The 123,710-nt window shown below is 32.5% G+C and overlaps 9 protein-coding genes, 2 non-coding genes and 2 pseudogenes across 13 annotated transcripts; 5 read left to right on the forward strand and 8 right to left on the reverse strand.

Annotated features, from left to right (window-relative positions):
* The first annotated feature begins 5,812 nt into the window (after positions 1–5,812).
* Positions 5,813–13,945, forward strand: LOC25494200 (F-box/LRR-repeat protein At3g26922). Its single transcript, XR_005645611.1, has 4 exons — positions 5,813–5,930; positions 10,104–11,075; positions 11,182–11,348; positions 12,438–13,945. It is a non-coding gene; the product is annotated as an F-box/LRR-repeat protein At3g26922 (transcript).
* Positions 13,946–16,179: 2,234 nt separating this feature from the next.
* Positions 16,180–17,567, reverse strand: LOC25494201 (uncharacterized). The gene is made up of 5 exons (XM_013602988.3): positions 17,275–17,567; positions 17,134–17,181; positions 16,934–17,040; positions 16,485–16,826; positions 16,180–16,389 (listed from the first exon to the last, which is right to left on the reverse strand). Exons 1-4 carry the CDS (start codon positions 17,483–17,485, stop codon positions 16,590–16,592), a joined length of 603 nt encoding a protein of 200 aa, XP_013458442.1. The 5' UTR covers positions 17,486–17,567; the 3' UTR covers positions 16,180–16,389; positions 16,485–16,589.
* Positions 17,568–22,210: 4,643 nt separating this feature from the next.
* On the reverse strand, positions 22,211–27,351 carry LOC25494202 (uncharacterized). Of its 2 annotated transcripts, XM_013602989.3 has the most exons (7): positions 27,097–27,351; positions 26,853–26,859; positions 26,617–26,686; positions 25,741–25,851; positions 24,249–24,375; positions 24,045–24,162; positions 22,211–22,743 (listed from the first exon to the last, which is right to left on the reverse strand). In XM_013602989.3, exons 3-7 carry the CDS (start codon positions 26,624–26,626, stop codon positions 22,666–22,668), a joined length of 444 nt encoding a protein of 147 aa, XP_013458443.1. In that variant the 5' UTR covers positions 26,627–26,686; positions 26,853–26,859; positions 27,097–27,351; the 3' UTR covers positions 22,211–22,665. The 2 variants fall into 2 exon arrangements, with proteins under 2 accessions (XP_013458443.1, XP_024636084.1); XM_024780316.2 differs by lacking the exon at positions 26,853–26,859 and having other exon boundaries at positions 27,097–27,345.
* Positions 27,352–31,390: 4,039 nt separating this feature from the next.
* TRNAE-CUC (transfer RNA glutamic acid (anticodon CUC)) lies at positions 31,391–31,463 on the forward strand. The gene has a single exon. It is a non-coding gene; the product is annotated as a tRNA-Glu (tRNA).
* Positions 31,464–35,136: 3,673 nt separating this feature from the next.
* On the forward strand, positions 35,137–40,685 carry LOC25494204 (mitogen-activated protein kinase kinase 2). The gene is made up of 9 exons (XM_013602994.3): positions 35,137–35,520; positions 35,622–35,706; positions 36,829–36,963; positions 38,386–38,610; positions 38,713–38,895; positions 38,991–39,220; positions 39,663–39,708; positions 39,787–39,882; positions 40,304–40,685. The coding sequence occupies exons 1-8, from the start codon at positions 35,444–35,446 to the stop codon at positions 39,874–39,876; spliced, it is 1,071 nt and encodes a 356-aa protein (XP_013458448.1). The 5' UTR covers positions 35,137–35,443; the 3' UTR covers positions 39,877–39,882; positions 40,304–40,685.
* A 90-nt stretch (positions 40,686–40,775) lies between these two features.
* On the reverse strand, positions 40,776–44,147 carry LOC25494205 (protein phosphatase 2C 77). The gene is made up of 5 exons (XM_013602995.3): positions 43,978–44,147; positions 42,536–43,472; positions 42,158–42,457; positions 41,960–42,065; positions 40,776–41,282 (listed from the first exon to the last, which is right to left on the reverse strand). The coding sequence occupies exons 2-5, from the start codon at positions 43,325–43,327 to the stop codon at positions 40,939–40,941; spliced, it is 1,542 nt and encodes a 513-aa protein (XP_013458449.1). The 5' UTR covers positions 43,328–43,472; positions 43,978–44,147; the 3' UTR covers positions 40,776–40,938.
* Positions 44,148–51,602: 7,455 nt separating this feature from the next.
* Positions 51,603–63,029, reverse strand: LOC25494206 (uncharacterized). Its single transcript, XM_013602997.3, is given in 17 exon segments — positions 51,603–52,696; positions 52,900–53,158; positions 53,936–53,993; positions 54,079–54,149; positions 54,365–54,439; positions 54,608–55,192; positions 56,470–56,558; positions 56,645–56,704; positions 56,797–56,891; positions 56,976–57,541; positions 57,544–57,721; positions 57,940–58,122; positions 58,514–58,815; positions 59,449–59,725; positions 59,811–60,260; positions 61,764–61,861; positions 62,848–63,029. Coding segments are annotated over 15 exon segments (3,930 nt in total). The 5' UTR covers positions 60,224–60,260; positions 61,764–61,861; positions 62,848–63,029; the 3' UTR covers positions 51,603–51,977.
* A 10,704-nt stretch (positions 63,030–73,733) lies between these two features.
* On the reverse strand, positions 73,734–75,453 carry LOC112421114 (protein ALP1-like). Its single transcript, XM_024781413.2, has one exon. The coding sequence runs from the start codon at positions 75,379–75,381 to the stop codon at positions 73,924–73,926; it is 1,458 nt and encodes a 485-aa protein (XP_024637181.1). The 5' UTR covers positions 75,382–75,453; the 3' UTR covers positions 73,734–73,923.
* Positions 75,454–81,949: 6,496 nt separating this feature from the next.
* LOC25494207 (uncharacterized) lies at positions 81,950–85,009 on the forward strand. The gene is made up of 5 exons (XM_013602998.2): positions 81,950–82,185; positions 82,595–82,742; positions 83,406–83,489; positions 83,585–83,788; positions 84,484–85,009. The coding sequence occupies exons 1-5, from the start codon at positions 82,135–82,137 to the stop codon at positions 84,576–84,578; spliced, it is 582 nt and encodes a 193-aa protein (XP_013458452.1). The 5' UTR covers positions 81,950–82,134; the 3' UTR covers positions 84,579–85,009.
* A 586-nt stretch (positions 85,010–85,595) lies between these two features.
* On the reverse strand, positions 85,596–87,095 carry LOC112420965 (protein ANTAGONIST OF LIKE HETEROCHROMATIN PROTEIN 1-like; annotated as a pseudogene).
* Positions 87,096–91,590: 4,495 nt separating this feature from the next.
* On the reverse strand, positions 91,591–101,134 carry LOC25494208 (protein ecdysoneless homolog; annotated as a pseudogene).
* Positions 101,135–105,119: 3,985 nt separating this feature from the next.
* LOC25494210 (factor of DNA methylation 1) lies at positions 105,120–111,318 on the forward strand. Of its 2 annotated transcripts, XM_013603001.3 has the most exons (8): positions 105,120–105,287; positions 106,847–107,730; positions 107,926–108,107; positions 108,721–108,810; positions 108,937–109,224; positions 109,534–109,755; positions 109,856–110,093; positions 111,067–111,318. In XM_013603001.3, the coding sequence occupies exons 2-7, from the start codon at positions 106,854–106,856 to the stop codon at positions 110,084–110,086; spliced, it is 1,890 nt and encodes a 629-aa protein (XP_013458455.2). In that variant the 5' UTR covers positions 105,120–105,287; positions 106,847–106,853; the 3' UTR covers positions 110,087–110,093; positions 111,067–111,318. The 2 variants fall into 2 exon arrangements, with proteins under 2 accessions (XP_013458455.2, XP_039689783.1); XM_039833849.1 differs by lacking the exons at positions 105,120–105,287; positions 111,067–111,318 and adding an exon at positions 110,749–110,993 and having other exon boundaries at positions 106,854–107,730.
* Positions 111,319–112,000: 682 nt separating this feature from the next.
* On the reverse strand, positions 112,001–117,663 carry LOC25494211 (U-box domain-containing protein 34). Its single transcript, XM_013603002.3, has 9 exons — positions 117,389–117,663; positions 116,178–116,299; positions 115,946–116,061; positions 115,479–115,606; positions 115,010–115,305; positions 114,791–114,889; positions 113,866–114,294; positions 112,560–113,309; positions 112,001–112,431 (listed from the first exon to the last, which is right to left on the reverse strand). The coding sequence occupies exons 1-9, from the start codon at positions 117,549–117,551 to the stop codon at positions 112,240–112,242; spliced, it is 2,295 nt and encodes a 764-aa protein (XP_013458456.1). The 5' UTR covers positions 117,552–117,663; the 3' UTR covers positions 112,001–112,239.
* Between the last annotated feature and the right edge of the window lie 6,047 nt (positions 117,664–123,710).

Genomic DNA, 123,710 nt, shown 5'->3' on the forward strand with positions numbered 1-123,710 from the left:
TCCAAACTTAATAATATTTCGTTTGTGAATACAATGAGCACGTGGCAATCAACATAAGCATTGCCCTATGGAGCCTAACACTATTTGACAATATTGATGTGTTTGACACCTATGTTAGGAGTCATAAGCTAGAATTCCAAAAAAAAAATATCAATTCAACGTTGTTTTGATAGAAAAATAAGAAGTTCAAAATACCCATTAGGTAGGATTGCATATATGGATACAAAACGGGATTAACCAGCTATATTATGACTCTACTTTGTAGTGTTCTTATGATGTGTTAGACATCCGATTATTATGTTATTAGGATGAAGTTATTATGTTATTAGGCAGCAGTTATTATTAAGAAGTTATTGAATAAATATGGAAATCAAATGAAAAACCAGTATGCATTTTATTTGAGACGAGATATTGGTTTGGGAGAGACCAAACTCCCAAATTCTTGGAGGGAGAGACCCAAAACTCTCAATTTTCTAGGGAACCCATTGTATCATCAATAAAAGTAAGTTATATATTTATGCTATATTTCTATATTTGGTACCAGTTTCTATCATGATAATTAAGAGAATGCGTCTTAAATAACTTAAATGTTAAAGCTAACTGCTAATAGTTTTCCTTTAATATCTTTTGAGTCAAGTATAAGAAAAAATAATATAAATTTTCAAGTTCAAGGGGCATTTTGCACATAAGTGCAAAACTTCAGGGGGGGTTATTTGCAAAACGCCATGTTACCTAACAAAATAATTTGACTGAGGGGGTAAATTGATAAACGTTGTGCAATTTTAGGGGGTAATTGAAGTTTTGTTAATGTTAGAGGGATAATTGACGAAACTTATAATTTCGGAGGGATAGTTACCTATTTACTCATCAATTATTAATGTAATTACTTTATATGTACAAATTGGAACGTGCGGACTCACGGGTTTGATCTCTGACTCTAGCGTATAAAAAGAATTAGGTTAACAATCAAAAAACAAAATAAGTAAATCATTTTTAATTTCTGTATAATGTAAATCATTTTTATTAAAATGTTATGTAAATATAATTTAACTATTTCAAATTTAAGATGAAATTGCTAAATTAAAATATTAAATGGTTATGTTATTAAGTTAATGATATTTTAAGGTTATACCTTAATTCAGTGACGGAGCTAGAAATTTTGGATAGTGGGGTCATCATATATATAAATTTGTAACAAAGAATACATAAGATTGCAATCGTAAAATTTAAATTTAAAATAATGGAATTTAATTGTAAAATTTAAATTTAAAATAACGGGATTTTAGATTTACCTCTTAGAAAATAAGTAATGAAGGAATGTATAGTAGAATAAAGGGAAAAGAGGATTTAAGAGACAAGATTAGAAAATAAAAGGAGGAGAAGGAGAAGGAAGACTAGACCGGGTGTGAGTTTAGTATTGTTTCTTTGGTCGTGGAACCAGGATCGCAAGTTTCCACTTCTTTTGATGCGGAGCATGTTTGGATTGTTGTTTGTTATAATAAAGAAAACATGTCATGCTAATTGGTGTTTTTGGAAAATTTTTTACGAAAAAAAAAGGTAAATTTTGTATTAAAATAAAGCTTTGATTTAGAGAGTGGCGACACAAGTTCTAAGATATTTGATTGTTTATTGTTAAAAAGTTAGTTGGTTGAAATTCACATATTTGGTAATTTAGTTTTTTAAATATAAAATGACATAAAAGTATATAATTATCTGTGTGAAGAAAATAATTTTTTTTTATCTAATTCTCCAATCCATCCTTTTTCCTCTAAAATGGGAGATTAAAAAAAAAAACAATATCTATGATAAGTATATGTGTCAAGATGTTGTACATATACTTCCTCTGAAATGGCAAGAGGTATCATATTTATCTACACCAATTGAAATTCACATTGAGCTGCCATTTTGTTTACCTACTAGTCGAGATACCCGTGCTACAGCATAGTGATTTTATTTTTTTTGAGCTGCCATTTTGTTTACCTACTAGTCGAGATACCTGCGCTTGGCATAGTGATTTTTTTTGTCCATGGCGAAAATATATAAAGTATTTAAAGCATAATAATGTATATATTGATCGGTAGTAATGAAAAATTATAAAATAATTAAATTTTAATATGAACAAATATATATATATATATATATATATATATATTAAATTTTAGTATTGACGATATTAAAAAAGCTAATAAATAAAAATAATCATAGTTTTTATTTACTAATTTGTTTTAGTGTGAAAAATACTAATAAGCATCCCGTAAAAAATCATAACTAATGTATTATATAATATTGTTATCGTAAAATATATTTCATAACTAAACATATGCTCCTTCAAAAAAAAAAAACATATGCTAACATATTCCCGTAAAAAAAAATACAGTGAGATATTTTTTTTTTAATATATAGTCTATACACCCATATATATTTTATCAATATATATAGTTCTCATTAGATTTCAGAAATAAGAATATATTAATATATTCCCGTAAAACAAACATATACTCATATATATTTTTTTATTAATATACAGTCCATACACCCACGTATACTTTATTAATATATTAATAAAACTTAGGCAGTCGCGGTGTTTAAATAAAGATATTAAAAAAAACTAATTAAAACCGATCACTAGTTATAGTTACTAAAATGGGTCCCGTGTTACAATTGTACACTCCAATGATTTTTTTAGTGATACATTTAAAAAAAAAAAAAAACGGAAAAAATTGAAGTATGATTAATCATAGTATATTATAATATTGTTCTTGTTTTAGTATTGACGATATTAAAAAAGCTAATAAATGAAAATACATTTCATAAATAAATATTATATGCTAACATATTCCCGTAAAAAAATATATAGTGAGATATATTTTTGTTAAGATATAGTTCATATACTCATTTGTATTTTATCAATATATAGTTCCCATTAAATTTCAGAAATAAGAATATATCAATATATTCTCATAAAACAAACATATACTCATATATATGTTTATTAATATATAGTCCATACACACACATATATTTTATTAATATATTAATAAAACTTAGGCAATCGCGGTGTTTAATTAGAGATATTAAAAAAATACTAATTAAAACTGATCACTCATTGTAGTTACTGAAATGGGTCTCGTATTACAATTGTACACTCCAACGGATTTTTTAGTGATACATTTTAAAAAAACAACAGAAAAAATTGAAGTATGATTAATCATAGTATATTATAATATTGTTCTTGTTTTAGTATTGACGTTATGAACAAAGCTAATAAATAAAAATAATCATAGATTTTATTTACTAATATGTTTAAGTGTGAAAAATATTAATATACGTCCCGTGAAAAAACATAATTAACGTATTATATAATAGTGTTATCGTAAAATACAAAATCATATTTTGCTATAACAACAACACTTGTTAGTTTCCTCTAAAAAAAAAAAAAACTTGTTAGTAAAACCGAATTTAAAATTAGTAGAGAAAATAGAGTTGAAAATAAAGAGAGAAAATGAAAAATGAAGAAAGTTAGTAAGAAAAAGATAAGAGAGGAGAGTGAGATTGAGAGAGAAAAGTTTGTTATTAAAAAATAAAGGTGAGAGAAATGTTTATTATTAAATAAATAAAGATGAGAGATAAAAGATTATTATTATAAATAAAGAAAGATGAGAGAGAGAAAAGTTTATTACTACCTCCGTTCCTAAATATATGAGCCTTTTGCAAAAATTGCGGAGATTAAGAAAGTTGATTGTAGTTAGGGATGACAATTGGACCCAGACCCAATGGATACCCGCAAAAAATACCCACAATGGGTAGGGTAAAACCCCGCTTTTATGGATCTGGGCATGGGTACGGGTAATACCCACAAAATTAAATGGGTATGGGCACGGGTAAGGGTACTATACTGCCCAGACCCGCATACCCGCATATACATATTTATATAATATCATAAATTATTTATTTATTTTTTATGTATCATTAATTAATTTATTTATTAGCTATTTAAGCCTAAACCTAAACTTAAACCAAACAACTACTTAATACAATATCAACTCCATCATGCCGGTGTATAATTTTTTAGGAATATTTCGGATGTTTTCTATTTGACTAAATACCACGGTTCATATTATTTTATGAGTTAATTTTAAAAAATTGGGATCGTAGTTTTATTTCATTTGTGATGTTTTTTTTTGTTTTTCCATAGTTAAAGTGCGGGTAATGGGTGCGGGTATGGGTACCTAAGTACCCATAGGGTATGGGGAAGGGGACTAAAGTTGTTGCCCACGAGGGTACGGGCACGGGTACGGATATTTTTTATAAATGCGGGTATGGGGACGGACATTGTAGTACCCTACCCATTGGGTACCCATTGCCATCCCTAATTGTAGTATTAAATTTATATATAATTACTATTGTTTTTACAATTTTATCCTTGAGAGAGAGTTAATTTATGTTTTCAACATAATACTTATTGTTGATTGAGGAAAAAGATGCAAAATAAATAAGGGTAGGTTGGTAAAGAAATAATTAATGTACTTGGAAATATCAAAGGAGTCTTATAAAAAGGGACAAATTTTTTTTTTTCAAAATGGTCTTATAATTATGGACGGAGGTAGTATTAAATAAAGAAAGGTGAGAAAGTGGGTTTTAGTAAAGTGGGTTTTGATAGTGGATTTGACAAAAATAACCTTAAAGTTGTAAAGGAAAAAGTTTGAAAGAAAATTAAGTATGGGTAGTTAAGTAATTTTGATAGTATCTTGTTTTCATGTATTGTAAGTGATCTTTATGACAGTTTGGAAGATAAAGCCACCTACGAGTATTGAAATTACTTTTTTTTACAAAAGTTTGTGGAGGCAGGTGCCCACACAAGGCTCTACCTGCCTCCGCCCGTCCCTTAATTCTTAATGAACAACAATTACTTTGAATCACATTCAACATTTGATCGACCCCATTCCTTAAGAGGGCAATAATTTATGAAATCAATCATTGCAATTAATTCATGTGCCCTCCTCCAAAGATGATCATGCCTCCATCAATCGGAGCAACCAAACACAATTACTGCAAGACTCTAACTTGTACTAAGTTGGAATTTTTAGGTCGAATACCATTTTTGATCCTTTTAGTTTGACAAAATTCTCAAGTTAGTTCTTTAAATTTTGAAAGTTTCAATCATGTCCTTTTAGTTTGACAGAATTCCCAAGTTAGTCCTTTAAGTTTCAAAAGTTTCAAACATGTCATTTTAATTGATAAACTATTTCACCGTTACCGCTGCTGTGAATTAATAATTAATTGATGTTGATGTAGTCGTTAAGTTGTTGACTTTGATCAAAATGTTGCCTTTTAAAAGCTCCAGGGTGTCAAAACGCTACGTTTAATGGTCACAAATGATCATTTATAGTGCTAGAATGATCATTTGTGACTATTAAACATAATGTTTTGAACCCTGGAGCTTTTAAAAGACATCATTTTGATTTAAGTCAACAACTTAACGGCTACATCAACATCAGTTAATTATTAACTGACAGCAGGGGTTGATAAGTGCCAGAAAGTAGTTAATATCACTTTACATTTAAGGCACTTTTGTTACTTGTCTTACAAGTTATTTAGGGAAAAGTCGAGAAAAAGTGAATAATTGCCCTATTACGCTTTTTATATCTTACTCTATCCATTTGCGCATGAATTGAATGGCAAGACACCAAGCAAGGAAGAAAAACAAAGAAATTGTGCAAAGGTTAACTCGCCATGGCGAGCAGAGGCAGAGAGTTCCAGAGACAAGTCACCCCCAATTCGCAACGGCGAGTTGAAGGCGAGAAATCTCGCAATGGCGAGTGGAAGGCGAGTCCAGGGTGAGGAGGAACAGAGAGCAGAGGATCAGAGTTCGCCATGGCGAGCTAAGGCGACCAAAAACTCCTCAGAGCTGACATGGCAGAAACCCACTGGTGAAGAAACATCAACTCACCATGGCGAGCATATCTCGCGAGGCGAGTTTAGCAGAAGATGACTATGTATAAAAGCCTTTTTCATTCATTTAAGATATTATCTTATCTTCATTTTAGAGAGAGAATAAGGCGAAAATATCTGTACTTCATAGGGCAAGAGTGTTAGAAGGTGGATTCATCAAGAAACTTTGAGAAATCAAGATCTTGGCATGAATCTTCACCATTTCTTCCATGATTGTAATGTTATCATGACAATGATCAACTAAATCTCCTTTGTTGGGATTAGAGGTACTTGATTAAGGCTTAGAATGTAATCTTTTGATCCTTGAATATATGATTCTAGTAATTTAGATGATATTAAGTTTATTCTTGCATTTCATTCTTATCTTTGATTTAATTGCTATTGACAAATACTTTTGAATCTAGGTTTAAAATATTCATCTATCAAAACAATGATTCTAGACATAAAATTGATGTTTTGATAATCACACAAAGTATCAAATCTTAAAGCTTTCAGATCGTATGATAGATTGAGAAATCGTCAATTAAACGATACGATTGATCTCACAACATCATTTAGACATGAATGATGTTGTAGAGTGATACATGATAATATCGGTAAAACACTAGAATCAATATACGTGTTCATTAGATTATATTCGATGCTTAATCAACGAACTCTAATCCCAACGTTTTTATGCCTTATTACTCTCCCCTTTTATTATCGCAATTTAGTTTTCGTAGTCTTTATAACAAACAACCAATTAAACCCTAACTTAAAATGATAATTTATGCTGAACGATTTATGATACCACACTAGTTCCTGAGGAGACGATACAAAAATACTACATCAGGGGTAACGGTGAAATAGTTTATCAACTTAAAAAACTTATTTGAAACTTAAAGGACTGGCTTGGGAATTCTGTCAAACTAAAAGGGCCTAATTGAAACTTTCGAAACTTAAAGGACTAACTTGAGAATTTTGTAAAACTAAAAGGACCAAACGTGGTATTTAGCCGAATTTTTAAGAGCACACCTTTTCAAAACTTTAATGTCGTATATTGAACTGAGTACGAGACTAAAAGTTGGAAGATTTTTAGTGCAGACATTGCTTCTAACATCCTTAGCACTTCTTTGGGCATTGGGGAACGTGAACTAAAGGTAATTTGCTTTTTATTTGCAATTCTGTTATTGCTCTACTTACTTTTACTTTTTATTCATGATATAACATTAACATTACATGAATTGGTGTGAATGTGTTTTGAGTATGTAATACTTTTTATTCATATATGACATTAAGATATAAATAGTACTCCCTCCATCCCAAATTGTATGTCGCTTCGGAAAAAAATTTTGTCCTAAATTATATGTCGTTTTACAATATCAATGAAATATTAATGTTACTTTTCCTATTATATCCTTAACTATTAATTACTCTCTCTTCTTTCAATTATTTCATTTATCTTTTCCATACCATTTATTAAGGATAATTTTGTAAAACAACTCATAATTTCTCTTCCTCACACAATATTAATTACATTTCTTAATACGTGTGAAATGGCCAAAACGTCGTATAATTTGGGACGGAGGGAGTAGTACTTACTTTTTATTCATGAATTGATCCATGAATATTGATTATTATGAAGTTATCAATCCACTTTCCACGTTCGGATCTATGAATTTCATTTATTTGTATGTATTTACATGTATGACGTATCGTTGTGTTGCCAATATATGAATGTCATCAATCGATTCGATATATATATATATATATATATTGCTTCATTGTAGGGGCATGGTTTTTAATTTGATCTGAATGATATATTTATATGTATCTCGCTTTCCTTTATCTAAAATATGCATATCAATCAAAATTTTAAGTCTTTTTTATTGATCGTTGTATTTAACATTTACATTATTAGCTTTTACCCTATTTGATTAGGATGAAATATACAAAAATGCTTGATACATATTTAAACTACTTTATGTTGATTGGCCAAAATAGCTGTACGCCATATTGTGAGCTGTCAGTAAATATAATTTGTTTGAATGTGGATTGGTTAAATTGAAACGTGTTTGTGTGAAGGTTCGACTTGATATAAGTAAAACTTTTGTAGTTTAAAAACATAAACTTATTTCTCCTATATAAAAAAACTTATTTAATAGTTTGCTAAATATTAAATACAACTATTTTTTTGTTATTTTCTTAAAAAAACTAATTTTTTTTTTTATTTTCTTAAAAAAAACTAATTTTTTATTATTTGTGATTTTCTATTATTAAACAATGTATAAATACAACCAAATGAAAAAATGTTAAAAAGTGCCCTAGGAGCATTGTTTAAGGATACAAATATATAAATTTTGTATTGTTAAATAATGTATTCTACTTTCTAAAAATAAAATATACTAGATATGAATTATTCAAATTTTTAATTATTATTTTTAGATTAATTTGCGGTTTTAATTATATTTCGATTTAGATATATGAACAACCTATACTGACAAGGTCCATGTATGTTCGCTCAAGTGTTTTTTTATTTTTATGTATTTGTGCGCAAAAATAAGAAAGAAACCAAAAGAAGTAAGTATAAAATAATTGATGAATATAATAGGATATTGAACAAATAATTAATGTTGATGATACTCGTCATCTAAGTTTAAAGTGACAATTGATAATAATTATAATTTGTTCATAAAATAATGAAATGTTATAAAATTGATGTGATTATTCTATAAAAAAAAAAAAATCCAGTTATTTGATAGATAATAGATGCATAATACATAAATATAATAGGTGTTATGAAATATGCTTTCACTTTGTATTTTTAAGATACATATTATTCATTCTCACATATCATGCATGATTCTTCGAGTCATATTTAATACATAAATAATAAGAGATATATGTTGGTTGTGTGGTGCATATACTTGGTGATGTTCTTAGTGATTAAGATGCATGACTCCGAGAGTCATATTTATTTTTCGGTGTTACTTTGTTTTATGGTGTTGTTTATCGAAAGTTATATTTAATACATGAGAAATAAAAAGAAACAATAGCCTATGATTTATACTTGTAAAAAAAAGCCTATGATTTCTATAATATTTAAAATTATTATTTTTTTAATTTAAAATGATTTATTAATGGTGTTTTTTTTTAGCAAATTATTAATGGTGTTTTTATCACATCACTTAAATTTCTAAAATAATCAATAAGGAGTATCCAAATTATATCTGTAATTTTAACAATACTTGATAGACTTTAACCTTCAAACTAAATTTTTGAATATCAAATTCTCTTTCCCCTATGAATTGGAATGATAAGAGCAAACTTTAAATTTCTATCCAAAGTCTGATATTTAAAATATTATCATCATAAAATAAAAAAAAATTAAACATAATTTAAAAAAAAATATATAATAAAAAACTAAAAATATTCAAATGAAGTAAAAAAAAAAAGAGGATATAAATCATAAGAAATAATTGGAGGTAAAAGTATCTGAAGTAAATTTAAATCTGGTAGTCTCTTGATCTCTTTAAACATTTAAACTATCTATAATCTTTTTGTGCTCATTGTGTTGGATCATCGGTAGAAAAACCTCACTGAACAAGCATTTGTCAATCGGAATTTATTGTTAGACTAAATGACAAGGGCCATTGAAAACAAACACATACAGAAGTGAAAAAATTATTGATTTGAGTAAATCATATCAATTTAATTAAGAATCATGTGAAAAGCGTCCAAAAAAATACACCCGAGTATTTTCCTAATTTTGTTTTACAAATTAAATTCCACCAACTAAATTAGGCTATACGTTAAAAAAAAAAGCTTTACGTAAAAAAAAAGAACTAAACTAGCTTTGCTTAAGAAAAAAAAAACTAAGATTTTTGTGAAACAAAAAGAGAGTTGGTGGAGATTATCTAACAGACAGAGGACATTATCGTCCAAAGAAAAACAATAAAAATCTCTGGAGAAAGTAGAAACTAAAAAGGAAGAATTTTGCAAGGTATCGCTCGCGACTCGCGAGAGGCACACTAGGGTTACAAGGTATCCATCCATCCATCCAACTTGGCCCTCTTCTATGTTTCTACTCTATTAGGACTTTCAACTTCTTTTCTCTTGACTTGGCCCTTAGGTTAAATTTCTTCATCGGTTAGTTACATGTTTGCTGGTAGAATTGTTTGTTTATTAGACAATTGCGAGACGAAGGCGGTGTAAGAAGGAACCTAAATTAGACAACAAAAATGAAGACATTATCAGTGACTTGACTGATTCTGTTCTCCTCCACCTACTCTCCTTTCTGAACGCAAAACAGGCCGTTCAAACCTGCATTTTGTCCAAAAGATGGATCATTCTCTGGAGGAGTCTTCCCACTCTTACACTAAGTTCTTCATACTTTAGGTCCGGAAAAAAAGTTTGATGAATTTGTGTCTCAGATTCTCTCTCTTCGTGATGGCTCAACCGCCATCCACACTCTTGATTTGTATCGTCGTCAGTACATGAAGCCTACCCTACTCCCAAGGATCATAGAATACACTGTTTCACACAATGTCCAACACTTAATACTTGATTACACTTGTCATATTGAAGACTTTCCTTCTTGCATCTTTTCATGTCGCACTTTAACGTCTCTTAATCTTTCTGGTTTCATATACAATGCAATTTTAAGTCATAAACCGATATTTCGAAATTCTCTGAATTTGCCAGCATTAACCAACTTGTCTCTAAAGTACTTTGGCTTTTGTCGAGGTGATGATGGTTGTGTCGAGCCCTTTTCCACGTTTAAAATGTTGAACAGTTTGGTCATTGACTGTTGTATAGTTCTCGACGCACAAAAACTTTGCATATCAAGTGCCAAACTTGTCAATTTAAGTATACTTATGTGGGATTCTGTTCCTGAGACCTATGTTGGAATCTATTTTGGAATTGAGCTATATGCTCCAAGTCTTCATACCTTTGCTTTTACGGGTCGCTATACTCCAAAACTTTTTGGGAGCAAGAGTGTTCTCTCTTCTATCAAACATGTAAGTATTGATTTAAGATGTTATTTGAACTTGGAGTCGCGGGAGACTTCATCAATTCTACTCAATTGGCTGGTTGAGCTTGCTAATATCGAATCATTGAGTTTCTGTTCAAATACTATCAAGGTATTTTATATTGTACCATTGATGCTTCTTTTTATATTGTATTTATAATTTTTGATCAAAAATAGGACTTGCATTAAACTGATCGTAATACTTCTTGATTGCTTAGGTTCTTTCTTTAGTTCCTGATTTATTGAAGGTTGAGTTCCATTCCTTGTGTACCTTGAAGTCACTGAAAATAAAAACGGACCGAACTTCATCTATAGATGACGACATGGTGGGATTTTTGATTCAAAACTCACCCTCGGCAAAAGTTGACATCATAGGTTTATAAAGGTGAAATGTACATTCAACAACATTTTAAAGATAGATTGATTGATTTAGTAATTTTACTTTTGCATCCTTTTTTGTTTCTACTTCCCACGATGTCTCTGGTTATAATAACTTAGTTTCAGGGGATACATTACAAAACCCTTTTAGTGCAACAAATGTTTGTGTGCAATGTATGCAGTTGACGTGTGCATCTTGAATCACTTGTACAACTAGTTTGAATTAACTTCTAGCTCATAGAATATTCACAACTGATATGAACTTGAGTTGCTACTTGTGAAAAAAACTTGATTGTACATCTTAAATCACATGTTGGACCAGTAATTTTAGTCATTCACTTCATAGGAGCTTCACTGATACTAATTTACAAAAAAAAGTCGTAATAAGTTTATAAGTATTAAGTAGATTCCTTCAAAAAAAAAAAAAAGTATTAAGTAGATTGTTCAATCATGTATTTTTTAAAATTTAATTTTAGGCACATGCAGACTTAGATATTTGAGTATCATATTTTAAGTAGATTGTTTGATACCTTTGTTCTATTTTACACCTGTCTTTTTATTTCATGCCTTTGTTTGGTCTGATAATGTTTCTTTTTTCTAACTTTTCACCTTTTATCCTTTTGGTTCATAATAACACTATCTGCGATGTATCGTTTTACTTTGCATTGTATTTTTCACCTTAGGGTTAAACAGGACAAAGTTATGTGGAAAATTGTTGTAAGAATCATAGACAAGTGGATTGTGACATAGATATTATTTCTTGAATTGAGCTTAAAATCATAGACACAATTCATTAAATCCTATTATTGTGTGACAGTAGGAAGATCACGCTCTTACTCGAAACAATGATCTTAAATTTCGATATTTATGTTTGTGTATGAATGGCACTGTCCTCTTGCTAATTTAGGATATAAATACTGATTTTTCTTCTTGCCAAGTGGGTTACTCATGTGTTAGGGTCTAGATAATATGGATGATGTAGTTGAAGTTGAGAATGAGGAGATTAAATATGTATTGGTCCCTAGATTTATGTTCCGTGCAATGATTTATTGACATGTTTGATCAACAAATTAGAATTTTGTTTACCTACATGCAGGAAGAATTTGGGAGCTCAATAGGAACAGAGTTGCTGCCCTTAATTATTAGAGATTAAGATGGAATTCCAATCAAAGAGATGTATTTGATTGGTATTGTGGCTGTAGTAGTGGGATGGGAATAATTATTTTTAGAGTAAACCCTCATTTGGGTCCCTGAAAGTGCACCTCGCTATCAGCCACATCCCTGGATCAATTAAACAAATCAAAAACTCGCTCAATGTATGTTCCGTTAGTCAAATGCATCCAAAACGTTAACTTGAACGTTAAGTGTGATTGGAGAGGGACCTGAATGAATGTAATCCCTCCATCTTCTGAAAAAAATTAACAAGTTCATATCTTCATCTTCCTTCATACCCTCCATCTCAAAACATTCCAAAAGACAAAAATAAGTTCTTTACAATCATTATCTCTGCTCTATCAACCATCAAGTCTGTTATCTCTCAATTATCGGTTTAATAATTGTTCTCTATTCTTTTACAGGAAACAAATGCCTAAACTTGGATAATAACACACCTCCCTACATGCAACAGGTTGCATGAAGAAGTGAGCAAAATCTAAAACGTCATCGGGGGTATTGAAGTCATTTTAAGCTGTGGCTGAATGAAAGAAAGAAAGAAAGTAAGAAAATTGAATTGAATTAAATTGAGCAACAAGAAGAATAGAATTAGTAAAAGTACGTACATGGTGATTTTGCGAAGGAAGAGTCAATTAAGGGCATAAGAGAGTCTTGTGTAATTGTTGGAGGCAAGTGCCGAATCACCACCTTCGTACTATCCCACATCACCCTACTTCGATTCAATTCAATTATTGGATTGGATCACATCTCCGCTGCTTCTCAATTTCGATGGAATCATTCAATCAGAAATTATAAATAAATTAAATTGAAATTGTGTGCCCTAATTTCACCCAACTTGCCGTAACCACGACAGGAGAGGAACAAGAGTGTTGTTTCTATTTTGAGCATGAACAAGAGGAAATTTAAGATTTTTTATTTTTATTATGGTTTTGGGTTGTTGGATTATGGATTTTGAATTGATGATGAAGAAGAAGATAAAGGGGGAAATCAATTTTGAATTTTGATTTTGAATTGCATAGGTATTGGTGAGCATGAGTTCATGAGTAGTGTTGGAGAAGATGAAGGAATTGAGGGCATTGAAGAAGATTGAAGAAGATGAAGGCAGAAACATGATTGTTGTCATTTTGGTCCCTCGTCTATGAGTATAACGGACACATCAGCACATTTAACACCAAGTTAACGTTTTGGATGCATTTGACTAACAAAACAGACATTGGGGGAGTTTTTGGTTCGTTTAATTGATCCATGGATCTGGCTGATAGCGAGATGCACTTTCAGGGACCCAAATGAGGGTTTACTCTTATTTTTATGTCAATGTATGTTGTATGCATAATCCTAGCATATCTTATACTTTGATTATTGCTTATCAATACAATTCTGCTTATCTATATAATCCATTTATTTCCTTAAATCCTTGCAGCAATATGACTAGAGGCAAGAGGGTGTGTGGTGCTTTTGGCTATGACCAATTTATTCTACACATCAACTATTCAATAAACATAAAATGATTTTTTTTCTTCTTATGACCAGATGAATTATTCATATATATATTTTTTGGTTTTAATCCTTCAGTTTAGAGGGGAAAGAGATCTTAGTAATCTGGAGTTCAAATGAAATGTAAGTAAAATCTGATAAATAATTGCTCCATCCAAAAATTGAACACGGATTCTCATAAACAATTCATGATTTGATAAAGTTCATTAACCACTTTAGTCCAATTACTTGCTTTATATTCATATATTCTACTTGTCAATTTAAGTAGATGCAATCAACCAACATAGAATAAAGGAGTTTCATGATTTGTAATCAGCATCAAATTATGTAATATGACTTATGCATATTATCTATTATATGTAAAAGAAGCAATTAGAATAATATTTCATGGTGTAATATAAGCAGAGTACAAGTGTGTTACAAGAAAAGAACACCATTTCTTCACTAAAAAAAAGAAAAAGGAAAGAACACCATTTGCATGTAGTTTCTGATTTCTTTGCCAGCGGATTGTGCATTCGTTTTCTTTGCCGAAGGAAATCTATCTATCTATCTATATTTATATCTATTTATATTATGGAAAAAGATTGAAAGACACCCTTTTTTATACACCTCTCGTGTACACCCCATATGTTAGGAGTATTTTAGTAATTTCGCATCACATCATCATCTCCTCTTATCCTTTCTTTCAATGTTTTTGTCACATGTCACAATTCTGTGTGGCTGTTAAAAGGTATATGCCACCTAAGGTGGTCCATGTATAAGGGCTCTTATATTATAAATATTTACCTTATAAGAAATGAAAAGTATATGCGGTTGATCATTTAGCTTACAGTACAGTATTGATATTCTTACAGCTACACCAAAAGCATATTTCAATTATGTGGATTGTGGCACATTGTTTCGCAACGTTCTTTTGTTTTTTCGTCTTACTTTCGTTCATTTTAGATTGACGGAGTAACTTTGATCCAGTGTAGATTAAACAGTGACATTGACGTCTTCATTGTTATAGGTATGGAGGTATGTGCGCACTTTAAATTCATCATATGTGTAGCCGTTGTCACATCTATATACATTTTATCCTAGTATAATATTAACCTGGATGTTTTGTGTTTGTTCACAAATTTATTCTTTTTTTGTTTTAGTAAATTTTAATTTGCTTTCGATCTATGTATTTTACCAATTTAAATGAATAAATGACATTATTTTAGTAAAATTATTATTATTAGAGTTTAAGTCTAAAGTTCTGCAATTGATAGATTATAGCCTCCATGAAGGTGTGTCTCCACTAATCTGTATTTTTCTTATAAAAAAACAAACAAGCACTATCTTACAAGTGTTTATATACAACTTACTTTTTAATCAAATAGAAAATATAATTAATACCATATGTGATACTTAACTTAGATGTTTATAACAAGTTAGTATTATGTTTGTTTTGTTACGGATTGATCTTATTTTATAATAAAAAATCTTAAAGATCGATTTGTAACAGAAAAAGTTAAAGGTCTAACTTATTATAAACATATAATTTAAAGGGCCTAGATGGTATTTAGCCTATTTAATGATATGTGAAATGTTTATTAATTTAAGTTTAAAACGACTTCTCTTGAGCTATCTTTGCAACTCCTTTCAAACAATATGAAAAATGATTGTGTTAATAGATAAATCTAAAATTTCTTATTTGCCCATTCATGCACAAACCATCTAAAACAACAATGTTTACCTTAGGTGTTTAATGCTGGTATCATCCTCCTCGTCATCCACTTTCAACGGTTCATTCAAACACTACAAGAAATTTATCATATACCAACTACAAAGAATCTTTGGTAAAGGTCATAAAACCTATGCCAACCAACAATCGCTTGCTTCCGTCAACTAAAATTCGCCACACCAACGGTAAAATGCCGTCCCAATAGCTTATAGCAACGGTAAATTTAGGTCTTTGGAGAAAACTTTGAAGCTATAGCAATGGTTAGTTACATTACACCTAATTAATAGCTTTACCCACCACCTATATCTGTCGGTATATGACCGGATTATCCGTTACAAATAAAATTTTGCCTAAAATAATATTTTTTAATAATAAACTTTTGGCAATACTTTTTATATGCGCCACACAAAATTTAAAGCAACATCAAAGAAAAATTCATTTATATTATCAAAATAGCAAGTCTTAGAAACATATTAAAATAAAAAGTAATGTCAATTACATATAATAACAAACACCAAAATAGATAGATACTACGACACAAAAAACACCCAATAGATGAACACAAACATATCCAAGATGAAAGTAGTTTTTAATCTTCCTCTCTTCCGTTTTCATCGCTGCATGAACTTGAAGAATTTGTCTAGTTTGAGGCGCTAGAAGCATCTGTAGCCTATTGAAAATAAAAGAGAATACGTTACAATCTCAACTTAATACATGTTATCCTAATATTCAAAATATGAACTCAAAGCGTAAAATATAATATACCTGTTTTGCAGCTTGTAAAAGAACATTCAAATCTTCTTGAGATAATCGATTTTGTATCACGAACATCATATTTGCCATAAACATATTTGTCTTCTCTTGACTTTCTCACATTTTCTCGAGGCTTGCCCGCATTTTCTTAAGTTCATCCCTCAACTCTTGATTTTCAGACAAAGAAGCTTTTGGTTTTTTAGGTTTAGGAATATTTCCTATACAATGCACACATCCCCTCTTTTCAGGTCCTTTTACTTGGGAATAAATGTCAACCTTTTGAGGCATATGACTTTGTGTCTTTTGGACCGGTTGAGAAGCTTGAGCCCCATTATTATGTTTGTTTAGTTCTTCCTGTAATAATGTTATAATAGATGTATAGATTAAAAGAATACCAAAGGGAAACAAGGATAACAAATGCCGAAGGAAATGTTCACAAAATGTAGCTACAAGCATTCTACCGGCACATTGAAACAAGTATCGTCCACGTCCTCGTCAACCTGTACCAGTTTGCTCAAAACTTTCACCGGTGTGCATTGAGCTTCAACATCATCATCATCATCATCATCTTCAAAATCACACATAAATTGAGATAAAGTAAATAAAACCTAAATCATGCAATTGAAAATTCACGAAAGATTTTTGCATGAACGATCGATACCTAGATCAATGCAAACAACCTTCGATTGAGGTTTTGAACGAAACACAGCTGTAGAATCGAAATTGAATGAATGAAAAATGACGAAAAAATGAATTGAATTCAGGAAAAAGAAAGAGGAATGGAGCAACAAGAGTGACTTACATGCTTGAAGAAAATCGTATTTTGAAATGGGAGGAGAAGGAGATTTGACATGGGTTCTGAATTTTCTGAGCATTATCTCAGGAAGATTCTCGGTTTTCGATTCTACCTTGAAATCGAAGACATCGAATTCGGTTTTCGATTCTACCTTGACATCAAAGACATCGAATTTGTTGATTGGGGAAGAGGATGCAGAAGATGAACGTTGAGTCATGGAGTGAATGAGTGAAACTACAGAAATGTTAGGGTGTTGTTGCTATTTTTGTGTGAATTTGGGAGTCGTTACTATTTCTCAGTTTCTTATTAGTGGTTTCAGACTTTCATGAATTTGTGTAAAATATTTTTTTGGGATTTGGTCGTTGTAATTTGAAGATTTTTTTGTTTTAGACTTTTATGAAAATTTTTGTCTCCTATAATTTAAGAAAATCTTGGGTTATCCTCTGCAATTTGAGCAAATTTCGGTTTACCTCCTGTTAATTTGAGAAAATTTTGGTTTACTCCTCTTCCATATCATTGATTTTGTACGGTCAAAATTCATAAAGGTTCAAAACCAAAAAACTTCAAATTACAAGGACGGAATCCAAAAAGAAAATTTTACAAAGGAAAAATCCGGATTCATGAAGGTTCAAAACCAAAAAACTTCAAATTATAAGGACGGAATCCAAAAAGAAAATTTTACAAAAGAAAAATCCGGAAATGTTCTATATTACAGGGGTAAATCACTCTTGATAAAAAAAAAACACTGTACTCCATAATTTTTGTGAGGACACCATAAAATTTATTCAATATACATCATTTAAAAAAAATAATCATCAAATAAGAAGGAAAGTTCCTATTCAAGAAATAAGAAGGAAAGCTATATAGTATGTATCATTTTCTCACAGTTTGCAATTTTTTTTTTTTTTGAAAGATAGAGAGCAGAGCCCATAAAACTAGACATAAATCAGTCAAATACAAGAATTTAACTTGAACATAATTGCGCTCATAAAAATCAAAACGGACTCATGATCGTTTTCCATATTAACCAACACATCTACGCACGCATTAGCTTCACCTATATTGGATTTTATTTTATTTTTTTAAGAAATTTTATTTAATTGAAAAAATTATTTTGTTTAATCAATAGTATAACCGTTTGATTCCATATCAACTAGCTTGTGTCATGCTCATAAACTATTTTAAGATTAAACTTTACCTTACTACAAATCAATATGTTTTATCAATATATAGCTAGGTAAATGACTTCCCTTCAAAAAAAAAAAAAACTAGGTAAATGACTTGCTAGGATTATGCAAGAATTTTGACAGAACCATCAATTAAACAATTTCTGTTTCTATGTGATAGATTGGGATTCACTCCCTTCCACATATTTCCTTTTTTCACCAATTAAACACTTTCTTGTATATCTTTTTCATTACTTACCTTTTGTTTTTGACTTTTGGGTTCACTTGTAAGACATCCATATGTTGAAATAATTTTTAACCTATTAGTTTATGATTAGAAGACATCGTCGATTTTGATTGATTGGCTATATTTATGTTGAACTTGGATAGGTGGCTTTAACCTCTTGAACTCTATCTTGTTTCATCTGAATCAATTTATGGTTGCACCTTTCAACACATATTGATTATTGCATATGTTTTCATGAGACATCATTGAAAGAATCTGGAATCTTAGATAAAGAATACAAACATTTTTGAATTTGTTTTTAATTATCAAAGCAAACTTTAAGAAGAGAAATAGATTAGTCATAAGATTAACTTCATCAGAAAAGTCATTCTCATAACTTCACCATAAAAATTTTCATATTGAAGATGTTATATATTCACATTCAATTGTTTGTGATATGCCGTCAGAATCGCTTTCAAATGTATACTTCTCAATTCCCTACGGAGCACACTAATGCTTGCAAATTTATCACGATGACAATTTAGACATCTTTAAAGCAAAGTGATATACAATAACATGAAATATATATAGTTAGTTATTTTAGCTTTAAAATGTCAACAATGTTGTACCAAACTTTATATCTTTCTATTTTACCAAAAATCTTATTTTGACCATTTTCGAAGGCAAAAAATGACACCCACTTCTTTCGTATTGAAGTGGTAATTAACTGTTCTTTAGACGAGAATCAATTGCTGATTGATTTTGCTTGAGATGCGCGTTGGTAGAAGAGGAAACTTAAACATAAAGAAAAAGAAAATATTAAAATTCATGCCACCAAATATTTTAGTCATTTACCCCAAAAATGATGGACAGAAGGTTATTGGCCATAGCCAGTCATACTATGAGGTCCACGACTAGTCGTTTAATTTTAGGGTCCATATTAAGGGTTGCTAGACGACTCTGACCGTTAAGCTAAATTTTTTCTAATCAAATTCTTTTTCCTATTGTAGTAATCAGAAATTTTAATTTAAGATTAATTAGAATATAACTTTACACTCGTTGTTGAGGATTTTTAAGTAAAAGTTTATAAAGAAAGATATTTGTGTTGATGTAACCGTGGAACTAGTAAAATGTTTGATTAAGTACTTAAAATATTATAGATAATTCGGATTATTCAGTGCTATTGTTATCTGAAAAAGTGTCCAATTAAATGAAGATTTTATAAGTATGTATGTTAAAATATTTCAAAATAATATAAAAAAAGTACTAGACAAAAGTTTATATATTCTTCTTAAAAAAGTTTAGTTTATATATATATTTTTAGGAAAGTTTAGTTTATATATTGTAGATCAAACAATAGATTTATTTTTTTTTTTTTTGGCTTAAATGCAATTTTTTTTTAGGTAAGCTTAAATGCAATTTTCATCTCCCTATTTATATATTTTCAAAAATCAACTTTTTGGTCCTTTTATTAAGAAAGTTAACGAAATTTTTTGGTCCCCCACCAATATAAATGATATGGCATCCGCATCAATGATGTGGCACTGAGTTGGCGACAATGAGTTGGAAAGAATGATTTCTCAAAACCCAACAATCAAATTCAAAACACATATATCTTCACTGTCACATCCTCATTCATTTGCGCATAATCAAGAAATCAAATTCAATCTTGATACAAAACCTAAATATTTTAACATTGATATCCTAAACCTCATGAACATGACAGAGGAAGGATACCTATTGGAGGAAGAAAAAAGTGGGAATCTATTAGTTACCGGCAACTATATAAGAATGATCTCTCTATCTTCAACAACTAACGAGTCCGACAATCAAAATATCAAATAAAGTACATAAAAGTTGCTCCCACCATCTCAAGTTCATATGATTCATTCTCTTTTCAATTTCTTTTTATTTATTTTCTAAATGCACATGTTAAAGTACATATTAATGAACCTATTTAAGGACTTTTTTTGGTTTAGCACCAATGGAGTTATTGAGTCCTTAATGTATTTTTGTTTAAAAATTATAATATCTGACATGGACGCGTGAGATCCATTTAAAAATCCTTATTAGTTTATTACCATTGTGGATGCTCTTGTGTGATTTCTTAAACTAATAATCAATGGAATGAAAGGACAAAATTTATTTTAAAGAACGCTATAGATAAACACGATGATGACTATTCTAGCTTTTTTGTCCTATGCTATATTTACAACTCTTCTCAAACAATATGCCACATCAGAAATGATAAATGAACACGCAAATTCAGACACAAATACGACAATAGTGGCTTTTATTGTAATTTTCATTAAAGTATAAGGGCAAAATCGGGGTTTCAATTGAATAATTCCCTCTTTGTATAGTACGTCGGTATCCCTCTTCTCTCCCCTATCTCTCTTCCCTGACTGGTGGTCGCAGAAGAATGAAATTGTGACCGAGGTAGAAAGGATGGTGGTCGCAGAAGGAGGGCGATATGGTGGGGTTCGGAGTCGCAGAAGACAGCGACGGCTACAGGAGGCGATAAGGATGGAAGGTGGGACAAACTTGCTGTTTGGTGTGGTGGTGGAGATCGGATCTGAGAAGCAGGAGACAATGGTGAGACGGTGGAGAGCGGAGGTCAAATCTCAGAGAAGGAGACAGCGAATGTTGCGGCGGTGGTGAGAGGGAAGAGACGGTGGTAAGATTGAGAGACATAGTTGTAAAGAGAGTTGCTGAAAAGGGGGAAGATGTAAAGAGAGAAAAAGAAAAAAGAAAGAGGAAAAATACCGTATTTCTATACGGTGTCAGTATTGTGTCTAATTTTTTGTGTCTGGTTATCACTGCTCATGGCACATGTCATGTTAATAAATAAATCTATATGTAAAATTAGGGTCACTTCATATCTAAAAGTGACGATGTGTAGCTGAACATGGCTCCAAATAGATTGGGATTAGATGACTTTGGATGGGAATTTTTTATTTTTTTTATTTTTATGATTTTAGTGTATTTAGGAGCGATTTATAAAAGTAATAGATGAAAGAGAAATGATAGTTAAGACGGGGTTCACTTGGGTGACTTTAAGTTTGACGACTTTATCTCTATCTCGATTCTAACCAATAATTATCTCTCATCAAAATAATTTATTTTAATCATTTATCTATCATTATCTCTCATCTAAAATACACTAAAATAGCCAAACTCATTAAAACACAAAATCACAAGTATTTTCTGTCAAGAGGAGGAAACTGAGAGTGATAGAGAGAAAGTCATGGTGACTTTTCCTCCATAATGTCATATAATCCTAACAAGCTCCAAACACAACACAATACTACTTCCTCCGTCCCTATATGTAAGCACCCATTTGATTTAGTTTTGTCCCTAAATGTAAACCCCTTTTCAAATTACTAGATACATTTATTATTTTTTTCCTAAACATACCCCTAATTAATACTACTAACTTGTTTTGAAATATAAAAAGTCAAATTCAATACACATACAAATAAAAGATAATTTGGTAATATTAATACACAGAACAGACATATTAATTACACTGACAACTTTTCTTAAGAAATGTGAAAAAAGCAAAGAGAGGTTACATTAAGGACCGAGGAAGTATTAAATACTAGGAGTCTTGACAATTTTGAAGTCTGCACAACAAATCATACAAAAGAATCTTGTTTGCTTTATTATTATTATTATTATTATTATTGCCGACGCCATGCACTTCAACATTCCAGTTGCTATATTAAAAAAAAATAATAATAATGTACACACCATCAAATTTATAGTAGGTATACATCAATTCAGAAAAATTTATCAAATAAGAAGGAAAGCCACGTATCATTTTCTCCCAACTTTCAGTGTAGCAGACATTTTCAGCGCTGGATCACCTTCACAAACAAAACGCAACTTTGTTTTTCACCTATATTGAAGCTGTTATATACTTATGTTCAATTGTTTCTTATATATCCAGTCAGAATCGCTTTCAAATGTATTTGCTTCTCAATTTCCACCTTCGCATTTGAATTAAAAATAGAGCGACGAAGATTTTTTTAACAGAAGGATTGCGGCAAATATTAGCATCCCTACCGAGCACACTAATGCCTGCAAGTTCATCACCATAACAATTTAGACATCGCTAAAGCAAAGAGAAATACAATAACATAATTTACAAATAAATATAGACAAAACTACATCAAGAGTCCTTTAATTTAATTTAATTTAAAGTTTCAAACATGTCTTTTATCTTTATTTCGTTTTTCATGTCAAGTTAGTCATTTTAGTTAAAAACGTCAACAATGTTGGACCAAACTATATGCTACCAAAATTCTTATTTTGACCATTCAAAAAGACAAATTATATCTTCAACTCATCAAGATAGCATCTAAATTACATCATAATGATTGTTAACTATTTAAGACCCTCTACCTATTAGGTATCCTCAATCGGGAGAATCTTCTTCAGGGTCTTATACTTCTTCAGGGTCTTATAAGACCCGGGGTCTTACTTAAGACCCCTACTTTTAAGGGGGACCCGCACTCTTTTAATATTAAAAAATTGAAATATAATGATATATAATTATTGATAGTGGATTAGTGGGTCCCATTTAAGAACTTTGTGTGAGATCTGGGTTGGAGTGATTGAATGCTTATTAGGTACTACTATTAAAAAATTATAAATGAGTGACGTGTGCACGTGGGACCCATTTAAGAACCCAAAAATGGGTGTCTCCGTTGTGGATGCATCTAATCCATCCAATTTAACATGATCTTTTTAAGTTTTTATCTGATTGTGACCTCATTGTAGTCATCAAGGGTCTAATTGGTGGTGATGAGTGGTTAAACGTTCTTTGTAATATATTCAATGATTCTATACACAAATTTGTAACAAAAGTGGACAAGAATAAAAACTGGCTCAATAGTGTAAACGTAAAAGACTAACTGATACGGAAAAAAAAGATAAATGACATATATAAAACTTTAAATTAAGTTAAATGACTCCTAACGTAGTTTCGCCAAAAATATAGTAACATGAGATATCTGCAATGCCAGAAACGGAACTTGGTTAGCAAGTTCTTTCCTCACAACTTACAGCCACTCAAGGTCATTATGCCAGCTTAAATGATATGGCTTGTTTGCTTAAATTATTTATTTTCATAAAATGTGTATTTGATCCATGGAAACATGGTTTGCCAACTGGAGTTACCAAAGCTTCCTTTGTTTATTTGAACTTAACTACACTGAGCTAATAGTATTTACTATGGCTATGCTCAAACCAACTCTATTTAGCAGTTTAACTTATTTTAATGCACAGCATTAACATTTGTGAATGAATGCATGAGGAAACAGACAGATACACACAAATAGACAAGGAGAGAGCAGAGAGAGAAAGGGAAGAGAGATTACAGCAATTGCAGAGGCTCCCAGCCCCGCCCGTTCCCTAGGGTCCTTCCGATAATGATTCCCAAAATAGAGAATTGTTGCATAGAACCACATAGGAGGGCAAATAAATCCAAAAAGAAATCTGCAATTTAACAAATATAAGAAATCTGCAATTCAACAATCATAGCAGCGAGGAAATGGAGAAGGTAATTTAATTAAATTACTTACGAGAACCATCCAATTCCGCATCCAAAGCATGGGAGGGGCTTATCATAAAGTCCTGATTGGAAGTCCTCTGGATCTCTAACTAAGGCATACTTTCCCTTTCCGTGAGCCATTGGATCTCCTGCTTGTCCTGCCACATAAAGCGCAAGTATTTATTTGAAGGGTGTGAACACAGAATTCATTGAAATTTAAGCAAGAAACATTTTGTAAGAAAAATAAAATTGGATTTGTATTCCAGTATTTAATGAATCTATTCTGCACATTATCTCTAAACTAGGAGCTGCTAAGGCATAATTCATTAGCATATTACTCACAGTACGTAATAGAGCAAGTTCTTTAAATTTTTGTAAGACAATACCCTAAGATCAAACTCAAAAAGCTTCTTAAAAAAAAAGATCAAACTCAAAAGACAAAGGGGGAATGGATTCATCTATATCAATATAATGGAAGTCGGCATTAAGCGCCACTGTAAATGACTTGCAGAACATCGAAAATTTCTTTCATCAATTATACAAAGAAGAGCTTGATCTTTATGACGCAACAATTACAAAGGAAAATTGAGCACGCAACACACTCAAGGAATAGACTATAAGAGAAACTATTAGGAAAGATTTAGAGGAGCTTGATCTTTATGATGCAACAATTACATGTTATATGATTTCCCAATTCAAATCCTAATCTATAATTCTAATCCTAATAGTGAATATTAGGATTTGGTTGTTTGATTCTAACACTCCCCCTCAAAATAAAGCTTACTAAGTTTTAAGTTTGTTACATCGTGTGGATATAATGTAGAGAAAATACAAACAACAAGGCCGTAGCTTCAGCCGTAAACGGTAGCATGACTAGAGGTCACACTATAGCAAAGACAATTGGGCTCACTGGATGATTTCAAAGGTGACTACTGACTGGTGGTTTTGAAAAATGGGTCTCTCTAGAGAAAGTGCAGCTGGTTGAATCAAATTTTCCTGGATGCAAAGAGAAACCCACTGACGTGAAAGAGAAGCAAGGGATGATGAAGCACAATGGATGTGCACAGTAGGACAGAAGTAGGACAAAAACGTTGACCGGATGAAAAGAGATAATAAGAGGTCACAGCAGAACCAAACCATGGCAGATCCTTGTAGAGGAGAGAGAAAATTCATCAAAAAAGGTCAAAGAAAAATCGTCCAGTAGCTGCAGTGGCAGCAGTAGGTGCCCAGGTGGAAGTTGTGCTCGGCAGAGGCGAAAACCAATGATATAATTGTAAATTGATATGATTTGCTAATTCAAATCCTAATCTATGATTCTAATCTGTATAATAAATACTAGGATTGATAAGGCGACTTGGTGATTTGGGTGAGGAACATAGAAACTAGAGTGATAAAGAGGCCAAAGGTTCACCTTCCTCCACTAACAAAATAAGAACTGATGACTAACATGCGTCATTTAAAAATAAAATAGGTAATGAATACTTAAGTAGAAAAATCATTTGACATATGACTCCTATTGTTACCTCTTGAATTACTCCGAGCAAAGGGCCTTAAAAGATCAAAATTCTTAACAGAAATGGATCTTGCCGATTCCACGCCCTTTCTTAAATCAACATTCTCTTCCACCCTACCATCTGCAACAGCAAAGGAAATTCCATTTGAAAATGCTTATTGGAGATGGACCTCGCTAACTCCACATTTTTTTCTCAGTCAACCAATCCAAACAATGATAAACTAGACCATAAACTTGAAAGCTTGGAGACCAGACCAGTATGGCGATACATATCACTTGAATAAATTATAGTGTTGGCATACATTATAATTTACAAAGATTTCATTATCAGTGACAGAACAAATACACAATTCCTTAATTCATATTGGTGAATGTACAATATTGTCTGATGACCGAATACATTTCCTCCTTCCATTTGTAACTTATTAAGTGGAGGAATAATTATCACAGTCTGGCCATTAGGAACATATTATATTATGAAACACTCGCATGGTTTTGATGGTTTGTTTATAGCTTTCTAAATGCTAACAATAGCTCGAATTTCTTTATTCAAACAGAATTTTTAGAACCTTAAAACCTAGTAGCTCAATGATACAAACAATGATAAACGTAAAAGCATGAAGACCAAATGATGTTCAACATTTAAATTTCCCCGGCATCTCACACCAGTGCTAAAACACATATTTTTTACTAATGCATCCCACAAGTGCATGACCTAGTTATCATAACTTATCTCAGAATGTGTGACACAAAAGAAAAATCACGGCAAGGTGTTGAACATATTGAAAAGAAGAGACTGATAATTACAATCTATAAATAAGCACATGCAATTGTATTAACATCTATGCCAATTAGTCAGGTAATAACAACGAAAACATTTCAGCACCTTTATCCATGGATTTTGTAGATACTTTGCTCACTTAAGCCTTGAATTGTTCAAATAACAGTCAGAATTCCTGTTTTTTGAAAATTGAATCAAAATTAACATAAAAAGATGAACTGTAAGAGCAGATAAATACATGAAAAGAGTTAGCAACTATATTGACTTGTGAGATCAGATATATGCATTCTGCTTATCCTTCAGAAATCAATCAAATCATCAGAATTGTAATAGTATTGTACCTAAACCCTAAACAAAAACAACATTTTGACTTGAATCAACAAAACTATTATAATCATAAAAAAAAAAAAAAAATCCGAAATATCTGAATTAAGCAATTAAGATAGTAATCATGTATTGTTCAACAGCAATGATGATCTCGAAATTGAGAATAAAACAGTATGAAATTGAATAACGTAATTAAGAAGATGCCAAAAAAAGTAACGAAGAAAAGAGAAAAATTTAGAAAATGGAAGAGAAAGTAACCTTGAAAGAAAGAGAAAGAAACTGAAATGAAGAAGATTGTTTTCTAATTCATCTGTTTGTTATGTTATACGCGAAACGGAGCTTTAACGTCAAACAATTTGAAAGCTTAATACTGACTCCGTAGAAACAAAGAAAGAACTCAGCTGACTATTTTTTTGTTTTGTTTGTTTCCTTTCTCCCTTCTCTAACTCTTTACGTTTTAAAAACAAAACGATCGGTAAATAAAAAAATATACTAATTTCTTATTTTTACTCTTTGGCTGCTTTCAAAAGATGAAAATTTCCTTTGTCTGCTTTCTCGCTTCTGATAGTCTTTGTCAACATTCTTGAGCTGTATCAATATTCTTGCTAAAGGTGTACTTCTTTTAATATGCAAATGTTAATTAGTATTTTTTTTTTTTTGACAAGAAATGTTAATTAGTTAATGATTAGTAATTATATTATAGTTTTTTTTTTTCGGTTTCTCATTATTTTGTTATAAAAAAAAAAGTAATCTTATTTGGTATTGGTACATTGTCAATCCGTTATACACTAAATTTAGTTATCATATATGACAAATTGTCCACAAATAAACTCGGATCATTCCAAATTAATAGCATATAAGATAAAATGTCTACAAGACTCTAAATCATTGATTGAAATCGATCTTTTAATGGTAATCAAACGAACACCGTAACAAGACGCAAAATCAAACAATGTCACACAAGACGACGAACAACTCAACGTCACACTCAAATGACGAAATCACGAAAAACTAAAAAAAAAAAAAAATTGATATACGTGAAAACCACTTGCTTAGATTAAAAAAAGAGGGAAAAAACATAAAGTAATTCTATGTCAAAAATTATCTAAAACGATCCTTCTTAACAAGTAAGTGAGGAAACTCATAGAGACAGTGAGTTTCTCTCGCTGCAAAAACTAAGCACATTCGTGGCTGTTATATTTTATTGCATATTTTATTTGGTTATATGAAGGTATATTTTTATTTAATTATTATATTAGTCTTTGTTAGGATAAATTACGAGTCTTGTATGATTAATTTAATTAATTAATTCTAACATATGTTGGTTTCGAACTCTTCACTTCTTGTGTTTAAATTTATTTAAGGAGAATGCTAAAAGCGACTTTTATTTAAGAGAAATGATATTTGAACAATTATTTTTTAACAATTTTTGTTATAATTTTCTCTTTCATACTCACATTGTTTTTCTACTTTCTCTCTCTATTGCTTTGATTTTTGTGTCACTACTTAAATTTCTTTTTATAATTTGGTTGTCCAACAAGTTATCATAAGAAAAGATTGTTCAAATAATATTGCACTTTATTTAATTATATTGGTTTGTTTAAGTTCAAAGGTGGGGTGCTGAAGAATGTGTTTGTAGCTGTATGGAATGTGGTGTTGCTGTTATTTTGGTTCTTTGAGTTGAGACTTGTAAACACGATTGTGGCCACAACTTGTGTCATTTGGTTGGTGAGTGCATTTATTAAATATTAAATATCGTTTATATATTCAAATAACCAAAGATGAAAAATAACTGATATAAATTGTAATGGACTTGTAACCCTTTTGATTTGACTCAGTTTTTTCTTCTTCTCTTTTGATTGCTACGTACGCGGATGGTTGTGAAATCAGTCAGTTTTATTGACTTTAGCCTTGCATTTTTGTGCAAATGATTTTATAAACAAATAATATTGAATATTTAAATATTCTTTCAGACGCATAAAAAAGGGGGGCCAAATTGTTGCCGGCAATGACCGCTGCTGCTGAGTTTGCCATTTGCATAAATCTAAATTAACCAAACAAAATTTTATTCTGCTTTACATAAAACACACAACTACACAAACACAATTCTATTGCTCAAAAAAAGAAAACTACACAAGTCTTTTTTTAGAGGAAAACAACAAAACTTCGTAAGGGTATTTATTCATGGTAAATTGTGTGATTTTCATACTATAGATCAAATGTGTTTTGGATAGAACTTTTAGATTGGGTCAAGCTCAGTACCACATCCATCATACTATATAAGTATTGCATTGCGACCTGTCATTGTCACATTATGTCTCATTCTAATCCCCACATTCATCCCAAGTTTATACCGACTTGAACATCGTATCGTTTGCAGGTATACATACTCTCATCGTCGTTTGTCAGTTACATCTCTAGTATGAAAACCTACACTATGCAGCATTCCTTCCACCAATCCACCATCCAGTAAAATCTTTCATCTTCCTAAATAAATTTGAGTTCTATTCAAAATAAATGCATAGTAAACAAGCAATGTACGATAAAAAATAAAATGATTAGGTGACATTTAATTATGTGTATTTGATAGGTGAACTATGCTACTTTAACATCTGAGAATGCATGCATGAGCAAATAGGCACACATAAATAGACAAGAATGGAAACTGGAGAGGAGAGAAATGGAAGAGAGTGGCTAATCATAAATTACAGTTTAGAAGTCCTCTGGATCTCTAATTATGGTACTTTCCCTTTGCATTGCCATAAAATTGCAAGTATTTATTTTAAGGCGTGAACAAAGAACACCTAATGCACCTCTACACTAATCTAAGGTGTACTATATAGCAAGTACGTAGATACTAAAACTAATATCTAGGCTGGTAGCTTTCTTTCAAAAAAAAAAAAATCTAGGCTGGTAGCTTACAATACAAGTAAATATATATATATGACATATCTAGTGAGAATGGCTTAGTTATATGAGAATGGTGAGAATACTTCTCAACCCTTGGATCAAAAATAAATGGTTCAGATTAAAAAGACTCACATGTGTCTCTCTCTAGTCTATCATTTTTTATAAACCTGTTTCACCTTTTCATCTTCTTGGATCGACCATCATCTGCAACAGATTTTCACACTATTCCTAATTTTCCAGCACAAGATTAAAATCATTGGAGATATTACCTTTCAAATAGACTTTATTTTGAACAACACCAACTTATCCAAATAGATTAAAATCATTGCATATCATTCTGGTTCTATTTTTCAGTCCATCAAAAGAATTCAATTTTAAATTAATGATCCACTCTATCAAAATAATCCCTTTTCTTTCTGAATTTTTTTTTAAATAATATATTATTGCCCCTTCTTGTCTTCTCTCAACGATGCAGGTATGAATTGAGACAAAAAAGAACTTCAATTAAATGAGATTGGATTTAATCCAATGAATTGAGACAATAGTGCTCAACAAAATCAATTCAATTCAACACATAAACAGAAAGAACAGAGAATATGGGTGTCACTGTGGCTGGTGAGATAATGAACAGAGAAGTGTTTGAAGGGAGGCGAAGGTGGGTGTTGAAGACGAGGTGAGAAAGAAAACTCGATTGTTTACTTGAAGAACACCTTATTAAAGTAATTCTTTAAAATACAGATCTGGGAAGAGTGATCTCAACACAAATGGTGGTGGAGTCATGGACTCATGATAAAACATTTTTTTTAAGGATCAGAAAGCGTTGTTGTTTGGGGAAGATGAACAAATGAATATGTTGATGAGAACCATTTATTTTTGATCCAAGGGTTGAGAAGTATTCTAACCATTGTCATGTAACTAAGCCATTCTCACTAGATATGTCCTCACACACACATATATATATATATATATATATATATACTAATAATGTGTAATCTGCTCGTGGTGTAATACTGGCCTTGGAAGAAAGAGTAAATAGATTCCCAGCGATCAGAGAGGAAGTAAAAAGAATTGAAAGATTGTTTTCCAATTCATGAAAACCAATCTTTAACATTAAACAATTTCCAAGCTTATTAGTGTAGAACTCGACTGGTATAATTTGCCTTTTTAAAATTATAATGGAAATTGTTTTAAACTTAGCCGTTTTAAAAAGTTTTACCATTTAGATTTCCCAAGTTTTTGGTGACATACCTAGAAAAATGAATAAAGTTTGTTGACGTTTTTAAATAGATTAATGATCCAATTTTATCCATCATAATTTTCTCGCGGTGTCCCTTACAAAAAAATATTATCAAAATTAGTCTCTTATATATATAAAAGAAAATTAGTCTCCAACTATGTCTTTTTTTTAAACAAAGAGGGCCTAAGTCCAAATCTCCGGCTCTTTTATAATAGATAGATTAACTTTTACTGATGTTTATGACATACCCTAAACCAACCAACTATTTGAAACTATAACTTAAAAGTTTTTTGTTTTCTCTCTTGCAGGAAGCCCCTTTTAGATGAATATTCGTTATTATATTAGTAGGAAAGCATTCGGTTCATATATGTATAAATAAGGAATTGCTTCAAATCTAATACACCATCCGTTGTAGTCTAGTTGGTCAGGATATTCGGCTCTCACCCGAAAGACCCGGGTTCAAGTCCCGGCAACGGAATTTTTTGAAAGATTTCACACTTTTTTTTTTTTTACCAGAACATGCTTCAGAGTTCAGTTCAAGGAAACTGATTTTATATATTTTTCTTTTCCTCTTTGAAGGTACTATTCTCAGTCACAATCACATGCATGTAACTGACCCATTTTATCAAAGTTCAGCCTAATTTTTATTTGAAACCATGCTTTAAATATTATTTCAACATAACCTGGTAAAATATTATTAACATACTGTAAAAGGTAAAATATTCTTTATGCTCTTAGCAATTAACCATAGTTGAACAAAAGTCTCTCATAAAGAATTTTCTCCTCATCTCCCTCATATCCAATTATCTATGCATGGTGTGAGATTAAATCACCAATTGATAATATAGTACTAGTACATGTTGTTGACTGCTGTGGAAGTTTTCACTTGAATAGCGACCACCTTCCTTCATTCACACCTTTGCTTTCACACCTTTGCTTTCACTTGACAGGTGATATATATATATATATATATATATATGATAATATTTTTGTTCACAATCACATGTATCATGTGAACATTATTATATAACTGGCATTTTAATTGCTTCAAAACTCAAAAGTCACTACCGTACGCACCATATATAATAAATATTGTAAGCATGTTGTTGAGGACCAGGTTTTGCTGCTGTAATAACAACACGCAATTTTACACAATTTTCGATCTCAACTGTTCATCTCAGATCGAACGGTTGAGATTGAAAACTTTGTGTTTTTAGTTAAAACAATCTCAACCATCAAATTATGATCGGATGTTGTCATTGATTACGGCACCCTGCTGTAACAGCATGGAATCCTATTCCTGATGTTCAGCCAATTACTAATGACTTTAATCGTATAAGTAGTTACGATTAGAATCAAATACTTTTATTAGTAAGACGATTATGATTGATTTATAGTACAAAAAATAATTATATAAATGATGACAATGTATATAAATTAAATTTATTACACACCACAAAAAAAAAATTACTAATATAGGATTTATTTATGCATTTTTTTCATCTCAATTTTGACTTTTATTTAATTAACCTCTAGCAGCGTGATAATTTTATTGATCAATTGAAAGTCTCACAAAACCCTCGAAGGCCAGTTTCCAAGTCAAGTAGCAGCATTGATAGTGATTGAAAGTCTAATGACTTTTTTTTTTTTGACAAAGAAAGTCTAATGACTTGGATTTGCATTAGCAAAAGTGTTTCAAATAATAATTCAGTCACGATTCCTTCCAAAGTTTTTCCAACCATGTGTTTCTCTGTGGGCCAGAGTCTTCCTTGGAATTTTTTAACGATTTTGATTATTATTTTTTGACTGGAAGTGGTTTTAATTTTTGTTTTCACTGATTATCTAAAATGACAAAAATTTACCATTCTCTTTCACACGATTCTTGACAATTCTTCTTCCGGTAATTGAAGTCCTTTCGAGAAACGAACAGGGAATTTGAATGTATGTTTTGTTTGGATCGTATAAATTGTCTTTAATATCAATCCTCCAAAACCACCCTTCACTCACAAAAGACTGCAAATAAATATATTGCATTCACAGGGAACAACGCTTGGATAGTGCGCACGCTTCTACGCATGAGTCAGATTAATCGTTCATCATTGATGGGTCAGAAACCGGTACAAAAACAAAAAATATATATATATTACATTCACACCCTAAATCCTCCTCCCAAGCAAAACTCCAACGCCATCCTTCCCATCTATAGACCACCCCATCCTATAGAAATTAATTTTGTAAAAGATTAACCAAGTAGTCAGATCAAGATTATTAACTAAATTATCAATTTACATTTACAACTCTTATGCTTTATTTTTTTAATGAATTTTTTTCTTATGGGATCTTAACGAAACTCTTATACTTTATTTCATTAGTGAAAGAAAATAAAACTACATTTTTTTAAGGGAAAAGCTTCTTGGTACGGGAATTGCAGCAACGAAAAACAACGAATGTAGATAAGCCGTAGGATATATGTTAGATTGTAAAACATTTCAGTTTTTATTTATTTTAAAAATATAACAACATCGTCCGCATGTATCGTGTGAATTCTGTATTGTTGTTTCTCCGTGCTATATAGCATTCCTCTTTTTTAATACGGTTTTTTTGGGTGGTGTTAATATGATTTATTTGATTAGATAGAAAGTGATTTTAAAAAAAAATATCTAATTTATAAAATTTGATAAAAACTTTATGAAGGTAAAAATGAATAAATAAATAAATATCAATTCACAAAATACAAAAATATAATTTGTATTATGTAATAGACACTATTTTGTTAGGACACATGGTGGATCATCACAAAGGACGATGAACAATCATAGTTTGAACATCACATCTTCATCCAAAATAGTAGTAAGATACTAAGTATATAAGTCATATCATTTATATGTTGTTCAACATATACTCTTTCAATGAACATGAGACTTTTTAGCCGACACTTCATACATGAACATTCTTGTGTATACAAACTAATTATAAAAGTTAATTTTCATTTTTATGAAAAGAAACGATATTCATTTATTCAAATTGATATAATACGTCAAAAACAAACACAAATTCAACATCATTAAAAACAAAAAATTGATGAATATGCAAACAAACTCACAAAATTCAAATTAATAACATGAACCAACACACTCCTTACAAATAATGCGACAAAATCAAGTGATTGAAATGTGAAAATAACGGGCAAATAGTCATTTTGATCCCTGAAGTTGTAACGAGAAGCCGATGTAGTCCCTTGATGTATCGAAATTTCAAAATAGTCTCTGTCTACACACTTCGTTAGTCAAAATAGTTAATGCCGTTAAAATATCTCAATGTTGACCTTCACTCGTTTCATATAAGGACTAATATGATAATAAGTAAATATCTTATAGGGATTGATATGGTAATATGTAAGTATATCGAGAGACTAATATGACAATATTAATGAACATTTTAACGTTCGAAACTATTTTGATTAATATAACACACAATCAAAGACCATTCTAAAGTTTCAATATATGTGGCTACTCGTTATACTTTTAGAGATCAAAGTTGCTATTACCCACAAAATTATAGTGATTAGAATGATCATATTTTCGGATATACAACATCAACAACTTTGTAATTGATTGAATGATTGAAACTGAGCTACCAATCTCAATTAAACACACACAACAATAAAAAAGAAAATCATAAAACATCACATGAAGACGACGAACAAGACAATGTCACATTAAGATACAAATAACCTAATATATATCATTTTTTTAGAATAAAATTGGGAAGCAAAGGGTGCATTTGGATTATTTTGGCGAAAAAAATGACCAAAACCGCCATATTTTTTTAAGGGAACGAAGAAATTTTGATAGAAGATAGAGCTTATTTAAAAAAAAAAAAAATCAATTTCTAAAGTTTTTTTTAACCATGTTGTTGGTTCTGAGGAAAAGAAGTTTTCTTTTTATAGTGTCCGGGATTCAAACATAAAATCTTATATTATCTCTCCTAACTGAGCTAAGCTAATAGAAATAAGTAAAGTTGGATTAAAATTGTTCCGTCAAAAAATGTTTTCTTACGATGAAACTCATTAAATCAATTGCTTGGTTAAAACTATTTAAAAAAACTTGTTAGAGAAAAATGATATGAACTGAACTCTAAAATAGACCGAAATAAAGTCTGAAAAATCAACAAAACAAGAGTCTCCATCCTCAAAAGCTGCTTCCTTCAATTTATCCTCATTTCGTCAATGGTGACTGCTCTCTTTGCCAACCAATCACAATCTTAGCATTTTTTATTTTTACCAATATTATTATATTATATCTATCTATAAATATATTTATCAAAGTATGTTTTAATTAGATAGAGAGAGTTTTCAATTTTTATTTATTAGTGTGAAATATTTCAAGTGAGACTCTATTCTCTTTTATTCTATAACACCCTACACCCTATAATCTTCTGATAATCATAATCATAATCATGAAGAAAGGAAATTTGGGTCTCGGTCTCAAACTCTCTGTTCCTCAAACTGATCAAGTTGCTTTTGCAAAGTTTCTGTGAGTCTCTTTCTCTATCTCTGTTCTGTGATTTGTGAATGTGATTGTTTCAATTTTGATTTTCAAAAATTTGAAATTTTGACATGTGGGTATTGTTGTAGGACTGAAAGTGGAACGTTTAAGGATGGAGATCTGCTTGTTAACAGAGATGGTGTTCGAATTGTTTCTGAAACTGAAGTTGAAGCTGTAATTACATTTCTCATTTCTTTTTCATGGATTATTGTCTGTTTCATCTTTTGGATCTGATGTATTAGCTTTTCTTATAGAAAGAGGATTTTTGAATTTTATGTCGCTTTCTTATTTTGAGATTTTCAAACCCAATTGGGGAATTTTAGTTTGGTGGGTTATTTTCTGTTCTTACTTGTTATCTGGGTAAAATCAAAATGCAAAAAGTTGTCTTTTTAGGGTGTTTGTTTGTGTGTGTTTTGCTACTATTTTGAATTGAATCAGATATATTTTTTTACACGAATTTATCGGTGTCTCACAGATTTTGTGATTTTGTTTTCATTATTATTTAGAACAAGAATGGAACAACTTGCAAGTTTGTGATGTAAAACTGTGCTCAACATAAGTCATTCACTAGATGAGGCATTCAACAAAATTAGTCTTTAATTCATTCAATTCAATGCATGAAAATGAAAACGTTTACACAGAAACAAAGTTTGTTGTGGAATTGTTTGCATTCTTAGACAATGTTAGATTTTCTTATTCCTCCCCCTACCTTTTTTATGTTTTTTTTTAGCTGGGATTTTCGAAGGTTTCTAACTGCCAAGGGTATGTTTGGATCGATGATATAGGATGGAGTGAAATGGTATGAAATAATAGTCTAGTCGGATTTTGAAAAATAGATGCTATGGAATATTTTATTACATTCTACTCCACCCAAACATATTGTGCTGTTGTGTCAAAGTAATGAACCCTATGTTTCAACCATAATCTTGCGAGTTTTTCTAGAATCATTTGAAAGAACCTCACTATCGCGTTGTTTCAATGCATACTTTTCAACGATGCTTTTGTTTGTTCATACATTTTAGAAAGCAGAATAAATTGATGATAGAAACATGAACATGTCAATGAGGACCAAGAATTGATTCCTATTCACATTTTTATAAGTGAGTTACTTAAAAAAATATTCATCTGATAACCCCAGCCATTGTGGTTTTCAGTATGATTATGGAAAAGAGGTTTGATCATTGGTCCTGCTTTATTTTTTGGTCACATTACATGTATTGGGTGAATTTTGACAATATGTTATGTATGGAGTTAAGTTAACATGGAGTTAAGTTAACATGTGTTATATGTTTTCAGCCACCCCCAATCAAGGCAACAGACAACCAGTTAAGTTTGGCAGACATAGACATAGTGAAAGTTGTTGGAAAGGGAAACGGAGGGGTGGTTCAATTGGTGCAACACAAATGGACTAATCAGTTTTTTGCATTAAAGGTATACTCGTTGCATATTGCATACCTTGCTGTGACTTTGTATCTTCTTTTCTCTCTTTCTTTCTGATTTATGCTTTTGTATTGGTATTGTCTACCCACACCTGTAAGCATAATATCATTCCTAATTTTGCTCTACCGTAACACCAATTAAGTTGAGCAAGGACATCTGTGACTTGTCTTGTCCACTACATGATTTGTGTCACTAAAGCGCACATTATCCGTTTCTTTCAGAAAATGTTGTTTTATCACTTCGTATTTTATTTTCATTAGGAGCTGTTAAGAGTCCCACATAACATTGAATGAGATATGGCCTGCAAATTTGTTTACAAGTGAATGGGAAGTCCTCACCTAATACTGGTTGAGTTAGACCCATCTCAGATTCTAAGACGTTATCAGAGCTTATAAAACATCCATTGAGTCACCCATTATCGGGACACTCGGGTCACGCTGTAGATATCCAGCCCTGGGCGTGAGGGGATGTGTCAAGAGTTACACATCGGATGAAATATAACCTGAAAATTAGTATGGTTGAATTAGACCCAATCCAAATTCTAAGACGAGCCATTCAATTTCATTCGTGTATTTAGTTGATTGTTATTTTGTTGCATGTGGTTTCTTTTCCATTATGTCAGAACGTCATATTTCTGTTCACGGAACTTTGGACCTTTGAATTGTATTTAATTGAAGCTAATAATTTAGACAGAGGTCTTTTCCCTCGGATCTTGTATATATATTTTTTTGTTAACACAGATCTTGTATATTTTAATCAAACTTGAATGAGAGTACGGGACAACTATAAGTTATAACGTGAATTCAGATGACATTTGCACTAAGGTTGTCAATTCCCCGCCCCTCAATATTAAAAACTTACTTCTTTGGCCATCCCCCCTTTTTCCTTTTAGTTTTTGGAAGTAGAGCAATGATGAGTTATGTTGGAAATTCCGCCTTAATTGCGGTCCGCCCCTAGTCGCCTAAATTGCGACCTTTGGTTAGCCTTAATTGCAGCCTCCAACACCTTCATTGTGTTGGCTTTGAGGGGGTGGAATTAGTCCCACATTGGGTAGATAGTACTCTTGATAAGAGTTTATAAAGAGGAGGCACTCCTCACCTTACAAGCCGGTTTTGTAAGGATGAGTTAGGCCCCAAATTTCAACAAGTTAACATGTCCCATATTGATATTCCCCTGTTTCTAGTTATTTTAAATTTTAGTTATTTCTCTTTATCTCTGTTAGTTTAGTAATCTAGTGTACTAGTATATGAGCTTGAAAGGCTGATGCTTCTATCTCATGATTTTTCTAATAGTAGCTATTGAAACTTGTGAACTAATTACTTTCCTTTTATCTGATACATAACAACCTAATGCTATCTTGTACGTCCATTCCACCTTGTTCTGGTGTTCCTTATGCATTCTTTACAATTGAAGATAATTCAAATGAATATTGAAGAGTCCGTGCGCAAGCAGATAGCTAAAGAGCTGAAAATTAATCAAGCAGCACAGTGTCCTTATGTTGTTGTCTGCTACCAGTCATTCTATGACAATGGTGTCATATCAATCATTTTAGAGTACATGGATGGAGGCTCCATGGCTGATCTTCTGAAGAAAGTTAAAACAATACCAGAGCCTTATCTTTCTGCCATTTGTAAGCAGGTGGGAAGTAAGACATTGTTGTTTTTTAGTCTTCCCCTCATAGTTCTTTTTACTGAACCCTTAACAGGAGCTAATTACCTTATTCTGTGTGTTATGATATAGGTTCTGAAGGGTTTAATATATCTTCACCATGAAAGACATATTATCCACAGAGACTTGAAGCCTTCTAATTTGTTGATTAATCACACAGGCGAGGTTAAGATTACTGATTTTGGTGTTAGTGCAATTATGGAAAGTACATCTGGTCAAGCAAATACTTTCATTGGCACATACAACTATATGTCTGTAAGTAAAATATGCAATCATATATGCATATATTTTACTACAAAAAAAGAACCGCCATTTCCTGGAAAATAACGTTCAATCTGTGAATTTTACAGCCAGAGAGAATCAATGGAAGCCAACGTGGCTACAACTACAAAAGTGATATATGGAGTTTGGGACTGATATTGCTGGAGTGTGCTATGGGGCGGTTTCCTTACACACCACCAGATCAAAGCGAAAGATGGGAAAGTATATTTGAGCTTATTGAAACTATTGTGGATAAACCTCCTCCTAGTGCTCCATCTGAACAATTTTCCTCAGAATTTTGCTCATTTATCTCTGCATGGTAATTGTTTAGTTTGCTAACTAGTAATGTACATTGTACAGTAAAGAGTTCTAAGTTCAAAACCACCCAAAGAATGAACATGTCCTTGCATACATAGAGAGAATGAGAGAGTGAGAGAGAGACTGCACTTTTAAATATCACTATCAGTTTCTAAAGTGTTATCCAGATATTTGTTTAGATGTTTGAAGAGCCTTAATTTTATAGAACGTCTATGGAGATAACAATAGTGAAAATGTAATGCATTTGCTTAATTTTATGAATGCATTTTCATGTATTATTATATTAATTTTTTAGATATGTTTCTTAATCTTGCGGTTAAACATACTCAAAAATAGGCACCTTCCATCGCAATTCTTTTGGTTATTTTTCCATGTACTCTATGTTACCGTGTGCTTTTCATGAGTATTCTTCTGATCCTCCTTTTTCAATTTTCTGTGTTTAGTCTACAGAAAGACCCAGGAAGCAGACTGTCGGCTCAGGAACTTATGGTATGTGAAAATCTTATCTATATGCATATGCCATGTGCAATAGTCTTTCTGATGCTGTAAATCTGATTGAAACTCCAGGAACTTCCTTTCATCAGCATGTATGATGACTTGCATGTGGATCTCTCAGCTTATTTCTCCGATGCAGGATCTCCACTCGCAACCTTATAAAAGATGGTATGTTCCAATTTTGGACTTTGTTTTAAATTTAAGTAACATATAATTCCTATGCCCTTTATTTACCAATTTATCAGGCATGTAGATCAATATATAAATACAATCTGTAATGAGGATTCTAATTTCTAAATGGTTATGTTTTGGAGCTATGTTTGTCAACTAAAGCCATCCTTTACAAGCTTGTCCTAGGCTTCTTAGTAGACTTGAAGGCAATTTCCTTCTTTATGACTTACAAACAATGAAATATGCACTCTTTGCAACCTGTGTTTCATATACTAGCATGTGTATAATCTGAATACCGTTTTCCCCCTAAATTCTGAAATGTTGGAATTATAGTAATAGTAATACATGACAATTTGAAACTACAAATGCCACTTAATATATAACTGTATTCATGATTCATTTTTATTTATCATTGTAGATTGACGCTGCATATGAGCTGCATTTGTGGATGAGTCTGATAAACCAGCTCCTAGTGTTATGCCGAAGATACTGTATTATGTTATTTAGTGATTGAGTTCAATAAATTGTGAGAAACTCATAGATGCAAGATTCAAGGAATTGCCATGATTGGAACTTGGTGAAGAATTTTAATGATAGACGTTGATTATTAAGGGCCACTTGGGGCGTAATGTTTGAAATTTTATGATTGCAACAGAACTTACCTATGCAGAAAATATTATCTGTTGTACAAATTTATAATTTTAGAGTTACAAGTTTTTTCAGGCTGTCCCAGATGAACGTGAAATTGTATATGCCTAAACTGCTCTCAAGTTATAATTGACGTTTTTTATTTGGTTAAAGCATGTCAAATCGCCTGATAATTTTTTGAGTATCTAACTTTAAAATTTTACCCTCTAATTTATTTTTTTCAATTGAAACGTTTGTGATGCTTGGAAAAGTCTCATTCAGTAACCTTGTACACTTAAAATTTTATAGCATACATAACATACTTAGCCCTTTGTGAAAAAGTGAGGGGCTAAATAGTTCTAATTCTGAAATACAAACCATAGACCAATAGCATAAATGAAGATATTTCAACATGCTAAAAACATGTTATGTCTTTCTCTTCAATTTTCTCACAGCCTTTAAATCTATCACAATTACAGAGATGTTATCGCCGCTTCCTCTGTGGAGGGCGAGTTTAGATAGATACTCTGCGGCAGACTGAGATGCAAGATCAACTCCTCCTTCTCCTTTGTCAAGTACTGTTGCTCCGTTGTCACCATACTTCTTGTGCCAAAGAAGGATTCGCTTTCTTGCAATATCACATGCTTCTTCATTTGTCATTACATCCCATAAACCATCACTTGCTAAAATAAGGCACTCATCATTTTTCTCTCTTTGCACCATATTGACTTCTGGTTCTGGAATTATCCATGGTTTCAAGTATCTATCACCTGTTGAACAAGACAATAAGAAAAATTAATCTCAATTACTGATATGGAGTGATTTTATAACAGTTTTAACTCAAACAAGGACTAATTTATGTAGCAAAACAAGTTTATAATGTCCAAAGGCTGAAATCACATTCAAGGAAGTGTATTCAGCCATTTTCTGCATAAAGGAAACTTGCCATGATGCACTATAATATTTTTTTCTTAAAACTTCAAAGTCTAAAACAAAAATGCATTAATGACAGAGATGAAGATCTGTGATATGGAGTGATTTTAAAACAGTTTTTAACTCAAACAAGAACTAATTTATGCAACAAAAAGAATATATCCTATCCAAAGGCTGAAATCACATTCAAGGAAGTATACCAAAGTCTTTTTCTGTTCCAAAGTCATGGGTCCTTGAGATACTGATTAAAAGAAACTGACCACGAATTACTATCAATAAACTAACAATTGTTGGTAAAGTGTTCCTTTCTTTCTTAAAACTTAAAAAGCTAAAACAAATATGTGTTGGTGACATGCAGAGAATACTGTTTGTTCCTATGTCCTACTTCAGCAAAAAAAACATTTGATTTATATGATAAATAAACTTTGACCCCTTAATACCAAACGGAATACAGTAACATGCGAGCAAAGTAGTATAAAGTTAAAAGAAAACCAATCATGCAACAGATACATACCTATGGACCTTGACATGGCCAAGACACCAAGAACTCTGTATCCTTTCCAATGTATGACTCTTCCTCCTGCTGCTTCGATTCTTGCCCTCTCATCCTCTCGATTCGGCTGCAAAAGTGAAGTACAGTTTCTTGTATCAGCCAACTTCAGCGTCTGACATAAATTCAAAAATATTGTGAAATAACTATGAAATGCCTTACTTTGTGGTCAGAAGACAACGCAATGGCTTCTTTCCCACGATACAAGACAGCTCTCGAATCCCCACAATTTGCAACAATTATGTGGGTTTGATTTAAAATGGCAACCACTGCAGTGGAGCCAGCAGTCTCAGGAGCAAGAGTTTCAATCTCATCATCTACTTTCTGAAAACAATTGAACAATACTTTATTCCAATTTTCCTGCCAATTGTTTCTCCCATTTGTTTCATCCAAACTTGACTGTCGAGCTTCAATCTCCTCAATCAACGCTGAGTGTAGACGTTCTTGACAGTAATTAGCAACCTATCAGAAACAAAACACTCAGCGAAATAAATAAAAATTTCAATAATACAAATTGTATGATTTGATTAAGGCGCATACCTGAAAGCCTCCATGCCCATCATAGACACCAAAAAAATGGGCTTGTGGGTATTTTGTGTTTTCATTCAAATGGTCATCCATTAGCATCTGTGAAGGGACTTGAAAAAACTGAGGTTTGACAGCAATAGCATCTTCCATCTCCGGTCTATTTCCACAGATTGATGAGGAACCCCATAGAGGGCCACTACTCAATTCCAAACCATTCTGGTTGCTTGTTCTCAATGATTTGTTCTCCTTTGGCAACTGATCAAGAAGTATAGCAGATAGTTTTGGATCAGCCTCTTCTGACACGCTTCGATTTTCTCTCTCAATATCCATTGCAATAGAAACCGTATTCTGCTCTGCCTTCAGTGCCGGAAGTACCTCGTTTATGCTAAACTTACCATGAATCTCATCACCAACCGTGACGATTATTGGTGAATCTGCCACAGATTGAGAGCCTGAATTATGCAGGCACTGAAAATCCACAGCTAACATGATCTCATCATCCTTTATAGCCTGGTTATGACTTTCACTCAAGATCCAATTACTCTCACATTCAATCAACATTTCTGAGAGAACGGACGCACCAACTTGATTCTCCTTTACCTCCGCGGATACCGTGATCTGATGTTGCAAACTAACATCAGCATGGTTTTCATTACCAACTGTAGGATTTAATATCAAAGCTGCAGCTGTATTTGCCATAAGCTTCAACCCGGTTATCTCCATATGAGTTGTAACTGCAGCATCCTTTTGAATCAAATTTCCAAGTGTAAATGGCACTGCAACACTTGAAGATATTTCTTCCATTGGTTTACTTTGCCTTTTAGCAATAACCTAAGTCTCTAGTACCCTATAAGCTTCTAGCCTTTAACCACTTTTTTCTCCCTTTTTCCTTAAGCCTTTTTTTCTATGATATATGGTTACAATCAGCATCAAAACATCAAGAATTCTCCTACGGCAAGAAATTTAGAGGGTTTAGAAATCAACCTCTTAAAAGTCAAATAAGTGTAACAAAAGTCAATTATAATACTATTTATTCCTCTTTGGACATCAAAATCAAAATTATGAAAAACCTACAATACAAGATCATTTAGAAATCATCCTAAAGACATAATTGATACATCAAAACCTTCTAGCAGATAAATCAGGCAATATATTATTCATTATTCAAGAAACCAATTATATAAAAATTCACAAAAAACAAGGAAATGATACAAAAAAAAGAGAAGAACGGTTCCCTAGATCTGAGACAAGTCACACCGGCCATGAAATTTCCTATACTTGATTTGACCAAATTGTTCTTTTCATATCAACATGATGAATAAAACTTTAAGGCAAATAATATTATGATTTCAACTAGTACCTTCTTTGTCAAGATTTGTTATCTAAGTGTACTTTGAATTTGATTAATTAATCTCTAATAAAGAGTGAAAGGAAACAAAATCAATAGGACTAACCTGAGTTGATTATTATTATTATCTTCAAAGGATGAAAAAAAAACAGTGCAGGTGAATGAAGGAGGAACAGAAACCTCAACAAAGAAACTAGATATGAAGTTTGTGTTCTTATTTATTCATGATTATTTCCTTCAAGAATTGTTTATTTTTAGCAATAAAATATATAGAAAGATTCAGCTTTTCAAAAATAAATAAATTAATACGCAACAGATGACTTTGTTTATGTATTTATTTTATAATTTCTAATTTTTTTATTTAGATTTAATAGATATGCACCACCATGTAAAAAGGTTTTACATGGTCATCAAATTATATCTTGGTATTGTCTTTACTTTCTTATATTATTTTCTAAAATATCTTCATAATTTTCTATGTGATTAAATTTGACCAGTTGCATGTATAGATTTTTTATTTTTTTTTACATTTACTATTCATATTAATTAGTCTTATCCAAGATTATCAAACATTAAATTTGATTTTTTTTTTTTTTTTTTATAAAAATTTGAATAAAATTATTCATGTTATGGTAGTCTAACCTTTCTGTTAAATGCATCTTTGTTAGTTAAATTAAACTCATTTTATTTGCAAACAAAAAGAAAAAGTAAATGTATTACTCTCAGCCAGGCATAGATGATGTAAGAATTTGACACCTAGCCTTTTCTTTTTATTGAAAATAATATTTAATTGTAGGGTTGAGTTTAGTTACATCGTTTCCTAAGAAACTCTTTTATACAAAGATTAAGACGTGTAAGTCATTCTAATCTCACTCTCTCTCATCCATTATGGACTTTAGTATCTTTTGCAATGTGCTCTTTCTTATCTTAGTATACCACCTTCAGCCAAAAACAAAAATATCTTAGTATACCACCTCCTTTTTTCACACGGTAGTTTTCTTGTCTTTCTAATTGTATTAATTATTTATTTATTGAAATATTTATAATTCTTATATCATATAAACATTAAAACCTTAAAATTCTTAATTACTGAACTAAATAAGTTTAGCAAGAATCAATCACATGCAAATAGGAAAGAGAGCATAAATCTTCATCAAACATCAACATTTAAGCACATTTTATACAAGTTTTAATAGAGATTCTATGTTACTGAGTTTCATACTCACTATGGTTGGGACAAAAGTAACTCATCAGACGTTCAACGTTTTGAGTCGAAACGGATCAATCAGAGTCTTAATTTTTTTGATTACGTTTGTAATTCAATGTTTTTTTTTGTTGTAGAATTCATTTAAAGATTGTAAAACTAAATTCTTTTTAAGTTTCACTAAAGATTTCAAGTTAAATTTTTATTTCTTTTGCACCCATTAAAGTCATTTCTTTGAAATTTAATAACATAAGTTTGGACATTACATTTTGATTTACTACAAACATTAATATTATGAAAAGAAATAAATTAGCTTCTCAGCACAAAAATAAATCTGAACAAATAACATAGTTGTTTAATTAATTTAGTATTGTTATTATTTTTATTATTTCATAATTTATATAATCAAATCTTATAAGTACAGATTAAGGATGTGTGTTATTAAAAGATCAAGCTCCCAACGTTGCATATTTTTATATGATTTTCTAATAGGAAAAATCAACAACAGAATTTATTTTATTGAGTGTCCAATCTGAAAAGGCAAACATGGAAATGTAAAAGGCCAGTACGAGGAAGACACGTGGGTACAAAAATCAAGAAGAGGGTCCAAGGGAGATGTACTAAAGTAACAGAATATAGCATAGAAATGGGAAATGGGAAATGGAACATAACAATTGTTGCTGTATATAGAAATTGTGTAACAAAGATGCATGAACTGATCATAATCATGAATTCAATTCAATTGATACAGACACACGAAAACAAAAGCCGTGACAGTTGACGCGTACAACATGAGGATGCTTGCACTTTTTAATATTTTACTAAAAAAAAATAGTATTCGGTTCAAATGATCTTCTATGTATTTAGAATATTGATGGTTGTTCGATTGAAATTCAAGTTTCGTATTTTAAATTTAAAAATAAAGATATGCTGTCTTATTGTTCGGTCTGTACTTTTTTTTTTCCAAATATATAAATGTGTGATTTTAATGATCATAGATAATTCAATTTTGAGGTTTATAAAATGTATTTTGCATATAATGCTCGTTGAGATTTAATAAAAAGACTTCTATCTTTGCTGTTAACAATTTATCTTCATTTGACAAATTAACAATTAATCTTTGTTCGTAAAGAATATACTCTATTTTCGTCTTTAATTATAAGATCTTTTATAAAAACTTTGTTGTCTTTAAATTATGTTTTTTTTAAATATACTTTTTATTAATACTTTTAATCTGTTTTAAAATATAAAAATTTAACATTAAGTATATTCTCGAAGGTAACTTAACAATAACATACATTTCTAATAAATTTATTATTTCAACAACTTTTTTAAGATATTCGTGATTTTGTTTAAAAGTTTGTTTAACATGGGGTAGAGGGAGAATAAAAATGGATAATTCCATGTTTGATTTACATGTAATTGAGTAATGTGTAATCTCTCACTATTACAAATGACATAAAAATACATTATCTTAATTTTATTTTTTTAAAAAATGATATTTGTACAACCATTTTTTTAAACAAATTTTTATAACAACTTTCATTTTCATACTCACAATATGTTTTTACTTTCTCTGTATTGTTTTGGTTTTTGTATCAATACCTCATTTTCTTTGTAAATTATGGTTATTCAATTAGTTGTTGAAATGATTGTTCAAATAATACAACTCTTTGTTTATAGAATTCACTCTTATTTTTAAGGGTTAATTAAGTTTTTAGTCCTATAAATATTCACAGTTTTATTTTTAGTCCTTACAAAATAAAATCACACTTTTTAGTCTCATTTTTTAGTTTTATCAACACTTTTGATCTCTAAAATGCTTAAGAAAAATATCACAGAGACTAAAAAGTGCAATTTTATTTTGTATGGACTAAAAACAAAACTATGAATATTTATAGGCTAAAAATTTAATTAATTTTTTTTTTTTTATGTAAATCAGGTATGAGGAATCATTCTCTATATTTTGCATATAGTTTTGTGCCGAAAGCCATGAGATGAGAGAGAAGAGCTTGAACATCCCTTCTCTTTGTCTCCACGTGTTCTCCATCATGCGTGCTGACCAACCGACCATATCATATTGCATCTTTCTCTTTCTCTTTCTCTCTCTACCAGTATGTATGTATGTCCTCTTCTCTACGTATTTTAGAAGGTTGAGAATACAAGTTAATATTACAAAAGTATTGCTTAGTAGTCTTATCATTTCATTATTAATACGTTGGTATCTCTTAAACTTTGATTACATGACACATTGACTCTAAAATTTTCTTTTTCTTAAATATTAAACTAGAAAGAAAAAAAAACTAGCATAGGACACATGACAACGTACGTATTCTTAAATGATTGGACGGGAAAACAAAAAGATGAACACATGGCACCCAATACCTTTTTCTATTTTAAGAGAAAGAAATGATATTAGTACAACCACTTTATGATAATTTTTTGACAACTTTCTCTCACATACTCACATTATACTCTTATTCTCTCTCACATTATCACTACTTTTTAAGAGATTAACACAATTACAAAGTTTAATGATTTTTAAAGCTATAAATATAAATTAGATGATTCATAATGATCATCAAAAAGTCGATCAATCCTTCCTTAAAAAAAAAAAATCGATCAAATAATTTTGGGTTAATTAAGTTTTTGGTTCCTATAAATATCTACAGTTTTGTTTTTAGTCCCTATAAAAATAAATCACACTTTTTAGTCCTTATAAAATTTTCCGTTAATGTTTTTAGTCCCTGTTAAATTAAAATTTGTTTAATTATGCTTAAAATTTTAAATTTTTTAATGATTTTTTACATACTTGTTTAAAACATTATAAAAGGTTCCGCAACAATAAATTAGCTCAAAATTTTATTTTTAGGTCCAAATTTTCGTTAATTTTATCTTGAATTTTTGGCGTTTTAAACAAATTATATTTAATTCATTACATGTTAAAAAATTCTAATTTTTTATAAAAAAGATTATTATAATGTTCTTAACATGTCTGTTAAAAATTATTTAAAAATATAAAAGTTTAAGTATAATTAAAAAAATTTCAATTTAATAGGGACCAACACATACTTTTAATCCTTGTAAAATTAAAATTTGCTTAATTGTGCTTAAACTTTTAAATTTGTAACATATTTTTCACATACTTACTTAGAATATTATACAAAGTTCATCCGCAAAAAAGTAACTTAAATTTTTATTTTAATTTTAAGGGATAGCTTAAAATTTTATTATTAGGCCCAATTCTCATTAATATAATCTTGAAAATTTTGCTTTTAGAAAAATTCATATTTAATTCATTACATGTTAAAAAACTTAAAAAAATTTATAAAAGAGTGTCTTAGGATGTTATGAACTTTGTATGTAAAAAATCTTTCAAAAATTTAGAAGTTTAAGCATAATTAAACAAATTTTAATTTAACAGGGACTAAAAACACTAACAAAAAATTTTATAGGGACTAAAAAATGTGATTTATTTTTATAGGGACTATAAACAAAATTGCAGATATTTATAGGACTAAAAACTTAATTAACCCTATAAATATAAATCAAAAAGATGAACACATGGCACCCAATAGGGTTGGGAATAGGCCAGGCCGGCCTACAGGGGCATATGGCCTGGCCTGTTTAAGCCTGGTTTGGTCTGGCCTGTTTATTAAAAAGGCTAGGCTTAGACTTTTTGAAAAGCCTATTTAAGCAAATAGGTCAGGCTTAGGCTATCAAAAAAGCCTATGAAGCCTAATAGGCCGGCATGTTTATGCATGTTAGGCTTCATAGTGGACTTTTTAAATAGGCTTTAAATCTTTATAGTGAAATAGGCTTTTAAGGCCTTATAGTAGTGATAGACAAGTCTTAGATTGAAATAGGCTTTGAGGCCTATTGAGCCTATTTAAAAATAGATAAAATGAAATGTTTAGTGACTTTAATAGTAAGTAGGCCTGTAAATAGGCTTTCAGGCCAGACCAGGCGAAAAAAATAGGCCTATGAAAGGCTATAGGCCAGGCTCAGGCCTGCAAATTTTTTCGTAGACTAGACTCAGACCTATCAAAGTCTGGCCTGACCTGGCCTATTCCCAACCCTAGCACCCAATACCTTTTCTATTTTAAGAGATTAGCACAATTACGAAGTTTAATGATTTTTAAAGCTATAAATATAAATTAGATGATTCATAATGATCATCAAAAAGTCGATCAATTCTTCCTTAAAAAAAAAGTCGATCAAATAATTTTTAATAATAAATGAGACTTAAGTGAAACCTAAAGTAAAGTTGAAGATACAAGATATATTATGTACTCCCTCCGTCCTTTAATGTAGGTACCTATTGTCTTTTTCACATTTTTTAAGAAATGTTGTCAGTATAATTAATGTGTCTGTTTTATATGTTAATATTATCAAATTGTCCTTTGTTTATATGTGTATTAAATTTGACTTTTCATATTTCAAGACAAGTTAGTAGTATTAATTAGGGGTATGTTTAAGAAAAATAATAATAAATGCATCTAGTAATTTGAAAATGTGTTTACATTTAAGGACAAAAACAAAGTTAAATGGGAGCTTAGATACAGGGAGGAGGGAGTAGAATATGAGATCATTTTGCTTGTAAAATCTAATATAAAAAATTAATTTTTTTATTGATAGGACTAAAACAAAGACTTTAGTAGTACCCATTAATCGATCCTAGATTATCAAGATTTCCATCATTAGATGGAGATTGGTTGCAAATATTATAAACTAGTGATTTGGCTTTAAAATACAACTTATAAGTAAAATATTAATCGTTCAAATTTCATCCAAGTCAAGATCTGACTTGCATGAATTATGAAGTCAATAACTGCAAATAATTTATTAGTAAAGAGGCTTGTTGTGACTAAGAAAGAATGTATTTTCTCTCATTGGTTGGACGGAAAAATCGAATTGGTGACACCCCAAAACCTTTTAATATAAGTAAACAGATAGATTAGATGAACTATTCTTACATTAAAATTTTAGCAAAGATAATTTTATATGCTTTGGAATGCCTTCTTGATTCACTAACGTAAATCGCAAAAGTTTTGGTACCGATAAAAAAATACTCAGTAGGAAAATTCTATTTTTAAAAATAGAGATCAATAGACATGCATTATAGGTATAAATCATGTTTAAACTTTACACTGATATTTTTAACGAGAATTCATTATTTTGCAATTTATATCATTAATTTTAAGATTCCATTATAAAAACTTTTTTCCGGTGGATCATTTATAAAACTAATGTCAGAACAATATATTTTTATTAGATGTATGTTTAAACTTTGAAGTTGGTTTACATTAACACTGCATCCCCTTTAAACTCTTAAAACTATTACTTTTAAAATACAAGTCGCAATTTTACAATGTGCCACTATTCACATATCTTATTTTGACAATATTTTTTTTATCTAATATATAAATACAAATGTTAGCATATAAGATGGTTGATTTGATTCGATGAATATTTTCAAAATATCAAATTTTTATATTTTTTTATTACATGTAGATATTAATGGTCAATTATAATTTTTTATTACAGGTAGATATTAATGGTCAAAGTTGGGTATTGACATGTGTGTAGAGGTAGACTGCGACATGTATTTTGAAATGGAGGGAATAACATTTGTAGAAATAGACAACCATTTACATTTTTATTCTGTACATAAAAACTTAAGTTTCATCGATTGTCAGGTAAGTTTTATATTACCTTTAATTAATAAGTTTAATAACTTCACACTTATTATAAAGGTAATAATGTAACATACATGCACACAATAAGAACTATAAATTGGCATCAAGTCCCAATATATAGGAAAATCCTGGGTCCGGAACATAAAATATGCAGCTACGCACAGAAAATCGTGCTAAAGGAGGAAGCTACTCCATGTGAGCACATGCTATTAGTTATCTATGGATAATAGCAGAATTTAAATTTAAACAGAAAAATGGAAATCAGGAAAGCTTATTATGGAAGAAATATTTGGAGTACTTGCATCAATAAGAACCTCTGTTAAGTTAAAATCAACTAGAAGGACAAGGACATTAACAATTATCTCAATGCCTAAGAACTTCTATGCAAATAGATTATTACAAAATCAAGTAAAATGTGTTGTGTACATTTTCTTCCAAGATATTAATAAAAAATAAAATAAAAAGAGCTAGAGTAAGGATAGATACCCAGATTCTGCTTCAACAACAACTACAACAACCAAGTATTATTGCACTAAATGAGGTCGGCTACATAAATCAAACGACGCCATAGTGTTCTAAAGTAACAAAGGCAAGCGACAATGGATTATCTGATGAAACACAAGTAATAATCAGTTCACAACACTCACATCAGTCGTTAAAATTTTCCAACCTCTTTGAATAATGTGGATAACACCATGATGAAGCAACTGCAGCAAACCACTTGCACCACATCACATTGAGGTATGCATCTGCAAAATGCAAAATCCAAAAGAAAACCAAAGGAAGAGGGGGTAGGAAGGAGATCAACAAAAAGTAGCAAACTTAATGTCATTCCGGCAAACAAAAAAGCTGATTTTATTATAAAACTTAAATGTATGTACATGAGGCCTTGTTCTCTGATTTGTAAGAGCTACAACCAGAGTAATGTTTTCTAACATATAATCACTAGGAATACTAACTTCTACCTTGAACAAAAAGATCTTTACAGTGGAAGTCACAAACTTGAACACGAGCAAAATCTGAACAGCTGAAAAGGTCACTCGAAAACAACACTTGGAGAGAATAATTTACCAAAGAATCTATATAACCTAATTGCAGACAGAATTAGCCATAAAACCACCCTATGTAACTGGTTATTTCTTCAGAGTACTTTGTTTCCTTTGTTATTGGTATAATAATGAACTCTGTACAAAGAAAGCAGCTTCAAACCATCATATTCAAGTCTGAAAGGTCATCCATGGGAATTTCAAGGCCCATAAAATCGTCATGATCTTGTAATCCATCGTCATCAATATTCAGCCATGAACCAAGATCTTGACCATTTTCAGCAAGGTCACCGGGATCGCCGAGCACGTCCATTCCAGGCAGCTGCAGGTTGGACAAATCAATTGGCTCATCCAATCCACCCAATCCAAACTCATCCTTTTCCTTGGTATTTCTATAACTAGGCTTTTCCGTAGACTTTGAAACAGAAGGCAATGCCGGTTTTGGTTGCTCTGGCAACTTGCCAAGGAGGCCATTTACAGAAACAGAATGCTGAGTTGCTTTCTGCTTAGGCTTTGTTTTGGTTTTTCTTTCTCCTTTAGCACTTGATGATGCTTGTCTACCAGCTTTTGTAGTTCCATTTCTGGATGGTACCTCTCTGCCATGTCCCTTTCCATCTCTTTCCCTCTCGCTCCTCTTTCCTTTTGTGCTGCTTGTTAGAGAACTTCCGATCCCCGGAGTACTTGAATTACCTTGAGTACCCCCGACATCATCAAGGAACAATTCTCTCTTCTTCACCCTGTTTGACCAGAAATCTTCATTTCCACTGGTTTGCTCAGATGAATTATTTAAAGCAGGAAGCATATCTGATGAAGTGAGATCAAGATTATCCAAATTCTGAGAAAATGGTGATGGGCTCGGCTGTGAACCCATGGAAGCTGCAGAAAGAAAAAATATAATTCAAAATATCAAAATCTAGCGTGTGCTGAAAGGAGCAAAAGGAAGAAAAAAAAAGACATTATAGATCAGGCAAAGAAGATGGCGTGTATAAATTGTTATCTAAGTATGTAAGTGTGACTGACACAACAGATATAGAATAAAAACAACATAAAATTATGTAGGCCAGAAATTAATGAAGAACCTGGTGTTGCTTCCAGAGACAGAGGAGAAGCATATGGTTTTGAAGAATCAGCCTCCAATCCATCCGATTTCCTAACAATGCTATGCTGGGAAGAAGCAGTTAGGAACAAATCCTTGAATAAAGGCTCGCTGAAACAGCTCTTGCCTGTATCTTCAAATTGGTGGTATCGCTCCAACGTCCATTTAACAAATGCCATTGCAGCTTGCTTGACCATTTTGCTATTGCTTGAACTTTTTCCGCTCGATGCACCCCGACAAGCCTGTCAATTAATCATTTGTCAAGCCACTCTGACATATGACGTAATTATGCAATACAGGGCATTTTATAGGGAGAGCCTTGTTATAACTGCAACACTAAGGTTCCTAGCTTGTGATTTAGTTCTCTCGAGTTTTAGACTTTGGTAACAGAAACGTGGGACTTCATCATCACGCAAGGGCAACCCTTTTATCGACCCTAATAGAAAATAGAATGCTGGACGATTTTCCTAAGGCCAATTTTAATCATTTTAGGCAAATAATAGGTCAAAGCATGAATTTTGGTTTTGCTTACAAATACCAAGAATAGGCCAAAACTGTCGCATACAAATTTAAAGAGCAGAGTAAGAATCCTTTGAGATTCAACATTTCCAGAAGTAAATGGTAGGATTTCATACTTCATAATGAGGTAGGAGGAGCACTATGACGATCACTTACTGTCAAATGTTTACACAGCACAATATATGATCCTTTCACACATTAATATTTCTCTTCTAATCCCCACTCAGAAAAAATACCTGAACAATGACAGAGAGACCAAACAGGCCCTCACTCTGAATTCACTACCCAGTAGTGTAATATAAATATCCCCTTTTAATAATAAAAAAAATATATATATATAAATATCCCCAACATCTTATGCAACTATTGTAATATAGCTCTAGCTAGATCTTCAGCCCAGAGGTTTGGGGTAAAACTAAATTAGCATGGGAAAATCTTGTTCTAAAGCTGACAACCAGATTATATGAACAAACAGTAATTTTGAATGTCAAGAAGATTACCGTGTATTTCTCATAAGCTGTCACAATAAGTTGGTCTAGAGCACGTTGATCAAAATCCCTGTCAAACAAGTTTATATTTAGAACAATAAAGACAAAAAAAATTAAAATTAGCATTTAACGAGTAAAAATGGCAGTGCAATTACTTTTCATGAAGTTCTTTTGCTGCTGATGCAGATTTCAATAATCCATCGAGCAAATTTTTCTTCTTGGAAACCTACAATACACAAGAAAATAAAAAATCACAAACTAAATCATATAAGATAAAAGATCAACTTCATTACTGACGAATTTTATTAATTAAATCTCTCCAGCTCTACAACCGATCTAAATGGTTATACTGTGTGAAATGTCATATAACAATAATAGTTGCGGGGGTAGGGGGATTTTGACAGTTAGCACAGTATAACTTGACTTCAGCATCAATTGTACCTGTCCTTGGTAAAGCTCGCCTAACCTAGTAATATCCTCCGATATGGCTTCATCATCTTCTTGCACCATTTCAGGCTATAAGAAAAAAAAAACAGTTAAGATCATAGTAACATACTAAATATGAAACAAAAGTCATAACATTTGTAAGTAATCCATTAGTAAAATTAAAGATATTTCTGAAAAAATAGCAAACAAGCTAGAACAATATAGTCAAAAATCACTGGATTAGGCAAGTAAGCTTACCACTGATTCGAGGTCAAGTCCAATACTTTGAAGCTCCAATAGAAGCTTATCATTTATACCCAAGCTATTGTATTGCAACTCTGAACAGGCTAAGCTAGACATTAATGCTTTATCATGAAGAAAACCATTTATCGAGTTGCCAAAGCTTGGATTCAACCCAAAATTAGGATTATCAATCATATCACTTTCATCATGTGCCGGTTTCCCAATAATCCCATAACCATTATTAGCAGAATGACAAGAAAACTGAAAATTAGATAGTGAATGGTGATCTAAACCACTCAATTCTAATTCTCCATCAAGCTCAGATTCATTATCATATGCATCAAACTTCAAATCTTCATTTCCACCGTTACGATCTTCTTCTGATATCAAAGCAGCTATAAGTCGTTGACAGAGAGGTACCACGTTATGATCTCCCTTGGGCAGTGGTAACTTTTCTGTATTATTACCAGCACTACGTTGAGCATCAGACCTGACATCTCTTTCACAGCCAATCAATCCATATCTATTAACAACGGTTTCACAACCATCTATATTTGAAGGAACCGGAGTTGGAGTCAGAGTGCTTGATTCAAGATTTACCTAAAAGGGCAAGTGTAAGTGTTAAAGAAGTTTGGTTTGGTTCGTATTCTAGATTTGTCTCAGAAATTCCATTTTTTCGAACCAAATCAATTATGCTTAAATCATCAATAAAAAAATAAATAGATTTGAAGCTAAGGTTTTCACAACAAACTAATGCAGAAAAGATATACAGAAAACAAGACCAAAAAATAAAATGCAGTGAGTACTGTTCCATATTGGTTCAGAAAATAACAAACATTCGTAGTGAATAAGTGTAACAAGAATTTTGTCATCACTCTAACTCGAAAATAATCAATCATGTGTCATATTATGGTGACTATAGAGGAAATTTGCTGGTAGAACTAATAACAGCCAAAAACTTCCATCATATAGAGAAGAAAAGGTTAAAACACAGCCACTACTTTACCAGATCTAAGCTAATTTCCGTAAGCTTTCAAGATTTGGTGTACAAACATGAAATATACATGTCATATCTTACTAGAACAGTCAATGGCTGGGCTGCATTATTCTGCAATGTCATATCTTTAACATCAAATACATGTCTAAAACAAAAGGAACCATTGCGCTTATCTTCTAATTGACACTCAACAATTCTCAGTAGTCAGTAGTAATACTAGTAAACCCAGAGTAACTAAGGTGTATGTTAGGTGAAATAGGAATGAAGAGAATAGAATCTGAGTCAGTTTCTGCTAGTGACAGTTACGTAGTTAGGTACATCTAACAAGAGGGAAAATAACAGAATAAAAGAAGTTGAGAGAGGAGTGCAGGGTACGGCAAATTTTAAGAAAGTCGGGAGTGGGACCACGGCTCTGCAATCCTGGAATTGAGATAACCTTTTACTGTAATTCTCATCAAAACTGTAGCCCGATTTCAGATTCAGATCCTTGAGCAATGGAGGATGAGAATCAATGTTTCATCATTTAATTGATCCAATTCCTATAGCAGTGCAGCCTAAGACACATTTCATTGCATCCAATAGAACTAACCAATGATCTAATAGGACAAAACAGAACCTACGAGTAACCGCATACAATAACACAACAAGGTCTTCCTCATCAATAATTACTTACACATGATATAGTTAATCTGCTACTTTATGTGCAATTCTATGGACACCATCACAAAAATCTAAAGCATCGCTGCAATGTACTAATTTCCATCATAATTCCTATGGAAGTGTCGTGACTAAGTGTCAATAGTCAAGCATGACTACTGATCTGTCACAAACGTTAAAAAAGAAAAGTGAACTCCATCATTGAAAAATTGAATATCAGTACCTTCTGCTTCCAGTAAGTAATATCTTCCTCGGGTATCATACTAAAGAAAGGTTCCATCTGCTTCCAAAATGGGCTGGAGAAGGAGTAGGCTGCAGTAATAAAAATGCTTTAAATTACTCCATCAGGGGGAAATTATTTAGGAAGAATAGTTATAAAGTTTTAGTACGATTTATACCAGATTTGATAACACCCTTTACAGCAGCCAATAACTCCCCGTGTCCATCTACTGACCCAACTAAACCAACGAAACAAAAAAAATGAACAAGGATACTTACACTAAACATACAAATGTTGTGTTATTTAATTTTCTAATGTTTTAACTAGTACCAAAATAATCTGCTGCTGCACTGATGGCAGTAGGCTTTTGACGAGCATAGGCCTTACGATCAGAAAGCTTCCTTGTTGGTGGACGACCGACCTTGCTGCAAGGATTCCATAAAAACCTTAAGACTTCGGTTCATGTGCTCAAAAAAAAAAAAATTAGCAGGAGATAGAAGCATTTTAACCTTTCATTCTTGTCACATCCTTGTCTTGCACTTCTTAGTTGTTTCGCAGTTCCTATTTTTCCAAGCTTCTCAGATGTCATTGGTGCCAGTGACCTTGTGGCATTGAGACTGCGCCCCGTCCTGCCTTGCCTCCGAACACCATCTCCAAGTTCTTCACCAGAAACAAGCTTACTCTTTCTGGTTGCCAAGTTAGACACTTTTGGAACATTTTGTCCAGCTTTCAGATCTATCTCTTCTGGTTTCCTGCCCTTCTCTTTTGGTTTAACCTCAGCCAACCCAGACTCTTCACTTTCAGATAAAGCTGCCGAAGGTGAAGGTTCACCTTTTAATCTAATTTGCTGAGGAGAACTGCCAGCTGAGCGTCTCACGAATCCTAACCCTATATCATTACCAGCCACATCAGAAACAGCATCCACGGTAGGAGCTTCATCATTACTCGAAACAACAGGCACAAAACTTGTTCTTCTGGCAGTGCGGGAGCTCTTTTGTGGCCTCTGCCAGGGGACAACGGGTGGGGAAGATGACCGTGCTGATGCCACACGTTTGCGATTGTTAGTACTATTAACCCCAGCTGGGGTTTTGTGGTGCAATGAGAAAGCTCCCAATCATTAGGAACAGCTGTTCTATGAACAACCGGTGACATCTTGGGGGCAACTCCTGAACCTGACCGTGGAGCCCGAATAGCAGTATTCATTTTAGCACTTGAGGTAGGGCTAGCTGAATTGAATTCGTCACGAACAGTTGCCCTGGGCATAAAACATGATATGGAAACTTAATCAACTGCAGAATTCAAATCATAAACATGAAGAGGTTTTAATCACTAATCACAAGGCTCCAAAAGCACATAGAAATGGGACAAGAATATAAGAAGCAGCGCGTAAAAAATGTAGCCAAGGAAAGATCTTGTCCTCAAAGTAAAAAATCATATAAAGGAGAAAATGGGAGCCACAGCTTGCGTGCTTACTTGTTAACAGCTCTGAAGTTCACCCTATCCTTGTCTGAACTAACAGAACGACCCCGCTTATCGTTCACAAGGGAATTGTTATCTTGGCCGTTTCTGTGGGTAGGGGTACGTATACCCAACCCAGTCTGCTGAGAGATTCCATCTGATTTGCTAGCTGCAACAGTTCCATTAGAAACTCCCAGCCTATATAAAGATACATGAAAATATTATATCTATAATCTAAATATTAGCAAAACAGATAAGAATTTGATGATGATGATAATGATGATAAAAAAATATACTGTTACATGAAATCTTCCATTAGAGTTTAAAGCCACTGTCCTAAAAACAAGAAAGAACCTAGCAAAATCCCTAACAATAGAACTCTTTCTTTCAAATAGATCCTTTCACCATTTACTAACATGTTTTAATATCCACAAAAACTATTAAACTGAAAAACGTGATAATAATTTACTAACATGTTTCAATATCTACAAAAACTATTAAATTGAAAAACGTGATAATAAAGATTGCACTAATCACTTAAAATATTCATACAACAACAACAACAACAATTTATCCAATACTTCCATACCTAAAAGAATTAGAATCGTTACTCAATTTCGACCGAGAATCAGTAGCAAGTCGTTGTTGCATTCCCTGTTTAGTTTCCTGGAAACCATTCGCAGGTTTATTCAATGTAGTACTTGGAGAAACATCTAATTTGATGCATGAACGCTTCTTCTTCTTCATTTTTGATGTTTCCCAACCATCGCCTACAATAGGTAAGTTTCGCTCTTCACTCTGAACTACACCATTATTGGCAATCCGTAGCTTTTCTTTATCTCTATCAACAGTCCCCGATGGCCTGACAAGAGAATTGGTGCGTACATCCATCTAGAATTTTTCAAAACACGGTCAGTTCTGTGCACACCATGTTAATCTTAAAGCTGACTTGACATGTAAAAGAAATAACACAAGTTTAAAGCCACCGACACACACCTGTGCCTCATTAGAACAGGAAGAAAATCTACATTTCGGCATTTCGCCACTTTCAGAAAAATATATATATGCACACTAAAGGCATAAACTAACTAAAGGTAATGAAACACAAAGCTTAAGGATTAATACAAATTGTATACAACAAATATACCATACTTTTTTATGCATAAAAAGTTCTATATATGAAGCGATATATCTACTAGCACACAAGTGAGGAAATGTTCTAGCACGTATCTTTTGAGAATAGAGAATTTAACAAAACCAATTATCGTCAGTTGGAGATATGGAGAACAAATGTTTCAAAATATACTACAAGGTATATATAGTATACTAATATAAATGCAGTATTCAATCTAAAACAATATAAAATTGAATAAAAAACAATAAAAGGAATTAAAAGAAAGAATGAAGTTCAAACCAAATTAATATAAAATTGAATAAAAAACATTAAAAGGAATTAAAAGAAAGAATGAAATTGTGCAGTGTTAACACAAGAAAACAATCGTGGGGAAAAAATCGGACACATACCTTTACATCCACCATAGAAGTTCGAGGGCGCTTGTTTGGGCCAAGACTTTTGGTCCTTTCTTCCGACTTTTGCTGATCTAGTTCAAAACCACCGGTGACATGATGACCTTGAACGCCAACCTTACCCACGCTTGGCCCCAAGACTGAGCGGTCATTTAACATGACACTAGAACGATCATTGGAAAACCCTTCAACTCGAGATCTCTTCTTCACATTTACAAGTGGGAAAACTTCATTGAATACAGATAAGGCTTCATTGAACATTTTCACACGTTCCCTGTTAAAATGCATAATTATGCAATGTTATTCCGTAATTACATAAACCTATCTTAAATGCAAGTAAATAACCTACAAAGAACTACCTCGCCTTCACAGTGCTTGAATACAAACTATCCCTCATACGCTTGACGTCTTCTGGTACTGGGGATGGCAGTAGCTTTCCTTTTGCAGAACTAGATGGAGATTCATCAGGTGAAATTCCAAGAGCAGCATTAACATGTCGCTTATAATCCACATGACGATTAGACTTATGGTCTATTACTAGTAATTTTGGATCAAAATGCACATAATTAAAGAAGCTCTCCACATCCCCATGTTTTGCTGGAGAACTACTTCTCAACATGTTGGGCAGAGAAGACAAAATTGGATTTTCCATGCATTCTCGAAAGCTACCTGATCTATCTAATGAAGCAGCTATGTTGGATCCACGCTGCGCAGCGTACAGAGGTCTATCCGGGCTACTGGAAGATGCATCAAACTTACTAGATGTTGCCATTGTACTAGTTCACACACATCCTTCAAGACAAAATTACCTGAAAAGGTCAAAATCATAATAGAAAAATCAAACTCAATTGACATATATATTCTAAATATATTTGACATATATACTATTTCCAAAGATTAGAAGTCCACGTAGATGTCAAAATTTGTAGAAGTAATTAACAGTATTAGCAACACTATTCTCATACAAAGCTACTTAAAATGGAAACCCAATTTTTTTTATAAATCCTTAACTTCAATCAACTTGATTAATCTCAAAAAAGCTGGATTAAATTACATGATATTTATAACTGCTATATACAGGACTACGTCCTCATTCTGATATCACTAATATATCATTGCTCCATATAGTATACCGCCTCCAACTAAAAAAAATATATCCAGAAAACAAAATCTCATTTAATAACACTCACACAAGACTGATCACAACAAGTCCAAGTAGCAGATGAACATTTTCCTAAATGACTTTAACTATCTTAAGTTCAATTCAATGAACTATACTATCGTAAAGTAGGTACTTGGTAGACAAGATGCGACAATACAAAATGGAAAATATGGGTTCTAATCTATATTTGGTACATTTTATTATTTTAGAACTAAAACAGGACCAAACATTGGGTGCAATGTATAAATAAAACAAAACTGAACATGAGGTTAAAAAAGTATACATTTTGATTCAATTAAGGTAGAATCAAGGAGAACAGAACAAATAAACTGCTCCACGAGTCTATCTTTGCTCCATTTGCCTTTGCTCAATTTACCCCATTTACCTTCATGGATGTGTGACACATGTTAAAAGAATATCCAACAGTTGAAATTAAAAAGGAAAGATAAACAAACACACATGTGATTACTTTTAGAAACACAATCTCTGTATTTTTTCCAGATTGCCTCTGTATATTTTTCCATAACTGATGCATATTTCAAAATAGAAGAAGCTTCATTTTCGGCGGTGGATCTCTGGTATTATCCTTTTACCCAACAATTATAATTAAAAAAATCTAAAACAAAACTTAATTATTCTGTGGTAAATAACCAACAAATAAATTCAGCGGTTAGTTTTAATGACACGGGGTAGATAATCCACGCAAACTCAACCTGTTTCTTAATCACATGAAAACGCCGTCGTTGTGATGGCGGCCACGATGGGATGATTTGTAACGGCGGCTACGATTGGTTGATTCGTGACAGTGGCGGTGATGGGCTGATTCATGATGTTGACGACAACGATACAAAGAGATGGCGGTGATGTATTGATTACCGGTGGGCGGCGACAAGAGGCTGGTTACAGGTGGTGAGGGGAAGGGGACGTGAAGGAGAAGGTGAACAGTAGGCTAGGGATTTTGTTTTATTACCTGTCTTTCCCTTTTTAATTTCAACCATTGGATATTCTTTTAACACGTGTCACACATCCATGAAGGTAAATGGGGTAAATTGAGCAAAGGCAAATGAAGCAAAGATGGACTCATTCCAAATACATTCTGAAGGGGGGAAGAATCATCCATGAAGTTTTAAAGATGTAATATACTTCTTACCTTAAGTCTTTATAAGCATATATCTTCCTTCCTCGGCTCTTTTATAAATGTAGGTATCTATCCACCCCTCAAAAAGAAAATGTAGGTATCTTTTGAAGCTGCAAAATTTTTAACAAAGAAAATTTAATGTCAAAATGTGAATTACATAATCATGTAAGAACTTTTCCAAATTCCATATTAGTCGAAGTTATGCAATTCAGATCAATTGTACATCACCCGGCACCATGATCATTATCATATACAGAAATGTGATTTCATAGAAATGAATAAATACTCAACTGACATCATACTGACATATGCTATGAAGATTTGGTAACAATATACTCAATGCAAACCAATCACCACAGCCATATATGCTGACAATACTTCTAAAACTAACTTTACCCCATTCATTAATCTCCATTAATCACATTCACAAGAAAAACAAACGATCAATCTTTCCAATAATCAGCTCATTTTCCAACCCGGCAAAAAAAAAAAAAAAATCAAGACCCACTTTCTTAGTGTGCCAAGCAGTAACATCACGTGCACACTCTTATTGATAAATTTCGTTTCCTACACTTACAAATCACACCCATCTTCGTTTGCTCTTAAATTCACTTCCTCAGTTCAATACATTATCTACTACCACATTAAGCAATGACAACTAATTACAAACTAATACAAAATCTGAACTAGAAGAATTTGCTTTATTTAAATCATAATATACAATATGATAGCTTGATAATAAATAAAAATCAAATTTTGATACACTAACTATAACAAAAAAAAAAAGAGAAAGCAAGTATATAACTTTTATTTTCTATGCGATAGCAAGTTCATACACGCAGATAAATCTTCTACCCTATTGGTTCCATCTCAATTTGCTGAAAAGCATGATTTTTTAATTATCTTTTCATTTGGTAAAAAAAAACGAGACCTAGGAGTAAGAATTAGAAACCCTAAGATCAAAATCAACATAAAATGAAAAGAAGGAAACAGCGAAGAACCTTAATGGGAGAGTAAAGGCATTAAAAATTGGCAAGAAAATAAAACCCTAGAAATGAATTTGAAAAAAAAAGAGCGAAATTGAAAGTTGAAAGACCTTGAATGTTGCAATGAAGAGAGGGTTTAATCGTGGATTGAGAAAATCGAAGAATGGTTGAAATTGAAACTTTGAATGACGACGGTGGTGAACGAGTTTATAGGTTCAAATTTGTAAGAAGCAAAACCGAGGACGACGAAGAGTACGGTGTTTTTGATCATTCATCGCTGAAATTGGGTTGTCTTTTATATTTACTGTTTTACCCTTCTCTTTTATGTCTTTTAGAAAATTATGGTACCTTGTTTATTGAGGAGTTTTTGGTAATGTCGCTGTTCGACACCGTATATCTGGCATTGTGTTACACACATGTGCTTCTCAATTAGTATCTTCGTAATTAATTAATGGCTTATTTGATCTAATGGTCCCTCAAATAATTTCAAATTTTTATTTTGATCCCACAATTAATAAAACGTACGTTTTGGTTCTTCAGGTTTTTCTCCGTTTGCCAAATAAATTCCAAGGGTTAACTTTAACCCAAATGATGTCTATGGTGGACCAACCTTAAGAGTGGTCCACCATAGATCCTATTAATATTTTTAATTTAAACCGTTTGATTTTTTTTTATTAAAAGATAGCCGTTATATCATGCATGTCTACCGTATCTTCCAGTGAGCCAACAATACTTAACTTTTTTTCCCATTTCATCATCTTCATCCCTCTCATCTTCATCATCTTCTTGATGCATTAATCTCTTGTGCGGTCATCCTTGAAATCATGAACATCTCGATATAACATTGAGGAACAAGAAAACAGATGCAGTTAGATAAATCAAATTTCTTTATTGACCTGTTCAACTATTTTAATTTCTGGTCTTTGATTGCAACACGTACAAATAGAATTTCGAACGTGTATTTCTGCAGCGTGGTTTGTCAACGAATAATGTTATTTGGTGATATAAATAAATCTTTTTTTGTTTTCAACATTTCTTTGTCAATTTTCAAAGCTCTCAGTCAATTTCTCTGCAAAACCGATGAGCGGGAGAACTAATATGTGACACATGATTTCTTCTGGTTCTATCTATCTCCCTCTTGTATAATCAGTCACTTCTTTATAATCAGCATATAGATTTTCTGTGCTTCGTATTGCAAGACAAGCATATTGAATTTTTTATTTTTTTTTAATAATTTTTGGGATTTAATTTTTAGCGAGCTATGTCTTATGTAGCATAACTTGCCAAACTAATAACTTTTTTCATGCGTTGAGCCAAGCGTTGTGATCTAGAGGATGAATGGAGGAAGAGGAACCCTAATTTATGTTGTTGGATTTAAATACCCATTGATTTTTCGGATTTGTTAGGGTTTGTTTGAAGTAATGAAACTGTGATTGAGCTGTTGATGTGAATAAGGCCCATGAGAAGAAGAAATTGAAGCTGGGTTTTGGCCTGTGAAGAAGAAGAAGATGAAGGTTGGAAGTTCAGTTTTGGATATGAAGAAGAGAGGGGTAAATCAGTAATTACCCATGTGTTTGGTCTCGTTAAGGACAAAACAGTCAATTCACGTGTGAAAATCTAACTGTCCCTTTTATGATAAATAGATCGAATGGATAAAATTAACAAAACTAATAAGGTCTATCATGGACCACTTTTAAGGATGGTCACCATAGATATTTGGAGTTAAAGTTAACGGTCGGAATTTATTTGGCAAACGGAGGAAAAGATGAGGAATCAAAACGTACGTTTTATTAATTGTGGAATCAAAATGAAAACATGAAATTAAATAAGGGATCAAACGATGTAATGAGCCTTAATTAATTAATCTATTCCAAACAGCAATTTTATTTATTACACCCTCCATCCCAAATTACACAGAGACATATAATTTAGACATTTTTTTTTTAAGTAACTTATAATTAATGACAGAGGGAGTAACAATCACCGTTTCTATCTTACTATTATGGCTGGATAAATCGACCATTTTATTTTGTGCGTTTGTTTTGACTTAAAAAAAAATTTAGAGATTTTGGAAAAATGTTTTCTCTCTTAAGTAAGATTTTGGAAAAATGTTGAAGGTAATTTTCATTTACTTACTATAAAAAAAAAATCAATATTTTTCAAAAAATTTAAAACTATGATACTTAATTTGTTTAATTTTAGTAAAAATTGATTTTAAAAAGTTAGTATGAATAACTTTTCATTTTAAGATAAAAATGATTATTTAACAAAAAAATATTTTTAATTAGAAACAAACGAGTGCATTTATTTCAATTTTAAGAAAAATATATTTTGCTTTGAAATAATCTTTTTATTTTTTTCTCGAGATTTTGAAGAAAAAAATAATCTAAAGTTATTCCCATTTGTTTACTATCCTTAAAATCACTAAAAAAAGGATTTTAATTTATTCAGGTGTTACCTCCTTATTTCTTAAAAAAAAAAAAAAATTGAAAAAAGTTAGGGCCCGTTTGTTTGGGATATTTTTTATTTTTGTTGGGTTTGTTTTAGATTTATAAAATTCTATTTTGTTAAATATATATATATATATATATATATATATATATATATATATTCAGTGTATCGCCCTCTTTGAGTTATTTGATTATTTAATTGAGTCTAGAATTTATTAAAATGAGTTTATATTATATTTATATGATACGTGTGATTTAAGATGATTTATATGATTGGCATGATTTATGTGATTTAATGAGGAGTTGTGACTTATTTTATTGTTTAATAAAATAAGATTTGAAAATAAAATAAATATTTAGTTGAGGGGTTGTTTTGAGATTTTAGAGAGTTTTTGGGGAGAAAGAGGAATAAGATAAAATAGATAGAGGAGATATAAATAGGGAAGACCTAGTTTAGAAAAACAGTACGTACGATCAGTTTTTGGAGAAAAGGGAGAAAAAGCCAAGAGAAGAGAAAGAAACCTAGAGAGCTGCGATTTTCATTGCTAAGGTAAGGGTGAGACTAGCATTCAATTCTATTAATCTGTATGATTCTGATGGTTATAATTAACAAGTGTATGATTGAATTAGAGAAGTTGGAAAATTAGGGTTAAAGAGAGAAATTGAGGATTAATGGATGAAAAGTTGTTAGATTGATGTAGAAACTGTTTACAGACCTTAGATAAGTCATAAGATTATTACATGAATCAATGTTAGGCTTAAAACCATGTGAATAGGTGAATTTTCGTGAAAACTGCACTTTTGCCCGAGCCTACATTCATCGCTCGCCTCCCGAGTGATGATCCTCGCCATAGCGAGTGATGAACTTCATCGCTCGCCTCGCGAGTTGCACCTTGCAGCTCGCCACAGCGAGCAGTTCACTCGCCTAGCGAGTGTGACCAGAGAGTCAACATGATTTCGTAGTTTTGATCTTTAAGTTGGTATTTAGATGATTTCGAGTGCCTGAACATGTATAATAATGATCAGGAAAGATTCTAGAATGAGATTGAACCTGGAATAGTTTAAGAATGCATTGTTGGGAGTTACACCTGAACTCGCCATAGCGAGTAGAGGCTCTCGCCTCGCGAGTTGCCCAGTTACAGAATGCTTGTTTAGGATTTTGCGATCTTTGTCGCACGAGTCGTAAAGAGTTGAACTTTGGGGTAGTAATGAAGATTGTATAAGATATTAATGATGATCTGTGAAGCTGTTATAAGATGATTTGATGTTGTTTATAATGTGATATAATTGTATATGCATTACTTGGATTATATATGAATGTTTGAGATGTTGTTGAATTTCATTTGATATTGTTATATCATGAACTGATTTGCATACTGCCTATGTTGCTGTTTGTTATTTAACTAAGCTGCATGAGTCGGTCTAAGTTGAAAGAAGATGTTCCAAATTATTGGATTTATATAAGAGGTTGTTGTTTCTAATAGGTCGAGTTGTTGTGTCCAGGCATTAGCATTCATTTATGGGGGCTTGATGCCCTGGAGCCTTTGCTCACCACGTTGGGGGCTTGATGCCCTGAAGCTTTAGCTCAACTAAGTTGAGTGCTTGATGCCCTGGAAGTATATTAATACTTATTACGTTGAGGGCTTGATGCCCTGGATTGGTACCACATGCATATAAGAGGTCTAAGTTGCATAGTCGAGTTGGAGTCGCATTTGTCGAGTCAAAGTTGTTAAGTTGCCAAGATATTGAGTTGTGATTCTTTATATGAACTGTCAATGGAGTGATATATGAAATATTTATTATCTATGATGATATTATGATGTTTTCATGTTGTTAGATATAATTGTTGAATTATATGTTTAATATTATTGTTTTGTGAAATCTCACCTCTTCTGCTTGGAAATGTTGCTCTTCGTATGAGTAACTTGCAGGTGATCAAAAGTAGGTTGATGTGTTTGCTGTCGTGAGTGGCTATCCCTCACTGAGTCTTTTAGGTGCTCTGATACGTAACGGGATGGGATCTTTAGTGGCTATTTTCAATTCCTTACGTATTTGATTTATGATGTTAATTAATTAAGTTGTTTAACTGAATATTTATGAGATGTTTGATGAGGCCTGCGTGCCAAGACTTATTTATGTTGATGAATTTAATCCGCTGCAAAGTTTTGGAAGGATAATTAGTTATTTATCACATTTATGTTTTTAAGAAGTGCAGCATTCCGTTTATGTGTTGATTACTCTGATAAATGTTATGAAATTTTTAAGTTGGGAAAACGGGGTGTTACATTTAGTCTCAAAATGTAAAGCTATTTTTAGTAGTTTTTTCAAAATCTATTTTTTCTAAAGACAAGGAAGTCAAGTATAAGAGCTTCAAGTCTTAAAAAAATTGATTTTTATGATAGGGAACAAAAAGAAATAAAAGAACGGGTCGTGACTCTTGAGAATCCCTCCTATGTTCAGCCGCCTCCATCGCCTTCCTCCTTTGTTCAGCCGCCTCACTTATCCCCTCATTCGTATCCTTGGATTTCACAATGTAGAGATTTCTGGCGGTGATGCGATGAGGAGTCTCTTTACCTCCGCATCACTTTCAAATCGCCAACGAACATTCCGGCGGTCGGTTTCTTCAAACGGACGAGTTCTTCATCGTCCGTCGTTGTCTGTGCTCTTGGAGGATCAGATTCTTGGTACTGTGGAGGAGTTCTATCATGCCAGCATGGTTCTCTTCTCCCTGTTTCTGGTATCCATATCTGTTTTGATATAGTTGTTTGCCAAGGTGGTGCGCAGGCTTATCAGCGCAACACCACCATCAAGCCTCGTTAGACTCGTTTGATCTTTCGGGGTTGCCTCTTTTATGCCGTCGGGGTTGTTTAAGTAGTCGACGTCGTCGCGGACTACCCCTGTCTGTGTGTTGACAGTTCCTATGACGGATGATTCAGATTGATTGGCTAGAAATGGCTGCGTAAACTTGATGTTCTCGTCGCATTGAGTCTTTGGTCGGTGGATATGTTATCGTGTTGGCAATCTGATTCACTTCCAGAACGGAAAACTTGTGGTATTGGTCCTCTAGGATCATGGATGCTTCGTAATAGGGCTTCTAGGCTAGAAATAACAATGCACTTGTTGTCCGCTGTTATTGCGAATAGGATGCGAGTGTTACCGTGTTGGCAGTGCTCGTGGTACTCAGACCTGTTGATCGACCATCCCTCGATATGACCTTCAATTGGTTTGAGTTGCTTTCTATTGGATTTGGCTAGAAATGGTCGTGAAAGCTTTCTGTCGCAGCATAGTGGGTTGTAGGCGTGGGGTTCTGTATCCGTGTTGGCGGTAGAATCTCTCACACCTGTACGAAGTTTCTCTGTATAACTTGGGGAGGTTTCATAATTCTCATCAGTCTACCTAATGTCGGACTGCTTGGCTCGAAAGAGACATTATGCTTGTTGCTTTCGCAAGGAGATGTTGGTTTTTGGATTCATTCTATGTTGACGGTTTGTCCATACACCACTTGTTAGACATTCACCGATGTTGTTTTTATTTCATTGTATCACTCGATTGGGTTTGAATACACTTTGTGTGAATTGACTAGGTTAGGTTTATGTCCCCCGAGTTCTTTTTTAGTATTTTTTTTTTTTTTACCTTTTTTTAATAATATATATGAATACCTGACATAGATTGGAATCTACAAGACATTCCAACTTTTGAACCGTTTTCTGTTCCTTTTTTATGTCATCGGTCTCTGGCCTTATAAAAAAAATAAAAGAAAATAACTTTAGATTTTTTTTAAAATTTATAAAAAAAATATATCTGGATTCTTCCAACCCAAAATCTTTTTTCTTAAACTTAAACAAAGGCATCTTTAATCCTAATAGCCTTTTAGTTTTGAATAAAAAATTGATTTTTCCATAAAATATTTAAAAAAAAAAATCATAAACAAACACTAAAAAAATGACAAAAGTGGTTTTATTTTATAATGAATATTTTTTAAAAAATAATTTTGAACAAATGTGCACGTTTGTTCTAGATCACTTTAGAGACATTTGTTATTATTTTAGAGAGAATTATTTTTGAAGAAATATATTTTTTAACTAAAAAAATTACTTCTATTATTTTATAATAAATATATTAAAATAATAAAAGTGATTTTTTGTTTAAAAATATATTTCTTCCGCAAAAATTCCCAAAGCAAAGTTCTCATATTTGGTTTGAAGAGTTTTATTGATAATTTAGGTTGGTGTGGTTATGGGTTCTTCTCTTAAGAACTTGTTAGGGGGTTGGATTTTGGCTTTTTCAGAAGTTGTTATTTTACGTCTAATATTAATGTCGAGCTTTAGGCTATATACATGGTCTTGGTCTAGCTTGGACACATGATTACGGATATATAATTTGTGAATCTGATTCTCTCTCCACAATAAAATTTATTAAAGACAAAGTCTCGCATACCCACCAATATGTTGCGATTGTTGATTATATTAGTAACCAAAAAAAAAAAACAGATCCCTACTGACCAGGGACTGAAACATTATACTTGTGCACACCTTACGGAAAAAAAACTCTTGCGCCAATTGATTGATTCGAACTACTCTTGATAAAGAGATTATAATTTTTTGTTTTTGTCCCCCTTTATTTGCTAGCATTTGAGAGCTGGAAGTATCTTTCATTAGACTTCTAGTTTTCTTTTATCTTTTCTGTTTTTTTTTCTCATTGATAAAAAATATATTGGTTTGAAGAAAAAAATATATATTGGTTTGAAGAAATTTGAATCCAATATCTTGGATTTACCTTTTGCTATTGAACTAACGCTTCACGTGTAATGCAAGGTGCTATGATGATATAAAATCTTAAAAAAAATGAAAACGTGATATAGAAAAAAGCAAATTAATTTTGAAGTTTTCTTTCAATTAATCGCGTATAATTTTTTAAATGACAAATAATCATTTACGTCCTTGAATGTACAATGAATAGTCACATTAGTGTCAATCAATGTAGTGAAATTACAAAATAGTCTTTGATTGTACACTTGGTTAGTCAAAATAATCTCTTGACAAGAACAATTGTTCCTATTTTCGATGAAGAAATGCTTACATCTTTCGTATGTACTCCTTGTTTTAACTCACCATGCTTCAACCCTCCAATCACTCCAAGGCTGTGGCGTTAAAGGAAACATTGAATTGTCTTGAACTATTTTGATTAACGGAGTGCATAATAAAGACTATTTTATACTTTTGCTAGATCGATGGATTGTTGTGTCTACTAGTTAGAGGTTGGGGTGTTGCGGGATAGAATTAGGCGTTTGTTTGAGTCAAGTGAGGATCTTAATGTTTCAGTGGCGACAATGAGGATGGAAGGTTGGGAGGTTGACGAGGTGGGTTGGAGGTGGAGAAGAAGACTGTTTGCTTAGGAAGAGGAACAATTGGTAGATTGTGCTAGGTTGCTTGATAACATTTTTTGTAGGGTAACGTAAATGACAAATGAGTTTGGAAACGTGACCACGTTGAAGGGTACCCAGTAAAAGGTGTATACTCCCTCCGTCTCTAAATTATAGTCGTTTAAGGATTGTGCACGATTATTAAGAAAATGATTAATTGTGTTAATTTCAATGGTAAAATTAATACAATTTACTAAAATATCCTTATTAATTGTAGTTAGTGGAGTAGTTAAGTTGAATGAAATTCATTAAATAAGTGTATAATGATGGAAAAGAATAATAAATGTTCTATTGGTTTGTAAAGTGACAATTATTTTAAGAAAGAAAGAAGCTAAAAAGACTATTATTGTGAGACAGAGGGAGTATCATAACCTAACGCCTACACATCAGCTTCTTGTCGACAACCATTCAGACTTAATTTGGAGCAAAGCAGTGCCTCTCAAAGTGTCGTGTTTGCATGAAGAACAATTAATAAGAGAATTCCCACGAAGGGCAACTTAGTTCAAAGATGAGTAATTCCATTTGTTTCGGTTTTGTGTTTAGCCGGGTGCAGAGAAGAGGAAGCCATCAATCATCTATTTTTGGAATGTGACTTCTTTGATAGCATTTGACATCTTCTTCATTGTTGGTTGGGTATAACTACCATTGTTCCATCATACATTAGATGTCACGCGCAACAACTTGCTGGAACACATGTTTTCAAGAAGGACATTTGTGGCAGACGTGTCTTCAGATCAAATGGAAGGAGCGGAATTCGAGAATTTTCAACGTATCTTCTCAGGATCAACTTCTCCATAGTTTTAAGTTTCATTCTTGATGGTGGCTAAAGACGCATAAACCGGATTTCTCTATTGATTTTCATTATTAATGGTCTACGTCGTCTCTTTATATAGGTTACACCAGTTTGTAATTGTAGTTTCTGTATTGCCATGTTTGTTACTATGATTTTTTGTACAATTTCCCATTAGGCACATTTTGTGCTTAACTGGTTTGGTTGTTATTATATTTTGCATTTGGATTCTTAAAAAAAAAAAAAAAAATACTATTTACCCGTTCTTTATACGAGTTTAAGGTAAATATGATTAACACCAAATGCAAACTTCGGAGAGATTTAGTGCAGTTGTTCAAATTCAAACCTTCAAGGTCACCACTAAAATGATTTAAAATAAATCAAGTGTGTGAAGAACCTTGGAAGAATTGCAAATTTGAGAACTGAATCCACCAGTGAATGAATTGTTACTCACACTGAGAGCAAGTAGACGTGGAAATTCACCAAGGTGGAAAAACTCACCAGGAAACGAGTTACTTTAAATATTCAACACTTCAATGAGTTTCAAACCAAAAAGTGTCTCAGAAACAGGTCCTGACAACATGTTATAGCTCAAATCAAGGAATTTCAACATCTTCAACTTGGAACGTAATTCAAGGCATCCTAATATTTACAGATTCAAAGAGGTAAGAGTTTTATTTTTTAAAAATTGTTTCTTCTTTAGGTTTGGAGGGGCATTTCGAATGTAATATTTGGTTATCTGCATTACTTTATGCATTGCTCACTGATCTCATTTTACACACTTCTTTAAACTTTTCTCGAAAGAGACTTAAATGTTTATTCCAAAAACAAAATATCTGGTGTTAGCTACTATCATTCAATGGTATCCAAGCACTCTCTTATATTACACTTTAGGAAATTCGTCATAGAGATCTCAAATTGAAAAACACTCTCTTGGATGGAAATCCATCCCCTCGACTTAAATTTTGCAACTTCGATTACTTCAAGGTTAATAGGTCTAGTATGTACCTGTTTCTTTATCTTTGATCTTTTAGCTGATTTCCTGTTTGACAGTCTTTTACTTTCTTTTCTAATAGCATCACTTTCCTGTCAAAAGAAATGCAACTAAATAGGAAATGCGAGACTTTGTGCCAGATAGTTAAGAATTAAACTTAGCAACATTAAGAAGGATTTTGTTAAGGTAAATAGTAACATTTGTACTAATGAAATCAAATGCACTTAGAAGAATACATGATTTTGTTAAGGTAAATAGTAACACGGTTCGTCAGTAGGATCGATAGGTTGTCGATAGAATTGAGAGAAATATATAGGGAAAATAGAGGGAAAACAGAGGAACCAAACATAAAAACAGAGATACTAGAGAAAAAACAGAGAACCAAGCAATAAAACAGAGTAAATCCGAACCAGAGTGAAGTCGAAGCACGGTAGAGGTGCTGTGGCACGTAAGATCGTGCGATCCTACGTACTGGGACTCATTCCTGACTACCTTGGATGGAACTCCTGCATACATTGCTCCAGAGGTTTTATTACGAAAGGAGTACAACGGAAAGTTATCTCGGGTTTTATCAATCATTTTCTTAAAAACCACGTTTCAAATCACTTTTTATGGCTATTAACGACCATCGTTTAACAATTGACAAATATAATAATACAGTATCATATCGATTAAAAAGTTCACCGTTTAGTAAAAATTGTCGATTCAGTTAGTGTTTTTGACTATTTTTGTATAGATTGCAGATGTGTGTTCCTATGGTGTGACACTTTATGGCATGCTAGTTGGTGCACATCCATTTGAAGAACCAGAAGATCATGGATATTTCAGAAAGACTATTGGGGTGAGCTCTAATTCTACTTCAGGTTCAAAGTGCCATTCACTATGAATAATCTCTTAATAGCAGGAAATTTGAACTCCGATTCTCTATGCCTGGTAGAGGAAAATAGTTGTTCAATACTCCATTCCCCATGATGTACAAATTTATGCCAACAATCATAACAGTGTTTCAAACTAGTAAGTGCAGTTTTTAAATGGAATAGACAAGAATTTCAAGAAAGGGTCCCTAACCCCTGCCCTGTCCCAACAAGACAAAGTAAACAAAAGTCAAAACTCAACAACAAAAGCACATGTGTAATCTTGATAGGGAACTAGTGAGCTAGAGTTTCAAGGGTCAAGGGTCAAACACTATGGGACACAACAAAACAACATGGATTGGTGTTTGTTTGTTTGTTACATCTACTTCAAACCAAACATACCTTAGTACTTGTTTTGAAGATTAAAAGTCAATATATTAACAATAAATGGAACTCAAAATTCTAACAAAATTGACAAACAAAAAGTCTTTAAGCCAACAAAATTCAACTGTTTCATTCATTCATTTTCTGTTTCAATAAAAAAAATCTATCCCCCCCCCTTTGTATATTTTTTTATTGAACTAATAACATCACATCACTAATGTCTCTTCTCAAATGTGACTACAACAAACAATATATCATCATCATCATGACATAACAGAAAACATAAAAAAACTTATAAAAAAGTATTGCCAACACGACCACGATGCAACAAATCATGAGCAATATTATCCCTAGCTTGAGCAGCAGCAACAGATTTCACACCATTCTCAGCAACCATTTCATCATCAAAAAGTTCAAAATTCCATGCAGGATCCATCTTCTCATTCCTCATTTCACAAATATTATGCAAAACACAACAAGCACCAAGAACACCAGGCAACTCCTCAATCTTCACCTCTATCCTCTTCTGCAAACAAGACCACCTTCCTTTCACCTTTGCAAACGCATCCTTACTCAGCTTCTGAATATCTTCCACTTTCTCATTAAACGCGTGCTGTGTCCAAGTAAGATTCTGATGTGTATAAGGAACCAAAATTCCATCCATCAAAGGGAACCCAGAATTTCCAACAACCCAAGAATCTTTCAAATTCCCTGTCATAGCTCTCTGATACATTACAGATTTCTCCAAAACTTGATCATCATTATAAGAACCAGGGTAACCAAGAAAAACATCAGTGAAAACCCCTTTAGCATCAACCACACCTTGAACAGTAACAGAGTATGCAGTTTTCTGGTTCCTCTGAGTCTGCCTCTTATTGAAATAAGAATTCACATTGTTCTTAGGTGCAATTATTGGAATATGTGTGGTATACATTGAACCACCAACATTTGGCATTCCAAAAAGACCCTCAAACTCTTGTTTAATCAAATTCATCTTATTTTCATCAGGCCAAGTAATAAACTTTGGCATAAGAACTTTCTTGATTGCAGCACAAACCTCAAGAACCAGCTTATGACAGGTGGATATACCCAAACCGAACCTCTTTGAAACCAGCCTTAGAGGATCACCGGTGGCGAGTCTCCAGATACAAACCGCCACGCGCTGCCGCCCCGGAATTGCATCCCTTAGCAAAGTGTTTTTCTTTGAAACAGCTGATTCAAGTTCTTGGCATATAAACTCGAACGTTGCTTTGCTCATCCGGAAACATCTCCTGAACTCTTCTTCGGGAAAGTCTGGACTGCTGCATTTCTGCCACCAGTCTTTTGGACGTTCTTTCACCCATAACCGTCTTACTGGACCCCCCATTACTGAAGAAGAACTAGCAGTCGCGACAGCAGCATGTGTGTCGCGACGCTGTTTCTTTGGAGGTGATGATGTCAACTCGTCGAAGTCAAAATCAATCTCAAAGCTAGAGTTGTTCATTGTTGTTGTTGTTGTTGTTGTTGGTATTTGTTGTTGTGGTGTATCCATTTGAATGAGAGTAGTAAGGAAGTTGTTTAAAGAATTAGTATCATTGAAGTTGTTGTTGGTGTTTTTCACATCAATCCATTGATAATGTAACTCCGATTGTGATTGTGATGAATCTTCGGGGTGATTTCTTTTCTTTGTGTTTACATTTGGCTGTTCCAATTCAGGGAAAAAATGGGAATAATCTTCAAAAGAAGAAGGAAATAGTGAATCAATCTCCATGTGAAAAATGAGTATTAGTACTTTTTTTGTGTGAACGCTGAAGAATATTGTGGTGAGTTGAGAAAAGGAAAGAGAGAAAATGGGTTTATATGAGTGAAGGAAAAAAGCGTGTGAACGCGGTACTTTGACTACGACTCTACAATAATGAGTGTGTGTTTAGAGAAAAGAAAAACGTGTTTTTTTCTCTCCATAGTAGTTTGGTTTGTAACTCAACGCGTTTGAAAAAAAAAAAAAAAAAACGAAAAACATTGGAAATTGGGAACGAAATGTGTCAGAAGCTAACTTTGGTCAACAAAAAGTATAACTATGTGTAGTTAGGATTTGCCATAGCATAAATCCAAAAACTATACTACTGCTGTTACTACATGCAAAGACCAAGGGTGTGTCCAAAAAGCTTAAATCACTTCTCTATTTATTGGCGTGATGTTCATTAAAATAATCATACATATAATAAAAAAACCTAATTGCTAAATATACTAATATTTTGACCAACTAATTGTTGTATATAAAAAAGAATAATAATTTACTATTAAAGCCTAAAAATTGGATTTGAATGAATTATTAATATTCCTTTTTCTAAAAATACACAATGAATGTACATGGAAGAAATTTTTCTGTTATTTTTTCCAAAAAAATAAATTTGGAATTAAAGACTAAAAAGTTGGATTTGAATGAATTATTAATATTATTTTTTCTAAAAATACTCAATGAAAGTACATGGTTTTTGTTATTTTTTCCTAAAAAGAAATTTTTTGCTATTAAAGACTAAAAAGTTGGATTTGAATGAGTTATTAATATTCTTTTTTTTTTCTTCTAAAAATACTCAATGAATGTACATGGAAGCTAGTTTTTTATTTGTTAAAATAAAATCCCACATAGGGCTATAAGAAGAAATTTAACAATTGATACATTTTGCTTAAAAAAATTGATACATTGAAAGTTGTGTTATGCATTTTAGTTATAATGGTGATATACTTTTTCTTTTAATAATTTTGAAAAAGAATTATTTTAATATTACAATTAATGTACAAGATTGACTAAGACTACTAATGAATAAAGAAAATACTCGAGTCAAATAATTATAATATTAATATATTATTTAACCAAACAATTAAACTTAAATGTTAATGACTTTCACTAAATGATGAATCATTCGGAAGAATCTGAGTTCGATTTTGGATCATCTTCCTCTAAAAAACCAAAAGGTTAATACTAAAAAAAGATTTATCTATTCTCTAACGATGAAAGTTAATTACCAATAAAAAATAATTATGCCTCATTCTAATTGTCTGAAAGTTCACCATTTCTTTTTATCTTTTGTGTCTTTTTTTCACACCAAACAATAACGACTCGCCAGTTTTCACGACTTTATGTTTTGAGGCACAATACTAATTATCTTAAAAAAATATTTATCTTCCTAAAAACCGTAAAAGAGAATAATTAGCATTACATTATATTTAATTTACATTTACTACAAATAATTTTTAAGATGTTCATCTACTTTTATCTTGCATCATATCTATTTGATGCAATGGAACTACCTTTCTCTCAATTATTTTTTTTAAATAATCTAATGAAAAATTACATTTGTTTCAATATTTAGGAGAAACAAATTTTATTAAAAGAAATAAATCATAATAAAAAACATTAATAAATACATCTCACTTATAATTAATATAAAAAAAACACGGGAGAAACATTTATCACCGACAATACAATTCTTATACATTTTACTCCCTCCGTTTCAAAATGAATGTCGTTTTAGCCAAAAAAAATTGTTTCAAAATGAATGTCACTTTCAGTTTCCAATGCAATAATAACTTCTTCTTTTTTTCAATTGTACCCTTCAATTAATATTATGTTCCACTACTTCCAAGGTATTATTTTTTCTTTAATGAAAAACAGACCAATAGTTGATTAGGATAATTTGGTAAAATTACTATGACATTTGACAACTTTATTTCATTCCTTAATATGTGTGATATATTTCTTTAATAAAAAATAGACCAATAGTTGATTAGGAGTAGTTTGAATGGTGAGATATATTTCCTTTTATTGATTTTGAAAAAGAATTATTTTAATATTATAATTATAATTAATGTACAAAATTGACCAAGACAAGGATGATATCCGTGTCAAGTACGTGGAATTAATGCATCAACAAAATTTAATAAAAATTTTATTTTAAAATTAAATTAAAAATTAAGTCATACAAAAATACATTTCACATAAAATCAATGTATTTTTAAGTTATTTGACATATAAATTTACATAAATTATAAAGTTTTTTTTTTTTTGAAGAAGCTAAACTAGCCCGCCTACATTGGCACTGGAGAGAATCTAACCTGAAACCTCAAGGAGGAGCACACTCTCATATCCCAAGTCAATACCATCAGACCAACTCAAGTGGATTTATAAAGTTAATTATACTATTGTATAGTTTTTGTAAAAATGTATATATTATATAGTTGTATTAACTTTGTCAATGAAGATTAACTCAGTTGGTAAGGAATTGACTCACCTGCAAGACCGTGAGTTCAACTCTCGTTGTGAATGTCAGGACCTATTTGATGCTTGATTTGTAAGTACCTTCGTAAAGCGCACTTTGACCCTTGAAGCTTTTACTCACCCTAGTAAACCTCTCGAGCCAAATTCACCCAAACTAATATCTAACAAAAAAATGCAAAATCTATCAAGGACATGAACAAATATGCATAGGGTGGAAATAGGCCAGGCTGCTCGTCAGGGGCCTATGACCCGGCCTACCTAAAGTCTGGCTCGGCCTAATTTGTTTATTAAACAGGTTAAACTCAAGCTTTTTATAAAGCTCATTAATTTAAATAGGCTAGGCCGAGGCTTATAGAAAATCTAGTTAGACTTATCAGGCCAACCCATATATGTGCAATTATATATATACTGCAACCACATTATATAATACATGCATATTAGCTTTTACAAAATGGATGTGTTAGCTCCACAAATTTTTAATGGATATACGTGCAATATATATATATATAAAGAGAGAGAGAGGGTGTTTCAAATGAGAGCATTCTTATAATGAGAGGAATTAATATTAACCATTGAATATAATCGTACGGTGCAGATTCAAAAGCTCATGGAAAAAGTAATTGCACGTGATTCTATTTTCCTACCCTTTCTCCTTCCTCTCTCTCGCCGAAACACCGTAAGTCTTGAACAAAACCCTTTAATGGAGATTGGAGCTACACTTAATTTGGTGGACATACCTTCATATCTTAGTTGTGTCTATATAGGTACAAGAGATGAAAGGAAAATGATATTCTTATTTTTCTACATTATTTGATGTTCATCATGAAGTCTGCATCGTACGATTATATACAATGGTTAATATTAATTCCTCTCATCCTCTCATTATAAGAGTGCTTTCATTTGAAACACCCTATATATATATATATAAAGTGGGGTGGGGGAATGGATGTACATGCTTTACAAAATTTTATTGATTTATTACCCTTTTAAAACATATATGTTTATTAGCCTTTTTATAAACATCTCAAATGTTATATTTAAAATTGTTAGTAAAAATTACGCATTTAAACAAAGCTAATAGCTTGTCAAAAAAAAAAAACTAATAGGCTAGACCGGACTTTTAAAAAGGTCAAGCCAAACTTAAAATAAAGCCTTTGACAGACTAATAGGCCAGACTTAAGCTTTAGTTTTTTCAACTAGCCTCAGCCTATTTAAACAAAGTCCGGCTCAACCCGACCTATTCACACCCATGCATGGTTGGATACATAAGATCCCCCAATCTCATATTCATAGTAAGTCTCAACATTAATTGAAGAAATAACAATATCATATTTTGTCTTTTACTAATTATATATATATATATATATATATATATATATATATATATATATATATAAAATATTTGTCTAAAATTACCAACCAAAATCATTGTCATCCCAACAAACGATTTATACTTACCGCGAGGATCTATTTTTATCTTGATGTCATGCATTGATCGGTCAACTATTTCAAAATAATATCGGTACATCATTGATGCATCATCCCAAATTAAAAATTTCGCGTAACGAAAGTTTTGCCTTAGGATTATCCCTTTTTCATGGTTAACAATGATAACTCGTTAATCTCAATATGGATTATAAGAATTGAGTGCAGAGTTCCTTCTACTCGATGAAACATATCAACAATCATAGTATTGCTTTATTTCTTACACTAGCTTAAATACGTCACGATTTTCACCATCAATTGACTCCTCATTGTCGGCCTATCATGTCATTTATTTACAAACTTTTCAAATGACTCCTCATTGTCGCCCTATCATGACCTTTGTTTAAAAATAAACTTGATGGATTTGGACCCCTCGAATTAGTTGATCCTGGATCAAACATCAAATTTTTTTAAAAAAGGCTGATCACACAAAGAAAGACATTAAACACAAAATATAGCAAATAAACTTAGGTCTCAAATTGCATATACTATGACTTACATAATACATAATTTAAATAGTTCCCATATAAGTTCATCGTCTAATTTGAATCTAACGAGTTTAGCTACTCATAATAGTAATAAACATAATCAAAGGTTTAAAGAACAATACATTTAATATAGATGGTATATGTCTTCAATCTTGTTAGGGTTGAAAATTACTTGAATTGTTTAGTACTCCATCCATTTTAAAATATAAACAAATTTTACTTTTTAGGTTCATTCAATTATTGATGTATGTGGTTTATAATATGAATCACATACATCATTAATTAAATAAACCTAAAAAATAAAATTTGCTTATATTTTAAAACGGAGGGAGTATGTCATAATTCGAGACCATTGCATTTGACTGAAGTTAGACTTATATAGAAAACTTTTCAACTCCGTGCACGTGTGCACAGATTTATTCACCTCGGGCACATGCTCTTTAATGCGTTGAAAAATTCTCATTGGCACAAGAGCGCCGTGCGTGGAAAAGGCCTTATGCACAATACAACGCCCGATGCGCATGCTCCAATAGTAAATTGCTTTGTGCAATTCAATTCTTCATCTGTCAGGTGGAATAAGGCAAATTCTATGGTATATCCAATAAATTTGGGTGTATCGATGTATCAAGTCGTAAAATTAATAATAAATGAGTTGTTTTTTTAAAGAAAAATAATTATTTTCTATCATTGATAACTAAGATAATTAAATTTTATTTACCAAAAGCTTCGACGAAATAAAATTTAATTTTTAAGAATTTTTATTACTCATAACAATGAATATTGATTATTTTTTATGATAAAATGTAAATTTTTTAATACAATCCTTATAAACAATGAAATGATGATTTTTCTTATGAAATGATGTTTTCTAAAATATAAATATTGACAAATACCTTTTTATTTCATTAAAATGATCGTTAATTTATATATTTTATGAAACAAGAGTACCAATACACTCAAAATTATGAATGTACCATAGAAGTTCCCGTAGAATAAACCTTCTACTTGCTAATGGGGATTGAGACAAAATTTCTCCAAGCTGTCTAAACTTCATTTATTCATTGTGAACATAATCCATATAGCACCATCTTGATAGGATCAACCACCTCAACCTGGTGGTTAACACCAAAAAGACACTACACCCTACATAGTTGTCTATTTAGGAAAATATGATGACTCACAATGGTTATTTTCAATACATGACATAGCTTTTCCTAACTATGATTACCTCCGTTTCTTTTTAACTGTCACTTTTTGACATTTTACATAAACTAAGACACTCAATAAATGTTATTTTTTCTTATACAATAATTTATACTTTTACTATAATAGCCTTAGTCATTTAATATCTTATTTCATATATTTTTCTCTCCGCAATAAATAACTAAAGATAATGTTGGTAAAACAACATTTATTGTTGCATTGAACTTTGAAAGTGACAGTTAAATAGAAATAAAAAATTTCTCAAAAAATGACACTTAAAAGAAATGGAGGGAGTAATAACTTAACAAGAAACCTCTAAATTCCTTAAAATAACTAGGAAAAAAAACTCTTTAAACCACTAAGATACATGTTATGGCGAAGAGTCATAACCCGTCTTATTTAGCTATTCTCGCACGTGGTTTGTGTTTTATCTTGTTAGTGGGTCTACGTCACTAAGTGACACACCCCACATTTGTTTCTAATAATGCTAGGAAAATAAAATAGTTGTTTTAGATCATTAAGGTAAAAACATGGAACATGAATCTTATAATTGAATTGTCAAGTTTCATATGTTTTAGATTGGCAAGACATTCTCACAACCTTCTTCATATCTTTGAATTAGATAAAGATTCGTCTCATTTGTATCCGGTTGTCATTAATTTGAATAGTCTTTATCAATCTACATGAACATTAAAAAACCTAATTCAACTACAACCCGCTTTATACTAACAATTTCAACTATTTTTAAATATAAACGGAACACATAAAAAAATGCAACTAAATATTTTCCTTTAACTATATATATCAATACTATGGTGTATAAGTGAGCCTTGTATTTTGTACAAATTAGTTTTCACTACCAAATTAATAAATTTCATCATTATTTCATACTGGTGAAATATCATTTACTATACAAAACCTTAACTATAATAATATTTTAGGGATATGTGTGGCCACTGTTTTAGTGTTTTTTTCCCCTGAAATTTGTGAGCCAATCAATAGTAAGCTTAAGCTATGGTATAAAACAAAGTGGATAGATTAGTAAGTGGTTGCTTGGTGGTGGTGTGCCATGGCGTCTCTTCTCAAAGTATCTTCCTTTATCTCTCCTCTGCACCATAAGGTAATTTTGTAATTCACCATTTTCCGCAATCTTATATCAATTTTTGCCATTTCTACCCTTCTGGGTTTTGGATACATGCTCACAAGTTGCTAAATTGGTGATCTAATAATCATCATTAATAGGTGTTTCTACCACTCTATCAATCAATCTATTTATAATTAAAAAATTTCCTTTGTATATAGTTTTCATGATTGGTGGAAACACCCTCTTTTATGTATGAGTGTTCAATTGTAACCTTTTAGTGGTTGTTTTGGATGGTGTCTGTAATTTTATGGCATCACAGACTTTGTAAATGGGTTTGGGTCAATCATCTTTGCACATCTTGTGCGGGGTGACTTTTTTTTTAATACATCTCATTTTGGCTTGTTAAAAAAATAAATAAAAAAAAAATTTCCTTCTTCTGTTGCAGTTGAATTATGTCAGCTTTTCTCCCAAATTCAACCATGTTAGTGTAAGAAATGAGAGATGGAATGCTCCCAGCATCACGGTAAAAGCTCAGACAGCTGTTGAAGGTGATGTAATTAACAATGAATCACTCTCTTCCAATGAACAAAGCGGTATGTAATTAGTTTATACTTCATTCAGAATTTTATGATTTGCTTAGATAAACATTTATGTAATACATACGTATTTAGGCACTCTTTGGATAAACAATTTAATTAAGCGCATATGTGTTATTTATATAAGGAGTTATGCATAAGCTATTAACAAAACATAAAATAATTACTTAATAAAAAAAGTCAATTTTTTTTCCGTATAAGCTGTTTTTATAAGCTATCTGGGAGAGCTTATGAAAATAAGTTGAAAATAGCTTATAAACACGAGGTTGTCTAATATGGCCCCCGGTCTAAAGGTGAACCCTTCTATTTTTTTGTCTACCTTTGGACCCGAGAGGTCCATATTATATACACTCTACAAACATATCATAATTTATTTCTATAAGCTTTTCTTAACGGTCTCAAATAGTTATACGAGGAGATAAACTCAAATAAACCAATCATAGATGCCTCACTTTTTTTTTTTTTTTTTTTTTGACAAAATCATCGATACCTTACTGTAAACAAATTTATTTGCATAAAACCGAAAGTAGCTTATAAAAATAAGATAGTTGAGGACCAGTGAAAATACTTGGAAGACTCTTGTTAACTGTTTGAGAGTTAATGCTTATTTGTGTTATCATTGCTATTGCTATTTGTATAATTTTTTTGGGTATTTTTCAGATTATGGGGTTGTTAGTGTTCACCACGTTGGAATTTTATGTGAAAACCTAGAAAGATCACTTGACTTCTATCAAAACGTTCTAGGTATGCCTGCAGCTCTTTGAATCTAAACTGATATTTTTATGTTCTAGCTAGAAGTATATTGATTGATAATAAGTAATGAATAAAATGAAATACAGGTCTGAAGATAAATGAAGCAAGGCCTCATGATAAGCTTCCATACAGGGGTACTTGGTTGTGGGTAGGGTCTGAGATGATTCACTTGATGGAACTTCCAAATCCTGACCCTTTAACTGGAAGACCTCAACATGGTGGTCGAGATCGTCACACTTGCATTGCAATCCGAGATGTTTCTAAGCTCAAAGCAATCCTTGATAAAGCTGGTATTCCTTCTCTACTTCTTTAAATTAAAATAAGTAGTAAATCTTAGGATTTAGATAATTTATAATGTATAAGTTTGTATGACTAATTTGGTAATGATTATTCTCTCACAAACTTTAGCTTGTAGCACTTTTTCAGTAGCTTATAGCATTTTCTCATACAATTGAGTGTATAATTTTGTATCTCTTTTTTACTCTTACTATTTTAATTGAAAATTTTAAATATTAATTAAAATATGTTTGTCATTTATATTTATCACTATTATTTATCAACTTGTTATTTATTAGTTTTAGCTGAACACTGTATTTAGTCTTTTATAGACTTTTTATCAACGAGAGTCTTAGTCTTAAGAACTATAGTGTCAGCCTTTAGAATTATAGGGATGAACAAATAATTTCCCTCTTGAAATTAGAAACACTTTAAAATGATTAATAAAATTGAAATACTTGATCACTATAGTACTCAAGGATAATTTCCATTCTAAAATAATAATGTGATAAAAAATGTTATTTATTTCAAAGATAAAATAGATTGATCCCTACAATTTAGGAGACAAATGCATGACATACCTCGGGATTGTGGTGTTTCAGACCATGATTTGCAGGCTTATAAATGACTGGTTTTGTTTTTCCAAAGGAGATTCTCTAATATCTATTTTATGTCATTTTCTCTGTGCTTTTTCCTATTTTGTTTGCAGGTGTCCCCTACACACTTAGTCGTTCTGGAAGACCAGCAATTTTTACTCGTGATCCCGATGCCAATGCTCTAGAGTTTACACAAATAGACGACTAATGTTTTTGGCGTCTGCAAAACAAATGAGTAGAAGATAGAAATAAATGTACAGATGATTGTATGAAGTATATATGTAAAGGCGGAACAAAGTTGCTGAGTTTCTTTACTACAGATAGGAGCCATGGTGTACAACCCCTAGTAGCAAATGCTCTCAAGACATTATTGGAAGGCCAAATGAGAATGTTAAGACAGTGATTGTGGACCATTTCAGTGGATGGAGGACTATGTTTGCGGAAAGAAAAATACAGAGCCTTTGTGGCATGGGTGAATTGCACACCATAGTGTGATTATTATTAACCGTTTTGTTCCTTCTGTACTTTCCTCATCTACTTTTTGCAAGTTTGTTATTCGGCTAGCTTGATGTATTCGCTTTATAAGTGCTGGAACCAATGATTATGATGAATATTAAGAAGGTTTTTTCTCCCTTTAAACTTCTCCTTCTTTCCTTACTAAATTTCGTTAGGAGTCTACACACTCACACGAAGAGTGCAATTCAAGAATATCATGAGCTCAACAGGGTGTATCATTTGTGCTTTTGCCGCGAACAACTTTGACATTATGAGCACCTTTAAGTTCACATTGGAAGCTCAATATGTTGCCCTCACTGAAATGCTCCGGGTGTAACTTATTAATAAAAAAATGTGTGGATGTAAATTAACAAATACCATATATGAGAAATGATTTGTAGATATTTAAATTTTGATGTCAAACACAATGTCCTTTGATTTTTAATATATGCGTAAGTTGTAGAAGATAAAATTTAAAAGAGACAAACATATATTGTATTACATATTGTGTGTGTCATGTGTTCAAATCGGTGCCCTTGTAAACGGATGTGAATAAAATGGAAAGTCGTGAGTTCAAATCCGCGCCCTTGTAAACAGATGTCTCCATCAAATAAACTAATATATAACAATAGATCCACACAATATAGTCTTGTTCTTCTCTAATATGAATGACTAGTAATAAGTCATAGCTAAAATATTGAAATCATTTGACATAATAGAAAGGGAACTTCTATGGTACACTCACAATATTATCCCTAGCTTGAACAGCAGCAACAGATCTCGCACCATTCTCAGCCACCATTTCATCATCAAACAATTCAAAATTCCATCCAGATCCATCTTCTCATTTCTCATCTCACAAATATTATGCAAAACACAACAAGCACCTAAAATCTTAGGCAAATCCTCAATTTTCACCTCTGTCCTCTTTTGCAAACAGGACCACCTCCCTTTCAGCCTTGCAAATGCATCTTTAGCAATCCTCTGAATATCCTCAACCTTCTCATTAAACGCGTGCTGCGTCCAAGTAAGATTCTTATGTGCATAAGGAACCAAAATTTCATCCATTAAAGGGTACCCAGAATTTCCAGCAACCCAAGCATCTTTCAAATCTCCCTTCACAATTCTCTTAAACAAATCCGATTTCTCGAAAACCTATTCATCAGAATAAGAACCAGGCCAACCAATACACACGTTAGTGAAAATCCCTTTAGACTCAACCACACCCTGAACAGTAAAAGAGTAAGAATTTTTCTTGTTCCTCTGAGTGTGTCTTTTATTGAAATAATAAGAATTCACATTGGAGTTAGGTGCAATTATGGGAATATGAGTAGTATAAACTGAACCACCAACATTTGGTATTCCAGAAAGACCCTCAAACTCTTGTTTAACCAATATCATGTTATTTTCATCTGGCCATAGAATGAACTTTGGCATAAGAACGGTTTTTATTTCAGAGCAAACATCTAGAACGAGCTTGTGACATGTGGATAAACCCAAACCAAATCGTTCTGAAACAAGCCTATAAGGATCACCTGTGGCAAGTCTCCAAATACAAGCCGCTACTCGCTGCCGGAGAGGAATAGCGTCGCGGAGCGTCGTGTTTTTCTTGGTGACAGTTGAATCAAGTTCTCTGCATATAAACTCAAAGGTTTATTTGCTCATCCGAAAAGATTTCTGGAATTCGTCATCCGGAAAATCAGGGTGGCTACATATAGTTCCCACCAGTTATTGGAACGGTCCTTAGCCCATACACGTGTTTTCTTTGTTGGTGACTCGTTCCATTGAGTTTGTGAAGTTTCTTCAGGGTGGTTTCTTTTCTCTGTGTTTACATTGGGTTCTGTTTCTGGGAACAAAAAAGAATGAACATTTAGATTTGGAAATGGAGTGGACCCAATATCCATGTGTTTGTTTCTTGTGAATGAAGTTATGAAAATGAAGTGTGAACAGCTAAGAATTTGAGTTTTTTGAGAAAAAGAGAGAGTAATACTGGTTTCTGTTATAGAGAACGCCAAAGACTTTTGGAGTTGAAAAAAGAGAGGATGATGTTGGTTTTTTATTAGAGGTTTGGTGTTTATTTTTTGTTAATGAATGAAAATGAAGTGTGAATGCCGAAGAATTTTGGAAGTGATAATGCTTTCTATTAGTGTGAGGTAATGTGAACGCGGTACTTTGACCTGACCAGTACATTAACTAATAATTAGGGTCCACACGAAACTCATAAGGGTTGTGTAGCAATTGCCAAGTAAAACTGCGATGACTTCTGTTATTTGAACAACTATTTGATCGATAACTTTTGTGTGATAATTATAATTTTATAAAAATATAATATGAGTATGAGAGAGAAAGTTGTTATAAAAATTATCAAAAAATGATTGTATAAATATCATGTCTCAACTTTTATATTGGTTAAAAATGTGATGTCTCTCTCATTTATGTGGTTGCTCTTGTCTGATGCGGGTGGTCCTTCTGCTCCTCTCATGAGTCCATGACCCAACAATACCCATTGATTATCCGAAAAAAATAAAATCACAATGAGTAGGGTAAAAACCTAACTTATGAATTTCCGCAAAAATGAGCAGGTGCGGACAATGGTGAGAATTAGCTGGTCAAATTAGACTTTGCAAGACCTAAGTTTTGTTGTTAAATTTTTTAAGGCCTAAGTCTAGCCTGTGACATATCATAATCTTATTTTTTATGCGAGTCTGACTTTTTGAAAGTCTAATACGACTGATAGCTAGCCTATTTAAAAACATATTTCATATGAACATCTTTGAATAAGTAATGTGATATAAGTTTAAATAAACTAGCGAACTAATAAATTAATGAGATTAAATTCCCTTTTGGTATTAAAAATGAATTTTTAAGAAAGTTTAACTATATATAATAGGACTAATAGTGTTTTACCCCCCGTAATATAGGCCACTTTTGATTTTGCCCCTGTAAAAAAAAAGTTTTAGATTCCGTCCTTGTAAAATCAAGATTCTTCAGAAATAAATCCTGACCCATCTGACTCACCAAATTTGTTGATGTGGCGCTGGCGTGGCACATGACTAGATATATAATTTAGTTTTTCATATTTTTTAATTGTTTCATGCGTGTAATTAATTGACACCTAATTATATAATTAAAAATTAAAAGAAAAAACATAAAAATTCATAAAATAATTATTAATTTGGGGATTTTCATTAAACTTTTTTACAAACCGAGTCATTTCTCTTCATGTTGTTCCTTCACAAACCCAAACACAAGCACCAAATCTAGAAAAAAAAAAATTGTCTATCTCTCCTGTAACCGTCTGATTTTCGTTATATTTATTTTGATTACTTTTATTGTATGTTTATATGTGCTTGTGTGTGATTATTCATCATTGAGTGCATTTTTATGGGTTTCCGTGTTAGAAGGGTAATTTAGTCATTTTGGACTTAGGGGGTATTTTGGTCATTTTGGGTGTACGGGTAAATTGGTGATTTTTGATGAGGATTATTTTGAGTGTTTAGTGGAATCATTATTTTACTAAGTTACTAAGGTAGTAATTAATATTTTACCGTTAAGTGACCGTTATTAGTAATTTACCGTTGAGTGTATAGAAACATTTTAGATTTGAGTTGGAATGAGTTAATCCATTAAGCTTTAGGGTTAGGCCCATTAAGGGGACATACTATAAAAACCTTGTCTTAGAGTAAATTTCCTCACACTTTCATTACAAGATATTTTTGAGAGAGTTAGAGAGAGAAAGTGGGAGAAAGAGGAAGAAAGGGTTAGAGAGAAGAGGAACTTGAAGAATCAAAGATTGGAAGAGAGCTAGGAGCTAAATTGAAGCCTAAGCTAGGGAGATTAATCTGACTAAGGTAAGGGGGTTAGAATTCATCATAATCATTTATTGCAATTTTTCAATTATTGTATGAATAAGTGTTTAATTGGGTAATTGATTAATTGTTCATAGATGATGAAATTCGTGCTCTAATTATGATGTTATGTTTGAATGCATGAAGTTGTTGATAATTGAATTGTTGTTAGAGAAATTTTATGTTCAAAGTATGAGAAAGTGGTATATGTTGAAATATGCTCAAATTGTTGAATTATGCAATGTTGTTGTTGAATTGTGATAAGATTCATGTTCAATTGATGTTGTTGTTGCTAAGTGATATTGATGTTGATGATTCATGGCTTGGGTGTTCATAATTCATGATTTGATGATGTGAAATAAGTTGATGTTGTTGGTTTGGTGAAAATGGGTACTTATGAGTTTTGCTCAAATTGTTAAATTGAGATATTGTGTTGTTGAATTATGGTTGAATTCATGTCAAAATGAAGTGTTGTTGAATTAGATATGTTGTTGTTGTTAAATTATACCATGGGTATTCCATTTTATGAAGTTGTTGTTTGAATTGGTGAGGTTGTTGCTTGTATTGGTGAAGTTGTGCTAGATGTTCATGTGAAGGACCCAAAATGAAATTTGATATACAAAGTTGTTGACTGAGTTGTCGATGTGGTTGGATGAGTTAAACTTGATGGAATTTCTGTTTTTATGTTGTAGTTGTGATAGTCGAGTCGTTTGGGAGAAATCGGGAGTTTCGGGTGAAAATTCAATTGTTAACCGTTTTGGAAAAATGAGTGTTTGTGTAAGGCTTTGGAAAATGAATTTGGGGTTGTTGAAACTTGAATTTTCTGTACATTAAGATAGGGCTAAGTGTCATGAACATGTAGGTGAAAACGACATCGAAAACGGATTAACGGTTTGATTTTTATGCGCGAAAACGTGAAGGTTGAAAATCTTATGCTGTCTGTCAAACTATGATCGTGCCACGATTTTGATCAGGATTTCAGTCTTTCTGATCCTGAAAAAATCATGTCACGATGGGAGACCAACGTGCCACGATGTTGTTTTACTAGAAACCTTAAAAATGCAATTTTCTTCGATCCAATTGTTTTCAAACTTATTCCTAAGTGTAGGGACTTTATCCTAACCATCTAGGGGTGCTTTTATGAAAAAATTAACCTTGTGTAAAGGGTCTAGTGAATCTTTATGTTGCTTTGTCGTGAGAATTATCAATGTTGGCCGTTTGCCACTTGATACAACCTTTTGGAAATGAGTCTTTTAAGTGAAATACCTTATGACTTTTGTGACCAGTTTTACATAACTACTTGAAGATGTGTGAATGGGATATGATATGATATTTATAATGTAATGTTGAATGATGTTAATGATTATTGATGATTATGTTGATGATGTGATAATGACTCCTATTTGAATTATGACTTGATCGTTGTGTGGACGTAATTTCTTGATAATGCAATTGTTGTAGAGATGATCAATATATTTGGAAGTTATCCTCTATATTGTGGTGAAAATTGTGAAGTGATGTCGCATTATCGAGTCTTTGCTACATGTCCATGCATCAAGTCGTGTTGGGATTTTTATATGATGTTTTTGTTGCATCATTGGGCTCCGGCCTTGCAGAGATCATTTAGTGATCTAGTTTGTGGGCCTTGACCCTGCAGAGATCCATTAGTGATCTAGATTGTGGGCTTCGGCCTTGCAGAGACCTTGATGGTCTAGATATAGGTGACGACCTTGAAGTGATTTGGTACCACATGCATGTATGTGTCGAACTAGGTGCATATCATGACATGAGTCGATTTGGTGAATTGTGACTGATGATTGTTCATGATAAATGTGATTGATTATTGTTTATGATACGTGTGAATGGTGATTGCTTAATGTAAGATATTGATATTATGGTATGTGTATACATCTGGATATTATTATTATCATTGATTAAGTACATGATCATTGATTATGGTGCAAAAATTAATAAGGGGACCAAATTTGTTTAAGACTGTCCATGAGCAAACAGGCATGTTGCCTCCTGCTTGGATGGGAACCTTATCCGACAAAAGCTCTTAATTAGGAGGATGCAAGCAAGTATTAGGTTTATAGTAGTAGTACCTTTTATTTTGGTAATTATATTTAGCAGTAGTACATTTTATTGTGTGATACATGCTTGGTATTTTATAAATGGAATTTTTGTCTTTTTCATGCTTGGATTTTTATGATGATTTAACTTGCCATAAGTATGCTAATTTTTCATGCTTGGTACAAAAGTAATGTCTTTTTAAAGCTAAAGTAAATTATCGTCTTACCATCTTAAACAACTGCATTGTAGTTTGCATTGTTATTTAAAGACCAATTTGACATTATTTGTAAAACTTGTTGAAATCTAAAACTAAAGAATAATATAAAATTTGACCTTGAAAGATTTTCAAAACTGTGAAAAAACAACGAGCATTTAATGCCGCTAGTACTGTTTAAGATGTGGACTCAAACCCAATAATTCCAGGACTTGGTTAGTTTTTCTAGGAAGAGGAAAATTGGTAGTAAGAGAAATACTAACCCCTAAGCTGGCAGGTTGGTTAGTATGCTTGTGCAATAGTTAGAATGAGCCAATAAGAGGCTGTTTTGTTAGGCATGATGGCATAGAGGGTTGACTGGCTGGACTGAGAATTAAAATCCTTAAGGAGTTTTGAACTATTGGAAGAGATTCTTTGTACTCTTATCAGTATTCTTTGTTATTATCTTTTTAATATGAAGCTTATGTAACAAAACAGGGCTGACAACATGAACCGGGAATCGGATAACCAGTAACTAACGATTTCATGGCTAGGAATCCAACCTTAAAATTAAAATAAAAAGAGGTAATCGTCAAACTGGTAACAGTGGATAGCAAAAAATTGACATAAATAATGATCTTGCAAGTAAATGCCAGCAATACCAGGCAGATACCCCTTCTGTAGGGTTTAATTCATTCCGAAACTACCATACACAATCCAAATTGTGCGTAATAATTCAACATAATAACCCTTTGTTCTGATTTACATATATTTAAAAATAAGGTTATCCTACTTTCAAATTTACCAAGGCCAAGTAACTTACTACATCCATATATGGGTTATCATGCTTTTCCCTCAAACAAGGCAAGAAAATAACATTGTTCTTAACAAATCTAGCGCCAACACCAGGTACAATCCCACCTTGAGAGTAGGTATTCCCAATATGCTATCAGCCGACTAATGTTGGGAATATCTAGCGCCAACACCAGGTACAATCCCACCTTGAGAGTTGGTAACACAGCTCTTCCACAAATAAATCATTAGCAAAAATAAAGACAAGTCGCCCAAGCACGCTTAACTGCGGAGTTCTGATGGGATCCGGTGCATTAGTGCTGGTATGATCGCACCTGAGAGTAAAGCGTTGTAATTGTATATATGCATTTCTAAGTTTATTTTTCAAAAAAGACGTGAAACAAGAGAAGATCTATTTAAGTAAAATTTCACAATTGGATAAAAAAAGCACTAAAACTTTTGAAGTTTACAAAATAAACATAGACTTAAAAATCTTACCCAAGTCCAGGTCAGATGATGATCCTTCTTCAATATTACTGTTGTCAGCTTCACCTGGACGCTTCATTACTGATTCCATATCTTTGAGAAATTGATCCGCATCAAAGTTCACTTCCTTATTCCTTCACAAGTCCCAATATAAATAGATATCATCGTAATGAAGTAATATAGCAAAACCACAAAGGCAACGTTAGAAAACTGGTAATTTGGTTTGGATAGAAAATTAAGATTTGATTGAATCTTCAATATAAAATTGAAATAAATTATTCCCACTGTTGTTGGGTGAACAAAGGAGGAAGAAATCCAGTGACTCGCGACAAGAAAATGACAAACATAATAGAAGAGAAATAAAATTTAAAGAAAGAAAAAAATAATTAATAAGCAACACTTCCAAGGGCAGCAAAAGAACCCTTAATACCTCCTTCCCCTTAGACTTCCCTAGCTTTCCCTTATATTTTAAACCAACTCACCCATTCACCCATAGACTCCGTTATCTTCTCTCCATTCACACATTCTATTATTACAATAATCCCTATTCCTAATCACGCAAACATGTTGTTATATCAAATTAACAGTAATCCTACTCTTGCTCATTATTGTTCCCACTCCCATCCTTGCTAGCATGCTTCTTCTTCCTATGTATACTTGGAAAAACCGCTGCTCAGCTTATTAATATTATCATATATCAAATGGAATTAGTTGTTTAAAACAAGATATCAGCACCTACTTTACCCTAAGTCAGTTTCTGTTTAAAAACGAAAAGCTGTGTACTAATTATAGTATTATAGTAGAACTTGTTAAATAAGCTGCAATGTTATGTAAGTGCGATCTAAAGTAAGCTACATAACATTTGAATAGGCACTTTGAGAAATGCTTTTGAAGGATAAAATTTCAACAAGGTTAAATTGGTCAGAAATTATTATAAAAATAGATACCACTTAAACTGTTTTTAGCTTTCGCATAAATGTGTTTTAAAAGTTCTAATTTTTAGGTTATTAAAATAAGCACAACACTGTTTTTGGAATACAAAAAAACTTCATTAATAAGCTCTTTTTTTTCTGTGGTGGCTGGGATTCGAGGCCCAGACCTTGCATATATTATGCATTGTCCATACCAACTGAGCTAAGCTCACGAGGACATTAATAAGCTCATTTGTGCCGGATAGAAATACTTCATGAGCAATTTATTTGGCACAATACTTCGTTAGTACTTGCAGCAGTAGATAAGCCTATATATAATCTGAAATTTAATCTCATTCAAACAGGACACGTAGACTTGTCTGAATCTCAGTCTAAATCAAAAGGTTGGAGTGTTCGACTTGGATTTTAGAAATATGTGGAACTTAATCCACACTAATGGCCAAACATCATGGAAAAATAAACCCTTTCATGACCCAAATTCTCTCACAGAAAAAATTCATACACAATAACCGTTGGAACATGGAAGCATGCATATCAAACATGTAATACTTAAAGGGTCTTGTTAACAAGTGCCCTAAGGGCATTGTTTAAGGAACCCACAAAAGGAAAATATGTCTTGAAAATATAAGTCAAACACTTGTTACAGTCATACTCGTACAATTTCCAATGCAAAAGTTGCTATTTTTATATGCTTAAACAATGCCCTTAGGGCACTTGTTAACATTTTCCATACTTAAATATGTATGCAGTGAAACTGACCTGTCTTCAGGAGCTTCAGCACCCTCAAAACTTGACACCATGTCAACAAATGCCCGCATGCTTTTTGCTAAATCACTAGGATCAAACTCGTCAGCATTTGAACCAGTATCTTGACCCCTTTTCTCTTTCCCTTTACCTTTGTGTTTTAAGTCATAAAGTTCCATCTCCTTTTGTCTTTCCATAAGAGCAGAATTTAACTCTTCCTCTCCGTTGTAAAGCCAAGAATCATCATCAGATGGAGGAAGCTCCTGACCATTAAATTCGTCCACCGAATAAGGCAGAGCAAGAATTTCATCGATGCGTCTAACAGGAGCATTCATCAAGTCACTGCAACAAATTTTCAACTTAGCAAATAGCAATGATAAAAGAACAGAAGTCCACTGTTGGAAATTAAAACATAGTAATACTCCACTTTCCAAGTAGCTTAGGTTAACTGTATGGCAAGCAGGCTAAGTTCAAAGTATCTTAGCAAATAGTGCTAGCATAACTGCTCCCTTCTAAATTGCATTTGTTAATTTATTATCATTGTAATTACCATGTGTTTATAAACTTAGCATGCTGCTGAGTGGAAACAAACTCAAGCACATTCAGAAAACTTCTCTTTCTATTATCACGTGGTTTCACAAGCTCCTGATCTAGGGAATTCTACTTCTGTATACAACTCCTAAGAAATGTGGCTACGTAGTTTTTGCGGTCAGCATCCTCTTGACTGGGGACCGCACACACTCAATTTATTCCAATTAACCACCGTCTGTAATTTTCCGGAAACCATTTGTACACTTTCTGGCAACTATTCATACACTTTTGCTCAAGGAGGAAGCTCTCAACCCCAGAATAATCAGTCAGAGAACTCCAGAGCATTCAGCTTTGCCTATTGACTAAAAGTAAACTCAATCACTTAACTGGTACTGGACCAATGGAGGAAGACCCAACATGTATTACATGTGATGAGGAAGACTCGATGATTACGGAATGACTATGGAACTTAATGATTCAATAGATCAGTGATACATGCATGTTTGTTAGCACTCCAAAGGAAAATTGAGATGCTATTGAAGGCTAAAGATGCTGCCCAAGTCTATGATGTGAAGGTTATAACAGTTGCTGTAAAGCAAGGAAACAACAAATTGGTTACTGAATTTGCTGACCAATTGAAATCTTTGGATTTCAACTAGCAGTTGCTGTTATGATTTTGAATTGTAATCAATCAGTTGATCATCAACTCTTCCCTTGCTCGCCCTTCTTGCATTTTCGTCTGTGCGTCTTACATTAGCCATTGTGTATCATGGGAGCCTAAATTTATTACATAATTATCATAAATTCATTTTGTGAAGTATGAAATTGCCTATGAGTTTTCTACACTTGGAAAAAAAGTATATCAACCATATATGTGACTAATTTTCTGTATTGTATTCATTGAATGGGATATCATATATATCCAAGTATCCAATTACAGCATATATAAGATACATGGAACTAGAGCTCTGGTCAATGTGATTATATAATCAATTTGTGAAAATTAATTTCAACTGTTAAACTAAGGATATATGAAGGAGCTATTGAAATCGATCCAAACTTCTGTTTTAGAGATGAAAGCAAGCAGGCAATTCTTCTCAGTTGAAATCTCTGGATGGATGGAATTGGATCATTATAGTGATAAAGATTCGTTGTGCAGAAGACACAGCAGTCCCTGAGGAGTTTATTGAACAAGATAGGTTCTATGACTTTCTTGTGGGACTAAATCCTAAATTTGATAAAGTAAATTCAGATTTTTATCCATTCATACGAAATAATATTTATAACAAAAGCAAAGAAAACGTATCCTATCCATTCAACTGGATCTCTGTCCAAGTCATTTTAAATTTAACCAAATAGTATTTCCAGCCTTAGCTTAGCAATAATAAAATAACAAAAACCAAGTAAACCCGTGAGCTAAAAACAAATAATATCACAAACTAATCCAACTTAAAAACAAGACTTGATTTGAAACGCAATGGGTGTAGACTGTATTCAATATTAAGAGTTATAGTAAATCCAAGGAGATTTGTTAGTATCTACATATTCTTATAATTTCTATCTATTCTATTCTATCAAATAAAATGAGTCCACGTAAAGGTAAATCATGCATGTGAGTGAAGAAAGAGCCAAAGAACAGTTCACCAACCTGGATTTGGAGTATAGAGAAGTGTTTCTATAATACTCTTGAGCATTCTGCATCAACCTCTGATACTCACTGGAACCCGGAAGCAACCCTTGAAAGTAACCACTTTTCTCCAAACTCTGCTTAAACGCTTCCCAAGTAGAACCCTTCCCTTCAACCCCATCGCGCTTCCGCTGCTGATACATCATTTCCATCCCACAAGCAATCTTCAACCCCAACTCCGCCTCTGCATACTCCTCCCTATGGTCTCTACTCGGGAGCTCCGGATAAACCTTTGGAGCCCGAAATGTCTGCTGAACAAGTTGTGCATACATAGCCCTTGACAGCTTCACACAAACGCAAACCAACTCCTCCTCCCTCCCTTTCTCCAAAAACTTCTCCATCTTCGCCGCAAATTTCATGGAATCAATGTCCCTGTCGTAGAAACCTTCCACTGCCAATGAAATCAAGCACGGCTCGTGTTTAAGAACCATTGCAACCGACACCGGAACCCTAACCCTAACCGTATGCATATTCTTCTTAGCCTGGTCTGGGTAATCCTTAATCATGTTCATAACAGCAGTCTGAACCGGTTCAGAGGCTCGCGATTCGGACTCAGAGGTTATTAGGAACTTAAGTGAATCCATTAGGGAGGGGGTAGGGAGACGATTACGGGGGATGATATGGATATGGCCGTTACGGATGAAGATACGGTTGTCGGAGTTTTCAGGGTCAAGCCAACGAGGAAGATGAAAGGCGGCTTCAATGAGGAGAAACTCACCATCGGAGTCCCAAACGCGGATGGAAAAGGAAGGGAAGTGGCTGGAGAAGTGGAAGAGGAGGAAGACAGTGAACAATTCGCCATCGAGGTTGTCACCGTAGCGGAGGTGGCCGTAGAGGTGAGGGAAGTTGGAGGAGGTAGGGTTTGGGGGAATGGAGAGAGAGAGAGGGTGAAGGGTTGGTGTTGCCAGATGTAGTCAGTGGTGAAGGGTGAAATGGTTTGTAAGATTTGGAGGGTGGTGGGTGTGGTGGTGGTAAGGGAATCGGGGTATATGGCATAGAAAACGGTGTCGTTTGATCGCATGGTGGTGAAGGAAGAAGGAGGAAACTCGATTTTCATCCTAACTCTTCCAACTTCTCCACTAAACCTCTTTTTCTTTTCAGGGCTCGTGGCTAAGATGTTTCCCCTGCAGCAAATATGTAAACGTAAGTAAATGAATCAGTGTTTCAAAAAAAAAAAATGAATTAATGTTTCATGAAATATAGAACCCATTTGGATTGCCGTATTTTTTAGTTTATGAAAAATAGCTTATGCATATAAATAAGTTCTCACTGACGAAAATTGTATCTTCATAAGCTGTTTTTTCGTAAACTACCTTGATAAGCTTATCAATAATACATAAAAGTTTATTTATTTGCATAAGCTCAAAAATAAGCCAATTCAAACAGGCCTACAGTGTTCAACATCAAGCACATAATCACCAGTACATAAGAACATGGTTTCACAAATGAGAACAAAACACTTATTTGGTGTTGATAACTTTAAGTTTTTTCTAAGAATAAGAACATGGTTTCACAAATGAGAACACAAGCACTGTAGTTGGACTGAACAGAGTCAATATCAATTAACATGCTAACGTAATCTAATCAATTCACTATATCAGTAATAGTAGAATTATTAGTACTATATTATAAACATATCAAAACCATATGTTATAAGTTTCAACGCAAAAGCATATATAAGCAAATAATTTATTGATTTCCTGAAAAGTGACTGAACATCGCACAACAAATATGCTATTGTGTCATAAAAAAATTTAATCACTGCATAAATGTAGAACGTTTAAATTACTCCTGATGTTCAAGCATTTTCATCAGTCCCAAATTAAGGCGGGCATTTGAGTGAATTGGCATGATAAATTTCGGATTATGGTTACCCCGGAACAAAAGAGCACTCACCTTAACACAGTTCCTCTTTTGATTATACACCAAACATGAGTCCTCAGCCCCCATAAAATCTCCAACTGGCAATAAACAAATAAAATTTTAAATATTATCAAAATGTCTTATAATGATACATAATCAATTTGTGCCCCCCTTTACTCCTTATGAATCCTTCTTAACAGAATGTGTAGCTGCAATGATGATTTTACTAAGTGAAGCAATTTGACAAACAGTTGGAGGACAACAACTAGCATACATACACTATATCACTCTTTCATTTCATTTCACATTCACGCCTATCTATTATTACATGAAATCAAATCCCATTAGTAAAAAAAAAAAAAAAAATTCTTAACAGCTATGTATTAGAAACCATACTCACTCAAACAACAATGAGAAAGAAGGAATATGAGTTGAAATTTACATAACATGTTTTAGAGAGACAAGAAAGAAGGAAAGCATAATAAAACTTACCAAAGGAGATGAAGAATAGCAATAAGGTTTTCGCGGCAAGGCAATGAGGGCTGCTGATGCTTTTACGCCGGCGATAGAGGGATGGGCAGCGATTATATGAGAAGAAGGGGGGGTGTTGTTTCAGAAAGGAGAGGGGAAAGATAATGCTTCATCGCGGGAGATTATATCTTGTATTATTTAAAAATTGAAAGGAATTTTAATTAAATAAAATATAGATAACAAATATTCAAAATAATGAGGGGAAAACAGTGAAATTAGGATAGAGGGGAATGAAGCATATACTCTTTTTAAACCAATAATAATCATAATAAAAGAGGCGAAACAATAATCAAAACAAAATATATGCATTGAAGACGTTTTTTTTATGGTGTGTCGAGGTTTGAATCCCAACCTTATGGAATACGTTGAAAACATTTTACAATAATAAAGTGCAATAATGTGTTTCTATTAAAAAATAAGTGTTGCCTACATCTATTTGAATTACTTTTACAAATAACATATAAATCTACAACTTCTTTCAACATAACCACTTTCTTCAACCTAATCAACAATCATCAACATTATGAAGAAAATGAGCATTGCATGCACAATTCATAGTATGAGCAAATTTAGATGTATCAAAGTATTGTCGCAATTGAATGGAAACCAAAAGTACAATGAAGTTGATTTTTCAAATAATTAGCATATCCCTTAATAAACTAAAATAAATACATTTTTTTATCATGTTATATAAACTAAAAGAAATATCCCATGTGATGATGCTACAAACTTGAACTTCATATATTGTTTGTACCTTGCAAGGGTAGTTTCACTGTCAACCTGCACATTTATTAACACATTTGGTATAAAAAAAACTCATGAGATATAAAAACACAACCCACCAAAGTAATGTGATAATGTAAGACACTGAATTTTAATAAGATTCTGCCAAAATATAAAAAGCTGAACGAAGATGCAAAACAAATTCCGGTCATAATATGTATGGACTTGAAAAGAAAGAAGCTTCCAAAAAGGTTGTGATCTAAGAGCCTAAACTTGTCTAACTTTGCTTTGGCAGAAATCTTAAAGAGGCTGTGAGAAAACTTACAACAATTGTAAGGCGATCCATATATACATTAGTTTTTCCAAAATAAAACTTACAGTAATTGCTAAAAATAATTTACCTTTCTCACATATTTATTCCCTAGATTAATGTTGGATTCCATTTTCTTCATTTCTTTATTGTCACTTTTTCGATGCTTCACTCTTCTAACTTGTAGTTGAATCAATTGGTCCAACTTCCATGGAGAGGGTGTTCTTCAATAAAGATGATCCCTCCTTTCAATCTATTTCAAACAAAATGGAAATGGAAAAAATAAAGTGATGCAAAAATGTAAGGGAATAGTATTAAAGACCACTTTGAAATTTTCCTTCTCTCCCCTTAATAAGTGCATAGTCTATTTCTCAAGATATATTTTTCAATAATTGTGCATTGACCAGACTAACATAGAACATGATTTATAAAACAACACTAAAATCATGTTATAGCAATTCATTCTAGTAAAAAACAGAAAATTTCTAGAGCAACCAGAAGATGCCCTGCAGAAAACATCCCCCAAGTAACAAATGTAACAATAAAATCCTTTAACAACCTCTCAAGAGTTGTGCATTATCCAAGTATAAAAGATTAAAACAATTTTAAATAAAAGACAAAATATTGTAAATAAGGATAATGAACTCTAAGAGGCCAAGAGATATCCAAATGGTTAAACTACAAATCCAAAGCAATTTTGACTTGACAAAAGGAAAACTGATACACGTATTACTTATGGTTAATACAAAACCCTAAGCAAATAGATTTAAACTAATTAGAAATATAAAAGTATAATGCGCATAGCAACTTGATGGTTAACATTTTCCCATGTTTTTTTTAGCAGTTCTTCAACTTCCACAAAAGTACGACAACAAAAATATATCCCATTTAGTGCCTTTGAATTTTAGCAAATACTAAAACCCAAAAAAGGTATGAACTTTTATAAAACAAAAGAAGTATAGTTTCAATTCATCTATGATGTACACTAACTAATTACCCCTAAAGAACAGAAAAACCATTTTTATGATTGAAAGTCTGATGCTTTGATTGAATTTTGAAAGGAGAAAATGGAGAGCAATCAGTAACAAAAGGCAACACTACGTGTTGGTAACAATCAATTCCATTTTATTCCCTTGAAGAGACACGTTGCTAGCTGAAAAGTGATTGCATTTGCATCAATAAAATCATTACCTGAAATTCTTAATATATAAATCTTACCTTAATAAAGCTCCATTCAGACTACGTTGTTCCTCAATTACACTCCAAAAAATAAAATTTTAGTTAGAAATAAAATCAAATGCTATGATAAATATGAGAATATGAAGCAAAGAAAACCTAGAATAATCAATAAAGAAAAGCAAGAGAAGAAATGAGAATGGAACAGGGGGGTAGATAAAGAGAGAGGGTTCATATTTGAAATGAAATCTTTGAGAAGAGAGAAGGTTGGATAATGAATTAAGAGGAAAAATGAAATCTTTGGGAAAGAAAAGGAATAAATCGAGTGTGGCAAGTATGGGCGTGTTCAATACACCCGTGGGTTCAAAAAACGGTTTGTAGTTTACCTTTAATACATCAATCAACCCTTCCAACATTGAAAGTACACATCCCATTAAAAGAAAATGTTGAAAACCATTACGTAGTTTTACTTCTTGCTATTGGAATTTGTAGAGAATGAAATATTCAAATAACCATTAAATATTACTCACTCTCTGTCGTCCTTAAACAAATAACTTTTTTGATTCATTATATAAGTGATATGTATTTAGTCTATATTTACAATAAGATATATTAATTATTCTATAAATCTAAAAAGTCAATTTTTTCTTATAATAAAGGCCAGAGAGAGTAATAACAAATAAATTAAAAATAATTAAAACACAACTAAGGAAATATTTCTACTAATAGAAACTTTAAAGGAAGTAATCACTCTTATTTGCTCACAAATGGCAAACTTGCCAAAATACTTTGCTTTATTATCATTAGAGCTGTCAAAACGGGCGGCCCGACCCATTTAGGGTATGGGCCTGCCCTATCGGGCTTCGGGTTTTATCGGACCAGACCAAAAAGCCCGGTTGAAAAACGGGCTTGAAATATACTACCCGAGCCCGGCCCTACACGGGCTTAACGGGCCGGCCCGTATTAAAAATTATATATATTTTTTAAAAAAAGTACTATAAAGTTCTCCTATAATTTTTTTTTATATAAATAATATTTTTAATATGTTTAAATAATACCTAGAACAAATATAAATTGTAAACATTTTCGTACAAACGTCGTAAACTAAAACGGCGATGAAAGCAATTGTAAATAAATTAGATACGTTATGGTTATAAATATTTATATATTCGATCTTTAAAATTATAAATAACGAAATGAGTAAATATAATTTTATATTACATGTATATTTGTGTTAATTCATTGAATTTTTACTTTTATTTATTAGTTTGATAATTAACTAAGTAAAGAATTATTTGAAATATATATATAATTTATAGGATTTTTTTTTGTTATGCGGGCTAGCGGGCTACCCTTGGCCCTTCGGGCTAGCCCTAACGGGTAGCGGGCTTTTTAGGGTCGGGCTATGAAGCCCTATTAAAATTCGAGCTCAATATTTAAGGCCCAAGCCCTGTAATTAATCGGGCTAAACGGGCCGACCCATACGGCCCGACCCGTTTTGACAGCTCTAATTATCATGGGTTATGTTAACTTATGCCCTTATGGCACATGTTAAGCATTAAATTTTTGCCACTAATGGTAAGTATTAATTGAAAAAAAAATAGTATTAGATTTTTTGAGCAATAAATTAACACAATTTCTTAAACATAATTTCTATTAGTGAAATCATTAACTTGTGCCCAAAGGCACACGTTAACATTTTCCTATTATTATTTATGGATGTTTTTTTAACCTTTTAATCTTGGTCTTTGGTTTTAACTTTGTCAAGTCTCATCTCATCAATCAATCTATAAAGTGAAAAGAGATAAGAGTAATGGTAGCAACATTCTTTTTTAAACACTCTATCTAATATTCACTCTCCTATTGATCTAAATCATTGTGGGTCTAAACTTTGAAAATTGAATCCAGAAAAAGTTGTGGAACATACAGAGAGTGTTGAAAAGTGAGTGTTGCTTACATTTTTCAAAAAGATAAATCGTGGAGAAAAGGAGATTATTTTTCTTTAATTAGTTAAATAAATTTTCATCTCTAAATATTTTAAAATTTCGTTTTTGTTATGAATAATATTAGTATGATGTGATGTCAATTGTCCCTAAGCTTTATATATTTCTCAAATTCTATCAATAAATTATTTTTTTCACCATCATTGGTATTTAATTATACGACTCTTCGTATATTTGTAACTTACAATATGTAATATAAAGAACACACATGTGAATATAATATATATAAAGTTTTCACCTTCTTCATCTTTGTTTTTGTTCCTTTATTTTATAACAGTTTTTATTCATTCTACAATTTCTCAACAAGTTTTGATTTGTACTTTGTTAAAAAACTTAAACCTTTGCAGTAATACTAAACATAACTCCAAAAACTAATTCAAAATTTTGAAAAATATATGCATGTTTACTTTAAAGAATTGGGAAAAATCGTGACACAAAACATTTTTGAGCCCAAAACTTTGCTAAAAAAAAATTAGAGTGACAAAAAACAAGGTTTGAGTATTTATAGGGATAAACAAAATTATTTAACCGTTTTTATTAACAAATAAAGGAAATCGTGTTTGGATAGCGGGTTTTTTTAACCCCCGAATTATTAAAGCCAGATGTGAGAGTATTCTATTTTAACTCAAATAGTTGGGATTCCTGTAACCCAAAAAAAAAATAGTTGGGATTCTAAAAAACATATTTTTTTTTAGAGAAAAAAAACATATGTTATTTTGCGTGTTTTTTTTTTTTGGTAGTGAAAGACTGAAAGCTATGCTCTAAAAAGATGGAGGGATGCATATTTTTTTTTCTAAAACTTGTTTTAATCAAACCAACTTTGCTTGATTTGAGGAATAAGGCAAGTGTGGATTTTTTTTTATAGTAAGACTAAAAATCCTCAAAGATCGAGGATAATCAGATCCCTACGGGCATAGAGATCTAATAAAATTATAAGAGATTCTAAAAAATACTTGGAGATTAATGAGTTGGACCAAACTATAGTTTATCATAAAAAATTATGATGTAATTTTATATATGTAGTCGACATAAATTAATGAGATATTTTCTAAAAAAATAAATAAATTAATGAGATATGATTTATGTTAGAACATTATGACGTAATTTGATTTGTCACGCTTACTTTATTCTGGTGTTGGTTCTTAACCGCACAACACACTGTACCAAACAACATCGCCAACTTGACAATTGTTTGATAGAATTTTCCTTCAACTTGGGCGGTACTTTCATACCACGCAAAACATGCGAGACCCTTCTCCATTTCAACCACACAACGTGAATACGATTATTTACACTTGCTTCAGTTTCTCCTTTATTTTGTACTTTAGACCCAAAATATTTAAATCGTGTAACCTGGGTTCACCTTTTGATGGTGTTACATTCAATGCACCATGCCTTGCTTCCATTGAGGCATACTCCCTCTGATCACATTTACAAGCAAAACAATACTTTTTAGGTTCATTGAATACTTAATGAATTTGATATGTATCATAGACCAAATACATTAAGTACTCAATGAACCTAAAAAGTAGTTTTTACTTATAAATGTAATCGGATGGAGTAAGTCGTACACTTCTAAGGGTTGTCTCCAAGTTTGTAATCTTCCATTAAATTTATCCCTCGACTCTCTTAGTAGTACTACATCATCTGGAGAAGAAAAAATATACACCATCCGGTCACTATTATAAGCAAAAATATGCATTTTATATTCATTCAATAAATGATGTATGTAGTATATAATAAAGACCACATGCATCCTTAATTGAATGAATATCAAATGTAAATTTCTATTTACAATAGTGACCGGAGGGTATATACCTTAGTGCTAACACTTGGATGTGTTCCTAAGTACATCCAAAAACTAAAGTAAAAAAGATAAGGACTTATAAGTGACTACGGGTGCAATCCTATTATTATGCGAAAATCGTCGATAACCCCATTATGTGTCCCCACACTAGTCTAGAGTTCCATCATACACATCCATTATAGCTCTAATATAAGCAAGCCTAATCCTTTTCTTCTTTAGAGTTTTCAACAAAATCTTACACACTTTTTTATATGTCATCTTCAAATCAATGAAAACTAAGTAAAAATCTTTTTATCTTTTGGACATTGCTTCATCACACGTTAAAGTTAGAAGATCGTTTCCTTAATCAATCTGTTAAATATAAAACAAAATTGAATATCAATAACTCACCCGTTTATACACGATACACTCCGTTATGTATATAAGATAGTATTCACTATTAAATCAATAAATTAAATAAGATATAATATAATTTATTAATCTAATCGTTAAAAATACATCTTTACTTTTTAATGAAAGTTTGGGTGTTTACCAGAGAAAATCAAATTTTTTATGGGTTCCCATTTTTTATTACAAAACAAACACAGATAGCAGGATACAGAAAGTTTTCTCTTTTTTGTAAGAGAAGCCAGGTCCCACGTCACCTCACACTCTACTCTGATCGGACCACCGCTGCCCTTCGGCATTCCCGACGAGTAACCCTTCTCTAGTAACCACCTCAAAGTAAATCTCTCTCTCTCTTACTCCCCATTTTGTTTTTCTCTGAGCTTAAATAGTTGTTGTTTTCGTTCTACTGTAGAATTGCATGTATTATGTGATACTTTTGTTAGTGATTTTCGCCGTTACAAGTCATTTTTGTTTTCGATTAAGTTATTTTTGCAAATGTGGTTTCTCATATTCGTACTAAATATGTTAATTATTAATTGGTGAGGGTTAGGTTAATAGTGGATGTTGAACTTCATGAACTTGAAGTAAATTCTGCATTGTGCATGAACGGCAACAATTTTATTTTTTGTTTTTTAGATTCTGTGTTTTTCATTTTATTTTTGATATTTACTACTTTAATTTTATGTCAGAGGTTATGTTATTTTGGAGATATGTGATTTTTAGTTGAATACCTATGAAAGTTTAAATGTTATTATTTTTCTATCCGTTTATTTTCCCATTCCTAGCTCTGCATTTTTGTGATAGCAACTAGGGTATTATAAGGTCTTTTATTTGTATATTATTATTTTTCCTAGTTTCAACCAGTCTTTCTTACTCTGTGGCACCAACACCTCTGATCAAAGGCGTGTTCAGTGTCCCACACTTGTCGGTCGGTGTCGGACACTAACACGAAACTGACACATGTGATTATGTACAAATAATTCGTTCTCTCCATGACGTGTCTATGTCGTGTCCAGTGTTTATGTCAGTGTTTCATAGCTTTCTTTCAATTAGAAGCAGACTGTATTTTAACAATTTTTAGTTATTTAGTTGTGTGTGGTTTTTCTTTTGGGAGGAGAGTGCATGTTACTGAATCTATATTTTTAATAAGTAGCGCACGATGTATCTCTGCTTCATGCATGGCTGTAGTTTTCCTTATATGTTCTGAATTTGTATTTGTATATTGTGCACAATGCATGTTATGCACTTATGCAGTTTAGTTTGTTTTGCTCTGGGGGATATCTTATTCTTTTTCCTAATTGCATCATGTATATCTCTCATGTCTATCTATCTCACTATAATGTTGTTTTCTTTTATGTAAAACATATATTTTATGCCCTTATCGAGAGATGCTTCTTTATACCTGTGTATTTGGTGTGCTTCTTTGAATTTGTTCTCTATCGGGCATCTGCAAATGTTTGAGACAAATTCCTCCGCAATTTAAAATTTGTTGTTTAGAATCACCATTCCAAAAGTCAAATTGTCAATGACAAGTTCTGTTTTCTTTTTCAACCAACTTTATTTATTTTAACCTATTCATATTCTGTGAAAGTGTCCTTTTTTAGGGTATGTGGATTGGTGTTATAGAATGGAATGGGATATCTCTTTTTTTAAAATTAACCTGCATATTCCACCCTTTACTACCAGTCAAAAATATCCCATCTGAGTTATTCGAAAATTTAACCTTTGTTTTGTTATTATTAGTTTTTTCCTTTCAATTATATGCAACTGTATATTGTTGATTAATGTTCTTTTCTTCTTTTAAATTACATGCTACTGGTCATTGTTGATTAATATTCCTCATCAAATTATATGCAACTTTATACTTACGAACTGACATTTGTAATTGTATGCAGAGCTTCAATGGACTACAGCTCTGAAGAAGAGTCAGATATCAGCGAGTCTGAGATTGAGGAATACTCTGACAAACCTTATAAGGAGTTAAAGGATGGTAAATACAAAGTGAAGAATTTAAACGGTACACTCAGGTGTCCATATTGTGCTGGAAAAAAGAAGCAAGAGTTCAAATATAAGGATTTGATGCAACATGCAACTGGAGTAAGCAAAGGTTCAGCAAACAGAAACGCCAAACAAAAGGCAAACCACCTCGCTCTGGCAAAGTTTTTGGAGACTGACCTAGCAAATGAAGCAGACCAAATACCTCCCCCGCCTTTGACCGAAGCTGTCAACCAACCTGCACCACAGGTTGAGAACTATGTCTGGCCATGGACAGGCATAATTGTTAATATTAAGAGCAAACTGAATGATTCTGGATACTGGCTAAAGGAATTTGCCAAGTACAGACCATTGGATGTCCATGTATTCTTCATGGATGGTGACACTCAGGCTGTAGTAGACTTCAACAATGACTGGAATGGTTTCATGAATGCAAGTGAATTTGAGAAATCCTTTGAAACTAAACATCATGGGAAGAAGGACTGGAATTCAATGGACATGCAGGCCAGTTCAGACATTTATGGATGGGTTGCACGTGAAGATGATTATAATTGTGGAGGGCCAATCGGGGAGTACCTTCGGAACAAAGGAAGGCTGAGGACAATTTCAGATATTGTTCAAGAAGCATCTGAAAGCAGAAATAGCATTGTGGAAAACCTGGCTAATGAAATTGATATTACAAATGAAAACCTCAACAAAATGCAATATAAGTATAACGAGAAGACCATGTCTTTAAGTAGGATGCTGGAGGAGAAAGACAGGCTTCACAATGCTTTTGTTGAAGGTTTGTATAATTTCTGTTAGAATCTGATTTTGTCTTATTGTATGTAAAGGCCGTGTGCTTCAAGTTTGGCCATGTATGTTTTTATATTCTTGTACGTTCATTGAAGCAGTAGAGTAGAAAAAAACTTTTGCTTAGATTTTAATGCTACAAAAAGGTCTCCCTCTTTTTTTTTTTTTTTTTTTTTTTTTCTTTCAGAGTCAAGGAGCATGCAGCGTAAAGCTCGTGAAGAGGTACGAAGGATCTTGGAAGAACAAGAAAAGTTGCGTAATGAATTGGATGAAAAAATGCGGAAGCTAGATACCTGGAGCAGAGATCTGAATAAACGTGAGGTACTAACTGATCAAGAGAGGCAGAAACTGGAAGAGGACAAGAAGAAGGTAACATATATTACATTTTTCAATTAATATATGCCCATATTAAATATTTTTTGTTGCTGATCATATGTTCTTATCTACCATTGTCCTTGCAAAAAATTAGACCCGTCTTTGTCGATGGTCTGCTACTAATGTCCTTGGTTGCTCTTGATTTGCATAACAAAGTGCTTTATTTTGATCCTATTGACTCCCTTTAAGTGAATCCCAACTTTTATTGGTCTTCCACCATCTGCTAATTTGACCGAGAGTCTTTATGCCAAAAGCTTCCGATTATTGCGAGGAAATATCAATTTATATATATGGTTTTAGTTTTTTTACAAATATATGGTTCTAGTTTTAACTACCTCATTTATGTCGAAATTTCATTATAAAGATTTGCAGTTTCATATGGTATATGAAATATTAGTAAGCGATTTTGTCATTTGAAAAATCATCTTTTTTTTTTTTGGATTGAAAATTAATCTTTTAAAATCCATAAAAAACCACATCTCCTAGATGTGCTTTCTGTCATCCCACTTTCTAATCTTTACTTGTTTGATGTGCCTTAAGACTTTAAAATCATCAGCCTTCATGTGTGCTTCCACAAGATTCAAATATTACTTCTTTGTCCTTCTAGAAAGACTCGAGGAATGAATCACTCATGTTGGCTTCAAAGGAGCAGAAGATAGCCGATGAGAATGTCTTCAGGCTTGTTGAAGAGCAAAAGGTTTGCCCTCTATTTACTCTCTTGTTTATAAAAAGAAAATACTACAACAGCGTATTTTTTTATCACTTATCAATGTTATCATCCATTGCAAATGTCTTCTACTGATGTGGACTTCCAAACTACCAGAGAGAAAAAGAAGAGGCCTTAAACAAGATCCTTCAATTGGAAAAGCAACTAGATGCCAAACAAAAATTAGAAATGGAAATTGAGGAATTAAAAGGGAAATTGCAAGTTATGAAACATCTTGGAGATCAAGATGATGAAGCTGTTAAGAAAAAAATGGAAGAAATGAGTACTGAATTGGCAGACAAAATAGAAAGTTTGGAGGATATGGAGTCTATGAATCAAACCCTCATTGCCAAGGAGCGCCAGAGCAATGATGAACTACAGGAAGCTCGTAAAGAGTTAATAGCCGTATGATCTCATTTACTTTATCTCGATTTTATTTTAATTCTATATCAAAAGAAATGTTACTCATATTCTTGCATCCTTTTAACCTTTATCTTATTGTATTCTTAACGATAACCAACTAACAAACAAGGTGCATATATTTCTTCACGCTAACTTATAAAGTACCTCGTGAAGATTGTCTCCACCTTTCTTTAGGAAATAAGAATTTTGATATTCTGTTGTTCTGCTGTGAGTATATTGTGGAGACTAATGTTGTTCCCCCCTCATTCTCTCTCTCTCTCTCTCTCTCTCTCTAATTTCTTTTTTTTTTAGGGGTTAAATGAAATGCTGACTGGTAATAATAAAACTAATATTGGGACGAAAAGAATGGGAGACCTTGATCAGAAAGTTTTTGTGAATGTCTGCAAGAAAAGATTTCTTTCTGAAGAAGAAGCTGGGATGAAGGCCATGGAGCTTTGCTCTTTTTGGCAGGAGAATGTGAAGAATTCAGCTTGGCACCCTTTTAAAGTCGTCAGAGAGAATGATAGCCATGTGGTATGTACCATAAAGACATGCTCTGTGTTTTTGCAGTAGTTATGCCTCAATGTAGAAATAGTATAATAATTAACACGGTAATACTATTATATTGACACAGTCAGTCATGAATGAGGAAGATGAGAAGTTAAAAAAGCTCAAGCAGGAATGGGGAGATGAGATATATTCAGCTGTTGAAACAGCCTTGAAAGAAGTAAATGAATACAATCCAAGTGGTGGGTATGCTGTATATGAGCTGTGGAACTTCAAGGAACAGAGGAAGGCAACACTAAAAGAAGTTATTACTTATATCGTGGAACATATGAAGCAACTTAAGCGCAAGAGAGGATAGGAAAAAGGTATGTTTCAGAATTTCAGCTGAGCACTTTTTCAGCATTGCATTGATTTTTCATTGATAGCTTCACGGACTAAAATAGTAATTTGGAAAGAATGACATGGTAACCCAGTTGCAATCATAGGCACATGTAACAACTTTTAGACTCTTGTCGGGTGCAGCATTAAATAATTAAATAATATACTAATTTAAGTTTATATTAAAAGTCGTCTAATATCTAGAATGAGTTATTTAATTAGTTAATAGCTTAATAGTGCATTTTAATTCAATACATCAATCTATTCTATGATTTTTTTATGAACAATGAAATGATTGGTTTCCATAAATGAGTCAAGGGTGTGACTTGGGTCAGTTTATTCACACTCCATTCTGTAGTATCTATTTGGCAATAGTTTAAGTAGTTTATAAGTTAAACTAGTAGCTAATGGACTACAGTTGAAAGTTTATAAATGAAAAGCTAGTTGATTGATATTCAAGTGGTTGTTAAAATTAGTTAGCAAACTAACTGATCAACATAAAATGACATAAAAGATATGTTCATATGATTTTTTATATATATGAATTTTAATTTTTATATACATTATTTACTCTAAACTACTTGTTAAAAGCTTTACCACGAGTAACCACAAATTAGTTTACAAGTTTGTCAAATAAGATAGGTCTATGTCAAACAAACTCAAGCTTCACACCTGACATATGTTGATGCTCCTGTGCTAGGCAATCACTGCATCAAAATTCAAAAGGTATTTGGTTTGTTAGACCTTGGGCCTTTCAATTGTTCCTGTCATGGATAATTTTGAAAAGCAAATGATGGAAATCAAACAATGACTGATATAATACACCTGCTTTTTTTAATCTTATTCAGAAAGGAAAAGTTTCTGATATTTAGACAGCTACACATAATTGTGCAAGTTCTCATTTCAATTCAGTTAATATGCTTGTTAAATTCTGAGCTAGTTTATCTTGAGGTTTTGCAGGGGAGAAGTACATCTTATCTCAATGGGGAGATGGAAAAGCAGGATCATTTTCATGGGAATGTAGTGCTGTACCTTGACTTTGAATAGCATTAAATATACTATGAGTAAGATAGAAGTAGGACCTTTTAATGGGCTTCAGACTTCAGTTAGCTGTTTTATCTATCTATTGTGGATTATTAATATTTTGACTATTTCAGTTCTAATATTCCAGTCTGAACTAATGATGATGAAACGGTTGCTGGTTATCGCATATATTCGGATGTTTATTTTATGCCATTTTTTTTACATGTATGCCAATGTTTGCTAATTATACTTTACAAATGGATCCAAAATGAGGGGTTCACTTTACAAGATAAAGTGTAATGCAAACTGTTAGTTTTTGTTGTTTTAATATAAAAAAAAATCAATGATTGAGATCATAAATCAAAACCAATTGTAAAATTATCAAAAAATTTAACTATGAAGTTTTGGAAGGAAAACTTATAGGTTCAACAATTTTTGTGATTTCTCCTCTAAAAAAAGAACGAGATACTTTGGATCATATAAGGAGAAGAGGGATCAGATTCTGATTTCGATACCGCTTTCGGTATCCATGAAATTGTCCGTAATCATTATTTCTTCCAACAATGTCACAAACAGCCAAAACTAAACCTACACCACCACCTATGAAATGTAATGTAATGCAATGCAACAAGATCATAAGCAGGATTATTGCAGGTTTAGTGGATATATATATATATGGGTTGTTAATTACTCCACAAAAACTAGTAATGGATAGTTATGCTGTTTAATTAGTATTTAATTAATATTTTAATATCACATTAGTCTACATTAAATGCTTATGCCAAAATTTAGGATCAGTAGCAGACTACATTTGAAAATTGCCTTGGTTGTTAATAATGAACAATGTCTCATTGTACACGAATGTTTAAACTTTTTTTTTTTGTCAACACGAATGTTTTAACTTTATTTCATCTAGATTAAACTTACATTTTTATCCAACAAATTTCAGTAATTTGAGCTAAATACAATGGCACGAGATATTTTTTTTATTCGTAAAAAAATTCCCAATATTATTTACAATTCTTTTGTACAGTCCAAATCCTGACAGTTTTTACGTTGCAAGTTAAAGAGGGTTGAGATGAGAGGTAGAGAATTCACAGCATGCAATTGCTAATCAAGTAAGGTCACTTCTGACTTCCACTCCTGAATGGCAGAACGTAAAGTATGATTTGGAGTCAACTCAGAATGCTGGAGTTTATGCTTTGTTACTGGTGACACATTGTGTTTGCTGAGCCATGCTTTGATTGCTCTGTGCTCATAAGTGAAACCATCCGCGGCGATATATGGCTCATCCATTATTTCCTGCGGTACTCACCAGTCATCAGTCAATCAATAATGAAAAAATACATCTTCAAGAAAAAAAAGATATATGCAACACATAGATATGACAACACAATAATCACATGTTTATCATATCTGCAGGTTTATACCTGAAGGATTGGACAGTAATACTGGCTTGGGGTGTGTGCACTACTTCTTCCTATCTTGACACTAGCATTTGCCATATCAGAAAGTCTTTTGAGCAGTGGAAGAACTTCAGTATCAAGTTCTGGTCTATCTCTGCATCTAAGGGAAGTGCATTTAAGGCCAATTTCAGCCAATTCAATTGTCTCATTCAGTGGCCAATCTCCAGCTGATTTATCTAAAATATCACGGAACGATCCATTAGTAATTGCATCTTCAATAGTCGTAATAAGTCCACGTGCATGGCGAGCGGTTATCAACTGGAGAATTATTACTCCAAAAGCATATACATCTGATTTTGGTCGGACAGTGCCAGTTCTTTGATACTCTGGGTCCATGTAATGAAGAGTACCGGCAAGCACGGATTCTCTGTACTCTGTGATATTGTCAGGTACAACGTCGGAAATGAGTTTAGCCAGTCCAACATCTGAAATTTTGCTAACATAATTTCTGTCTAACAAGACATTGCCGGGTTTTATATCTCGATGAACAATAGGTTCTGGCTTTGAATTATGCAAGAATGAGAGACCACAAGCCATTTCAAAAATTATACGAAATCGAAAAAACCAAGGAAGTGGTGGTTTTTCATTTCTGTTGAGAAGATAGTCTTCTAGGCTTCCATTTTCTAGATATTCATAAACAAGGCAACCATTCTCAGGACAGGCTCCAAGTAACAAAACCATATTTGGATGGTGTAGTTGACTAAGAATCTCAACCTGCAATAAATGGGAGACAACATAAGGAAGGTTTCTCAGTTTTTCTTATTATTGCAGCATTCAAAACAACATAAGGAAGGTTTCTCGGTTTCTCTTATTATTGCAGCATTCAAATGTTACGTTCATTTGAAATATATGAAAAGTGCATGTCATTAGAAAGCAATGAAAAATGCGACCTAAGGGAGTGTGAGAACAAAACATCATTTAACTTTTAAATCAGCAAGATTTGAAATGAGGGTTATTGCTGCGCAGAGAACAAAGAATAAATTCTAATGAAGCTAGATGAGTCAAGATTTGCTGATCGGTAACTTAATATCAGTCAACCTCGTCAGTTGGGTTAGTGGGGTAGTCACTTTTAAAAGTTTCCAAAGTGACTTGGTTACTTGAGCTTGTATTTGTAAGTTTTATAAATCAATTCATGCTTTAGAGCTTTAAAATATCTTCTGAAGAACTCCCAACAGATGACCCAACAGTTCAGTAAGTTTCAAAAACTCTCTCAGTCTCTCATAAACAGTTTCAAATGAAAAAAAGAAAAAGACCAAAGCATAAGGAAAACCTCTTTTAGAAACTCTGCTTTCTTGTTGATTGTGTCCTGATGTAGAACCTTAACAGCTACTGGTGTGTGATCAAGATTGCACTTATAAACTTTCCCATATCCTCCTTCACCAATTACCAAGTCCCCAGACAAGTTGTTTGTCGCGATCTTGATTTCATCCATGGTATATTTTCTGTATCTCCTGTCATTTGAGAGCAATGTGTCGACAATTCTCTGTTTTTCAATGGATTCTCTAAGGACATTAAGTTCTGCCATTTGCCTTTCATATGACTCTTTGGCAAACATGCTTTTCGACTCCTCGAGTTCCTTCATGACTTTTAAATACTTTGCTTTCTCTTCAGCAGCAATCTTTCTCAAAGTCTCCTCTCTTTTCAAGGAAGCATTTATTATTTTAGCTTCTTCGAGAGATTCAGAAGAAAGTAAAAGGGCCTGAAAGAGAAGGCATACATGTAAACAGAGCTATTTTGTATCATTAAGCCATAAATTACTCTGATTGCATAAACAAATTATGTGAAGTGCCGAGCTCTAAATTATATTATTCTCCAAATTAGAAACTGTACCACAGTGAAGAAGAGATGGCAGTGTCTTTCAATGAACTGATTTTGAAATAAAAATATATTGAAATCATACATGACACATACGTTATGTTTGAATATGACCGAACCCATTTATTTTTTTATTTTATTTTATTTTATAATTTATTTGTTAAATTTTGATGCCAAGGCTCTGGATCAAGTTTTAGATATTCAAAATTTAAACTTGAAATAATTAATAAGCAGTATAATATATTATTACAGAAAAACATTTTCATTTTCTAACAAATTATTTGAAGTGATGCAGGGGGGATAGTTTAGCTGAATTAGAGACCCCTACATGCATTTCCTTCTACAAACAGAAGAGAAATAAAAAATTATCAAACTCTCACCTTGCTTTGAGCGTGAACCAGTTCTTCACAAACCTGTTTGTACATGGAAATAGTATTCTGCAATTCCAGTTGCAACCTCTCTACTTCTTGCATGACCAACTGCATAAGTAAACTTCGTATGAATGCTATGCCATGTTGAAGAATCACAAAATATAGCACTGTGACTGCAAGCCATTACACTGTGAGCCATTAAGATCTAACCAAGAAAAAGAAAGTTACCGGTTCATGATATGCAGAAGCAATGGAATCAAATGAGCGCAGACTGATAGTATCAACGTAGTCTCCATAGTTTTCTGGATTTGCTTCTTCACTTATAGTAGAATTTTCAAAAGAACTCCTACGACTAGAGGTTTGCAGACCAATGTAACTATGCTCTGATATTGATAGAAATCTGAAATTTTTTAGAACTTTAAGTTCTGTTGAGGATGCACTGATTCCAGACATTTGTCCACCAACACCAGCACCATTGTCTGATTTATTTATTTGATTAGACACGGTGTACCTTGGGCCTTCCTCTGTTGGAGAACAAAAAGAAAAAAGAAAATCAGAAATTCGATAACTTATTCCACAAACATTTTATCCAGGACCCTAGTTCGATAAAAAGGATTATCTAAACTATAGATAAGATGGCCACACCATTAGTTGATGCAGGAACTAAGATCTTATAATGCAATAAATTCAACCATACCATGAGAATGTGAAGATAAAGAATCAGCTAACTTTGATACAATTCTGTCTCTATCTACAACATATACATCACAGCTGTCGGGAGCACATCTTAGAATGGTGGTCGGAATGCCAGGTCCTTTTAGCTTCCTAGAAGAAAACCAGAACTTTATAAGAACTTTGTAAAAGGGTTATTATATTGGATTGACTTTGATCCATCCTATTTCTTTCATGAAATTGTTTGTGAAAATTAATTCCACTATAATCCCAAAGGAAGTTTTTTGTTGTAGCAACAGATTGAGCATGGAAGTCCATAACTCCTGATTGCAAAAATCTAATTAGATAGTAGATACCTGCAGGGAGTGAAAATCAAGTCAATTTATTACATAAAAGCTCGTAGACATTTACAATTTCAAGCAGGGACTAATAACAAAAAACTTCAAAAACGAAGTGCTTGCTTTAATGCTTTGTAGATTTAGAATCACATACCTTGTAATAAAATTTGAGTCGTCAGAGCCCAGCACTAATATTTGAACCCCAGACTCCGAGATAAAGCTAAGAAGTGCATTTGCCGGATTGTCATCTTCTAGCAGAAAGGTTTCTATCTACAAAATTTTCAGATTGATCTTATTAAGAGACCATAATTTTTTCAAAGTCACTTATTTTGCTTCATATACCAAGTACTTATACATATATCTGTACATGGTAGAGAGAAACACACCGTGTTTGATTCACATAATTTTTTGAATGAAACAAAGATTTCTTCAGACTTCTGTTTCACATCCTGCACATAAGCTGCAAAGGCATGGGCGTCTGCTTCCGAAATGGGAATATACCCTCCAGCTGTGAGTAGAAATCCCAAAACACACAAGCAGTGCATTTCAGTCACCAAAAGCAGTTTCTAATCATATAAAATTAACAGAACACTTGCACCATAAAGGTGCTTGTATTTACAACCATGTGATTGGCTAATATCAGTCTCCTGCCCAGTCAATTATTAAGGTTCATTGCCCCTCAATGTTAGGTTTATTTTTGTTGTTCTGTGTGCTTACCTTAGTTGATTCCTATGTTTAGGGGTAATGTGGTAATTTTATTATCTTTCCCACTTTGTATAGAGCTGAACATGTGGAAGTGTCTTTTCTTATTGTACTTTGTTATGCAAGACTATAGAATAATAGCCAAAGTCAGTTCTTGAGTGCAGTAGAGAAACTTTTACTTTTAGTTCTTTTTTTTCAGTTGTCATAACATCTGGTATTGGAGCACAATTACGAGCCTGAATTAAATTAGAAACAGACATTTTCTGTATTTAGTAGTAATTGAAGTATGACAGATGGTTCTTTTGTACAACCAGCACCCTGATCATAGAAAAAAATGGAAAGCAGTTTGCTTGTACATGAGTTGCGCAAGTGTTATTGTGTTGAAGAAGAACAAGACTTTGAAATCACTCATGGATATAATTTTGGAGGAAGGATCGAGGCTTTGGAAGCTTTATAGAAGATGAATGACAAAATGAATTAAGCCTTATTTAAATGTTATACAGAATTCCCGAATTCATTTAGCTATGCAACATTCTGGCAATCCAAACATACCCTAAATGAAATGAATTGAGGCTTAATATAAAAGTAACAGCCAGAATTTAACATATCTACTAGAAAGGAAGAGTTCAACTATTATTCAACGAGATGGTAGCTCCCTAATCAAGCTTTCAAAGAATCCAGTTATACCTCAAGGACATAGATGTGTGTTATCACTATCAAGTTGTGAAACAAACTATGACATGTACCTAAGCCGATTTCATTTTATTTTTTGTAAGCTCTTAGTCTTATAGAAACAACACCTTATAGTTTATGAAAACAATTTCACTTTATTTTATCTTTGGTTATAGAAAACAACTTATATATAAGCACTTATTTATTCTAGGGATTGAGATACCTGGGGTTGGAATAGAAGTGATTTTAGGGATAACGTGAACCAATATGAGTCTATCTGCTTGAGGCACGACATTCTCCATAGCCCACTGTAAAGCTCGCCGGCTACCCTTGGCGGCGCCGGAGCCGCCACTGACGGCAACTGCAACCGATCTCGGTGTCGACATTCTCGAAGAAGACAAAGACACGGTGGGTGTTTGTTTATGAATCAATCAATGAATCTTCGTCAACGACACTCTGTTACTTCCTTTTGACTTATCCTTCGCCTGCTTACTACTCCATCCAAACAATCAACGTCTTAGTGTTTTTTTTTTTTAAAAGAATTGTATTTATTTTTTTTTACTAAAACAAAATTGATGTATAAGAATAGCATGTTTGCATTGGTTTCAACCACATATTCATTTAAATTGATGTATGCATATTTTGTACTTGTGGTAAGTACATAGATCCTCCTTGCTATGATGATGGCAATGAAGAACTTAAATGATGAGGTAATTGAATTTTTTTAATGAATTTAAAATTTTAGGCAATTTAAATGATTCAATTAAATTTATTATATTTTTTAAATACTTTTGTCTGGGTGGAGTAATAAAAAATTTCAATGTCATCATTTTTGGGGAACTTTTATAAATTTTAATTTTTTTTGGCCAAATTTAAAAATTGAAATTAGGGGTCAATTTGTAAATTTCAAAAATTTTGAGGGGTCAAATTATAATTTTTTAAAAAATTTATTGAGTCAAATTGAAAATTTTGAAAAAATTGAGGATCAAAATGCAAAATTTGAAAGATTATAACAATGAAGAATTTTGAAGTTCTTACCTTTTAGGTGTCATTTGAAATTCTCTACATTTAACTTGAACACAATACTTCATAAATTCTCATCATTTTGAAAATTCTTCAAATTATTATCCAAACAATGAAATTCGTCTCAAAATATTTGAATTCCCTCGAAACATTCCCCCATCCAAACACACTTTATGATTGATGGAGATGTCGTCGGTCTTGAACCAACAAGTGAAGTATTGTTATTCAAGCTCGACATGTAGAATCGTTGGTCTTACGTATCCTTAAGTGGTTTAGAGAATCAGAACTACATAATTCTCTAGCGGTTGTGAAGTGGAAATGAAGTGAATGAGTTATGGGGGCATGGATCCTCCTATTCATAGAGTTCATCCAATAGAAGTTCTGGATGAGTGGAGGACCTAATAGTGGAAAGCGGGGCATTATGGAATATCCCACTACTCTACCTCTCTAGACTTAGTTAAAGTCATATGTGCTTTACTTCGAAGATTTAAATCTACACACCATTTCTTTTAAGTATTTAATCTCGTTGACTTGACACTAACTCGCTCTAAGACTAATTTCCATATTAGAACAAAACAAACGCTTGCTACAAAAAGATAAATCGGCTTTTATATGTGTTTCGTATCTACATATAGGGGTCGTTTAAAATTTGGTCCATGAATTTGTTAATCCTAGCTGTCATACCCCAAATTTTGACCACTTTTCTCTATTCTTACCCATTTTATTCGTATTTTTAAAGTCGGGAATTTTCGTCGTTTCAGACAAAATTTCGGCAGAGAGATTACTTTGAAGTACCTCATTTTTTGATTCCGAGTCGGGCCCTCTTCTCTCTTTATTTTCTTTTTATTTCAGTATTTAATTTCCATCTTTTATTAGTTTTAATTTTAGTTTTGGTTTTAAAATTAGTTATTCGTTTTAGTTTATTTTCTACTTTCGTCCGATAATGTCAATGAGTTCGAAAAATCCCAGCAAGGGTCCAAAAATTTTTTTTTTTTCATTCACGCCTCATATTCAGGCAGATTCATAGAAGTCAAAATTTTGTTTCCAAATCCAGTACACGGTTGCTTTTTCTGAAGTTATTTCCTTTTTCCCTTCAACCCTAATCCTATAAAATCAAACCTGCAAAAGAAAGAAAAGGAGGCCGCACAAAACTTTCACAGATAAATCAATCATTTGCAGCCGCAGCTTTCACACAAAAAAAACCCTAATTTCCTTTCTTCAATTTTTAGAGTCAAAAACAAACAAAAATCATCAAAAATCATGAACAACCGATGAATGTTCATCGTGATCCCTTTTCACCTTTTTTTTTTTTTTAGAATCAATCATAAACCACAACAAATCACAAATTCGGCCATAAGATTTCAACACCACACAAATTCGAAATCGAAATTCATCACCATACACTAACAAACAGAAACAGAACCAAAGTCACATTCAAATCCAAGCTGGTTCGGAACTGAGCAGCAAGAAGGAACAAAGCTTGAATCGGATCGTGAAAGGAGAAGAAAGTGACAACAGAGTCGAACCGGCTGAACCGGAATACAAACCGAGTCAAATTCGTGAAGCACAACCTCTAGATCGGATCGATCGAAAGAGGTAAGGATTTTCTTTCGTTTATTTCGTGTTCTTCTTTGCTTAGTAGTTTAGATCCGGACTTTTTGTAGATTTTGTTTCAAAAAGATTTTCAGAAGTTTGAACTTAGATCTAGAAGTTTTGGTTGTTTGTTTGTAAAAACTAAGTAGATATCTGAATTGAGGAGAAAAAAGGATGTTTAAAAAGGTAATTTGTTTTTGAATCGGCGGAGTTTTGAACTCCGGCGCAGTGGTGCCACCACCGGCCACCGCGTCGGAAAATTTATCTCGCCGGAGAAGAAGAAGTAGGGGGCGCTGTCATTTTTAGAGAGAAGGGAGAACTTCTCTCTCTAAGTTAAACTTAGAGAGAGAATTGAAAGGATTTATGTGTGTTTTTTTTGTTTGATCTGCTTTTATAGTACTTTTTGTTTGGTCTGTTCCTGTGTGTGCGCTTTACGATTGTCTCCATGTGCTTTTCCTGTGAGCCGTTAGATCTTTGATCTAACGGCTGTTGATGCCTCCTCAGTTGTTTTGTATGCATGCTTGTTTATTTTGCTCACTGTGTTCTTTTTATTTAAACCGTTAGATCGTAAATCTATTGGTCCCTGTGTTCCTTTTGTTTTTTTTTACTCCTAGATCATTGATCTAGTGGCTGTGATGAGACTTCCTGTGATTAGATCTAGACCTTCTGAGCATCCGACGGTCCATATTTATCCAGTCTGAGCCCATTTGTTATTTAATTTCACTACAGTTTTATTAATTATACCTCTGTTTTTACTTTCTGCACCTCTTTGCTAAAAAAAATTATCTAAAAAAAACTTACAAAATATTGTGTTTGTTTTAATTTTTATTTACTGTTTTAATTTTATAATTGTCATTCTTTTATTTAGAATCATCTCATGCATATTTTAACTTCTTGTCATTTTATTGTCATTAATTTTTTAGCGTGTATAATTAGGAAATTGATGTAATTTATTTTGCGCATTTTTTTTTATTTCTTGTTATTATATTTCTCTTGAGGCCATAGAATGTATCTAGGAGTTGATGTAATAATGTAGGTAACACAAGCACTGAATTAATATTCATAATAGACTTGATTTATTGTAATTAAAATTTGACCAACCTCACCTTATTTTATCTCATGCCTTGAGGCCTCTTTCTCTTCTAAAACCCCATTTTCAAAAAAATCTTAAAATCAACTTAACCCACCAAAAAGAAACTTTTTAGGTGAACTACATTGGTTTTGATCCCTTTTCTTTAAAGGTATGTAGGCATAGGATTTTTATCCTTCCAAATCAAATAAAAATAACCAAAAACATACTTCTTCTCCCTCCATTCTTTCACTTAGATTTTTAGGTAATAATTTTCAAATAAGCAAATCAATTCAGCACAAGATAAATTAGGTAAGAGGTTCCTATGGAATACCATAGACGCTTAGGGTGCTAGCACCTTCCCTTCGCGTAACCAACCCCCGAATCCAAAGTCACGATAAGGGTTTTTACTCACTTTTTCCCTTCCCACGAATAAAAATCGAGAGTTCAAAGATTGACGATTCAAATCAATTAATGGTTTGATATCCGAAAATCACGAGCACACTAGCATTTTGTCCTGCAAAATTTAATCATTTAAAATTTCGTCTCTCTCCCCACTTAATCACTGCCACGTCACTATTCTGCTTACGTGGCAGTGCAGACACATCAAAAGTTTACGTGAACGGACCAAAATGCCCCTAAGTTCATTTCAAGGGTATTTTCGTCATTTCAATCCAGATTAGTGACATGATAGAGATTAAATGGGGATAGGAACGAAATTTTAAATGATTAAATTTTGCATAGACAAAATGCTAGGATTAACAAATTCAGGAACCAAATTTTAAATGACCCCTATTTATAAGGACTAAACACATATAAAAACCAAGATAAATCACATGGTAATTCTAGGATTTGTTATCGATTAGTTGTATATATGTATTTTATTTGTCAAATAAGGGATCAAACTTTGTTTCATGTATAACTGTGCTCTTAGACGAAAGTGAGGTAGCACTTGGGTGACATAGAATTGATGACATTCGTCAACCACAATGTACAAGTGATTTTTTTTTTTCCGCTCTTTTTTACAAGGATTCTGACATTGTGATTGACCAATGTCACAAATTCTATATCACCCAAGTGCTACCCAAAGTGAAAGTCCCGGATACACTGTATTTTATTTGAAGATTAGTAATCATTGAATGACATTAGATACTAAAGTTGATCCTATAGATTTTTTAAAAAAAGAGCAAAGCAAAAAAAGAATTTTATTTAGGTGAGATAAATTTTCATTAGTTGTTAGATAAATTGTCCGATATTCTTTAAAGGTAATATGATTTATTTTCATTAGTTGTTGTGTAAATTATCTACAATTCTTTAAAGTTAGTCTTTAAAAAATATTTTATAGCGTGTTTGGAACCGCAATGTAAGTGAGGTCCCATACATTATTTTGAAGCTACACTTTGTATCTAGCCTTTTTCTTTTTCAAGATTGCAGTGGATCTAGATGCACTGTGGCTGCGAGTAGAAGTGGATCCAAAGATGTTACTCTCTTCCGTCATTATTATAAGCAAAATTTTACTTTTTAATACATTGAATAATTAATGTATTTAGTGTATAATAAGCGACCGGAGGAAGTTGAAGCTTTTTGACGGGAAAAATAACCGTAAAGTTATTACGTTTTTTTTCCTATGTGTATTGTCCTTACTCACTGAGCTAAATTCACATGGACATAAATCCATTTGGTAGAGGGCTTCTGCTTTCAATTTTTAGTATGAAATTTTAAGTTCTAATATAAAAGTAATAAAACCGTAGTCAAGCCACCATCCATAACCATTGATTTAGCAATGGCTTCATCGTTATCAATTATTCCGTTGTACTATGTATTACGTAAACTTCTTAGTACTGCGGCTGCAATATTATATTTCAGACTAAAACTTTAAGACGAAAGATGCTAAATAATATATTGCAGAACTAGTCAAATTCTGAGCAAATGTGATGAACTTCTTATTTAAGCATGTGGTTGTGATGATAATAGTCTAAAGCACAGTCGGGTTTAATTTATCAGCCTTAATTTATGAATACATTTGTTATTCAGTAAACTTAAAAAGTTTTTTGTTGTTTGTAAATGTGATAGAGGGAGTAAGACGTAACGCTTTTATCACTGCAAATTTGTATATAAGTTTTGTCCACTGTAACATCCAAAATGACTTTAAGTATCGTCGACTGACCCGACAAATCAACACGAAGCGTATTTTGTTCTCACTCGTACGCTTTTCGAGAAGCTTATCAGAAGGCTACCCATCCTAAAATTGCTCAAAATCAAGCATGTTTAACTATGAAGTTCTTATTGAATAGGCTACAAAAAAGAAGATGTATACAGCAGTATCAAACAATTCTTAGCATTTCTTCTACTTTGATGTCTAATATCAGCACGATCTTAGGACTCCTCGTTCCGATGTAAATATAGTTTACTTATTAGAATCTTTCAGAAACCGTTCATTATCATGCCTTATACATCGACGACCACTCTTCATTTCGTCAGTCACAGGCATTACATTTTCCTTCGGTAATTACTTACAAGAATGCATGCTTATTATTAACTATCCACTTATATACATATATATGTGGATTCTAATGGATTCCTACCTGTCATCAATATTCTGTCAATTAATTAATTAATTAACTTCATTTGCTGGAAGAGGTAGTAGTAGAAAAGTGATTTTTGTAAGTGGATCAGCCATAACGAGAGGGAATGTCCAACAGGATAAAAAATTTGATTGAATATTGATAATAAAGACAAATTTGCAGCATAATGTACTCCCACATGCACTGTGATGTATTGAGCAAGGATCAAATTGTAATCCACTTAGGTCAACAAGAAGAGCTCTGATTGGACTAGGCCATAGTTTATAATCGTATGC

Source organism: Medicago truncatula, chromosome 4 (genome assembly GCF_003473485.1).
Source record: "Medicago truncatula cultivar Jemalong A17 chromosome 4, MtrunA17r5.0-ANR, whole genome shotgun sequence".
Lineage (NCBI taxonomy): Eukaryota > Viridiplantae > Streptophyta > Magnoliopsida > Fabales > Fabaceae > Medicago > Medicago truncatula.

Excerpts from the sequence above, each read along its gene's own strand:
- LOC25494201 (XM_013602988.3), bottom strand. The coding sequence starts at position 17,485 with ATGACTCAACGTTCATCTTCTGCATCCTCTTCCCCAATCAACAAATTC. Across the intron at positions 17,041-17,133 it reads GGTTGTTTGCATTGATCTAG|ATGATGATGATGATGATGAT; the intron begins GTATCGATCGTT and ends GTGATTTTGAAG. Across the intron at positions 16,827-16,933 it reads ATACTTGTTTCAATGTGCCG|GAAGAACTAAACAAACATAA; the intron begins GTAGAATGCTTG and ends ACATTATTACAG.
- LOC25494202 (XM_013602989.3), bottom strand. Across the intron at positions 24,163-24,248 it reads TGCGGAATTGGATGGTTCTC|ATTTCTTTTTGGATTTATTT; the intron begins GTAAGTAATTTA and ends GTTAAATTGCAG. Across the intron at positions 22,744-24,044 it reads TGGGAGCCTCTGCAATTGCT|GCATTAGTGTGCTCGGTAGG; the intron begins GTAATCTCTCTT and ends ATGAACTTGCAG.
- LOC25494204 (XM_013602994.3), top strand. The coding sequence starts at position 35,444 with ATGAAGAAAGGAAATTTGGGTCTCGGTCTCAAACTCTCTGTTCCTCAA. Across the intron at positions 35,521-35,621 it reads GTTGCTTTTGCAAAGTTTCT|GACTGAAAGTGGAACGTTTA; the intron begins GTGAGTCTCTTT and ends GTATTGTTGTAG. Across the intron at positions 35,707-36,828 it reads CTGAAACTGAAGTTGAAGCT|CCACCCCCAATCAAGGCAAC; the intron begins GTAATTACATTT and ends ATATGTTTTCAG.
- LOC25494205 (XM_013602995.3), bottom strand. The coding sequence starts at position 43,327 with ATGGAAGAAATATCTTCAAGTGTTGCAGTGCCATTTACACTTGGAAAT. Across the intron at positions 42,458-42,535 it reads ATGGGCATGGAGGCTTTCAG|GTTGCTAATTACTGTCAAGA; the intron begins GTATGCGCCTTA and ends TGTTTCTGATAG. Across the intron at positions 42,066-42,157 it reads CGTTGTCTTCTGACCACAAA|CCGAATCGAGAGGATGAGAG; the intron begins GTAAGGCATTTC and ends TCACTTTTGCAG.
- LOC112421114 (XM_024781413.2), bottom strand. The coding sequence starts at position 75,381 with ATGGAGATTGATTCACTATTTCCTTCTTCTTTTGAAGATTATTCCCAT.
- LOC25494207 (XM_013602998.2), top strand. The coding sequence starts at position 82,135 with ATGGCGTCTCTTCTCAAAGTATCTTCCTTTATCTCTCCTCTGCACCAT. Across the intron at positions 82,743-83,405 it reads CTCTTCCAATGAACAAAGCG|ATTATGGGGTTGTTAGTGTT; the intron begins GTATGTAATTAG and ends GGTATTTTTCAG. Across the intron at positions 83,490-83,584 it reads CTTCTATCAAAACGTTCTAG|GTCTGAAGATAAATGAAGCA; the intron begins GTATGCCTGCAG and ends AATGAAATACAG.
- LOC25494210 (XM_013603001.3), top strand. The coding sequence starts at position 106,854 with ATGGACTACAGCTCTGAAGAAGAGTCAGATATCAGCGAGTCTGAGATT. Across the intron at positions 108,811-108,936 it reads GGCTTGTTGAAGAGCAAAAG|AGAGAAAAAGAAGAGGCCTT; the intron begins GTTTGCCCTCTA and ends CCAAACTACCAG. Across the intron at positions 109,225-109,533 it reads CTCGTAAAGAGTTAATAGCC|GGGTTAAATGAAATGCTGAC; the intron begins GTATGATCTCAT and ends TTTTTTTTTTAG.
- LOC25494211 (XM_013603002.3), bottom strand. The coding sequence starts at position 117,551 with ATGTCGACACCGAGATCGGTTGCAGTTGCCGTCAGTGGCGGCTCCGGC. Across the intron at positions 115,306-115,478 it reads TTTATCTTCACATTCTCATG|AGGAAGGCCCAAGGTACACC; the intron begins GTATGGTTGAAT and ends GTTCTCCAACAG. Across the intron at positions 113,310-113,865 it reads AAGCAGAGTTTCTAAAAGAG|GTTGAGATTCTTAGTCAACT; the intron begins GTTTTCCTTATG and ends CATTTATTGCAG.